Genomic DNA, 144179 nt, shown 5'->3' with positions numbered 1-144179 from the left:
TTCACAACTTAAACGAATAATTAAAACACTGAAATCAAAACCATAATTTCCAAATTTGCAAATGACACCAAATTGGGGGGAACAACAAATTCCAGGAACAAATTCCAAATTAATAAACCTGAAAAACTAGCAAATAATGGGTAAATATAATTAATCATTGAAATGTGATGCAATATATATTGGAAGGAAGAATGGGGATGTCATTTATTACTTGGAAGGTAGAGGAACAAAAGGCATCTAGGAATACGATCACTAAATGTTGCTTAACAGATTAACGAGGCCACAGAGAAGTCAGCCAAGCACTCGGTTTTATATATATACAGGGATAGAAAATAATGCTACCCCTGTATTTAACCCTGGGCTAGATCATGTGGAGTGGGGTTCTGACCACCAGCTTATAAAAAGGATACAGAAGAACTGAAGGCAGTGCAGAGAGACAGTGTTCAAAGATAAGTACATGAATAGGATCAATTTGGAGGGATATGGGCCAGGAGCAGGCAGGTGGGACTAGTTTAGTTTGGGGTTATGTTTGGCATGGACTGGTTGGACCGAAGTGCTGTATGACTCTACGGATACCAGAGATGGGTGCTCATATCTCGGGAGGCTTAATAAGTGTCTATTTACTTGAATGAGAGAAGCTGAGAGGAAATATAAAAGAGATGGTTAAAGCTATGAAACCTTTTGATAGAGAGAATAAAGAGAAAATGATTTACTTTGGAAAATGATTTGCCTTGTCAATAGAAGATGGTCATCAAAAAATCCAAGAGGCAATTCAAAATCAAATTCTTTACCCAGACATTACTGAGAATATGGAACTCTGTGCCACAAGAAGTGGTTGGAGAACTTTAAAGGGAAGCTTAATGAAGATTTGTGAGAAAAAAGAAACAATTAGCTAGTTACGATAGATTTAGCTGAGGATGGTTGATAGAAGACTTGAGGGGAGCATTACTACTGGTATTGAATAGTTGGCTGAATCACCTGTTTATGCATATTATCATAATGACAGATCAGAACCTCAAAGTACTATGGACATGTTAAACTTCTAGTTCCAAACTGCATGCTGTTAAAAGAAGGCTGCTAAAGATAGAAAAAAAGACCATAGTTGTAAATTCAGTGCTGTGTCAAAGTACTGTGTGGGACACATGGAAAGTTGCACCAATAGAGGGTCAGGGAAACTTCAAACAGAGGAAGAGAGGGAGTGATACAACAGGAAGACATAAGAAGGGGCTACCTATTTCCCATGCCCCTCAGATGACTTTTTTTGTGTTTTGCCCTTCTAGATATATCCAAAAAACTGGTCAAAAACTGACTGCAACTTGGTCTGTCTGTACTCGTGGGAGAAGATGCGCTGTGAAAGTCATAAACAAGGAATCACTCACTAGTCACTGCTGCTTTGCAGGTAAAAAGATTCTCTAACTCTGGGAGCTGGTGCCAACTAGCTAGTAAATCAGACATGAGGAAACAGGTCAAGAATAACTCTTTCTTTGAGTGTTACCAGCTAACCACTAAAGGAACCAGGACCAAAGGATTATAACAACATGCCCGAAATTGATTGTTCAACTATTAATATTTTGCTATCTATCTACTTTTTTCCCAAAACACCCAGAGAAACAGACCTGCTTATCCTATTCTGAACACACCTTTTATTCCTCATCGAATTGTGCTACATTCTTTCTATATTTTCATTTAGTAACTAATAAACTCATCTTTTGTTGAGTCATGAAAGCCTGGTTAAATTGGCTTCTTTTAAAATTAGATTAGATTAGATTCCCTACAGTGTGGAAACAGTCCCTTCGTCCCAACAAGAGTACACCAACCCTCAGAAGAGCAACCCACCCAGACCCATTCCCCTACACTTACCCCTTCACCTAACATTACGGGCAATTTAGCATGGCCAATTCACCAAACCTGCACATCTTTGGACTGTGGGAGGAAACTGGAGCACCCAGAGGGAACCCGAGGAGACGCGGTGGGAATGTGCAAACTCCACACAGACAGTTGCCCAAGGCGGGAATTGAACCTGGGTCCCTGGCGCTGTGAGGCAGCAGTGCTAATTTGGTGTGGGAGGAACACATCTATAAAGAGGGGAGCATCTTTTTTTTGAAATGACTCTTGTTGTAGGTAATTGAGGGGCAGATGAATATAGAAAGGGAAAGCCAGTCCCTCACCAAGGAGCTCAACAATGTGAAGTTTCTGTCTGGAACCATAACATCTTGGGGAAGTTTGCTAGATGGAGAAAGTGAGAACTGCAGATGCTGGAGACCAGAGCTGAAAATGTGTTGCTGGAAAAGCGCAGCAGGTCAGGCAGCATCCAAGGAACAGGAGAATCGACGTTTCGGGCATGAGCACTTCTTCAGGAAGTTTGCTAGATGTCTGGTTATAAGAAAATAATTTTTGTAATGTATTCTATCAAAAACCCATCTGGTTGACTAATCTCATTTAGGGAAGCAATTTTGTTATCTCTACCTGGTCAGGCCTACATGTGTCTCCGGACCCTTGATAATAGACTAAATATTAGTTCTACAGTCCCAGCACATCCAGTTGTGAATGGCGGTGGATGATTAAGCAACTCACTGAAAGAGCAAGATCCACAAATATCCCCATCCTCAATGATGGGGAAGCTTAACATGTCAATCAGTCATCATCTCCCATTGAGTCAATATCATACAAACACACATCACTGAATCATTGTTGCTGAGTCATACAGGGAAGGATGTCAGTCCTGCTGAGTCACTCTGTTGCTCTTATTAAAACTGGCAAGTCATTACACCTCTTCCCTTCCCAGCTCCTCCTGTTGCAGTAACCCCTCCTCCTCACCCTATCACTCCTCTTCCTCTTCACCTCCTAACCCCCCTCCTCCCATAATTGCTGCTCCTTCTCAGTCTGTCACTCATAGAATCATAAAATCCCTACAGCATGGAAGCAGCCTATTCAGCCCAGGTTCCTCATTTCCTCTCCCCCCACCTTATTTCAGTTCCGTCCTCATCTTCCTTTCCACTCCACCCTATCACCATTACCCCCACCCACCTATTGTGCTCTCAGCTATCTTCCCCGCATCCCCATCCCCATCCCCATCCCCATCCCCATCCCACCCCCCACTCATTTGTCTCACCACCCCCTTGGCTCACAGCCTCATTCCTGATGAAGGGCTTTTGCCTGAAATGTCGTTTCTCCTGTTTCTCGGATGCTGCTTGACCTGCTGTGTTTTTCCAGCACCACCACACTCTCGACCCCATTCAGCCCATTGAGCCCACACTGACCCTCTGAAGAATATCCCTCCCAGACCCACCCACCTACCCTATCCTTGCATTCCCATTGCGAAATCCACTAACCTGCACATCCTTGGACTGTGGGAGGACACCCATGCTGACAAGGGGAGAATGTGCAAACTCCACACAGTTACCCGGGGCTGGAATCGTCCCTGGGTTCCTGGTGCTGTGATGCAGCAATGCTAACCACTGAGTCACCATGCTGTCACTCTCCTCCATCTTCTCACCCCATCACCGGTGATTTGGCACTGAAAGCAAAAATTAGTCCTTTCACACAAGTGAGACTCTGATCACCATTCACTGTTGGTGTGGTTAAAAAAAAATTTAAATTTTCCCGCCATCTTTAACTTCTAGTTTCCCATCGGGTGTTAACGATCCATTGTTGCCATCCAATTTTCCCTGCTCCAACTCAGAATTTTTTATTGAATGGTGGAGCTAGGCTGGATGGGCTGAATGGTCTACTCTGTTCTCTAAATTCTGGAAGATCTCCAGCTGAAGGAAGGGTGGAGGGCCCCAGTCGGGAGAGTGCTGGAATATGGATGCGGCCTGTTGGCTTCACCCAGCACTAATCAGGGATTGACCCGAGGGTCCCCCCCCCCACATTATGTTCACTCAGGAAGAGTGGGCTGCTCAAGGGCAGAAATAACCGGAAACAACAGCATAGTACTTTAAAGAGCAGGGTAAGGGGCAGGCTCTAGGGAAGGTGGCTTTCATGCTCCTTCAGCCAACCAGTGATGTGGAAGTCAAGTGCAAGAGCATTCATACAGAGAATATAGCTCAAATCAGGGAGATCAGAGTCACTTTGATCGACTCCTCCTGCATCAAAGAGCTTGTATACCTCTTATCTCATAGCATGTTGCAGCCAATAGCTCTGAAATGTAGCCATTGGTGCACAGTGCACAGTGTAATCCCACAAATGGCAATCTGCTCGCAATCTGAAAACGTGTTTCGTGGGAGTGGTTGAGCGGTAACTGCAGGGAGAACATCATCGTGCTTTTTTAAAATGGTGGACCTTTCAGGCCGTTAGCACAAGGCAGGTCCTCAATGGGAGGTCAGCCGAGAGTAGACAGTGGGCCTTGAGCTACTGAATTTTCAAGTGAGGATGGAATGCTGCCTGAACCCAGCCGACATACAGAAAGCAACACCTCATTAGGGATTCATCACTTTTATTTTCTTGTCCCGAACATAAATAACAAGGTGAACCAGCACCTGCTCTCAGCAGATGTTTGCCAAGTAATGTGGGATTTGTGAGCCCAGGTTAAACTGTATTTGTATGTGGAGATTTTCCACTTTGAGCACAAGGTCTTTCATAGAACCGTAAATAGTCACTTTTGCAACTGTCAGTGGCCATTTATCCCCCGATACAATCATTCTCAGAAGAAGGTTGCTGGTATTAGTGCAATAACCTTTGAACTGGTTCACAAGGGGTTAAACAAGTTGTTATGCTCCTGTGAACAGCAAGCAGCTGGGCCAACCACACACAAACATTGTAATGATTTATTATGTCAGGATAATGAATGCCAGTGTGTTGTTACAGAATGAGTGAAAGCTTTCCTGACTGAATAATGCTGCTTTGAAAACACTGACCCTGGGGTTCAGTGGGTGTGCTCCACTTACAAACGACAGAATTTGAAAAGAACTCATAGATTTTGAAGTATGTTTAAAAAAGGATGAAAGACATCACTCAGTGAAATGCCTTTGGGGCTCACCTGTAATTAAATAGATGCTTTCTCTAGCAATCTGCCATAATCTGTTCACTGCAATATTTTATATGGCTTTGTTCTCTCTCCATTCTGTAAAGTCCAATTGACATAGGTTTGACTGTTGATAGAGACAACTACTTTAGCCATTAATCATTAAATTTGGCTTAACCAAATACAGCATTATTGCATTTTTGCCTCGTCTGCCAAAAAATAGTGGGAATTTTATAATAATTAGAATGAAATATTAACCCTTAAAGTTATTTCTCCACTAGCAACCAGCTCCTCAAACCCTGTGCTCATTGATCTTTACCCAGTATCTCCAATTGATCATTCTGATATATGGGTCAGGTGCTGGCAGGTGGGACTAGATTGGGTTGGGATATCTGGTTGGCATGGACGGGTTGGACCGAAGGGTCTGTTTGCGTGCTGTACATCTCTGTGACTCCATGATTCTGTGATTCTACAGTTCGTGCTCCTTGGTGGCCTCACCATCCCTTACCTCTGTAGCGTTCTCCAAGCCTACACACCTCCACTATCTCAACTCTCTTCCAATTGTGGCTTCTTGCACATCACTGATTTTAATCACGGCACCATTGCAGGGCCCTGCTTTCTCAGAACTCTCTGAGCCCAAGTTCTGAAACGGCCTTTCGAGACATATCTGTGCCTCAGTGTTTCTGTTAAAGTCTTCTCTTTGATCAATGTTTTGGTCAGCTGTTCTAATGTCTCTGTGTTTGGCTTGGTGTCAAATGGTGTCTGAAACCTCTTGAACAAATGATGTCATCTTTCACTGGTTTAAAGACACTCTCAGAATCTAAGTTGCTGTTGTTAGCTTTGTTCCTCAGTCTGTTTCAGCCACATCCAAACTGGCACTCAGTGTTATATCCAAAAGTACTGAATGAGAATAACCATTAATTAGTTCAATTTCTGACAGGAGACTTTATTAATCTGAGGGTTGGAAGCACTTCTGCTGAACAATGTGAACAATGATCCTGTTCTAATTTTGTACCTTTACATGAAGATAAAATGTAGTACATGCAGCATGTGACTGACCCTATCTGCTGCTCTGTACTCACGTCACATGTGCTCTGTGGAGACAGGCTCTTGGCTCATTGTCAGCTGATGTTTTATCCTTGGTATCGTTGGTATTTCGCTGATAATTTTATTGCAACATTACCTTCCACGTACAGGAGCTGGACGAGGAGGCTGGCTCCATGTCTACTTCAGTCAGAATGGGGATCAAATCCATGCTGAAAGTCTAATTATTTACCAGACTAGCCATCCAGCTAACATCTGAATAAGGTCGCTCAATCATTCTGACACAGAACATGTTTTGTGTTGTCTAATTTAACATGGTCTGTCTTCAGAGAGAGAAGAAACACAATTAAAGTAATTAAGCCAAAAGTCATTATAAATCAATAAGTAGGCCTCAGTTGGAATTATCTGCCCTATTCTGTCCACAGCAGTTTAGAAAGAATATCGCTTTTAGATTAGATTAGATTACTTACAGTGTGGAAACAGGCCCTTCAGCCCAACAAGTCCACACCGCCCCGCCGAAGCGCAACCCACCCAGACCCATACCCCTACATCTACCCCTTACCTAACACTACGGGCAATTTAGCATGGCCAATTTACCTGACCTGCACATCTTTGGACTGTGGGAGGAAACCGGAGCACCCGGAGGAAACCCACGCAGACACGGGGAGAACGTGCAAACTCTACACAGTCAGTCGCCTGAGGCGGGAATTGAACCCAGGTCTACTGTCGCTGTGAGGCAGCAGTGCTAACCACTGTGCCACCGTGCCGCCCTTAATTTCATTCTTTCATTCATGGGACGTGGGTGTCTCTGGCTAGGCCAGCATTTATTGCTGGTCCCTAATTCCTAGAATCAACCACATTGCTGTGGTTCTGGAGTCACATGTAGGCCAGACCAGCTAAGGTTAACAGTTTCCTTTCCTAAAGGACATTACTGAACCAGATGTGTTTTTCCAACAATCAACAATGGATTCATGGTCATCATCAGACCCTTTTTTTTAAATTTCAAAAATATACTTTATTCATAAAATGATTTGATGGTCTGTACATTTGGTCATGCCATACATATGTCAACATTTACATACACAGATCAGAATTTATCATTGTTATATACAGGTCTGTGCGTTTCTCAATCTTATGCATATATTTGGCTGAGGCATCAGCAGAGCCCAAAAAAAAACGTCCGCATGGGCCCCCTGTTCTTCTTTAGGCAGGCCGATCTTACACGGTGGTCTTTCCCCACCGCGCCTTGGCGGCAGCTGCCCCAAGCTTCAGCACATCCCTCAACATGTAGTCCTGGACCTTGGAATGTGCCAGTCCACAACACTCAGTCGGGGTCAACTCCTTCAGCTGGAAGATAAACAGGTTTCGGACCGCCCAGAGAGCATCCTTCACCACGTTGATGATCCTCCAGGCGCAGTTGATGTTCGTCTCGGTGTGCGTCCCGGGGAACAGACCATAGAGCATGGAGTCCCGCGTCATGGTGCTGCTCTGGCCGAACCTCGACAAACACCACTGCATTCCTCTCCAGACCTCTTCTGCATAGGCACATTCCAGAAGGAGGTGTGTGACAGTCTCGTCCCCCCAACAGCCACTTCGAGGGCAGCGTGCGGTGCGGCAGAGAGTCCGGGCGTGCATAAAGGATCTCACAGGCAGAGCCCTTCTCACCACCAGCCAAGCCATGTCTTGGTGCTTGTTGGAAAGTTCTGGCGATGAGGCAATCTGCCAAATGGCTTTGACAGTCTGCTCAGGGAACCGCTCGATAGGATCCACCCTCTCCTTTTCCCGAAGGGTCTCAAGGACGCTACGTGCTGACCACTTCCTGATGGACTTGTGGGCAAAGGTGTTTTTCCTCATAAATTTCTCCACGAAGGACAGGTGATACGGAACGGTCCAACTACTCGGAGCGTTCCACGGCAGCGAGGCCAGGCCCATCCTTCGCAACACCGGGGACAGGTAGAACCTCAGTACATAGTGACACTTGGTGTTTGTGTACCGGGGATCCACGCACAGCTTGATGCAGCCACACACAAAGGTGGCCATCAGGGTGGCATCGGGCGTATTTTCTCCCCCATTGCACCGGTCTTTGTACATTGCGTCTCTTCGGACCCGGTCCATCTTTGATCTCCACATGAAGTGGAAGATGGCCCAGGTGACTGCAGCGGCACAGGTCCTGGGGATAGGCCAGACCTGTGCCACATATAGCAATAGTGAGAGTACCTCACACCTGATGACCAGGTTTTTTCCCGCGATGGAGAGCGATTGTTGCTCCCATCTGCCTAGTTTCTGTCTCATCTTCCTGATCCGCTCCCCCAAACCAAATACCCAGCACCTTCAGGTGGTCGGTCCTGATGGTGAAGGGGATAGAGGATTGGTCGGCCCAGTTCCTGAAGAGCATGGCCTCGCTCTTGCCTCGGTTTACCTTGGCCCCCGAGGCCCGTTCGAACTGGTCACATATGCACATGAGTCTGCACATGGACAGCGGATCCGAGCAGAAAACAGCGCCGTCATCCATGTACAGGGAGGCCTCAACCTGCAGGCCCCCGCTGCCAGGAATAGTCACCCCTCTCAGGCTCGCATCCTTCCTGATGGACTCGGCAAATGGCTCTATGCAGCACACAAACAAGGCAGGAGAGAGAGGGCATCCCTGCCTGACTCCAGATCTTACTGGGAAGCTATCTGATTCCCACCCATTGATTGAGACTGCACTGACAATGTTGGTGTAGAGCAGTCTGATCCAATTGCAGATTCCCTCCCCAAAGCCCATTTTGGAGAGGACATCCCTCATATATGTATGCGATATCCTGTCAAAGGCTTTCTCCTGGTCCAGGCTGATCAGGCAGGTGTCCACCCCCCTGTCCTGCACGTAGGCGATCGTATCCCTGAGGAGTGCGAGACTCTCAGCGATCTTCCTGCCCGGTACAGCACAGGTTTGGTCCGGGTGGATCACCGATCCCAGAACAGACCTGACCAGGTTGGCGATGACCTTTGACAAGATTTTGTAGTCTGTATTTAACAGTGAGATCGGTCTCCAATTTCTAATTTCCTCCCTCTCCCCCTTCCGCTTGTAGACGAGGGTGATGATGCCTTTCCTCATGGATTCACTCATGGTACCTGCCCGAAGCATACTGACATACACCTCCAGCAGGTCCTGGCCGATCAAGTCCCAAAGAGCGGAATAAATCTCGACCGGTAAGCCGTCGCTTCCGGGAGTTTTATTATTTTCGAAGGACTCGAGGGCCTTGGTCAGTTCATCCAGAGATAGCGGCTGGTCCAGCCTCTCTCATGTTCCGTCATCTAGGACCTCCGTGATAGAGGACAGGAACGACTGGGAGGCTGCGCTGTCGGTTGGCTTCGAGTCATACAGACTGGCATAGAAGGATTTGCTGATCCTCATGACATCAGCCTGAGATGACGTTACCGAGCCATCTTCTTCCTTCAGGCTGCTGAGCACGGAGCTCTCTTTGTGCACCTTCTGGAAGAAGAAACGTGAGCACGTCTCGTCCTGCTCCACCGAGCAGACCCTGGACCGGAAGATTATCCTGGAGGCCTCGGAGGCAAAGAGCGAGGCTTGCTGGCCCTTCACCTCCTGGAGGTCCTCCGTGACATCGATCCCCATCGTCTGCAGCAGGGGCAGGTTTTGCATACTTTCCTGGAGCTGGGACAGTTTTCCCCGCCTCTCTCTCACCTCCTGAACACCTTTGAGGATGAAGAACCTCTTGATGTTCCCTTTTACCGTTTCCCACCAGTCCGCCGGGGACTCAAAGAGGGGCTTCACGGTTCTCCAACCTGTGTAATCCCTCCTGAGCTCTTCGATGTTTCCCGGGGTCAACAGCTTAGTGTTCAGTTTCCACGTTCCCTTACCAGCCCGCTGCTCATCCTGTAGGTGACAGTCGGCCAGCAGGAGGCAGTGGTCAGAGAAGAACACCGGCTTGACATCGGTGGAACTGACCGAGAGCGTTCGGGACACAAACAGGTAATCTATCCTTGAGCGGATAGACCCGTCTGCCCGTGACCAGGTGTACCTACGCTGTGCTCCATCTGCAGGGGTGCTGAAGATATCGTGCAGCTTGGCATCTTTGACCATGTCCATCAGGGCTCTGGACGCAGCGTCCAGTTTACTGTCCCCCCGCCGGATCGTCCATCTGCATCAATGATACAGTTGAAGTCTCCGGCCAGAATGACTGGCCTGGACGTAGCCAGCAGCAGTGGAAGCTGTTGCAGGACGGTTCATGGTCATCATCAGACCCTTAATTCCAGATTCTTTCTTGAATTCAAATTCCACCATCTGTGTTGGCAGGATTTGAACCCAGGTCCCCATAACATTAGTTGCATTTCTAGGTTATTAGTCTAGCAATATAACCATGAGGTCACTGCCTCCCAAAAGCTCCCAACAGGACAAGCACCAACATAGTAGCTGAGATGTGGGAATGCGAGACACTGGGATTATCTTCTCTTGATATTAAAAGCTTGGTGGGATTTTTATGAAGTAAACGAGGAGGAACTGTGGCCATTGGCAGGAGGGGAGGAAACAGCTTAAAGATAATTGGCAAACAAAGTGGAGATGGGGATTTTTTTTTAAAGCGTAGTGATTTGTTATAATGATTGAAAGTAGAAATAGATTTTAGGGGGCTTGACAGGGGAGATATGGAAAGATTGTTTCCCCTTGTGGGAGAATTTCTGAGTAAGGGGTCACACATTTCAGACAAAGATGAGGAGGAACCTCTTCTCTCAGGGGGTAGTAAACCTGTGGAATTCTTTATTGCAAAGGGCTGTTGAAGCTGGATCAGTAAGTATATTCAAGGCTGGGATAAATAGATTTTTAATCAGTGAGAGTTTCAAAAGCTCAGGGAAAAGGCAGGAAAGTGGAGTGGAGGATTATTAGATGAACTATGACCTCATTGAATGGGAGACCAGTATTGATGGGCTGAATGGCCTACTCCTGCTCCTACACCATATGGTCAGGTTTCAATAGGACCTCGAAGAATGGAATTGGATGTATTGTTAAATTGAAAGAAAATGTAGGTCATGGGACAGCAAAGAAGGAGTAGCTGTAGATAAAAGGAAAATGCTGGAAAATACTGCAAGTCTGAAATAAATACAGAACATCCTGGAAATACTCAGATGGAGTTAATGTTTGATGTCTGATATGATTCTTGTTCATCTGAAGGAAGGTCATATTTGACTCAATGTTAAATATGTTTCTCTTACAATATAACTAAAGGTGTGTGCTGAAACAGTTCCTGACACGTGTAGCCAGTTCAGACCGCACCCAGGGCTTGGTAGATCACTGTCACAGGTTGATGCAAGATATGGCGAATCAATGTCAGTGGAACTATTACAGGAATGGGAATGACACCACTAATCAGAAATGTGTGGGATGATACATCTGAGTAGGTCAAAGAAGGCAAGGGAATATATAATAAATGGTAGGATACCGAGAAGTCTAGAGAGAAGCAGAGAATTGATAGTGTCTCACCAATGTCTGGAGCTGACAGGGTAGTTAGAGGAAGTGAACAAGGAGGTATGTGGAATTCTTCACCTTGATAGTCATGATTTCCAGGAAAAGCAGGGAGACTTTCCTCAAATTGTTAAAACACTAGTTAGCTCAGGCTGACGTAACGGGTATGGATCTGACCGCCATGTTGTCATTGTGCCAGGATAAGGAAGAGATGAGATTTAGGAGGACGTTGCCAAAGTAGAGAATTTTAGTGGTGGGAAGGAAAAGAGAAGCTGGGCTTGTTTTTCTTGCCCCAAGGAAGCTGTAGACAGTTTGAATTAATTTGTATCAAATTGTGTATGCAGAGTAGAGTAAAGGACATATTTCTGTTAGCAGTTATCAGGGGACACTGGTTAAATGTGAACAAGTTAAATCTGGAACTCTTTGCCTGAGAGGATGGGAGACAGACAGCGCTGTTTAAAAAATATTGAGATTTGTGTTTGATATAACATTATCTACTGAAATAGAGCTGGAAAGTAATACTAAAGTGGCAAGCACTTTTGGTTAATACACAATACTTAATGATCTATTTCTTAAACTCGTATGTGATTCTAAAGTTGTAAAAGGAAGTTTGCTTGAATTGAGGCTGTATACCCATCAGCAGGATGTATTCATCATGCAGAGTCCATTTATCACTCTCTGGTTACCGTTCCCCTGCAGCTACAGAATCTCCTTGATAACTTTATATAAATCTCTAATGTCTGAACTCCTACAAATCTTGAGTTAATGTTCTGAGCGGTTTCCACCAATGTGTTAATGAGAATTTACGAAAGAAGATCAGGGTCTGCTCCACTACCAAGTGAGATTGTGACTAACTGATCTTTTATCTCAGCTTCAAGGTCTTGCCCCATGTGAACACTTCCCTTTGCACCCAACAATCTATCAATCTCAATCTTGAGCAGGCTCATTGACTGAACAGTCATACTTATAAAGTCATAGAGTCATACAACATGGAAATAAACCCTTCGGTCCAACCAGTCCATGCTGACCATAATCCCAAAATAAACGAATCCTACCTGCTTGCACTTGGCCCATATCCCTCCAAACTTTTCTTATTCATGTACTCATCCAAATGTCTTTTAAACGTCATCCACCACTTCCTCTGAAGTTCATTCCATACACAAACCAATCGGTGTTAAAAAAAAGTGACACTCGTATCTTTAAAAATCTTTCTCCTCTCACTTTAAAAATATCTTCCCCTAGTCTTGAACATCCCAAACCGAGGGAAAAGACACCTACCATTCATCTTATGAACACCTCTCATGATTTTATAAACCACTATATGGTCACCTCTCAACCTCCTACACTCCACTGAGAAAGTGGCTCAGTGGTTAGCACTGCTGTGTGCCTCACAGCGCCAGGGACCCAGATTTGATTCCCACCTCGGGCAACTCTCTGTGTGGAGTTTGCACATTCTCCCCGTGTCTGCGTGGGTTTCCTCTGGGTGCTCCGGTTTCCTCTCACAGTCCAAAAGATGTGCAGGTTAGGTGAATTGACCATGATAAATTGCCAAATCTGGGGTAAATGTAGGGTAGGGGAATGGGTCTGGGCAGGCTACTCTTCAGAGGGTCGGTGTGGGCTTGTTGGGTTGAAGGGCCTGTTCCCACACTGTAGGGAATTTTATCTTTAAAACAGTTCTAGCCTATTGTTATAACTCAAACATCATCAACTTCCTGGTAAATCTCTTCTGAAGCCTCTCCAAATTAAAGATATCTTTGTCTGGGTTCAAGATTTCCAGATGATTCACCCCCTAGTAAGTGAAGAAATTTCTCCTAAACTGAGGCCTAAATTTGCATATTCTGAGATTAGTTGAGGTTGCAGTGTATTTGACCCACTGTAGCTGAATCCTATGCTCCTTAGGGAGCTCCATTAGGGAGTTTTTATTCAAACTATGGTAATTTTAAGTACGATGTTGGTTTTTTCTGTGTCACTTGGCTTCTGTGTTTTAGCTTATGAATCGGTTCCCATACCACACAAGTTGGCAACTGCAGTTGTTTTGAGTGACTTGACTTTAAAAAATATCTTAATGACTTCAAACACTGGGACATGCTGACGGTGTGAAAGGGAGCCCTGACCTTTACAATTTCTTTTATTTTTAAATCAGTTTTGCACATCAGCTTTAGTCTGTGCTATGGTTTTTTTGCACTTTCCGAGCGACAGGAGGATCTTGTGGGCAATAATGTGGTGAACGACAGATTGTAGCAGCTGGAAGAGCAGAATCAGGCAGTGGTGAACGAGAGACAACGTTTGAGCTGGAATACAGTTTTTTACTAACTTGGTTAAAACTGTTACTCCCTCGGGCAAACATTCCACCTCAAGATATACTTGCTGGACTGGAACCATTAACAGACAGAACTGGGAACAGTATTTGACTAATCCCCTATTTGAGAGTCCCACAGGTTCTGACTTGTCCCCTGCAGCAGCTGGGACAGGGTAATGACAGCTCCTCAGGCCCTCCCCTGACTAATGATCCTGTCACACAACCCCTGGGGGGAACCATTACACCTTTGTCTTGCTTTAAAATCCAGGGTGAGAACTTGGCAACTGTTTTATTTCAGTAACATTAAAATGCCTTAAATTTAAAAAAAAACTCTTTGGAGTTACATGGAGTAAAGAAACATGCATTTATTAAGAAGAAAATATTTTATTTGAGGCAGTACGATGGCTCAGTAGTTAGTACTGCTGCCTCCCTGCACCAGGGAACCAGGTTTGATCCAGGCCGCGGGCGACAGTCTGTGTGGAGTTTGCACATTCTCCCCGTGTCTGCGTGAGTTTGCTCCCACAGTCCAAAGAGGTGCAGGTTAGGAGAATTGGCTGTGCTATAGTGTTCAGAGGTGTGTGGGTTAGGTGCATTAATCAGGGATAAATGTTGGGTAATGAGTTTGGGTGGGATACTCTTTGGAGGGTCAGTGTGGACTTGTTGGGCCAAATGGCCTGTTTCTGCACTGAAAAACAAGAAAAAATAACAAATGCTGTGAAAATTAATTTATTTCTAAATGTTTATAAGAACGAATGGGTTTAAATTCCATGGAGTTGGTAATAACCAGATTGCACCATCCAGGAACAAAGTGTTATTTTTGTTTTCAAAAGTTGAATCTTGACACTATGCAACTCTTGAATTTGTTTCTACTTTATCAGCATTTCCTTGGACACAAAGTTTTTTCTGTCACTCGCAGGCGGGTATATTGCAACAAAGGTTCGAGTCTTGCTGTTGAGCAGAATTGGATTCCATCTGTTTATGTGAAACGTTTCATTTCAGATACATGTGAATTCCTGTTTGACTTGGGACAAAACAAGTTGTTTTTTTGTATTTACTCAGGGAACGTGGACATCCCGAACAACACCAGCAATTATAGCCTGTAAATGCCCTGGAAAAGATTTCTATTTTTCTAGTCTTCCTGCCAAAGTGGGTGAGTTTAGATTTACCCACATCCATCCACCAAATTGTCATCCACTCCCTCGATAGGTTTATCTATTACCCCATCGCAGACTCATGTCCTCTTCAGAGCTTATCTTCCTGCCTGTCGTTTTGGTCATCAGCAAATGGTGACTTTCAAGTCCCTTCATCCAAGTCATTGATAATAAGTTGTAAATAGTGGCAACCGAGCATTAGTCTCTCAAACACACTACTCACCATACCCTGCCAAGCTGAAAATGACCAGTTTATGCCTACTCCATTTCCTGTTAGCTGTCTAATTGTCTACTCTTACTACCCTAATGTGATTTCCATCCATTTCTCCAAATGGGTTTATCGACCAGCTAGGTAAAAACAAGGACTGCAGATGCTGGAAACCAGATTCTAGATTAGAGCGGTGCTGGAAAAGCACAGTAGGTCAGGCAGCATCCGAGGAGCAGGAAAATTGACGTTTCGGGCAAAAGCCCTTCATCAGGAAGTTATCGACCAGCTGTCAGTCACAATGATGCTAAGCCTAAACTGTACGCCCTCTATAAACACCCAACCCTTATGGCACCCTTACAGACAGAAACAACTCTCTTATCTAATTAATCCAATTGGCTGGATTTGAAGGCGAGCAACAAAACAAGAGCAGCAGCATTCACCTGCTTGAGCCTGCTCCACCATTTAATACCATCATCTTGGCCTCAACTCCACCTTCCTGCCCATTCTCCATAACCCCTCCCCCCACCTTGTCTCAGTCAAATCCCTCGAACTCAGCACCGCCTTCCTAACCTGCAATCTTCTTCCTGACCTCTCCGCCCCCACCCCACTCCGGCCTATCACCCTCACCTTGACCTCCTTCCACCTATCGCATTTCCAACGCCCCTCCCCCAAGTCCCTCCTCCCTACCTTTTACCTTAGCCTGCCGGACACACTTTCCTCATTCCTGAACAAGGGCTTATGTCCGAAACGTCGATTCTCCTGTTCCTTGGATGCTGCCTGACCTGCTGCAACACATTTTCAGCTCTGATCTCCAGCATCTGCAGTCTTCACTTTCCTCACTCTCCATAACCCTTCAACCCATTTCTAATTTAAAAATCTGTCTATCTCCTTTTTAAATATACTCAATGTTCCACCATCTACCGCGCTGTTGGAGAGTAACTTCCGCAGATTCACGAGCATTTGAGAGAAGTAACTCCTCCTTGACTCTGTTTTAAGTCCACCACTCCTTATCCTAAAACTGAGATTGTTCTAAATTGCCTCACAAGGAGAAACATCCCCTCCACATCCACTTTACAAATCTTCTTTAGCATCTTAGATACCTTAATTAGATCTCCTCTCATTCTACTAATCTCCAGCAAGTGTACCTGATCTCTCCTCGTATGACAAGCCCTTCATCTCTGGAGTTATGAAGAGTTAGTGAATAGCAATGTTGTTTAGTCAGTATGGATTACAAATCAGAAAACCATGTTTCGCCAACTCTACTGAATGGTTTTGAGGGAGCACAGTGGCAAAGCAGTAAACCTAACTTCATCGAATTTTCCAATGGCCTTTGATAAGGAACCCCATAATAGACTAATGATTAAAATTAGAGAATACAGTCAAGGGATCATAGTTTAATAAACTGCCAGGCAGCACAAGACAGAAAACAGAGATGCAGTAATAGGTAGCTCTTCAGAGTAGCAGGACATTGGGAAGTAGGACATGGATCAGTGCTGTTCACAATTTACGTTAATATTTGGACTTTAGAATCAAAAACTTAAATCATAAATTTGTGGATAGTGCCAAATCAAGGAGTGTGTCTGAAGAGGGTGCAATAAATCATAGGAGAACATTAATGAACTTGTAGAATAGACAAATAATTAGCCAGTGAAGTTCACCATTGATAAAATGTGAGGTTGTGGTAGGAAGAATGGGGAGGCCACTTATTACTCACGGGGAGTTGATGTGAAGTAGAGAAACAAAGTGATCTGGGAGTACAAATACATCAAGCAGTGCAAGTTGCTGCATGGGTTATAGAGATGTACAGAACGGGAGCAGACCCTTCGGTCCAACCCGTCCATGCCAACCAGATATCCCAACCCAATCTAGTCCCACCTGACAGCACCCGGCCCATATCCCTCCAAACCCTTCCGATTCATATACCCATCCAAATGCCTCTTAAATATTGTAATTGTACCAGCCTCCACCACATCCTCTGGCAGCTCATTCCATACACGTATTTTTCTGTGTGAAAAATTTCCCCTTAGATCTCTTTTATATCTTTCCCCTCTCAGCCTAAACCTATGCCCTCTAGTTCTGAATTCCCCCACCCCAGGGAAAAGACTTTGTCTATTTATCCTATCCATGCCCCTCATGATTTTATAAACCTCTATAAGGTCACCCTCAGCCTCCGACGCTCCAGGGAAAACAGCCCCAGCCTGTTCAGCTTCTCCTTATAGCTCAAATCCTCCAACTCTGGTAACATCCTTGTAAATCATTTCTGAACCCTTTCAAGTTTCATAATATCTTTCTGATAGGAAGGAGACCAGAATTGCATGCAATATTCCAACAGTGGCCTAACCAATGACCTGTACAGCCGCAACATGACCTTCCAACTCCTGTACTCAATACTCTGACCAATAAAGGAAAGCATACCAAACGCCTTCTTCACTATCCTATCTACCTGTGACTCCACTTTCAAGGAGCTATGAACCTGCACTCCAAGGTCTCTTTGTTCAGCAACACCCCCTAGGACCTTACAATTAAGTGTGTAAGTCCTGCTAAGATTTGCTTTCCCAAAATACAGCACCTTGCATTTATCTGAATTAACCTCCATCTGCCACTTCTCAGCCCATTGGCCCATCTGATCAAGATCCTGTTGTAATCTGAGGTAACCCTCTTTGCTGTCCACTACACCTCCAATTTTGGTGTCATCTCAAACTTACTAACTGTACCTTTTATGTTCACATCCAAATCATTTATATAAATGACAAAAAGTAGAGGGCCCAGCACTGATCCTTGTGGCACTCCACTGGTCACAGGCCTCCAGTCTGAAAAACAACCCTCCACCACCACCCTCTGTCTTCTACCTTTGAGCCAGTTCTGTATCCAAATGGCTAGTTCTCCCTGTATTCCAAGAGATGTAACCTTGCCAATCGGTCTCCCATGGGGAACTTTGTCGAACGCCTTACTGAAGTCCAAAAAGATCACATCTATTGCTCTGCCCTCATCAATCCTCTTTGTTACTTCTTCAAAAATCTCAATCAAGTTTGTGAGACATGATTTCCCACGCACAAAGCCATGTTGACTATCCCTAATCAGTCCTTACCTTTCCAAATACATGTACATCCTGTCCCTCAGGATTCCCCCCAACAACTTGCCCACCACCGAGGTCAGGCTCACTGGTCTATAGTTCCCTGGCTTGTCCTTACCGCCCTTCTTATACAGTGGCACCACATTAGCCAACCTCCAGTCTTCTGGCACCTCACCTGTGACTATCGATGATACAAATATCTAAGCAAGGGGCCCAGCAATCACTTCTCTAGCTTCCCACAGAGTTCTCGGGTACACCTGATCAGGTCCTGGGGATTTATCCACCTTTAAATGTTTCAAGACATCCAGTACTTCCTCCTGTGTAATCTGGACATTTTGCAAGATGTCACCACCTATTTCCCTATATTCTATACCTTCCATACCCTCTTCCACAGTAAATACTGATGCAAAATATTCATTTAGTATCTTCCCCATTTTCTGTGGTTCCACACAAAGCCCACCTTGCTGATCTTTGAGGGGCCCTATTCTCTCCCTAGTTACCCTTTTGTCCTTAATGTCTTTGTAAAACCCCTTTGGATTCTCCTAAATTCTATTTTCCAAAGCTATCTTGTGTCCCCTTTATACCCTCCCGATTTCCCTCTTAAGTATACTCCTACTGCCTTTATATTCTTCTAAAGATTCACTCGATCTATCCTGCCTGTACCTGACATATGCTTCCTTCTTTTTCTTAAGCAAACCCTCAATTTCTTTAGTCATCCAACATTCCCTATACCTCCCAGCCTTCCCTTTCACCCTGACAGGAAGATACTTTCTCTGGACTCTCGTTATCTCATTTCTGAAGGCTTCCCATTTTCCAGCCATCCCTTTACCTGCAAACGTCTGCCTCCAATCAGCTTTTGAAAGTTCTTGCCTAATACCGTCAAAATTGGCCTTTCTCCAATTTAGAACTTCAACTTTTAGATCTGGTCCATCCTTTTCCATCACTATTTTAAAACTAATAGAATTATGGTCACTGGCCCCAAAGTGCTCCCCCACTGACATCTCACTCACCTGCCCTGCCTTATTTCCCAAGAGTAGGTCAAGTTTTGCAATTTGCCAGCATCTGGCCCATTTTCCCTTCAACCATTCCTATTTGAATACCCAAATGAATATCTGGATATTCAAATATCCAGATGCCTTTTAAATGTTGTGAATGTTCCAGCCTCCACCACTTCCTCTGGCAGCTCAAATACACACCACCCTCTGCATGAAAAAAGTTGCCCCTTAGATCCCTGTTAAATTTTTTCCCCTCTCACCTTAAATCCATGCCCTCTAATTTTGAGTTGCCCTACCCCGGGGAAAAGACCTTGACTATGCACTCTATCCATGCCCATCGTGATTTTATAAATCTGTATAAGGTCACCCCTCAGACTCTGTGTTCGGACAGTCTCACACAAAGCGTTCCAAGCACTGTAAGGTTTATACCCAAATGATAACATTGAAAAGTAAGGCTCTTAATGCTGAATCTGCTCAACTCATTGACCGCCAGTTCCGACATGCCACAACAAGGAACCGTGATGATCTCCTCAGGAGACAGACACATGCTGCAACCGACAGGGTACCCTTCGTTGTTCAGTACTTCCCAGGGGCTGAAAAATTACGCCATGTTCTTCGTGACCTGCAACACATTACCAATGAGGATGAGCACCTCGCCAAGACCTTCCTCACATCTCCACTGCTTGCCTTTAAACAACCGCCAAAGCTCAAACTGATTGTTGTTTGTAGCAAGCTGCCCGGCTCTCAGGACAACTCCAAACAACCCTGTCACGGTGGACGCTGCAAGACGTGTCAGAGTGTGGACGTAGATACCATTATTACGTGTGCGGACACCTCCCACCTTGTACATGGCAGGTACTCATGTGACTCAGCCAACGTTGTCTATCTTATACGTTGCAGGCAAGGATGCCCGGAGGCATGGTACATTGGGGAAACCGAGCAAAGGCGACGACAACAGATGAATGGGCACCGCACAACAATCAACAGACAGGAGGGTTCCCTCCCAGTTGGGGAACACTTCAGTGGTCCAGGACATTCAGCCTCAGACCTTCGGGTGACCATCCTCCAAGGTGGACTTCGGGACAGACAGCAGAGAAAAGTGGCCGAGCAGAGGCTGATAGCTAAGTTCGGTACCCACAAGGAGAGCCTCAACCAGGACCTTGGGTTCATGTCACATTACAGGTGACCACCATTGCACTACACACATACACAGATACTCCTACACACAAACACACTCACACACACACACAGGCACTCCTATACACACACACACACGGACTCACATACACACAGACACGCACACAGACACCAACACACACCCTTACAGACACACACACTCCCACACTCTCACATGCACCCCCTCACAGACTTAAGACACTCTGCACTCACTACACACACACACACACACACACTTTCTCACACTCACAACCCCTACCCCAGACATACACACACACAGACAGACAAAGACCCACATGCACACATATATTTTGTGGGGTGAATTTGTACTTGCAGAGTTACATTGCACTTTGCTCAAAAACTGCATACATTCATGTTGAACTCTGAGCTCAAAAACTGCATGAATTTCTGTAAAACTCCGTTATCTCACTTTTTAGATTAGAATCAATCTAAACATCATGGCATAGACAGAGAACACAGTGGGCCAACACCTTCAACATATTGTCTAGCTATCACCATTGTTAATAGCTAACCTGAGAATGCAACAGTTTAAAAAAAAGTTTTGTGATTTACACATGAAAGAAGTGAAACTATCACTGTATTCTAACAGATGAAAGGCTTAACAGACAATCAATTTTTCAATGTATAATTTCAGTTACATCACACTGTAAAGTTTTGCTATAAATTCTGTGTGTTAGGATTGAGCCCTCCACTATCACCTGATGAAGGAGCGTCGCTCCGAAAGCTAGTGCTTCCAATTAAACCTGTTGGACTATAACCTGGTGTTGTGTGATTTTTAACAGAATTCTTTAAAATATAAAACATTTTGATCATGTGGATGGAGAGAAAAAGTTTCCTCTTGGGGGAAGAACAGAAATAGGGCCATCAATATAAGAAAGTTACCAAAATATGTTGATTGGGATATCCTAATATTCCCAATTGGGAATGGAAATGGAACTTCTTCCCTTAAAGAATGATGATCATTCTGGAGAATGTGGAACCATGGGCTGAATGGCCTCTCCTGTACTGGATGATTCTTTGATTCCATTGCCATAGGAGTCCCTGCAGAGAATAGTTAAACTGCTGTAAGGGGAATTGAGATAAACAAACACGGGAGCATGCAATAAAGAGTTTTAGTGTAGACTTAGGTAGGAGGAAGCTGGAGTGAGTCCTAAACACTAGCTTGAACTGTTTGTGAGGAATGACCTGTTTCCACATCGTATCGCCTATGTCTGTAATGACTGGTATTGAACCCTCTGTATCATTCAGTCCTTGTAATATTGATCACAATTGGTGCCACGCTCTGAGCACGAGATCAGGCAGCTGATCAGGTGCCAGGCACCATCGGGGATGGTTCAGAGCAGTCGGTACACGATACCAGATTGGGGCAGAGCTGCAATTCTCCAGAGTTCCCATCCCATCCCAAGGTGAAGGACTTGGCTCACTAGTGAGGCCCCAGTCATGACAGGTCAAAATGGAGGAGTCACAGAGCAGAGAAACAGACCCTGGCCTTCCTGGATCCTTCATTCCTGATGAAGGGCTTTAGCCCGAAACGTCGATTTCGCTGCTCGTTGGATGCTGCCTGAACTGCTGTGCTCTTCCAGCACCACTCATCCAGTATAATCCCAAACTGAACTACTTTCACTTGCCCAAATCCCTTCAAATATTTCTTATTCATATGGTCATTTAAGTGTCTTTTAAATGTTGCATCCATGCCCGCATCCACCACTTCCTCAGGAAGCTCATTCCACATGCGAACCACCCTCTGCGTAAAAACCTTGCCCCAGGACATTTGCGTTTGACGAAGCCATCTCTGGAGGGTATCCTAGCAGCTGTGCTTGGAGTTTACCTCGTTTACTCCCTGGTTGGGTGAGGTGGTCCTAGTGATGACAGTCTAAATCAGTGATAGCTGTGAATTGTGTCTCTGTACCTGACAGCACCTGCACATGCTGGGCTCTTAGAAATATTCCTCTTATGAGCCAGGGAGGCACACAAGCTGCCCACCTCCTCTACCCAGGTCTCCACACTGGTCGGATCTATTCCTGAAGGTGAGTCACACACTGACAGCAGCCCGGTGGGGCCAGCTTGCTATTCTCTGTCGTGGGGAATCGAGAGGAAAATGGCCATTTCCAAACCCTGAAGATCAGCTCTTCAGCACCAAAGTACATTTTTCATACAAAGACTCAAAATCTATTCAAAGTCTGAAACCAGATGACCAGCATGGGAGGGTAGTTCGCAAGATTGAAAGGTTTTTTGTTGGGATGGTGTATCAAAGCATATGTAGCAATGGAAGTGACATATAGATCAGGCCTGGTCAGATCACATGACAGGGCAGGGCCTGGGAGCCTCTTGTTGTATTTAGCCAGTTGCTAGGCTGACCCAGTAACTGCGATGTAAGAGCGGTGACTCAGCCAGAATCTGGGGCAGCCTCAGTAACTGCTCAGCAGATCTGCCTGGATTAGCAGCTCCTGCTGGCTGCTTGAGATAAGCAAACCCAGTCAAAGGTTGGTGGGCCTTAAACTCTCAGCCAGCCCCTGGTTTCTACAGGATAGTGATGGTGTCTTAGTGAGTGCAGGCATTCTGGAAGTAAACAGCCTCTGTATATAAACCTGCAGATGCTTAAAAATGAATTACAGAAAACCTGGAAACATTCAGCGGATGAGACAAACACAGCGGCCACAGTCAATGCTTCAAATCCAACACCCCTGGTTCTGGACTGTGGAGCGTCTTGGATACCCACTGATTTGCCTACAGTCGCCCCACGGAAGGTGTGGGATTGATTAACTTTTCAGACCTTTACAGCTCTGCGTTCAGACTCTCTAAATCGCATGCTTTTCAATCCTGTCTTCAGTTCACAGGCAGGAGGTGACCTCTGCCTCTGCAAGACTACCTCTGAGGAAGTATAAACATGCAAATTAGGAACAGGAGGAAGCCATTCAGCCCCTCAAGCCATTCAATAAGATCACAGCTGGCATGATCTCACCCCAATCCTTTCCTCCCTATAGCATGAGCAGTACAGTGGCTCAGTGATTAGCACAGTGCCAGGGACCTGGGTTCAATTCCACCCTCATGCAACTGTCTGTGAGGAGTTTGCATGTTCTCCCTGTATCTACATGACCTTTCCTCTGGGTGCTCCAGTTTCTTCCCACAGTGCAAAGTTGCACAGGCAAGGCAGATTGCCCATCATGTCCAGGGATGTGCAGGCTAGGAGGGTTAGCTGTGGGGAATGTAGGGTTACAGGGATAAGGTAGGGAGTTGGGCCTAGATGGGATGGTCTTCAGCGGGTTGGTGTGGCTGAATGGTCTCCTCTCACAGGGTAGGGATTCTATGGCTCTTTTCACCCTGCTCGCTCAGGAACACTCTACCTCGGCCTTACAAATATTCAAAGTCTCTGCCTCCACTCCTCATTGAGGAAGAGAGTTCCAAAGATTCACACAGCTGAGAAAAGATTACTCTTGATCTGTTTTAAATGAGTAACCTCTGATTTTTAAAGGTGACCCTTAGTTTTAGGTTCTGTTTCAAGAGGATCCCTCAGGATCTTTCATATTTCAAATCAAGTCGCCCGGTAAATCTTCTCTGAGCTGCTTGTGACACTTTTACATCCTGCTTTAAGAAGGAGGCCAACACTGTACACAGGAATACCCAATAGACCTAAACCAGCTTTAACTATATTCAATCATGGATCATCTATCACCCTCTGGGGTAAAAAATGTCTAAACTTCACAACCCTTTGACTACTAAGACAATGTATGCGATGGGTTGCCAAACCTGCAGCAAATGGACAAAATACAGGCAACATCTACAGTCGGGACAGTTGCAGTGGGAAAATTCTAGTCCTGGCTTACAATCAGGACTGTTGTATTTAGAACTGCTCAACATACACACACACACACACAGACACACACCCACACAGGCACACACACACAGGCACAGACACACACACACAGACACACACAAACACATACAGACACACACACCCACAGACACAGACACACACACAGAGACAGATACACCCACACACACACACAAAAGCATACAGACCCACACACACAGACACACGCACCCACACACACACAGACACACCCAAACACATACACAGACAGACAGACACACACACAGACCCACACAGACAGTGCAGGACTGATTTTTTCTCTGACTTTCCCACCACTGCCAACTCGGGGCTGTTGTGAGATTTACTTTAGAAAGCAGCAGCACCGCCAGCAGATGTTTGATGGTACTGCAGGAGTTTGTACAATATGTGATGAAAGGCAAACGGATTATATTACATTAATGTCATTTATTTTTAGGAAAGCATTTGGATTTCAAACTTGTGGCACATGAGTTTGACTGATTTTAGCAAAGTGGTTTAAAAATTAACGAGGTCCAGAAGCAGAACCAGTGTGTGTCAGACAGCAGGTGCAAGATCTCCTGGGCTGACAGTGGAAGTTTATCTCACCGGGATAGTGTGCTGGAAATCATGTCCCATTATTCCTGAAGTTGTTACAAAAGTCAAAGTTTACCCTAACATTCAGACCTAGATTGGCAGAAGCATGGACCAGGTTATGTATTTTACAAAAAATACTGTCTATTACAATTAGACTCTAGATACAGGTAAATAATTATGAATTGTTAGGGTATAACTCTAATCCCTCTGTAAACTCCCTCCTATACAGACAAAACAGAAAGGGTTAGGGATGAAATAAAAATACTGGGAAAGCACTTACTGAAATTATTCTTGCACTGGTCAGAATGCTGTCTCTCAGACAACTTTCTCCACTTGCTTCCACTGGTTCCCATGAGGCACAGCATAGCTGGTTTGCTGGTAAAAGTCTCTGGGCTTTTAATTAAAAGTCACAGTTTACAGCAACTGCTGAAGGAAAGATAAGCTGTTTCTCTTCAGGCTTAAAGTGCCTTTTACTGAAGAGAACAGAGAGAGGTCCTGAACTGATGGAGATCGGAAGCTGCCTGAGGGCCAATCATAAATTATTGGGAGGCAGAAGATCTTTGTGAGGCTGAAGGGTCAATGGCCTAAGCAACGAGGCTCAATGTAAAATTAGGAGAAAGTGAGGACAGCAGATGCTGGAGATCGGAGCTGAAAAATATGTTGCTGGAAAAGCGCAGCAGGTCAGGCAGTATCCAAGGAGCAGGAGAATCGACGTTTCGGGCATAAGCCCTTCTTCAGGAAACTTCAATGTAAAATTGTCAAACAGCTTCTGCAGGCAAGGCCTGATGGAATATAAAGAGGCCAAGATTATCAGAGAATGATCTTAACCTCCACAGCTACCTGATCAAGGAGCAGCGCTCTGAAAGCTCGTGCTTCCAAATAAACCTGTTAGACTATAACCTGGTGTTGTGTGATTTTTAACTAAGATTATCAGAGGTCAAAAGCCAACAAGGACTAGCCCAGATCTGTCTTGCATATTGAATACAGGTGTCGACCTTTACAATGGGAGAGCCATGATGACCCGAAACTCATTAAGAGGTAGCAAGTTTTGAGAAGATTTGTAGCTCAGGTTGAGGTTCTGAATGTAGGTTTGCTCGCTGAACTGGGAGGTTTGTTTTCAGATGAAAAGGCTTTATTTGGAGGCTCACTGAAGATGTAACCTAGCAGGGTGACGAAATGTCTGAAAATGAACCTTCCAGCTCAGCGAGCAAACCTACATTCATTAAGAGGTACTCAGCCAGAACAACAGACATTGTGTTTGTGTTAAGAAGGGAAGAGGTAAGATAGAAGCAGGGAAGTTGTTTCCACTGACCGGTGAAACTAGAATTAGAGAGCATAGCCTCAAAATAAGGGGGAGCAGATTTAGGACTGGGTTGAGGAGAAACTTCTTCACCCAAAGGGATGTGAATCCATGGAATTCCCTGCCCAGTGAAGTTGTTGAGGTTATCTCATTGAATGTTTGGAAGATTTTAGAAGAGTAAAGAAATTAAGGAATAGAATGAATGGGCAGGTAAGTAGAGCTGAGTCCGTGAGAGTGTCAGCCACGATCTTACTAAATGGCAGAGCAGGCTCAACAGGCCAGAAGTCTTATTTCTTATGTTCTTAGATATTCCCCAGTTTTGGACAGACCCCTTGGCATTATGGAGTAATTATATCTTGGTATGTCCAGGATGACCTGGCGTAAACTCGTTGGGTGCTGTGACCCTTGCCCTGTGACCCCGTTGGCTGAAGCCAGATAACATTCCAGAAGGGGTCACACAGGGGCTATAAGAAGGGACACCTGATGGTCATTCCCTCAATGAAGACTCAGCCGCCGAAGAGTTTGTACGAGATCCACCTTCACACTAAGGTGACCCTGAATGCTCCAGTCAGCCAGGTTCAGTGAATTAAATCCAACGGCGCAAACAAGTTCACCAGGAGTGAGTAGTATATCTGTTTTCAGGCAGTCAGCCTAGTTTGGGGAATGGTTAATTTAATTTATTGCATCAGAGTTGTGAATTGTGAAATGTAAAGGAGATTATGACTATGGAAGATTTCAGAAATAGCGTTCTTCAAACTTGAAAACTTTTTTGGTTAAAGGTCAAGTATCAAAGGTCAGAGAGACAGCAGGTTCCAACAAATGTGTGTGATGGTTACAGCTGGGGGTGATGGGAAATCCACAAGGAAATTCAACAAATAGACATCTTGTTTAGATTAGATTACTTTACAGTGTGGAAACAGGCCCTTCGGCCCACACCGACCCGCAACCCACCCATACCCCGACATTTACCCCTTACCTAACAACACATGGCCAATTCAATGACCTGCACATCTTTGGACTGTGGGAGGAAACCCACGCAGACACGGGGAGAATGTGCAAACTCCACCCAGTCAGTCGTCTGAGGCAGGAATTGAACCCGGGTCTCTGGGGCAGTGAGGCAGCAATGCTAACCACTGTGCCACCGTGCCATCCACTGTGATGGAACAGCTACAAGTTATGGGGAACAAACAAATGGATGGCAAAACAATAAAGGTGGAAGACTAGAATGAAAAAGTGAAGTAAATAAAGTAATATCCTTCCATTGGAACATGAGTGGAATACAAAAGCCAATTGCTGGAAGTTAAATGAGAGACTCAGCAGTAGCAGGAATATCCATTCAGAAAAGGCAGTATCAAGAAAGGAAATAGGTATTAAAATGGTAGAGCTAGTGTGTTGTGGGTGAGGCCAGACCCCCTCTAAATATTTTAAGAATGTAGCCAGACCCTAACTTTTTCTTATTTTAAAGACAGATGTTGAGTGGATATTCCAGGTGTGATACAGCTTTAAACAAAACAGAATTTATTTCAACACTGCAGTTAAAATATAAACAAGAAGAAAACAGTATTTAGAATAACTATCGACAAACTTAACTGACCTGACATAGCAACTTAGCTAAGGATCTGTTCCAATTCCTGTAACATCCCATAAACACATCCCTCGGCAAAAGGTAAATTCAAACACAGGTTTTTACAGGCAGGAGAGATTTTAGAGAGAAAAGTCAGTCAAGAATCATCTGCTGAAGCTTGGAACATGTCTCTGGACTGCAGCAGCTTCTGCTATCAATAAACCAGCAGCTTCTCTGTTACAACGGAACCAAACTAGAAAAAAACTGAACTGGGAGTACTGGCCACTCCCCTGCCATTGTTAAAGTAGACATTTCCAGACATTTCGGCACCTCTGCCTTTACGACATCTCAGAAAAAAGCTCAAAGACAAAATAACCTTGCCGAGGTGACTGCATTGTCACAAGTGCAAAGAATGTTTTTCTTAGATTGTTATGAAATTTCTGTTTCGAATATTGACAAAGAGATTCAGATCAGAATAGAATTTGAACTTTTATCTGTTTGTATGTCGCACACATTCAAATAAATGATGAATAATTTTCTAATAAAACAAAATGTTATCTTCCACTTAGAACCCAAATTTCATGGTGCATTCGAAAGATGGGATCAAACTTTGAAAACCGTGATTCGAGTTATTGAGAACAATATCTTAAGGGTTGCATTAAAGGAAATAATCCATGTTCAAATGCAACACGTTCTGGACAATATCTAGGGCCAGGGCTGACAAGTGGCAAATAACATTTACATCGTACAAATACCAGCTATGACCATCTCCAACAAGAGATCATCCAACTACTGTGCCTTGACACTAAATGGTATTAGATTAGTTTCCCTACAGTGTGGAAACAGGCCCTTCAGCCCAACAAGTCCACATCGACCCTCCGAAGATTAACCCACTCAGACCTATTCTCCTACAGAGACCTCTGACTAATGCATTTAACACTATGTGCAATTTAGCCTGGCCAATTCACCTGACTTGCACATCCTTGGACTGTGGGTGGAAACCCATGCAGACATGGGGAGAATGTGTAAACTCCACATGTACAGTCACCCAAGGTGGGAATCAAACCCAGGTCCCCAGCACTGTGAGGCAGCACTGAGCCACCATATTACCATCACTCAGTCCCTGTCTATCAACATTCTTGGGGGTCATCATTGACCAGAAACTCAACTGCATTTGCAATATTAATACATAGTGGCTACAAGAGCAGTTCAGAAGCTAGGAATATGTGATCAGTAACTTATCTCTTGACTCTCCAAAGCCTGTCCACCATCTACAAGGCATGAGTCAGGAGTGTGATGGAATATTCCAGACTCACCTGGATGGATGCAACTCCAACAACATTCAAGAAGCTTGACACCTTCCAGGACAAAATTGGCACCACATTCACAAACATTCACTTTCTCCATCGCTGACATTCAGTAGCAGTGGTGTGTACTATCTGCAAGATACACTACAGAAATTCACCAAAAGTCCTTAGACAACACGTTTGAAATCCCCAACCACGTCCATCTAGAAGGACAAGGACAGCAGATACATAGTGACATCACCACTTGCACATTCCCCTCCAAGCCACTCACCATCCTGACTTGGAAGTATATTGGCGTTCCTTCACAGTCGCTGGGTCAAAATCTTGGAAATCCTCCCCGCGTGGCAGTGTGGGTCTACCTACAGCAGGTGGACTGCAGCGGTTCAAGAAGGCAGCTCACCCCTACCTTCTCAAGGGGCAACTAGGGACAGGCAATAAATACTGGCCTAGCTTCTGATGCCCACGTCTTACAAGAGAATAAGGAAGGATTTTTGTTGTTCCTATTTGCAGTAGGAATGTTCGTAATGATCCACAGGATTCAATCCTTTCGAACTGATAAATGAACTGGATGTGAGAGAACCACTTGATTAAGTAAAACTTAATAACCTAAAGCTCAAAGACTATACATTGATTTTCAGAGAGAATTAATCAAAGCATATGAGTTGGCCAAAGAGTATTTAAAAGTTACAACACATAAAAATGTCAAAGAATGAAAAGACAAGGTCAGATAGCACTAGAGAAGTGAAGGGAAAGGCTAGTTTGGATTTTCCTGTGCCAAATATCTGTAAGATGTTGGATTGAATGGGCCTTTAAACATTTGTTCTGAACTTCAGCAGTCCTGCAGCTTCTTTGATGATTTTGTTGAAGGCAGAAAATTTGAATGGATGCAAGAATGTCCACGTTCCTTGAACAACTTGTGCTGACAATGTCACTGGCTTTCCCATCACTGAAAACTGAGAATCCATGCAAACTTACATGAGAAATTCCTTCGACCTTGGTGAGAGTGCTGATTTGCTACGAGCTGGGGATTGAATGGCCTGCCACAAATTGACCACATGTTGATAGCAATATCCAAGGGTGAAGGAGAGACATTAAGTCTAGTGTTTGCGCTATATCAGTCTGAAATATTCATCCTCATTAATCTGGAAGAAGCAGACATTTTTTTTGGAAAAAATTCAAACGAGAACTTTCTGTGAGAGCTGCTTGGCTAAACAAGAGTGCTTTGATGTTTAATGAAAGCAGGCAGTTAGGTGGGACAAGGAGGAGGTGAAGCTGAAAAATTGAGTGCAGTGTTTAGTCTCAGCCTGGGAAGTTCAGACTGATAAGTAACTTACAGAAACAGCCAATTGGTAAGTGATACCTGCAGAGTAGTTTTCTTAGTTTTTAGACCACAATATATCAGCTTGAATAAAAGTAGGAATTTTAAAAAAGAAGTGTTTGAAATGAAGGAAGGTTCCTAGCCTAGTTCAATTCTCTTAAAGGAATCAACTAGCTTAATACAGACAGACGTCACGACAGGAGACCTCAGACCCATGGGGTGCTCCTCTTGCACAATATGGAATATAAGGGATGCCCCAGTGTCCCTGATGGCTACACATGTAGGAAGTGTGCCCAACTGCAAATACTGGCTCACTGCTTTTTGGAGCTGGAGCTCCACTGTGGAGCATGTGCAATGCTGAGTTTCATAGACAACACCTTTAGTGAAGTGGTCATACTGTAGGTGGGGATTACACAGGCAGAAAGGGAATGGGTGACCATCAGACAAAGTCAGAGGAAGTGCAGAAAGCCCCTGTGATCATCCCCCTCTCAACCCGTTAGACCGCTTTGGATATTGTGGTGTGGTTTCTCAGGGGAAATCAATGTCAGCCAAGCTCATGGCACCACAGATGTCTCTGCCGCACAGAATGGGAGGAAAATGAGTGGCAGGGCTGTGGTGAAAGAGGATTCAATAGCAAAGGGTACAGATAAGGGCTTCTGCAGCTGCCAATGTGAATCCAGAGTCGTATGTTGCCTCAAGATGCCAGTATTAGGATGTCACGGAGCAGCTGCAGGACATTCTGGAGCAGGAGGATGAACAGCCAGTGGCATAGCTAAACAAAGGGATGAGGACCCAAAAACTGAATATAGAAAGTTGGGAGAAAAATTAAAAAAGCAAGGCCTCAAATGTAGTAATCTCAGGATTACTCCCAGTGCCATGTGCTAGTGAGAGCAGGAATAAAAGTTTAGATCAGGTGAATGCATTTGGGCTGGAGAAATGGTGTACTAGGGGATGGGTTTAGAGTCTTGAGGCCATTTCTGGGGTAGGTGGGACTGTACAATTCTGGTGAGTTGGACCTGGGCAGAAGTGGGACAAATCTCCTCATGGGGGCTTTTGCTGGTTTAGTTGGTGAGGTTTTAAATTAGCATGGCAGGGGGGTAAGGGAACCAATGTGTAGGCTTAGATGGTCAGATTCAGATCAGGAAACAAGAGGTAGAACATTAGTTAGTGAGATGGTCCGTGACTCGGAAAGACAAAGGGAATGAGGATTTGAAAACATCCAGCAGAGGAAATTGATGAGGTTGAGCTGTTCCGGATTCAATGCAGGGAGTTATTGCAAACAAGACTGATTAACACTGGGCACAGATGGCGCAGACACATGGCAAAAGGACATCATTACTGCAACGGAAAGAGGGCAAAGGTGGCATCTCAATATCAGGCAGGGTAGAGTGGGTGACCAAAAAAGGGTGGAGGGTAGCAGTATTGGTGATCAAATTGTGGGAAGGGATGATATATTAAACAAATTAACAAATGAGGCTTATGGAATAAGTTTAGGAATAAAAAAGGAGCCGTCACATTACTGGGAGGGTACTACAGAACTCTAGATAGTGAGAGGGAGATAAAAGAACACAGATGTAGACAGATTTCTGCCCGTAGGAATAAAAGGGCAATACTAACTATCCCAATATCAACTGGGTTTCAAACAACAGAAGGGTCAGTGAGGGTGAAATATTCACACACTTTGAACGGATTTTATTTGAAACAGTAGGTGACAAGCCCAATGAGAAGAGACGCGATTCAAGATTACATTTCCAGAAATGAAAATGGATGAGTGGGTGAAGTGACAGCGGGCAATCACATCGGGGATAGTGACCACCGTTCGGTTAGAGTTAGTATTGTTACAGAAAAGGACAGAAGTAAATCAGGGGTAAAAGTTTCAAACTGGGGAAAGGCAAATTTTACAAAACTGCAAAGTGATTTAGCTGAGGTGGACTGGACAGTCTAGCTAAAGGAAAACTCAGTGGGAGGCACCAAAGCAAACAGGTCCCTCCAACAATAAAAATGGTACTGCCAAATCTAGCCCCCCGCCCCACCATGGTTGTCTAGAAGGTACAGGGGAAGGTTAAACTGGAAAAGACTGGTTATGACTGTCACAAAAAAGCCAATAGTGCAGATAGCCAAAGGTAAAAAAAAGGAAATCAAAGTGAAGGCGTGAAAAAAAATGAGGAAGCAAGATAAAGGAAAACCCGAAGATCTTTTACCAGAGTATAAACAGCAAAAGGATCGTTGAAGAAAAAGGTGGGATTGTCAGAGATGAAGGAGGAATTTGTGTGAAGATGCAGAGGATACAGAATGAATCTTCAATAAATCTTTATCTCTGTATTCACAGGATGATGTGGGTACAGTAACCCAGGTAGGAGAAGGTGAGGACCACAGATGCTGGAGATCAGACTTGAGAGTGGGGTGCTGGAAAAGCACAGCCAAGCAGGCAGCATCCAAGGAGGAGAAGTGACGTTTCAGGCATAAGCTCTTCATCAGGAATGGTAACCCCGGAGGAGCAGTGTGAAATATTGGACAAAATAATCATGAGAGAGGAAGGGTTTGAGAAGTTGGAATCCTTAAAATTGGATAGGTCGCAAGGGCTAGATGGATGCTCTCTCAGATGTTGAAGGTGGTCAGGGAGGAAACAGCAGATGCTTTGAGGATTATTTTGCAATCTTCACTAGACACAGGGGAAGTGCCAGAGGACTGGAGGAATGCAATGTGGTTCCATTGTTTAAAAAGTGTGCAAGGAAAATACTAAAAATCATAGGCCAGTTAGTCTTAACTTTGATGGTGAGTAAATATTCAGAGTCAATCCTGAGAGATCAGATAAACTGTCACTTGGAAAGGCATGGACAGAGACAGGGACAAAGTGAGGACTGCAGAGGTTGGAGAGTCAGAGCCGAAAGCGGTAGTGCTGGAAAAGGTCAGGTAACATCCGAGGAGCATGAGAGTCAATGTTTCAGGAATAAGCCCTTCATCAGGAATGTGGATGTGGGGGAAGGGGGATGAGAGATAAACAGGTGGTAGGGGTAGGTCTGGGGGAAGGTAGGTGGCAGGTGATAAGTGTATGCAGGTGGGGGGTAATGGCGATAGGTTGGTTGGGAGGGTGGGGCAGAGACGTGGCAAGAAACGGGGTTGGGGCCAGGCAGGGGTGGGGTGGGAGCAGATGGAGTTGGGAGCGGGGTTGGCAAGGACGGTGTTGGAGGTGGGTGGGGGGAAGCAGGGTGGGAGCGGATGGTGTTGGGGGTGGGTGGGGGCACGGTGGGAGTGGACGGTGTTGGGGGTGGGGGGGCAGGGTGGGAGCAGACGGTGATGGGGATGGGGGCAGGGTGGAAGCGGATGGTATTGGGAGTGGGTGGGGGGGCAGGGTGGGAGAGGACGGTGTTGGGGTGGGGGGGCAGGTTGGGAGTGGATAGTGTTGGGGGTAGGAGTGGTTGCTGTTGGGGGTGGAAGTGGACGGTGTTGGGGTGGAAGTGGACGATGTTGGGGATGGAAGAGGACGGTGTTGGGGTGGGAGTGGATGGTGTTGGAGGTGGGAGTGGACGGTGTTTGGGGTGGGAGTGGACGGTGTTTGGGGTGGGAGTCAACCGTGTTGGGGGTGGGAGTGGATGGTGTTGGAGGTGGGAGTGGACAGTGTTTGGGGTGGGAGTGGACGGTGTTGGGGGTGGGAGTGGACGGTGTTTGGGGTGGAAGTCAACCGTGTTGGGGGTGGGAGTGGATGGTGTTGGAGGTGGGAGTGGACGGTGTTTGGGGTGGGAGTGGACGGTGTTGGGGGTGGGAGTGGACGGTGTAGATGGTGGGAGTGTACGGTTTTGGGAGTGGGAGTGGATGGTGTTGGGGGTGGAAGTCAACCGTGTTGGGGGTGGGAGTGGATGGTGTTGGAGGTGGGAGTGGACGGTGTTGGGGGTGGAAGTGGACGGTGTTGGGGGTGGAAGTGGACGGTGTTGGAGGTGGGAGTGGACAGCGTTGGGGTGGAAGTGGACAGTGTTGGGGGTCGGAGTGGATGGTGTTAGGGTGGAAGTGGACAGTGTTGGGGGTCGGAGTGGATGGTGTTAGGGATGGGAGCAGATGAGGTTGGGGGTGGGAGTGTATGGGGTTGGGGGTGGGAGTGTATGGGGTTGGGGGTGGGAGTGTATGGGGTTGGGGCGGAAGTGGACCGTTTTGGGGTTGGGAGCGGACGGTGTTGGAGGTGGGAGTGGACGGTGTTGGGGGTGGTAGCAACTGGGGTTGGGAGTGGGAGTGGACGATGTTGGGTGTGGGAGTGGTCCATGTTGGGGGTGGGAGTGGATTGTGTTGGGGGTGGGAGTGGACGGTGTTGGGTGTGAAAGTGGACGGTGTTGGAGGTGGAAGTGGACGGTGTTGGAGGTGGAAGTGGACGGTGTTGGGGTGGAAGTGGACGGTGTTGGGGTGGAAGTGGACGGTGTTGGGGTGGAAGTGGACGGTATTGTGGGTGGGAGTGAACGGTGTTGTGGGTGGGAGTGGACAGTGTTGGTGGTGGGAGTGGATGGTGTTGGGGGTGGAAGTGGACGGTGTTGGGGATTGGAGCAGATGGGGTTGGGGGCAGGAGTGGACCATGTTGGGGGTGGGAGTGGACGGTGTTGGGGGTGGGAGTGGACGGCGTTGGGGGTGGTAGCAGATGGGGTTGGGGGCAGGAGTGGACCATGTTGGGGGTGGGAGTGGACGGTGTTGGGGGTAGGAAGTGGATGGTGTTGGGGTGGGAGCAGATTGGGTTGGTGGTGGGAGCTGATGGGGTTGGGGTGGAAGTAGACCATGTTGGGGGGTGGGAGTGAATGGTGTTGGGGTGGGAATGGACGGTGTTGGGGGTGGGAGTGGACGGTGTTGGGGGTGGGAGTGGACGGTGTTGGGGATGGAAGTGGACGGTGTTGGGGGTGGGAGTGGACGGTGTTGGGGGTGGGAGTGGACGGTGTTGGGGGTGTGAGCGGATGGTGTTGGGGGTGGGAGTGGACGGTGTTGGGAGTGGGAGTGGACGGTGTTGGGGGTGTGAGCGGACGGTGTTGGGGGTGGGAGTGGACGGTGTTGGGGGTGGGAGTGGACGGTGTTGGGGATGGAAGTGGACGGTGTTGGGGGTGGGAGTGGACGGTGTTGGGGGTGTGAGCGGACGGTGTTGGGGATGGAAGTGGACGGTGTTGGTGGTGGAATTGGACGGTGTTAGGGGTGGGAGTGGACGGGGTTAAGACCATAAGACATAGGAGTGGAAGTAAGGCCATTCGGCCCATCGAGTCCACTCCGCCATTCGATCATGGCTGCTGGGCACTTCAACTCCACTTCCCCACATTCTCCCCGTAGCCCTTAATTCCCCGAGACAACAAGAATCTATCAATCTCTGCCTTGAAGACATTTAGCGTCCCAGCCTCCACTGTACTCTGCAGCAATGAATTCCACAGGCCCACCACTCTCTGGCTGAAGAAATGTCTCCGCATTTCTGTTCTGAATTTACCCCCACTAATTCTAAGGCTGTGTCCACGGGTCCTAGTCTCCTCACCTAACGGAAACAATTTCCTAGCGTCCACCCTTTCCAAGCCATGTATTATCTTGTAAGTGGAAGTGGACCGTGTTGGGGATGGAAGTGGACGGTGTTGGGGTTGGGAGTGGACGGTGTTGGGGATGGAAATGGACGGTGTTGGGGGTGGGAGTGGACCGTGTTGGGGATGGAAGTGGACGGTGTTGGGGTTGGGAGTGGACGGTGTTGGGGATGGAAATGGACGGTGTTGGGGGTGGGAGTGGACGGTGTTGGGGTTGGGAGTGGATGGTGTTGGGTGTAGGAGCGGATGGTGTTGCAGGTGGAAGTGGACAGTGTTGGGGATTGGAGTGGACGGTATTGCAGGTGGGAGCAGATGGTGTTGGGTTTGAGAGTGGATGGTGTTGGGGTTGGAGTGGACGGTGTTGGGGGTGGGAGTGGACGGTGTTGGGGGTGGGAGTGGACGGTGTTTAGGGTGGGAATGGACGGTGTTGCGGGTGGAAGTGGACGGTGTGGGGGACGGAAGTGGACGGTGTTGGGTGTGGAAGTGGACCGTGTTGGGGATGGAAGTGGATGGTGTTGGGGTGGGAGTGGACAGTGTTTGGGGTGGGAGAGGACGATGTTGTGGGTGGGAGTGGACGGTGTTGGGCATGGGGGCGGATGGGATTGGGGGTGGGCGTTGTTGGTGTTGGGGGTGGGAGTGGACGGTGTTGTAGTTGGGAGTGGACGGTGTTGGGGTGGGAGCGGACTGTGTTGGAGGTGAAGTGGACGGCGTTGGGGGTGGCAGTGCCCGGTGTTGGGGGTGGAAGTGGACAGTGTTGGGGGTGGGAATGGATGCTGTGGGGGGTGGAAGTGGGCAGTGCATGGGATGGAAGTGGACGGTGTTGGGGATAGGAGTGGACAGTGTTTGGGGTAGAAGTGGACAGTGTTGGGGGTGGGAGTGGACGGTGTTTAGGGTGGGAATGGACGGTGTTTAGGGTGGAAGTGGACGGTGTGGGGGACGGAAGTGGACGGTGTTGGGGGTGGGAGTGGACGGTGTTGGGGGTGGGAGTGGACGGTGTTTAGGGTGGGAATGGACGGTGTTTAGGGTGGAAGTGGACGGTGTGGGGGACGGAAGTGGACGGTGTTGGGGGTGGGAGTGGACGGTGTTTAGGGTGGGAATGGACGGTGTTTAGGGTGGAAGTGGACGGTGTGGGGGACGGAAGTGGACGGTGTTGGGGGTGGGAGTGGACGGTGTTGGGGGTGGGAGTGGACGGTGTTTAGGGTGGGAATGGACGGTGTTTAGGGTGGAAGTGGACGGTGTGGGGGACGGAAGTGGACGGTGTTGGGGGTGGGAGTGGACGGTGTTGGGGGTGGGAGTGGACGGTGTTGGGGGTGGGAGTGGACGGTGTTGGGGGTGTGAGCGGATGGTGTTGGGGATGGAAGTGGACGGTGTTGGTGGTGGAATTGGACGGTGTTAGGGGTGGGAGAGGACAGTGTTGGGGGTGGGAGTGGACGGTGCTGGTGGTGTGAGCGGACGGTGTTGGGGATGGAAGTGGATGGTGTTGGGGATGGAAATGGACGGTATTGGGGGTGGGAGTGGACGGTGTTGGGGGTGGGAGTGGACGGGGTTGGGGGTGGGAGTGGACGGTGTTGGGGGTGGGAGCGGACGGTGTTGGGGGTGGAAGTAGACGGTGTTGGGGGTGGAAGTGGACGGTGTTGGGCATGGGAGCGGATGGGATTGGGGGTGGGTGTTGTTGGTGTTGGGGGTGGGAGTGGACGGTGTTGTAGTTGGGAGTGGACGGTGTTGGGGGTGGGTGTGGACGGTGTTGGGGGTGGAAGTGGACAGTGTTGGGGGTGGGAGTGAATGGTGTTGGGGTGGGAGCGGACGGTGTTGGGGGTGGAAGTGGACGGTGTTGGGGGGGGGAGTGGACGGTGTTGGGGGTGGGAGTGGACGGTGTTTAGGGTGGAAGTGGACGGTGTGGGGGACGGAAGTGGACGTTGTTGGGGTGGGAGTGGACGGTGTTGGGGGTGGAAGTGGACAGTGTTGGGGGTGGAAGTGGATGGTGTTGGGGGTGGGAATGGACGGTGTTTAGGGTGGAAGTGGACGGTGTGGGGGACGGAAGTGGACGGTGTTGGGGGTGGGAGTGGACGGTGTTGGGTGTGGAAGTGGACCGTGTTGGGGATGGAAGTGGATGGTGTTGGGGTGGGAGTGGACGATGTTGTGGGTGGGAGTGGACGGTGTTGGGGATGGAAATGGACGGTGTTGGGGATGGAAGTGGATGGTGTTGGTGTGGGAGTGGACAGTGTTTGGGGTGGGAGAGGACGGTGTTGGGGGTGGGAGTGGACGGTGTTGGTGGTGTGAGCGGACAGTGTTGGGGGTGGGAGTGGACGGTGTTGGGGGTGTGAGCGGACGGTGTTGGGGGTGGGAGTGGACGGTGTTGGGGGTGGGAGTGGACGGTGTTGGGGGTGGGAGTGGACGGTGTTGGGGGTGTGAGCGGACGGTGTTGGGGGTGGGAGTGGACGGTGTTGGGGGTGTGAGCGGACGGTGTTGGGGGTGGGAGTGGATGGTGTTGGGGTTGTGAGCGGATGGTGTTGGGGGTGGGAGTGGACGGTGTTGGGGGTGGGAGTGGACGGTGTTGGGGGTGGGAGTGGACGGTGTTGGGGGTGTGAGCGGACGGTGTTGGGGATGGAAGTGGACGGTGTTGGTGGTGGAATTGGACGGTGTTAGGGGTGGGAGTGGACGGGGTTAAGACCATAAGACATAGGAGTGGAAGTAAGGCCATTCGGCCCATCGAGTCCACTCCGCCATTCGATCATGGCTGCTGGGCACTTCAACTCCACTTCCCCACATTCTCCCCGTAGCCCTTAATTCCCCAAGACAACAAGAATCTATCAATCTCTGCCTTGAAGACATTTAGCGTCCCGGCCTCCACTGCACTCTGTGGCAATGAATTCCACAGGCCCACCACTCTCTGGCTGAAGAAATGTCTCCGCATTTCTGTTCTGAATTTACCCCCACTAATTCTAAGGCTGTGTCCACGGGTCCTAGTCTCCTCACCTAACGGAAACAATTTCCTAGCGTCCACCCTTTCCAAGCCATGCATTATCTTGTACGTGGAAGTGGACCGTGTTGGGGATGGAAGTGGACGGTGTTGGGGTTGGGAGTGGACGGTGTTGCAGGTGGGAGCAGATGGTGTTGGGTTTGAGAGTGGATGGTGTTGGGGGTTGGAATGGACGGTGTTGCGGGTGGAAGTGGACGGTGTGGGGGACGGAAGTGGCGGTGTTGGGTGTGGAAGTGGATGGTGTTGTGGACGGAAGTAGACGGTGTTTAGGGTGGAAGTGGACGGTGTGGGGGACGGAAGTGGATGGTGTTGGGGTGGGAGTGGACAGTGTTTGGGGTGGGAGAGGACGATGTTGTGGGTGGGAGTGGACGGTGTTGGGGGTGGGAGTGGACGGTGTTGGGCATGGGAGTGGATGGGATTGGGGGTGGGCGTTGTTGGTGTTGGGGGTGGGAGTGGATGGTGTTGTAGTTGGGAGTGGACGGTGTTGGGGTGGGAGCGGACAGTGTTCGGGGTGGGAATGGATGCTGTGGGGGGTGGAAGTGGGCAGTGCATGGGACGGTAGTGGACGGTGTTGGGGATGGGAGTGGACAGTGTTGGGGGTGGAAGTGGACGGTGTTTAGGGTGGGAATGGACGGTGTTTAGGGTGGAAGTGGACGGTGTGGGGGACGGAAGTGGACGGTGTTGGGGGTGGGAGTGGACGGTGTTGCGTGTGGAAGTGGACCGTGTTGGGGATGGAAGTGGATGGTGTTGGGGTGGGAGTGGACGGTGTTTGGGGTGGGAGAGGACGATGTTGTGGGTGGGAGTGGGCGGTGTTGGGGGTGGGAGTGGACGGTGTTGGTGGTGTGAGCGGACGGTGTTGGGGATGGAAGTGGATGGTGTTGGGGATGGAAATGGACGGTATTGGGGGTGGGAGTGGACGGGGTTGGGGGTGGAATTGGACGGGGTTGGGGGTGGAATTGGACGGGGTTGGGGGTGGGAGCGGACGGTGTTGGGGGTGGAAGTAGACGGTGTTGGGGGTGGAAGTAGACGGTGTTGGGCATGGGAGCGGATGGGATTGGGGGTGGGTGTTGTTGGTGTTGGGGGTGGGAGTGGACGGTGTTGTAGTTGGGAGTGGACGGTGTTGGGGTGGGAGCGGACTGTGTTGGAGGTGAAGTGGACGGCGTGGGGGGTGGCAGTGCCCGGTGTTAGGGGTGGGAGTGGATGGTGTTGGGGGTGGAAGTGGATGGTGGGGGTGGGAGTGGATGGTGTTGGGGGTGGGAGCAGATGGGCTTGGGTGTGGGAGCTGATGGGGTTGGGGGTGGAAGTGGACGGTGTTGGGGGCGGGAGTGAATGGTGTTGGGGGTGGAAGTGGACAGTGTTGGGGGTGGAAGTGGATGGTGTTGGGGGTGGGAGTGGACGGTGTTGGGGATGGAAGTGGACCGTGTTGGGGGTGGAAGTGGACGGTGTTGGGGATGGGAGTGGACGGTGTTGGGGATGGAAGTGGACGGTGTTGGGGATGGAAGTGGACCGTGTTGGGGGTGGAAGTGGACGGTGTTGGGGATGGGAGTGGATGGTGTTGGGGGTGGAAGTGGACCGTGTTGGGGGTGGAAGTGGACGGTGTTGGGGGTGGAAGTGGACGGTGTTGGGGATGGAAGTGGACCGTGTTGGGGGTGGAAGTGGACCGTGTTGGGGATGGAAGTGGACGGTGTTGGGGATGGAAGTGGACCGTGTTGGGGGTGGAAGTGGACGGTGTTGGGGATGGAAGTGGACGGTGTTGGGGGTGGAAGTGGACGGTGTTGGGGGTGGGAGTGGACGGGGTTGGGGGTGGAAGTGGACGGTGTTGGGGGTGGGAGTGGACGGGGTTGGGGGTGGAAGTGGTCGGGGTTGAGGGTGGGAGAGGACGGTGTTTGGAATGGGAGTGGATGGTGTTGGGGATGGGACTGGATGATGTTGGGGGCCAGAATGGACGGTGTTGGGGGTGGGAGTGGATGGTGATGGGGATGGGAGCAGATGGGGTTGTGGGTGGGAGTGGATGGGGTTGGGGGTGGGAGAGGACGGTGTTGGGGTTGGGAGTGGACAGTGTTGGGGGTGGGAGTGAATGGGGTTGGGGGTGGGAGAGGACGGTGTTGGGGTTGGGAGTGGACAGTGTTGGGGGTGGGAGTGAATGGGGTTGGGGGTGGGAGAGGATGGTGTTGGGGTTGGGAGTGGACAGTGTTGGGGGTGGGAGTGGATGGGGTTGGGGGTGGGAGAGGACGGTGTTGGGGTTGGGAGTGGACAGTGTTGGGGGTGGGAGTGGACAGTGTTGGGGGTGGGAGTGAATGGGGTTGGGGGTGGGAGAGGACAGTGTTGGGGTTGGGAGTGGACAGTGTTGTGGGTGGGAGTGAATGGGGTTGGGGGTGGGAGAGGACGGTGTTGTGGGTGGGAGTGAATGGGGTTGGGGTTGGGAGCGGATGGTGTTTGGGGTGGGAGAGGACGGTGTTGGGGGTGGGAGTGGATTTTGTTGGGGGTGGGAGAGGATGTTGCTGGGTGTGGGAGTGGACGGCGTTGGGGATGGGAGCGGAGGGTGTTGGGGTGGGAGTGGATGATACTGGGGTTGTGAGTGGCCAGAGTCGGGGGTGGGACAGGACGGTGTTGGGGGTGAGAGCGGATGTTGTTGGGCGTGGGAGTGGATGGGGTTGGGGGTGGGAACGGATGGGGCTGGGGGTGGGAGAGGACGGTGTTGGGGAGGGCAGATGGTGTTGGGGGTGGGAGCGGACGGTGATGGGGGTGGGAGCGGATGGAGTTAGGGGTGGGAGTGTACGATGTTGCAGGTGGGAGTGTATGGTGTTGGGGATGGGAGCAGATGATGTTGGGGAGGGAGTGGACAATGTTGGGGTTGGGAGTGGACAGTGTTGGGGGTGGGAGTGGATGGGGTTGGTGTTGGGAGCGGATGTTGTTGGGCGTGGGAGTGGACGGTATTGGGGGTGGGTGTGGATGGGGTTAGGGGTGGGAGCGGACGGTGTTGCAGTTGGGAGTGTATGGTGTTGGGGATGGGAGCAGATGATGTTGGGGGTGGAAGTGGATGGTATTGGGGGTGGGAGCGGATCGTGTTGGGGATAGGAATGGATGGTTTTGGGGGGGGAGTTGATGAGGTTGGGGGTGGGAGCAGATGGTGTTGGGGGTGGAAGTGGATGGTATTGGGGGTGGGAGGGGACGGTGTTGGGGGTGAGAGTGGACGGTGCTGGGGGTGTGAGTGGACGGTGTTGGGGGTGGGAGTGGACGGTGTTGGGGGTGTGAGTGGACGGTGTTGGGGGTGTGAGTGGACGGTGTTGGGGGTGGGTGTGGATGGGGTTGGGGGTGGGTGTGGATGGGGTTAGGGGTGGGAGGGGACGGTGTTGGGGGTGGGTGCGGATGGGGGCAGGGGACAAGGGCAGCAGACATGGGCAGGGGGCAGGGGCTGGGGACATGGGCAGGGGCTGGGGACGGGGGAGGGGCTGTGGACAGGGGCAGGGACAAGTGCTGGGGGGCAGGGGCAGGTGACAGGGGGCAGGGGCTGGGGACAGGGGACAGGGGCTGGGGACAGGGGCTGGGGACAGGGGACAGGGGCTGGGGACAGGGGACAGGGGCTGGGGACAGGGGACAGGGGGCTGGGGACAGGGGCTGGGGACAGGGGCAGGGGGAAGGGGGCATCAGGGCTCAGAGGTGGAGGGGGGAAGGTTTTCCAGGGACATTTAACTCCCCCCCCCCCCCAGAGGGAGGGGTCTGAGAGGGGAGGGGTGTCGGGAATGCAGGAACTGGGGATTGGAGGGAGATCCCGGGGGTGGGGGATGTGGGAAGTGGAGCTGCCTCCTGCTTTGGGACATCCTGCCGCTGCCGGGCCGAATGGAGGGGAGCAGCGGGTTGTTGGTCCCGCCAGTGGCCGGGCAGGAGTCACCCAGAGCCGGGCAGGAGTCACCCAGGGAGCAGCAGCCCCTTACCCCAGCAGCTGGGCTCCGCCTGCACCGGGCACTGTCTTTCGCTGGCAGTGGGTTCCTGGTCACCTACCACCTGGGAGCGGCAGAGTGTCTGCTGGAGAATACCCCGGAGCTGCTGGAGACAGCGCCCAGAGTGTACGGAGCTTCTGGCGGCTCCCTCATCGCTGCTGCTGTTGTCTGTGCTGTCAACCTCGGTCAGTAACACACACTCCCTGCTGTCAACCTCGGTCAGTAACACACTCTCCCCGCTGTCAACCTCGGTCAGTAACACACTCTCCCCGCTGTCAACCTCGGTCAGTAACACACTCTCCCCGCTGTCAACCTCGGTCAGTAACACACTCTCCCCGCTGTCCAGCTCGGTCAGTAACACACTCTCCCCGCTGTCAAACTCGGTCAGTAACACACTCTCCCCGCTGTCAAACTCGGTCAGTAACACACACTCCCCGCTGTCAACCTCGGTCAGTAACACACTCTCCCCGCTGTCCAGCTCAGTCAGTAACACACTCTCCCCGCTGTCAAACTCGGTCAGTAACACACTCTCCCCGCTGTCAAACTCGGTCAGTAACACACTCTCCCCGCTGTCAACCTCGGTCAGTAACACACACTCCCCGCTGTCAACCTCGGTCAGTAACACACTCTCCCCGCTGTCAACCTCGGTCAGTAACACACTCTCCCTGCTGTCAAACTCGGTCAGTAACACACTCTCCCCGCTGTCAAACTCGGTCAGTAACACACTCTCCCCGCTGTCAAACTCGGTCAGCAACACACTCTCCCTGCTGTCAACCTCGGTCAGTAACACACTCTCCCTCCTGTCCAGCTCGGTCAGTAACACACTCTCCCCGCTGTCCAGCCCGGTCAGTAACACACACTCCCTGCTGTCCAGCTCAGTCAGTAACACACTCTCCCCGCTGTCAAACTCGGTCAGTAACACACTCTCCCCGCTGTCAAACTCGGTCAGTAACACACTCTCCCTCCTGTCCAGCTCGGTCAGTAACACACTCTCCCTCCTGTCCAGCCCGGTCAGTAACACACACTCCCTGCTGTCCAGCTCGGTCAGTAACACACTCTCCCTCCTGCCCAGCTCGGTCAGTAACACACTCTCCCTGCTGTCCAGCCTGGTCAGTAACACACTCTCCCCGCTGTCCAACTCGGTCAGTAACACACTCTCCCTCCTGTCCAACTCGGTCAGTAACACACTCTCCCCGCTGTCCAACTCGGTCAGTAACACACTCTCCCTCCTGTCCAGCTCAGTCAGTAACACACTCTCCCTGCTGTCCAACTCGGTCAGTAACACACTCTCCCTCCTGTCCAGCTCAGTCAGTAACACACTCTCCCTCCTGCCCAGCTCGGTCAGTAACACACTCTCCCTCCTGTCCAGCTCGGTCAGTAACACACTCTCCCTCCTGTCAAACTCGGTCAGTAACACACTCTCCCCGCTGTCAAACTCGGTCAGTAACACACTCTCCCTCCTGTCCAGCTCGGTCAGTAACACACTCTCCCTCCTGTCCAGCCCGGTCAGTAACACACACTCCCTGCTGTCCAGCTCGGTCAGTAACACACTCTCCCTCCTGCCCAGCTCGGTCAGTAACACACTCTCCCTGCTGTCCAGCCCGGTCAGTAACACACTCTCCCCGCTGTCCAACTCGGTCAGTAACACACTCTCCCTGCTGTCCAACTCGGTCAGTAACACACTCTCCCCGCTGTCCAACTCGGTCAGTAACACACTCTCCCTCCTGTCCAGCTCAGTCAGTAACACACTCTCCCTGCTGTCCAACTCAGTCAGTAACACACTCTCCCTCCTGCCCAGCTCGGTCAGTAACACACTCTCCCTCCTGTCCAGCTCAGTCAGTAACACACTCTCCCTCCTGTCCAGCTCGGTCAGTAACACACTCTCCCTGCTGTCCAACTCGGTCAGTAACACACTCTCCCCGCTGTCAACCTCGGTCAGTAACACACTCTCCCTGCTGTCCTGCTCGGTCAGTAACACACTCTCCCTGCTGTCCAGCTCGGTCAATAACACACTCTCCCTGCTGTCCTGCTCGGTCAGTAACACACTCTCCCCGCTGTCAACCTCGGTCAGTAACACACTCTCCCTGCTGTCCAGCTCGGTCAGTAACACACTCTCCCTGCTGTCAACCTCGGTCAGTAACACACTCTCCCCGCTGTCCAGCTCGGTCAATAACACACTCACCCTGCTGTCCAGCTCAGTCAGTAACACACTCTCCCCGCTGTCAACCTCGGTCAGTAACACACACTCCCCGCTGTCCAGCTCGGTCAGTAACACACTCCCTGCTGTCCTGCTCGGTCAGTAACACACACTCCCTGCTGTCCAGCTCGGTCAGTAACACACTCTCCCTCCTGTCCAGCCCGGTCAGTAACACACACTCCCTGCTGTCCAGCTCGGTCAGTAACACACTCTCCCTGTTGTCCAGCTCGGTCAGTAACACACTCTCCCTCCTGTCCAGCTCGGTCAGTAACACACTCTCCCTCCTGTCCAGCTCGGTCAGTAACACACTCTCCCTGCTGTCCTGCTCGGTCAGTAACACACTCTCCCCGCTGTAAACCTCGGTCAGTAACACACTCTCCCTGCTGTCCAGCTCAGTCAGTAACACACTCTCCCCGCTGTCCAGCTCGGTCAGTAACACACTCTCCCCGCTGTCCAGCTCGGTCAGTATCACACTCTCCCCGCTGTCAACCTCGGTCAGTAACACACTCTCCCTGTTGTCCAGCCCGGTCAGTAACACACTCTCCCTGCTGTCAACCTCGGTCAGTAACACACTCTCCCCGCTGTCCAGCTCGGTCAATAACACACTCTCCCTGCTGTCCAGCTCAGTCAGTAACACACTCTCCCCGCTGTCAACCTCGGTCAGTAACACACACTCCCCGCTGTCCAGCTCGGTCAGTAACACACTCTCCCTGCTGTCCAGCCCGGTCAGTAACACACTCTCCCCGCTGTCCAGCTCGGTCAGTAACACACTCTCCCTGCTGTCCAGCCCGGTCAGTAACACACTCTCCCCGCTGTCCAGCTCGGTCAGTAACACACTCTCCCTGCTGTCCAGCCCGGTCAGTAACACACTCTCCCCGCTGTCCAGCCCGGTCAGTAACACACACTCCCTGCTGTCCAGCTCGGTCAGTAACACACTCTCCCTCCTGTCCAGCTCGGTCAGTAACACACTCTCCCTCCTGTCCAGCTCGGTCAGTAACACACTCTCCCCGCTGTCCAGCTCGGTCAATAACACACTCTCCCTGCTGTCCAGCTCAGTCAGTAACACACTCTCCCCGCTGTCAACCTCGGTCAGTAACACACTCTCCCCGCTGTCCAGCTCGGTCAGTAACACACTCTCCCTGCTGTCCAGCCCGGTCAGTAACACACTCTCCCCGCTGTCCAGCTCGGTCAGTAACACACTCTCCCTGCTGTCCAGCCCGGTCAGTAACACACTCTCCCCGCTGTCCAGCCCGGTCAGTAACACACTCTCCCCGCTGTCCAGCTCAGTCAGTAACACACTCTCCCCGCTGTCCAGCTCGGTCAGTAACACACTCTCCCTCCTGTCCAGCTCGGTCAGTAACACACACTCCCCGCTGTCCAGCTCGGTCAGTAACACACTCTCCCTGCTGTCAACCTCGGTCAGTAACATACACTCCCTGCTGTCCAGCTCGGTCAGTAACACACTCTCCCCGCTGTCCAACTCGGTCAATAACACACTCTCCCTGCTGTCCAGCTCAGTCAGTAACACACTCTCCCCGCTGTCAACCTCGGTCAGTAACACACTCTCCCCGCTGTCCAGCCCGGTCAGTAACACACTCTCCCTCCTGTCCAGCCCGGTCAGTAACACACTCTCCCTGCTGTCAACCTCGGTCAGTAACACACACTCCCTGCTGTCCAGCTCGGTCAGTAACACACTCTCCCCGCTGTCCAGCTCGGTCAGTAACACACACTCCCTCCTGTCCAGCTCAGTCAGTAACACACACTCCCTGCTGTCCAGCTCGGTCAGTAACACACTCTCCCCGCTGTCCAGCTCGGTCAGTAACACACACTCCCCGCTGTCCAGCTCGGTCAGTAACACACTCTCCCCGCTGTCCAGCTCGGTCAGTAACACACTCTCCCCGCTGTCCAGCTCGGTCAGTAACACACTCTCCCTGCTGTCCAGCTCGGTCAGTAACACACTCTCCCTCCTGTCCAGCTCGGTCAGTAACACACTCTCCCTGCTGTCCAGCTCGGTCAGTAACACACACTCCCTGCTGTCCAGCTCGGTCAGTAACACACTCTCCCTGCTGTCCTGCTCGGTCAGTAACACACACTCCCTGCTGTCCAGCCCGGTCAGTAACACACTCTCCCCGCTGTCAACCTCGGTCAGTAACACACACTCCCTGCTGTCCAGCTCGGTCAGTAACAAAATCTCCCTCCTGTCCAGCTCGGTCAGTAACACACACTCCCTGCTGTCAACCTCGGTCAGTAACACACTCTCCCCGCTGTCCAGCTCGGTCAGTAACACACTCTCCCTGCTGTCAACCTCGGTCAGTAACACACTCTCCCTGCTGTCCAGTTCGGTCAGTAACACACTCTCCCTCCTGTCCAGCTCGGTCAGTAACACACACTCCCTGCTGTCCAGCTCGGTCCGTAACACACTCTCCCCGCTGTCCAGCTCGGTCAGTAACACACTCTCCCTGCTGTCCAGCTCGGTCAGTAACACACACTCCCTCCTGTCCAGCTCGGTCAGTAACACACACTCCCCGCTGTCCAGCTCGGTCAGTAACATGCACTCCCCGCTGTCCAGCTCGGTCAGTAACACACTCTCCCTGTTGTCCTGCTCGGTCAGTAACACACTCTCTCTGCTGTCCTGCTCGGTCAGTAACACACTCTCCCTGCTGTCCTGCTCTGTCAGTGACACCGAGCCTTCAGACGCCTTAAGAAATGAGATAATAAGAATCCAGAGAAAGTATATTCCTGTCAGGGTGAATGGGAAGGCTGGTAACTATAGGGAATGTTGGAGTATAGGGAATAGAAGAGTATAAAGGCAGTAGGAGTATACTTAAGAGGGAAATCAGGAGGGCAAAAAGGGGACATGAGATAGCTTTGGCAAATAGAATTGAGGAGAATCCAAAGGGGTTTTACAAATACTTTAAGGACAAAAGGGTCACCAGGGAGAGAATAGGGCCCCTCAAAGGTCAGCAAGGTGGCCTTTGTGTGGAGCCACAGAAAATGGGGGAGATACTAAATGAATATTTTGCATCAGTATTTACTGTGGAAAAGGTTATGGAAGATATAGACTGTAGGGAAATAGATGGTGACATCTTGCAAAATGTCCAGATTACAGAGGAGGAAGTACTGGATGTCTTGAAACGGGTAAAGGTGGATAAATCCCCAGGACCTGATCAGGTGTACCCGAGAACTCTGTGGGAAGCTAGAGAAGTGATTGTTGGGCCTCTTGCTGAGATATTTGTATCATCGATAGTCACAGGTAAGATGCCGGAAGACTGGAGGTTGGCAAATGTGGTGCCACTGTTTAAGAAGGTGGTAAAGACAAGCCAGGGAACTATAGACTGGTGAGCCTGACCTCGGTGGTGGACAAGTTGTTGGAGGGAATCCTGAGGGACAGGATGTACATGTATTTGGAAAGGCAAGGACTGATTCGGGATAGTCAACATGGCTTTGTGCATGGGAAATCATGTCTCACAAACTTGATTGACGTTTTTTGATGAAGTAACAAAGAAGATTGATGAGGGCAGAGCAGTAGATGTGATCGATATGGACTTCAGTCAGGCGTTCGACAAGGTTCCTCATGGGAGATTGATTAGCAAGGTTAGATCTCATAGAATACAGGGAGAACTAGCCATTTGGATACAGAACTGGCTCAAAGGTAGAAAACAGAGGGTGGTGGTGGAGGGTTGTTTTTCAGACTGGAGGCCTGTGACCAGTGGAGTGCCAGAAGGATTGGTGCGGTGCCCTCTACTCTTTGTCATTTACATAAAAATTTGGATGCAAGCATAAGAGGTACAGTTAGTAAGTTTGCAGATGACACCAAAATTGGAGGTGTAGTGGACAGCGAAGAGGGTTACCTCAGATTTACAACAGGATCTGGACCAGATGGGCCAATGGGCTGAGAATTGGCAGATGGAGTTTAATTCAGATAAATACGAGGTGCTGCATTTTGGGAAAGCAAATCTTAGCAGGACTTACACACTTAATGGTAAGGTCCTAGGGAGTGTTGCTGAACAAAGAGACCTTGAAGTGCAGGTTCATAGCTCCTTGCAATTGGAGTCGCGGGTACATAGGATAGTGAAGATGGTGTTTGGTATGCTTTCCTTTATTGGTCAAGAGTATTGAGTACAGAAGTTGGGAGGTCATGTTTGCGACTGAACAGGACATTGGTTAGGCCACTGTTGGAATATTGCATTCAATTCTGGTCTCCTTCCTATCGGAAAGATGTTGTGAAACTTGAAAGGGTTCAGAAAAGATTTTCAAGGATGTTGCCACGGTTGGAGGATCTGAGCTACAGGGAGAGGCTGAACAGGCTGGGGCTGTTTTCCCTGGAGTGTCGGAGGCTGAGGGGTGACCTTATCGAGGTTTACAAAAGTATGAGGGGCATGGATAGGATAAATAGACAAAGACTTTTCCCTGGGGTGGGGGAGTCCAGAACTAGAGGGCATAGGTTTAGGGTGAGAGGGGAAAGATATAAAAGAGACCTAAGGGGCAACTTTTTCACACAGTGGGTGGTACATGTATGGAATGAACTGCCAGAGGATGTGGTGGAGGCTGGTACAATTGCAACATTTAAGAGGAATTTGGATGGGTATATGAATAGGAAGGGTTTGGAGGGATATGGGCCAGGTGCTGGCAGGTGGGGCTAGATTGGATTGGGATATCTGGTTGGCATGGACCGAAGGGTCTATTTCCATGCTGTACATCTCTACGACTCTATAACACACTCTCCCCGCTGTCCAGCCCGGTCAGTAACACACTCTCCCTGCTGTCCAGCCCGGTCAGTAACACACACTCCCCGCTGTCCAGCTCGGTCAGTAACACACACTCCCCGCTGTCCAGCTCGGTCAGTAACACACTCTCCCTGCTGTCCAACCCAGTCAGTAACACTCGAAGGGCTCGAAGGGCTGAATGGCCTACTCCTGCATCTATTGTCTATTGTCTATTGTCTAACACACTCTCCCTGCTGTCCAACTCGGTCAGTAACACACTCTCCCTCCTGTCCAGCTCGGTCAGTAACACACTCTCCCTGCTGTCCAACTCGGTCAGTAACACACTCTCCCCGCTGTCCAGCTCGGTCAGTAACACACTCTCCCCACTGCCCAGCTCGGTCAGTAACACACTCTCCCTGCTGTCCAGCTCGGTCAGTAACACACACTCCCCGCTGTCCAGCTCAGTCAGTAACACACTCTCCCTGTTGTCCAGCTCGGTCAGTAACACACACTCCCCGCTGTCCAGCTCAGTCAGTAACACACTCTCCCTGTTGTCCAGCTCGGTCAGTAACACACACTCCCTGCTGTCCAGCCCGGTCAGTAACACACTCTCCCCGCTGTCCAGCTCGGTCAGTAACACACTCTCCCTGTTGTCCAGCTCGGTCAGTAACACACTCTCCCTCCTGTCCAGCTCGGTCAGTAACACACTCTCCCTGCTGTCCAGCTCGGTCAGTAACACACTCTCCCTCCTGTCCAGCTCGGTCAGTAACACACACTCCCTGCTGTCCAGCCCGGTCAGTAACACACTCTCCCTGTTGTCCAGCCCGGTCAGTAACACACTCTCCCCGCTGTCCAGCTCAGTTAGTAACACACTCTCCCTGCTGTCCAGCCCGGTCAGTAACACACTCTCCCCGCTGTCCAACTCGGTCAGTAACACACTCTCCCTCCTATCCAGCCCGGTCAGTAACACACTCTCCCTGCTGTCCTGCTCGGTCAGTAACACACACTCCCTGCTGTCCAGCTCGGTCAGTAACACACACCCCCCGCTGTCCAGCTCAGTCAGTAACACACTCTCCCTGCTGTCCAGCTCGGTCAATAACACACTCTCCCCGCTCTCCAGCCCGGTCAGTAACACACTCTCCCTGCTGTCCAGCCCGGTCAGTAACACACACTCCCTGCTGTCCAGCTCGGTCAGTAACACACTCTCCCCGCTGTCCAGCCCGGTCAGTAACACACTCTCCCCGCTGTCCAGCTCAGTCAGTAACACACTCTCCCTCCTGTCCAGCTCGGTCAGTAACACACTCTCCCCGCTGTCCTGCCCGGTCAGTAACACACTCTCCCTGCTGTCCAGCTCGGTCAGTAACACACACTCCCTGCTGTCCAGCTTGGTTAATGTCTGCAGCAGTAACACATCTCTGCTCCCTCTACCTGGATGGGCCGACTCACCTAAAGCACTGACTGAAGTGGCTCAGAGCAGGTCACTGAGAGTCTAGGGCAATGGGCTGGAGCGAACTGAAGGGATCTCCTGAGAGTTGCAGGAAACTTTAGTTTCTACAGCGCCTTGTCTAATCTTAATCTTTACCAAAGCTGCTCCATGGACAACTCTTGAAGCGCAGTGTTAGAATAAGGAAAATGCGACAGCTAATGTATACACAGAAAAATCTCACAAACTGCAACGCCTGATGAACGGGAGCACCCCAGGAAGCCTGGAGGATCAGAGGGACCTTGGTGTGTATATACCTGGTCCGGTAATATATCAGGACAGATGAGATTCCCTTTATTAGCCCAGTTTAAGAGCAGGGAGGTAATGCTGGAACTGTATAAAATTGTGGTTAGGGCACAGCTAGAATATTGACATCCACTTGATGGCAGCAATGTGGGAACAGTGGAGAGGGGACAGAGGCAGTTTACCAGGATGTTGTCAGGGCTGGGGAGTTTGCTGTGCAGAAAGATTGAACAGACTGGGGTGGTTTTCTTTAGAGTTGAAAAGTGTGGTGCTGGAAAAGCACAGCAGGTCAGGCAGCATCTGAAGAGCAGGAGAGTCGATGAATCGGGCATAAACCTTTCATCAGAAATGTGTCCAAAATGTTGACTCTGCTGCTTCTCGGGTGTTGCCTGACCTGCTGTGCTTTTCCAGTGCCACCCTCTCAACTCTGATCTCCAGCATCTGTCGTCCTCATTCTCTCCTAGTTGTTTTCCTTATGGCAGAGGAGATTGAGAGAAGATATGATTGAAATGTACAAAATTATGAGGGGCACAGGGTAGACAGGAAGAAACTTCGCCCCTTTCATTTGAGGGACAGTATGGTGGCTCAGGGGCTGGCACTGCTGCCTCACAATGCCAGAGACCTGGGTTCGACTCTAGCCTCGGCGACTGTCTGTGTGGAGTTTGCAATTCTCCCTGGGTCTGTGTGGGATTCCTCCCACAGAATGTGCAGGTTAGGTGGATTGGCCATGTTAAATTGCCCATAGGTTCAAGGGTTGGCCAGGCCAGGTGGATTAGCCATAGGAAATGTGGGATTATAGGGTTAGGATCTGGGTGGGACGATCATCGAAGGGTCGGTGCAGACTTTATGGTTGAATAAGTCTTTCCACACTGTAAGGATTTATCAATGATAAATGACTGGAGAGGTATATTGAAGGTGAGGGGCAGGAAGTTTCCAGGGAAAATCAGGAAAAATGCTTTCACCCAGAGGGTGGTGGGAATCAGGAACTGGCTGCCTGTAAGGGTCGGAGAGGCAGGAACTCTCTTAGCACTGAAGAAGTATTTGGATGGTCACTTGTGATGCCAACGTATAGAAGGCTGTGGGCCTAGTGCTGAAAAATAGGATTAGAATACTTAGGTGGTTGATTTTGACAGGTGTAGATAAGATGGACGAAAGGGCCTTCTTTGTATACCTCGATAACTGTCATGTAGCCCTGTTGATTATGATTTTGCAATAGATATTGGCTCCCAGGAGAATTGTAGCTAGTCACTGTAATCACCCACCATGTCCCATGGTGCTGAGGTACTGGGTTGGTCATTGAAGCTACACAGTGGAGAATACAACATGTTCACTTCTGTCTAAAGATCAAATCTTGATTCTGTCTATTGAGAGTGTTGGTCAGCTCCAACCATTGAAGTCCGAGGGTGTTTCCTTTATAACTGAGAAGAAACAATCCCAATTCCAACCCTGATTCCTGTTTGCTTCTCCATCATGATCTTCCTGATGGAAAACCCAACGAAGGTGACAGCTAAGTGGATCACTTCTTGTTTCTCCACAAGCCATGGTCTGAATGCACTGCCCTGTGCTGTATAAGATGAATGTTAGCAGTGGGGATGATCTATTCCAAACCTTTCTCTGGGTTATCAAAAACAAAAGCAGATGTTGCTGGAATAGCTCAGCAGGTTTGGCAGCATCTGCAAAGAGAATTCAGCGTTAATATTTTGGGTCCAATGACCCTTCCTCAGAACCTTTCTCTGTGTTGTTTGAACCTGATTTTTGTCTTGTTTTGGCTTCATTCTGGATCTGAACCTTTCACTTCTTTGATCTTTTTTTCTCATTATTCCCTTTCGACATTATTGCTCCCCTCTCGGGCACTTTGTTCATTACTCCCCCACCTTTGGGATTCCTCAATTTTCCTAATTTCCTGCTACTGTGCCAGTCTTACTTCCTCAAACCCCACAGTTTCTCTCTATCTTTCTTGGCACGGTCTGAAAGACTCATTGAGGCTCTCGTCACTGCCTCGTGTGGAGAATCTTCAGAATTGCCCCAGACCGTACTGTTGCCATCCTCACTAGCCCATGTGACCACACTCTTGCCAGTCTGCTCCCATTCCTACTCTCCACACTGACCACGTGGACTCTCAGTTTATCACACCCCTCTCAGCAACTCCCTTAGAATATCCCTTCACAAGCGTTTTGCTTGATGGAAACTTATAATGGGAAGATTTCAATAACGTCACGGCCTGGTCGGGATGCTGTAGATACAATAGGTGATGCCAGTGACCCACTTCCTGAAGCCTTGCAGCCTGGAAAACCTTCCAGATCTTGGCCAAGACAGCCTGGCAACAAGTCTTTTATCACCAAGTTTGATGGGTCCCTCTCTGGCTTCATTACCTTGGAGCATTGCTGCTGGTTTCACACCTCTCAAATTCCTTGTTCTCTATCACACCCCCAACCATCAAAGCTTCTCAATGACATATTCACTGCTTTCTTCCTTCATCTTTTATGCCAAGCACCTTCTGGTCCTCAGTGATTATCGTGTCCTTCTTAGATCATCGTGTTCTTTCTCTCTTGAATTCATGCTTTTCCCTAAATCTCCCTCTCCATTTAAACTGCCCAGAATATTTGCTCAGGTTGTCTCCTGTGGTTCAATCACTTCAGGCTGTTATTGATTTATTCTTTGTATCCTGCTTCCTGTGTAAACCGAATGTCAAGCCGATGGAAATGAAATACCTATCTGAGCCACTTGCACTGACACATTCAACATTCCACCTGTCCAGTCTTTGAGCCTCTGTTCCTCATGTTTCATGTTTGTCTATTTACCCTATCCATGCCCCTCATGATTTTATAAACCTCTATAAGGTCACCCCTCAGCCTCTGATGCTTCAGGCAAAACAGTCCCATCCTGTTCAACCTTTCCCCATAGTTCAAACCCTCCAATCCTGATAACATCCTTGTAAACCCTTTCAACATCTTTTCAAGTTTAACAACATTTTTCCTCCAGCAAGGAAACCAGAACGGAATGTCATATTCCAAAAATTGCCGAACCAATGTTCTGCCCTGCCAGAACATGACAGTAGAATTGAGACTCTGTCCTCCATCAAATCTGCTGTCGTCATCCGAATCCACAAACAAACACTCCTTGTCTGCTCTGTCTACAAACTACCACTGTCCCTTTTCCATCCTCCCTTAACCTCCAAGAAATACCAGACAACACTGTCACCTCCCAAATCCATCCCCGCTTTCTGCAAATTTATGCTTTGAATTTCTCGAACATATTTCCACACCTGCCACTGTGCTGAAACAAACTCGCACGTGATATCCCCTCTGACTGTATTCATGGTGAACAATCGCTCTTCATCAATATCCTGTTGTGGAGAAGAGGGGGAGGTGAATTGAATTATTTTCACTATCTTTCTCCCCTGTTGGCTATTTTCTATATTTCTCTTTCTCTGTTCATGTCTTGTCAGTTCATTGAGGATATATTTTCGGCTCATTCTATTTCCGAAAAACTCATTATCTGTGATGCTTTCTTTTTCAACTTGTCAGAATTTCATTTCAGACTCAAAGAGCAAACGTGAGAAAGAAGATGATATTTATGAACAGAAGCATGCTGCCCCAAACATTTCTGACTTCATATGTATCAGTTAATATTTATCCTCCCACTTCTATAACTCTCGAGTGCACACTTGACCTGCGTCAAAATTAAACCTCCATGTTTTCTTTGCACCAGTTAATTTGAATACACAAATGTCGAATTTAGTCAGAGATTGTGGGTGGCGTGGTGGCATAGTGGTTAGCATTGCTGCCTCACAGCGCCAGAGACCCGGGTTCAATTCCCGCCTCAGGTGACTGACTGTGTGGAGTTTGCACGTTCTCCCCGTGTCTGTGTGGGTTTCCTCCAGGTGCTCCGGTTTCCTCCCACAGTCTAAAGATGTGCGGGTTAGGTGAATTGGCTGTGCTAAATTGCCCATAGTGTTAGGTAAGGGGTTAATGTAGGGGTCTGGGTTGCGCTTCGGCGGGTCGGTGTGGACTTGTTGGGCCGAAGGGCCTGTTTCCACACTGTAATGTAATCTAATCCTGGAATGCTCCAGGGATTTGGCAGCACCTATGGACTGAGTCGGATTAATGTCTCAGGTTTGTTGCCTTTTAGCTGTGGCCAGATCTGCTGAATATTTCTCGCATTTTCTGCTTTCAGATTTCCAGCATTTCAATTTTGTACTTAACTGTTTTGCTAGATGATTTTCCTATTTCAAATGGAAGATTTGCCAGATCCCCCAAATCCCCCAATTAGAGTTGATTGTGTTCTGTCACCAATGGTTCTTTTCCTTTCATGGACTCCCGTCACTCTTGTATTCATTTCTGACCATGTTCCAGATCATTTCTATCAGAGCCTCAAGCGAATTGCCAGACTGTCAAGGAGATGGTTCCTTGGACCGATCCACCCTTTAGTGAACCTACTGCAGATTGTACGCAAAAGTTTGATGGAGAATCTTCCCAAGAATGCCCATGAACTTGCCTGTGGGAGACTTTTCATCTCCCTCACCCGGGTGTCTGATGGACAGAACGTCCTGGTCTCTGACTTCACTTCCAATGAGGAACTTGTCCAGGTAACAATCGACTTTTTCTCAGCTGATGTTCAGGTTGAAAGTGTCAGGGCTTTGGGGAACTTTTCTGACTGAGCAGAATGTTTGCACCTTATACCAAGCACATCCTGCCTTTGCCCCACTTCTCACTGTCCTTTCGATCCCCTCCAGATGCGTACTCTGGTTGAGGGGTATTGATTCCATGGTATTGGGACACCCTCATTTATGTTTGAATGGACGGATACGGTTAACAACAGAAATCGCTACAAGGAAAAGGTCTTCATATACAGTTGTCTAGGTCTGGTCCAAGACATTGTAGTCCATCACGCATTTATTCTTCCCCTGCCCCCATTCTTTCCCTCTCCCTCCCCATTCTCCTCGAGTTACTGCCTTCAGGCACTGTTTAACTGGAAAGGCTTTTTATGTCACCTCCTGACTCAGTGGCTCGGTGCCTAGAACATACCATTCTTGTCCTTGCAGCTTATCATTCCCCGTAATGTTTATTTCTTTATGTTCTAACCTCATTTGTGATTTCACAGCAATTCCTTAAACTTTAACATTTTAATTTGAGCTTGTATAAGTGACTTTACTGTTGATAAGTTGTTAGTAAAATGATTAGAATTGTTCGGGTCTATTATCTGTTTTTAGATTGTCCACATCCTGGAACCTATTTGATTGGATATTTTCTATCTTACCCATCCTCAGTTACCCACCTTATCTTATCTTATTCATCTTACCCATCTTATACTTCACAACCACCTGATGAAGGAGCGTCGCTCCGAAAGCTAGTGCTTCCAATTAAACCTATTGGACTATAACCTGGTGTTGTGTGATTTTTAACTTTGTATATCCTCAGTTGAATTGTAAAAGATGAAGACTTGATAATGTCATGAAAATAAGTAACAAATGTATCTCTCCTTCACACAGGCATTGCTGTGTAGCTGTTTTGTTCCTATTTACTGTGGCCTGATCCCTCCAGCTTTCCGGGGTGTGGTATGTAGTCACTCACCCATTCTCTAGACTGTGCTGCAGCTTTGTGGCTGGAAAAATATTTTTTGCCTTTTAGAAACAGAAGACAAAAGGACCAATTCTATTAACTCCTTCAAAGAGCAATTCATTTATCCCACTTCCCAATCTTTCCCAGCATCACTGAAAGATTGTTCTTCAAATATTTATTCAATTCACTTTAAAAGATGCCACTGATTCTGGACTCAATACACTCCAAGCAGTGCATTCCAAACCCTCAGCACTATTGAGAATTAAATCCTTGAGTTCCTGCTGGTTCTTTAGTCAACTGCTTTTATCTTGTGATCTCAATTAGTGACTGACAGTTGGATATAGTTCATGTTTGTTCATAGTTCATACTTATGTTTGTTCTAGCCAAAACCCTGTCATGATTTTAAGCTTCTCTAACAAATCTGCACTTGGCCTTCTCTATTCTGAAAAAAACAATTCCAATTTCTCCCATCTGTCCACTCATTTGAAACCCCGTCACCCTACAAGCTGTTCTGGTAAATCCCTCCTATACTCTTCCCGAGTGTAGTGCCCAGATGGACATAGCACTCTCCCTGAAGGCATGTTTTGTATCAGTATGGAATGCCTTCCTAATTTTTGACATTTTATCCTGATTTCCAAAGGCCTGTGGTTTATTTAATGGCATTGTCAACCTGTCCTGCCACCTCTGACTTGTGCTCAAAACCCTCCATGTTTCTTTCTCCGTCCACTTTTTAGAGTCACATCATTTAACATGGACTGTCTTTCTTTGTCCTTTGTAATGAAAATGTACCATCCCTCTGCCTTGACTTTAGTCATCCCTGTGTTTGCTCATTCCACCTGTCTGTCAGCGTCCTGTTAGCTATAACTAGAGTACTATGACCAGCCCTGGGTGCCACATTTTATGTAAGGCACATTCACGGTGAATGGAGTGCAGGAGAGAGTGACCAGAATGCCACCTGGACTCTAATTGTTAAACTATTGGGACTGATTAAATAAACTTGGGCTGGACTCGCTGAACTTTGGAAGATTAGGAGTGATCTGATTGAATTTTTAAGGAAAAGGTTAAGGTCGATAGAGAGAAACCCGTCAGTTGGACAGAGTGTCAAAGTTTATATCAGGGACTAGACGGTGAAAATGTTAGAACCAGACATGTCAAGTGTGAAATTAGGAAACATGAAGCAAACAGGGTGACAGCATTTGAAACACTCTTCCACACGTTTCAGTTGATGTTCGATCAACTTCAGAACTGAGATTGTTAACACCCTTAATACCATTCAAAATCCAACAGCTATGGAGTTAGATAGAAAATCAACCATGATCATATTGAATAAGGTGGAACCGGCTTGAAAGACTAAGTGACTTTTTCTTGTCTCTATACCCAGGATAAAGTGAAGCAAGTATCTAGCACATGACTGGCAGTACACTGGTCACATGAGCAACTTCCATTTTAAATGTGGTAATAGGAATTTAATGTCGAGAAAAGATAACGAAAACAGTGAATTTGACAACAGGAAATACGGTGCTGTGGACAGGAAATGCATGCAGACAGACATTTTAAATATGGGTAGTCAAAGGCGGGGGAGGCTACAAAGCATTTAAATTATTTAATAAGAAATTAATTATTTTCAAGACTTCAAACTTGTATCATTAGATCATGTAATGCAAAATGTCTGTCTTAATTTTAAGCAATGTGTTTAAGGATTTTAAAGTTAGTGAAATTCCAGTTTCTACCCAGGGTCATTTTTTCTTCCTTTCATTTTTCTTCCTTTTCTGATTTTCTGCCTGTTCTCCTTAAGGACTTTTGACTCTTCCTGGTGTCTCTGTGATCTATTGTAAATATGAAATCTGTGCAGCTTGGTTGCTCCCAGTTACCATGCCTCAGGGTCTGTTTGTGGTCTGTGTATCTGCAGATTGCTGGATGAGAAACATATATCGATCGCTATGCTTTACAAAGAGAGGATTTAGCCTGTCATTGTTAATCCTGTTGTTTCCCATTTCTTGCTCTGAGCCACATGATCACATGGTGTCCTTGTGCTCTTAATATGCCATTCTATTCACTGGTGCCTGAAATCAACATTGTAGGTCACATTAAATCGACTCTGTGCTGTTTTTAAAGGTCTTTGTGTTTGTTTATGGTGTTTTGGATTTTTTTGAGTTTTTTTTATAAATTGATTGCTCTGCTGTTTTCAGTAAATGGTGTGGAGAATCTGATAGAGGGTAACATTTCCTACCCCCCTCGCATCAGGTGCTGATGGGAAAAGACCATGTCAGAATGTTATAGGCATCAACAACAACCAAAAAGTTATGGTGCCCTGTTGGGTTGATAATTTACTCAATCCTGTCCTATTTCCATATTTAAGTGTTAGAAAGTGAAACCTTTAATTCCCATCGAATGAAGTTATACCTGTGCGTACCTCTTTCTGTTTTCAGCTCCCATTCTATGCTGCCACGTACATTCTCTTCCCCACTGGGAAAGTAACATTCTTGAATTAAGCTTTTTGACCATCTTTTCCTCATCTGTTCTGCAATGGTCTGATTCCACTGTGACTAAGTGGATTAAACTGGTGTGTTAAATCTGTGAGGGAGCCAGTGGTGCTGATCAAGGGACCCTCCAGTGGTGAACTATACTGTCTGAGAGACCTGAAATACCTGAAAGAGCACCTTGGAGCTAATGCTGCCAGGGTTTGACTTTGTAAACTTTCTTAGAATGAGGTTTTATTGTCCCGTGTACTCAGGTACAGGTATACAGGAGCACAGTGAAAAGTGTACAATGTCACTATTCACAGCCTCATCTTAGGTACAAGGTGAATGACGACAATTAAAGAAAAATGAAGAAATAAGTTAAAAGTTCAACATTACAGTTCTTACCAGCATAATGTAGTGAGTAAGAAATAACGTTAACATTCCAAATTACAGTCCTGCTTTAGCCATTGGGCCTGCAGTCACTCCATGCTGAGTTTCCCATCAGCATGGAGTGACCCATCTACTGACCCAGCAGCAGTAAGAACCTTAACCAACTGAACAACTTCAGCCTCCGAGAGAACCTCTCACTCCACATTGAGGTTCTTTCTGAGTCATGGCGCAAAGTTGTAACTGATATGTTCCATTATTTCATGGTAGCTATTTCACCAAAATCCCCTTTGTGAGCCAACTCCAAGACACCACGAGTGCAGCAGTCATTGACACATTAATGGTGATAGTCAGGATGTTTGGTATTTTCCCAACACATTGCCTGCAGTACACTGTACCTTTCCAAGTTGTCCAGGAAGTGGGTTGTTCAACAAGCCAGCTCTCCCCTCACTTCCCCCAATCTAATGGTCGTGGAGAAGGTACTGTTTGTCATGCACTGTCTATGATCATTAAATACAATTTGTTTACCAAGATTTCAGGTAGTCATGTTAAATTTACATGGCACTTCTCAAGGTTTACCCTCACTGGTGGCTACACACTGTCGCTCCATCACCCAACCACATACACATGTTACCTTATTGAAAAGAAAGAAGAAAATGATACAACACAGTCAGTGAGCATGTAGACAATTATCTCAACTTGAGCCAGGATAACTCCAACATCTTGATATGAATACGCGAGTTTGTGAAGAGACATCACAATATCGTTTACAGGCCAGGGTGTGAGACATTGGTGTAAGCAATGATTTCATCCTCCAGAGAAACAGATGATACAGCTGCATTGTACGTGACCAACCATCTGTCATATACAATGGATCTTGCAGCCTATGGTGGGGTTTTGTGGGTGAAGAATAGATATTTGAGGTATATGGGGTAATTGCGTACAATGGGAAAGAAACAATTGAAGGGGATTTCCTCGCTATAATGGGCTGGTTAAGAATGTAATTAACTGCGTGCAGTTCAATTGAACATCGAGGCTGTAGTTGACTGAATGTCACATCAAGGACCTCTAACATAACTGGGATAAATGGGCATTAGGGGACAGATTCTCCACTGATTGGAGTCATACCTGACACATAGGAAGATAATTGTAGTTGTTGGAGGTCAGACACCTCAGCTCCAGGAGATCTCTACAGGAGTCCCTCAGGGTAGTGTCCTAGGCCCAACAATTTTCAGCTGCTTCATCAATGACCTTCCCTCCAGCATAAGGTCAGAAGTGGGGGTATTCGCCAATGATTGCACAATGTTCAGCACCATTCATGACTCCTCAGATACTGAAACAGGGCCATGCTCAAATGTAACAAGATTTGGGCAGTATCCAGGCTTGGGCTGACAAGTAACATTTGAGTCACACAAGCACCAGGCTATGACCATCACTAATAAGAAACAATCTAAACACTGGCCTTTGACAATCAATGGTGTTACCATCACCTTATCTCCCACTATCAACATCCTGGGGGTTACCATTGACAAAGAACTTAACTGGGCTCACCATATGAATATAGCGGCCATAAGAACAGGTCAGAGGCTCGGAATACTGTGGTGAGTAACTCACCTCCTGACTCTCCAAGTCCACCTACAAGGCACAAGTCAGCAGTCTGATGGCATACTCCCCATTTGCCTGGATGAGTGCAGTTCCAACAATACTCAAGAAGCTTAATACCATCCAGGACAAAGCAGCCTGTTTATTAGCACTATAAACATCCACTCCATCCACCATCAATGCTCAATAGTACATATCTATTGTTATCTACAAGATGCACTGTAGGATTTCACCAATGATCCTCAGAACACACCTTCCAAACCCACAACCACTTCCATCTAGAAGGACAAGGGCAGCAGATATATGGGAATATTATTACCAGCAAGTTCCCCTCCAAGCCACTCACCATCCCGACTTGGAAATATATCGCTCTTCCTCCACTGTCAATGGGTGAAAATCCCCATACTCCCTCCCTGACATCACTGTTGGTGTACCCACAGCACATGGACTGCAGCCGCTCAAGAAAGCTCGAACCTTCATTCTGTTCAGAACCCCATAGTGCATTTCTTTATTAAGTGAAGCTAAGCAGATGCACATAATCCTAAAATCTACATTTGTTGCAGTTAAGATAGTACAATATTAGATTGACCAGTGATTATACATTGTGTGATTATAACTACGTAATCTTGAAATGTTAATTTCTCTTCTAATCAGAACTGTTTCCTGAAAAATGTTTCATTTATTGAAACATGAGAGAATTCTAAGCTCCCGGTGATTGGGGTGAGGGGATCAGGTTAAAAGAATAAAATAGTTAACCTGAGCCCCCAACCGATTGCAAACATGCTTCTGTTTTAACCCTACGAGATTTCAAAGCATTTGAACAACTTGTACTGGAGAGTCCAGTTTTATTTTTTAATATTTTAACAAGGCCCAGGGAGTGCAATCAATGGTGAGTCTGGGTTGGACCATGCTTTGGGTGACAGTGAATGTTAGTGTCTGCGATTCCTTTGGCAGCGATATGTTGACGGAGGGTTTACCAACATACAGCCTTTAGACGATGCGAGAAACACCATCACCATTTCACCGTTTGCAGGAGAGATGGATATTTGTCCCAGGAACGCTGCTGACTGCTTCCTCATCTGGTTTGGGAAATGTAGCTTCGTGTTATCGCCTGAGAACCTGCATCGCGTTTCATCCGCTCTCTTCCCACCTCAATCTAAGGTAACCTGACACCCATGAGACCCTCTTCCACACTCTGTTCCCTTCCTTCTCCCCTCCTTTCGAAAACAGTCAATGAATGGCCAGCTTACACAAGGCCATTGTCACCTTCCTATCCTTTTCTCTCTGCCTTCTAGCCTCTGGTGAAAGGACTGCTCCCAGCACTGCGACTGAGTTTAATCTTGGGTAATAAGGCTGGGCAAGTGGTTGAAGTAGCAATGGGGAGCATTTTGAGCCAGCGATCATAACAAACTTGAATCTAACAGAGTTATAGAAAGGGACAAGAATGGGCTTGAAATCAAATTTGTAAACTAGCGGAAAGCTGGTGTTAATAAGATCAGACATGATTTGGCCAGAGTGGATTGGGAATAGGTACTTTCAAGTAAATCTGTCTCAGAATAATGGGATATATTTAGAATCTAGAGTCATAGAGATGTACAGCACGGAAACAGATCCTTCGGTCCAACCTATACATGCCGACCAGGTATCCCAACCCAATCTAGCTCCACTTGCCAGCACCCGGTCCATATCCCTCCAAACCCTTCCTATTCATAAACCCATCCAAATGCCTCTGAAATGTTTAATTGTACCAGCCTCCACCACTTCCTCTGGCAGCTCATTCCAGTCACGTACCACCCTCTGCGTGAAAAAGTTGCCCCTTTGGTCTCTTTTATATCTTTCCCCTCTCACCCTAAACCTATGCCCTCAAGTTCTGGACTCCCCAACCCCAGGGAAAAGACTTTGCCTATTTACCCTATCCATACCCCTCATCATTTTGTAAGCCTCTATAAGGTCACCCCTCAGCCTCCGACACTCCAGGGAAAACAGCCCTAGCCTGTTCTGCCTCTCCCTATAGCTCAAATCCTCCAACCCTGGCAACATCCTTGTAAATCTTTTCTGAACCCTTTCAAGTTTCACAACATCTTTCCGATAGGAAGGAGACCAGAATTGCACACGATATTCCAACAGTCGCCCAACCAATGTCCTGTACAGCTGCAACATGACCTCCCAACTCCTGTACTCAATACTCTGACCAATAAAGGAAAGTACACCAAACGCCTTCTTCACTATCCTATCGACCTGTGACTCCACTTTCCAGGAGTTATTTCAGAAGGAAATATGGAGAGTACAGGGCTAACATATTCCAATGAAGACAGAAGGTGAATATGCAGCATTGGGGGTTAAGAGAAAAAGGGAGGCTTATGAAGTCTACCGAGGGCTAAAAAAAAGAACAGCAGAGGCTCAAAAGGAGGATAGAGTGTGCAAGAAGGCACTCAACTTTCTGCATCCAATGGGGGTCCCACATGGGTCAGTGTTAGGGACCTTGCTGTTTGTGGTTTGTGTAAATGATTTAGAATCGAATGTAGAAGGGTTAATCAGTAAGTTCGCAGATATTCCGAGAGTTGAGGGGAATAAGTAATGAGGAGGATAGTCTCAGATTCCAGGAGGATATTGATGGGCTGGTTGGGTTGATCAAGAGCAAATAGAGTTCAGTCTGGGTAAATGTGAGGTGATGCACTTGGGTGGGACAACCCATAGCAAGGAGATACATGATGAGCAGTAGGACCCTGGGAAGCACTGAGGATCAGAGGGACCTCGGTGTACAGGTACACCACTCCCAAAAGGTATCAGCACAGCTGGGTAAAGTGGTTCAGAAGGTAAATAGGTTCCTGGCCTTTTATAAGCCGAGGCAGAGAGTTTAAGAGAAAGGAGGTGAAGCTGAATGGCATAAAAAGTTGGTTGGGTCACAGCTGGAGTATTGTGTGGAGTTCTGACCCCACATTATAGGAGGGAAATGATAGCACTGGAGAGGATGCCGAGGAGATTTACCAGGATGTTCCCTGGGCTAGGGATTTCCGTTATGGAGACAGGTTGGACAAACTGGGATTGTTTTCTTAGAGCAGAGGAGGTTGAGAGAAGACATGATTGAGATGCATACGCTGATGAGGGACATTGATCGGGAAGACAGGAAGAAATGTTTCCCTTTGATGGAGGGATCAGTGACCAAGGGGCATAGATCTAAAGTAAGGGGCAGAATGTTTACAGGAGTTGTGAGGAAAAATGTTTTCACCCAGAGGGTGATGGGAATCTGGATCTCAGTGCCTGTAAGGGTTGACGAGGGAGAAACCCTCAGCATTTAAGGAGTATTTAGATTATACACTTTCATTGCCAAGGAATACCAGGCTATGGGCCAAGTGCTGGAAAATGGGATTAGAATAGTTAGGTGGTGGTTTTTGATTGGAGCGCACACGATGGGCCGAGAAACCTTCCTCCGTGCTGTAGATCTGTCTGACTCCATGACTTTTCTCCTGTCCCTGAATCACAAAGTCTCAGAATTACTACGGTGCAGAAGAAGGCTATTTGGCCCATCATGCCTGCCCTGTCTCTGTGATCTAATCAGTCGTTAATAGCAAGTCTAGCTCCATTGTCTCGGGACAGTTCCCTGTCATTTCCCCACACCATTATTATCCAAAAGACAATACAATGTCCTCTTCAATAGCCTCAACTGAACCTCCCTTCAACACATTTCCAGGCAGTGCACCCCAGACCCCAACTGTGTGAAAAAGTTTTCTTTCATGTCACCTATACCTTGTTAGTCCTGTCTGGAGGGTTAGTGGAATTGAGTGGAGATTGGTGACGCAGTGAGCTTGAGCAGTGCTTTGTTGGGTAGATTGTCCATTGGGAGCATCACTGTGGCTTTTCTCTGGAATGATTATAGTGATGTCCTACACCACCTGCTGCAGATTCATGTGAATCGGGGCTGTACGTTGTGACACTCTGATTGTGCCCCTTCCCCAGGCTAGAAAGAGCAAGTTCAGTTCCACTTGCCCTGGAGCTGTCCACTAAGATGGCCAAATGGGCTGATCAGACTTGGAGCCTTCCATGCCTGTTTGTGCCAGTGAAGTGCCACTCGTTCCTGATGTGGGAATGAGTGGTTAGTGGCTCACTGCCCAGTGAAGCAGGAAGCAGCTCCTGGTGGATCTTTGGCCTGTGTGTGGAACCTGTAATAGTGACACTTTGTGTTTCAGATTCTGCGGAGGTTTCTCTGGAATGGTTATCGTGATGCCCTGCACTACTTGCTGCAGAACGGTGAGTCTGGATTCATGTGAGTCAGCACTGTAAATTGTTACAATTCCAGTTGGTGTGCTTACTGAACAAGTCCCATTCCAGAGTGAAACCCAGCTTGTTAGTTCCCAACGTTGCTCCTTTTTAACCATGGAGATCTGTTATTGAACACACAAGAGGCTGCTGGTATACTTTTAACGTGGGATAAGATGTTTCTTAAAGGAGGAAGAATGTGACAGATTACAAAAGACAGTTTGGAAAAAATTAATGACAAACATCATAAAAGGATTCAAGCTCTCACTGTTCTCGATATCCTTCGAGCCTCCTGAAGCTCAGTGAAGAGTTAATGTTCTGTCTTTGTGAAGATCCCTTGTTCACAATTGGGTTGCTATAGCTGCATTTAGTTTCCTTTCATTGAATATGCAGCAACTAGATAGTTTCTCTTTCACCTGGTGTCACTCACTGAGAGTCCGAAAGTAGATTGCAATCTAGCTCACGGTCAGTTTAATTTCATAGCAACCATGAGTTCACTAACATCCAGTGTCAGTATCCCTTCACCCTCTGGCATGTGACACACAATCTGACTTTCCCGAACAGTCTCTTTCTCTGTACCTTTGCACTCCTATTGCTTGGCAATAGCACGTTTTCTTTCCTCTCATACTTTTTATTAAAATGATGTGGATGCTGTAAATCAGAAACAGAAACAGAAACCTTAGTCCACTCCTCTTTCACTCACAACAACCCCCCACAGCCCCATGGCACCTTCCCCTGCAACCGCAGAAGGGGTAACACCCTGTCCATTTATTTCCTCCCTCCTCAGTATCCAAGGGTCCAGACATACAGCAGCACTTTACCTGCACTTTTCACAATCTAATCTATTGTAATCACAATGTGGTCTCCTCTACACTGGGGCAACGAAGTGTAGACTGGGTGAGCGCTATGTCGTACATCTCCACTCTGCCTGCAAAACAGATCCTGAGCTTCCAGACGCCTGCCACTCCAACACCCCACCCTGTTCCCTGGCCAATATCTCTGGCTCAGGCTTGTTGCAGTGCTCCAGTGAGAGACAAAGAAACAGCAGATGCCAGAATCCAAGGTAGACAAGCAGGAGGCTGGAAGAGCACAGCAGGTTTCTGAAGAAGGGTTCCATCTGAAAGATTGACTTCTCCACTTCCTGATGCTGCCTGACTTGCTGTGTTTGTCCAACCTCCTGCAGTGCCCCAGTGAAGCTCAGCACAAGCTGGAAGAACAGCACCTCATTTTCTGATTGGGAAGGCTGCAGGATTCTGGACTCACTGTCGAGTTCAACAACTTTAGGGCTTGAGCTCTCCCATGACGTTACCCCAAACTCCATACACCAGGCCTTATTATCACATGGTCTGCTATTACACACAACCCATTGTTTTCCATTAACAGTCTCCATTAACAGCTATTTGCCCTCCTAACCAGATCGCTATTGACTCCTTTGTCTGTCCAACGGTTCTTCTTGCTCTTTGACTCTCCCCTCACCTATCATTTACTCCTTACCCCCACCTCCCGAATCATTAACTCTGCTTTCCCTCCACAGCTGCTGCCAGACCTGCTAAGCTTTTCCAGTAATTTCTGTTTTTGCATTGAGATGTTAAATCATCCCCATGTCATATCAAAAAACGATTGGAGACACTGGATATTGTAAAGGCTATGAGCCGTGGTAATGTTCGCTGGCCAAGGAACAGGGTGGTGTGTTGGATCAATCTGAATGATGGGAGGCATTGAAGTGAAGAATAGGGTGATCTTGCTTTAATTGTATGGGGCTTTGATAAGACCACATCTGGAGAAGTATGTTGAGGGTTGGATTCCTTGAGGAGGGATCGGCTTGTATTGGAGGCAGTTCAGAGAAGGTTCAGTCAGCTGATTCTTGGTTGAGTAGATTGGGCCTGTACTCTGAGGTGTAGATTCCTGGAGGTAAAAACAATGACTGCAGATGCTGGAAACCAGATTCTGGATTAGTGGTGCTGGAAGAGCACAGCAGTTCAGGCAGTATCCAAGTAGCTTCAAAATCGATGTTTCGGGCAAAAGCCCTTCATCAGGAATAAAGGCAGTGAGCCTGAAGCATGGAGAGATAAACTAGAGGAGGGTGGGGGTGGGGAGAAAGTAGAATAGAGTACAATGGGTGAGTGGGGGAGGGGATGAAGGTGATAGGTCAGGGAGGAGAGGGTGGAGTGGATAGGTGGAAAAGGAGATAGGCAGGTAGGACAAGTCCAGACAAGTCATGGGGACAGTGCTGAGCTGGAAGTCTAGAAATAGGGTGAGGTGGGGGAAGGGGAAATGAAGAAACTGTTGAAGTCCACATTGATGCCCTGGGGTTGAAGTGTTCCGAGGCGGAAGATGAGGCGTTCTTCCTCCAGGCGTCTGGTGGTGAGGGATCGGCGGTGAAGGAGGCCCAGGACCTCCATATTCCTCGGCAGAGTGGGAGGGGGAGTTGAAATGTTGGGCCACGGGGCGGTTTGGTTGATTGGTGCAGGTGTCCCGGAGATGTTCCCTAAAGCGCTCTGCTAGGAGGCGCCCAGTCTCCCCAATGTAGAGGAGACCGCATCGGGAGCAACGGATACAATAAATGATATTAGTGGATGTGCAAGTAAAACTTTGATGGATGTGGAAGGCTCCTTTAGGGCCTTGGATAGAGGTGAGGGAGGAGCTGTGGGTGCAGGTTTTACAGTTCCTGCGGTGGCAGGGGAAAGTGCCTGGTTGGGAGGGTGGGTTGTAGGGGGGCGTGGACCTGACCAGGTAGTCACGGAGGGAACGGTCTTTGCTGAAGGCGGAAAGGGGTGGGGAGGGAAATATATTCCTGGTGGTGGGGTCTTTTTGGAGGTGGCGGAAATGTCGGCGGATGATTTGGTTGATGCAAAGGTTTGTAGGGTGGAAGGTGAGCACCAGGGGCATTCTGTCCTTGTTACAGTTGGAGGGGTGGGGTCTGAGGGCGGAGGTGCGGGATGTGGACGAGATGCATTGGAGGGCATCTTTAACCACGTGGGAAGGGAAATTGCGGTCTCTAAAGAAGGAGGCCATCTGGTGTGTTCTGAGGTGGAACTGGTCCTCCTTGGAGCAGACACGGCGGAGACGGAGAAATTGGGAATACGGGATGGCATTTTTGCAAGAGATAGGGTGGGAAGAGGTGTAATCCAGGTAGCTATGGGAGTCGGTGGGTTTGTAAAAAATGTCAGTGTCAAGTTGGTTGTCATTAATGGAGATGGAGAGGTCCAGGAAGGGGAGGGAGGTGTCAGAGATGGTCCAGGTAAATTTAAGGTCAGGGTGGAATGTGTTGGTGAAGTTGATGAATTGCTCAACCTCCTCGCGGGAGCACGAGGTGGCACCAATGCAGTCATCAATGTAGCGGAGGAAGAGGTGGGGAGTGGTGCCGGTGTAATTACGGAAGATCAACTGCTCTATGTAGCCAACAAAGAGACAGGCGTAGCTGGGGCCCATACGTGTGCCCATGGCTACCCCTTTGGTCTGGAGGAAGTGGGAGGATTCAAAGGAGAAATTGTTAAGGGTGAGGACCAGTTCGGCCAAACGAATGAGGGTGTCAGTGGAAGGGTACTGTTGGGAACGTCTGGAGAGGAAAGGATGGAGGGCTTGGAGGCCCTGGTGATGGCGGATGGAGGTGTAGAGGGATTGGATATCCATGGTGAAGATGAGGCGTTGGGGGCTGGGGAAACGGAAGTCTTGGAGGAGGTAGAGGGCGTGGGTGGTGTCTCCAACGTATGTGGGGAGTTCCTGGACTAGGGAGGATAGGACAGTGTCGAGGTAGGTAGAGATGAGTTCAGTGGGGCAGGAGCATGCTGAGACAATGGATCGGCCAGGGTGGTCAGGTTTGTGGATCTTGGGAAGGAGGTAGAACCGGGCAGTGCAGGGTTCCCGGACTATGAGGTTGGAAGCTGTGGGTGGGAGATCTCCTGAGGTGATGAGGTTCTGTATGGTCTGGGAGATGATGGTTTGGTGATGGGGGGTGGGGTCATGGTTGAGGAGGCAGTAGGAAGAGGTGTCCTCGAGTTGGCGTTTGGCTTCAGCGGTGTAGAGGTCTGGCATTTAGATTCTTGGTTGAGTAGATTGGGCCTGTACTCTGGGGTTTAGATTCTTGGTTGAGTAGATTGGGCCTGTACTCTGGGGTTTAGATTCTTGGTTGAGTAGATTGGGCCTGTACTCTGGCGTTTAGATCCTTGGTTGAGTAGATTGGGCCTGTACTCTGGGGTTTAGATTCCTGGTTGAGTAGGTTGGGCCTGTACTCTGGGGTTTAGATTCCGGGTTGAGTAGATTGGGCCTGTACTCTGAGGTTTAGATTCTTGGTTGAGTAGATTAGGCCTGTACTCTGGAGTTTAGATTCCTGGTTGAGTAGAATAGGCCTGTACTCTGGGGTTTAGATTCTTGGTTGAGTAGGTTGGGCCTGTACTCTGGGGTTTAGATTCCTGATTGAGTAGGTTGGGCCTGTACTCTGGGGTGAAGATTCCTGGTTGAGTAGGTTGGGCCTGTACTCTGGGGTTTAGATTCTTGGTTGAGTAGGTTGGGCCTGTACTCTGGGGTGTAGATTCCTGGTTGAGTAGGTTGGGCCTGTACTCTGGGGTGTAGATTCCTGGTTGAGTAGGTTGGGCCTGTACTCTGGGGTTTAGATTCCTGGTTGAGTAGGTTGGGCCTGTACTCTGGGGTTTAGATTCCTGGTTGAGTAGGTTGGGCCTGTACTCTGGGGGTTTAGATTGTTGGTTGAGTAGATTGGGCCTGCACTCTGGGGTTTAGATTCCTGGTTGAGTAGGTTGGGCCTGTACTCTGGGGTTTAGATTCCTGGATGAGTAGGTTGGGCCTGTACTCTGCGGTTTAGATTCCTGGTTGAGTAGGTTGGGCCTGTACTCTGGGGTGTAGATTCCTGATTGAGTAGGTTGGGCCTGTACTCTGGGGTTTAGATTCTTGGTTGAGTAGATTGGGCCTGTACTCTGGGGTTTAGATTCCTGGTTGAGTAGGTTGGGCCTGTACTCTGGGGTTTAGATTCCTGGTTGAGTAGGTTGGGCCTGTACTCTGGGGTTTAGATTCCTGGTTGAGTAGGTTGGGTCTGTACTCTGGGGTTTAGATTCCTGGTTGAGTAGGTTGGGCCTGTACTCTGGGGTTTAGATTCCTGGTTGAGTAGGTTGGGCCTGTACTCTGCGGTTTAGATTCCTGGTTGTGTAGGTTGGGCCTGTACTCTGGGGTTTAGATTCCTGGTTGAGTAGATTTGGGCCTGTACTCTGGGGTTTAGATTCTTGGTTGAGTAGGTTGGGCCTGTACTCTGGGGTTTAGATTCCTGGTTGAGTAGATTGGGCCTGTACTCTGGGGTTTAGATTCCTGGTTGAGTAGGTTGGGCCTGTACTCTGGGGTTTAGATTCCTGGTTGAGAAGATTGGGCCTGTACTCTGGGGTTTAGATTCCTGGTTGAGTAGGTTGGGCCTGTACTCTGGGGTTCAGATTCCTGGTTGAGTAGGTTGGGCCTGTACTCTGGGGTGTAGATTCCTGGTTGAGTAGGTTGGGCCTGTACTCTGGGGTTCAGATTCCTGGTTGAGTAGGTTGGGCCTGTACTCTGGGGTTTAGATTCCTGGTTGAGTAAATTGGGCCTGTACTCTGGGGTGTAGATTCCTGGTTGAGTAGGTTGGGCCTGTACTCTGGGGTTCAGATTCCTGGTTGAGTAGGTTGGGCCTGTACTCTGGGGTTTAGATTCCTGGTTGAGTAAATTGGGCCTGTACTCTGGGGTTTAGATTCCTGGTTGAGTAGATTGGGCCTGTACTCTAGGGTTTAGATTCCTGGTTGAGTAGGTTGGGCCTGTACTCTGGGGTTTAGATTCTTGGTTGAGTAGATTGGGCCTTTACTCTGGGGTTTAGATTCCTGGTTGAGTAAATTGGGCCTGTACTCTGGGGTTTAGATTCCTGGTTGAGTAGGTTGGGCCTGTACTCTGGGGTTTAGATTCCTGGTTGAGTAGGTTGGGCCTGTACTCTGGGGTGTAGATTCCTGGTTGAGTAGGTTGGGCCTGTACTCTGGGGTTCACATTCCTGGTTGAGTAGGTTGGGCCTGTACTCTGGGGTTTAGATTCCTGGTTGAGTAGGTTGGGCCTGTACTCTGGTGTTTAGATTCCTGGTTGAGTAAATTGGGCCTGTACTCTGGGGTTTAGATTCCTGGTTGAGTAGATTGGGCCTGTACTCTGGGGTTTAGATTCCTGGTTGAGTAGGTTGGGCCTGTACTCTGGGGTTTAGATTCCTGGTTGAGTCGGTTGGGCCTGTACTCTGGGGTTTACATTCCTGGTTGAGTAGGTTGGGCCTGTACTCTGGGGTTAAGATTCCTGGTTCAGTAGGTTGGGCCTGTACTCTGGGGTTTAGATTCATGGTTGAGTAGGTTGGGCCTGTACTCTGTGGTTTAGATACCTGGTTGAGTAGGTTGGGCCTGTACTCTGGGGTGTAGATTCCTGATTGAGTAGGTTGGGCCTGTACTCTGGGGTTTAGATTCTTGGTTGAGTAGATTGGGCCTGTACTCTGGGGTTTAGATTCCTGGTTGAGTAGGTTGGGCCTGTACTCTGGGGTTTAGATTCCTGGTTGAGTAGGTTGGGCATGTACTCTGGGGTTTAGATTCCTGGTTGAGTAGGTCGGGCCTGTACTCTGGGGTTTAGATTCCTGGTTGAGTAAATTTGGGCCTGTACTCTGGGGTTTAGATTCCTGGTTGAGTAGGTTGGGCCTGTACTCTGGGGTTTAGATTCCTGGTTGAGTAGATTGGGCCTGTACTCTGGGGTTTAGATTCCTGGTTGAGTAGGTTTTGCCTGTACTCTGGGGTTTAGATTCCTGGTTGAGTAGATTTGGGCCGATACTCTGGGGTTTAGATTCCTGGTTGAGTAGGTTGGGCCTGTACTCTGGGGTTTAGATTCCTGGTTGAGTAGGTTGGGCCTGTACTGTGGGGTTTAGATTCCCGGTTGAGTAAATTGGGCCTGTACTCTGGGGTTTAGATTCCTGGTTGAGTAGGTTGGGCCTGTACTCTGGAGTTTAGATTCCTGGTTGAGTAGATTGGGCCTGTACTCTGGGGTTTAGATTCCTGGTTGAGTAGGTTGGGCCTGTACTCTGGGGTGTAGATTCCTGGTTGAGTAGGTTGGGCCTGTACTCTGGGGTTTAGATTCCTGGTTGAGTAGGTTGGGCCTGTACTCTGGGGTTTAGATTCCTGCTTGAGTAGGTTGGGCCTGTACTCTGGGGTTTAGATTCCTGGTTGAGAAGGTTGGGCCTGTACTCTGGGGTTTAGATTCTTTGTTGAGTAGGTTGGGCCTGTACTCTGGGGTTTAGATTCTTGGTTGAGTAGGTTGGGCCTGTAGTCTGGGGTTTAGATTCCTGGTTGAGTAGGTTGGGCCTGTACTCTGGGGTTTAGATTCCTGGTTGAGTAGATTGGGCCTGTACTCTGGGGTTTAGATTCCTGGTTGAGTACGTTGGGCCTGTACTCTGGTGTTTAGATTCCTGGTTGAGTAGGTTGGGCCTGTACTCTGGGGTTTAGATTCTTGGTTGAGTAGGTTGGGCCTGTACTCTGGGGTTTAGATTCCTGGTTGAGTCGGTTGCGCCTGTACTCTGGGGTTTAGATTCCTGGTTGAGTAGATTGGGCCTGTACTCTGGGGTTTAGATTCTTGGTTGAGTAGATTGGGCCTTTACTCTGGGGTTTAGATTCCTGGTTGAGTAAATTGGGCCTGTATTCTGGTGTTTAGATTCCTGGTTGAGTAGGTTGGGCCTGTACTCTGGGGTTTAGATTCCTGGTTGAGTAGGTTGGGCCTGTACTCTAGGGTGTAGATTCCTGGTTGAGTAGGTTGGGCCTGTACTCTGGGGTTTAGATTCCTGGTTGAATAGGTTGGGCATGTACTCTGGGGTTTAGATTCTTGGTTGAGTAGGTTGGGCCTGTACTCTGGGGTTTAGATTCCTGGTTGAGTACGTTGGGCCTGTACTCTGGGGTTTAGATTCCTGGTTGAGTAGGTTGGGCCTGTACTCTGGGGTTTAGATTCCTGGTTGAGTAGGTTGGGCCTGTACTCTGGGGTTTAGATTCCTGGTTGAGTAGGTTGGGCCTGTACTCTGCGGTTTAGATTCCTGGTTGTGTAGGTTGGGCCTGTACTCTGGGGTTTAGATTCCTGGTTGAGTAGATTTGGGCCTGTACTCTGGGGTTTAGATTCTTCGTTGAGTAGGTTGGGCCTGTACTCTGGTGTTTAGATTCCTGGTTGAGTAGATTGGGCCTGTACTCTGGGGTTTAGATTCCTGGTTCAGTAGGTTGGGCCTGTACTCTGGGGTTTAGATTCCTGGTTGAGTAGGTTGGGCCTGTACTCTGGGGTGTAGATTCCTGGTTGAGTAGGTTGGGCCTGTACTCTGGGGTTCAGATTCCTGGTTGAGTAGGTTGGGCCTGTACTCTGGGGCTTAGATTCCTGGTTGAGTAACTTGGGCCTGTACTCTGGGGTGTAGATTCCTGGTTGAGTAGGTTGGGCCTGTACTCTGGGGTTCAGATTCCTGGTTGAGTAGGTTGGGCCTGTACTCTCGGGTTTAGATTCCTGGTTGAGTAAATTGGGCCTGTACTCTGGGGTTTAGATTCCTGGTTGAGTAGATTGGGCCTGTACTCTAGGGTTTAGATTCCTGGTTGAGTAGGTTGGGCCTGTACTCTGGGGTTTAGATTCTTGGTTGAGTAGATTGGGCCTTTACTCTGGGGTTTAGATTCCTGGTTGAGTAAATTGGGCCTGTACTCTGGGGTTTAGATTCCTGGTTGAGTAGGTTGGGCCTGTACTCTGGGGTTTAGATTCCTGGTTGAGTAGGTTGGGCCTGTACTCTGGGGTGTAGATTCCTGGTTGAGTAGGTTGGGCCTGTACTCTGGGGTTCAGATTCCTGGTTGAGTAGGTTGGGCCTGTACTCTGGGGCTTAGATTCCTGGTTGAGTAGGTTGGGCCTGTACTCTGGTGTTTAGATTCCTGGTTGAGTAAATTGGGCCTGTACTCTGGGGTTTAGATTCCTGGTTGAGTAGATTGGGCCTGTACTCTGGGGTTTAGATTCCTGGTTGAGTAGGTTGGGCCTGTACTCTGGGGTTTAGATTCCTGGTTGAGTCGGTTGGGCCTGTACTCTGGGGTTTACATTCCTGGTTGAGTAGGTTGGGCCTGTACTCTGGGGTTAAGATTCCTGGTTCAGTAGGTTGGGCCTGTACTCTGGGGTTTAGATTCATGGTTGAGTAGGTTGGGCCTGTACTCTGTGGTTTAGATACCTGGTTGAGTAGGTTGGGCCTGTACTCTGGGGTGTAGATTCCTGATTGAGTAGGTTGGGCCTGTACTCTGGGGTTTAGATTCTTGGTTGAGTAGATTGGGCCTGTACTCTGGGGTTTAGATTCCTGGTTGAGTAGGTTGGGCCTGTACTCTGGGGTTTAGATTCCTGGTTGAGTAGGTTGGGCATGTACTCTGGGGTTTAGATTCCTGGTTGAGTAGGTCGGGCCTGTACTCTGGGGTTTAGATTCCTGGTTGAGTAAATTTGGGCCTGTACTCTGGGGTTTAGATTCCTGGTTGAGTAGGTTGGGCCTGTACTCTGGGGTTTAGATTCCTGGTTGAGTAGATTGGGCCTGTACTCTGGGGTTTAGATTCCTGGTTGAGTAGGTTTTGCCTGTACTCTGGGGTTTAGATTCCTGGTTGAGTAGATTTGGGCCGATACTCTGGGGTTTAGATTCCTGGTTGAGTAGGTTGGGCCTGTACTCTGGGGTTTAGATTCCTGGTTGAGTAGGTTGGGCCTGTACTGTGGGGTTTAGATTCCCGGTTGAGTAAATTGGGCCTGTACTCTGGGGTTTAGATTCCTGGTTGAGTAGGTTGGGCCTGTACTCTGGAGTTTAGATTCCTGGTTGAGTAGATTGGGCCTGTACTCTGGGGTTTAGATTCCTGGTTGAGTAGGTTGGGCCTGTACTCTGGGGTGTAGATTCCTGGTTGAGTAGGTTGGGCCTGTACTCTGGGGTTTAGATTCCTGGTTGAGTAGGTTGGGCCTGTACTCTGGGGTTTAGATTCCTGCTTGAGTAGGTTGGGCCTGTACTCTGGGGTTTAGATTCCTGGTTGAGAAGGTTGGGCCTGTACTCTGGGGTTTAGATTCTTTGTTGAGTAGGTTGGGCCTGTACTCTGGGGTTTAGATTCTTGGTTGAGTAGGTTGGGCCTGTAGTCTGGGGTTTAGATTCCTGGTTGAGTAGGTTGGGCCTGTACTCTGGGGTTTAGATTCCTGGTTGAGTAGATTGGGCCTGTACTCTGGGGTTTAGATTCCTGGTTGAGTACGTTGGGCCTGTACTCTGGTGTTTAGATTCCTGGTTGAGTAGGTTGGGCCTGTACTCTGGGGTTTAGATTCTTGGTTGAGTAGGTTGGGCCTGTACTCTGGGGTTTAGATTCCTGGTTGAGTCGGTTGCGCCTGTACTCTGGGGTTTAGATTCCTGGTTGAGTAGATTGGGCCTGTACTCTGGGGTTTAGATTCTTGGTTGAGTAGATTGGGCCTTTACTCTGGGGTTTAGATTCCTGGTTGAGTAAATTGGGCCTGTATTCTGGGGTTTAGATTCCTGGTTGAGTAGGTTGGGCCTGTACTCTGGGGTTTAGATTCCTGGTTGAGTAGGTTGGGCCTGTACTCTAGGGTGTAGATTCCTGGTTGAGTAGGTTGGGCCTGTACTCTGGGGTTTAGATTCCTGGTTGAATAGGTTGGGCATGTACTCTGGGGTTTAGATTCTTGGTTGAGTAGGTTGGGCCTGTACTCTGGGGTTTAGATTCCTGGTTGAGTACGTTGGGCCTGTACTCTGGGGTTTAGATTCCTGGTTGAGTAGGTTGGGCCTGTACTCTGGGGTTTAGATTCCTGGTTGAGTAGGTTGGGCCTGTACTCTGGGGTTTAGATTCCTGGTTGAGAAGGTTGGGCCTGTACTCTGGGGTTTAGATTCTTGGTTGAGTCGGTTGGGCCTGTACTCTGGGGTTTACATTCCTGGTTGAGTAGATTGGGCCTGTACTCTGGACTTTAGATTCCTGGTTGAGAAGGTTAGGCCTGTACTCTGGCGTTTAGATTCCTATTTGAGTAGGTTGGGCCTGTACTCTGGGGTTTAGATTCCTGGTTGAGTACGTTGGGCCTGTACTCTGGGGTTTAGATTCCTGGTTGAGTAGGTTGGGCCTGTACTCTGCGGTTTAGATTCCTGGTTGAGTAGGTTGGGCCTGTACTCTGGGGTGTAGATTCCTGATTGAGTAGGTTGGGCCTGTACTCTGGGGTTTAGATTCTTGGTTGAGTAGATTGGGCCTGTACTCTGGGGTTTAGATTCCTGGTTGAGTAGGTTGGGCCTGTAGTCTGGGGTTTAGATTCCTGGTTGAGTTTATTTGGGCCTGTACTCTGGGGTTTAGATTCCTGGTTGAGTAGATTGGGCCTGTTCTCTGGGGTTTAGATTCCTGGTTGAGCAGGTTGGGCCTGTACTCTGGGGTTTAGATTCCTGGTTGAGTAGATTTGGGCCTGTACTCTGGGGTTTAGATTCCTGGTTGAGTAGGTTGGGCCTGTACTCTGGGGTTTAGATTACTGGTTGAGTAGATTGGGCCTGTACTCTGGGGTTTAGATTCCTGGTTGAGTAGGTTTTGCCTGTACTCTGGGGTTTAGATACCTGGTTGAGTTGATTTGGGCCTATACTCTGGGGTTTAGATTCCTGGTTGAGTAGGTTGGGCCTGTACTCTGGGGTGTAGATTCCTGGTTGAGTAGGTTGGGCCTGTACTCTGGGGTTTAGATTCCTGGTTGAGTAGATTGGGCCTGTACTCTGGGGTTTAGATTCCTGGTTGAGTTTATTTGGGCCTGTACTCTGGGGTTTAGATTCCTGGTTGAGTAGATTGGGCCTGTACTCTGGGGTTTAGATTCCTGGTTGAGCAGGTTGGGCCTGTACTCTGGGGTTTAGATTCCTGGTTGAGTAGATTTGGGCCTGTACTCTGGGGTTTAGATTCCTGGTTGAGTAGGTTGGGCCTGTACTCTGGGGTTTAGATTACTGGTTGAGTAGATTGGGCCTGTACTCTGGGGTTTAGATTCCTGGTTGAGTAGGTTTTGCCTGTACTCTGGGGTTTAGATACCTGGTTGAGTTGATTTGGGCCTATACTCTGGGGTTTAGATTCCTGGTTGAGTAGGTTGGGCCTGTACTCTGGGGTGTAGATTCCTGGTTGAGTAGGTTGGGCCTGTACTCTGGGGTTTAGATTCCTGGTTGAGTAGATTGGGCCTGTACTCTGGGGTTTAGATTCCTGGTTGAGTAGATTGGGCCTGTACTCTGGGGTTTAGATTCTTGGTTGAGTAGATTGGGCCTTTACTCTGGGGTTTAGATTCCTGGTTGAGTAAATTGGGCCTGTACTCTGGGGTTTAGATTCCTGGTTGAGTAGGTTGGGCCTGTACTCTGGGGTTTAGATTCCTGGTTGAGTAGGTTGGGCCTGTACTCTAGGGTGTAGATTCCTGGTTGAGTAGGTTGGGCCTGTACTCTGGGGTTCAGATTCCTGGTTGAGTAGGTTGGGCCTGTACTCTGGGGCTTAGATTCCTGGTTGAGTAGGTTGGGCCTGTACTCTGGTGTTTAGATTCCTGGTTGAGTAAATTGTGCCTGTACTCTGGGGTTTAGATTCCTTGTTGAGTAGATTGGGCCTGTACTTTGGGGTTTAGATTCCTGGTTGAGTAGGTTGGGCCTGTACTCTGGGGTTTAGATTCCTGGTTGAGTCGGTTGGGTCTGTACTCTGGGGTTTACATTCCTGGTTGAGTAGATTGGGCCTGTACTTTGGGGTTTAGATTCCTGATTGAGTAGGTTGGGCCTGTACTCTGGTGTTTAGATTCCTGGTTGAGTAAATTGGGCCTGTACTCTGGGGTTTAGATTCCTGGTTGAGTAGGTTGGGCCTGTACTCTGGGGTTTAGATTCCTGGTTGAGTAGGTTGGTCCTGTACTCTGGGGTTTAGATTACTGGTTGAGTTAATTTGGGCCTGTACTCTGGGGTTTAGATTCCTGGTTGAGTAGGTTGGGCCTGTACTCTGGGGTTTAGATTCTTGGTTGAGTCGGTTGGGCCTGTACTCTGGGGTTTACATTCCTGGTTGAGTAGATTGGGCCTGTACTCTGGACTTTAGATTCCTGGTTGAGAAGGTTAGGCCTGTACTCTGGCGTTTAGATTCCTATTTGAGTAGGTTGGGCCTGTACTCTGGGGTTTAGATTCCTGGTTGAGTACGTTGGGCCTGTACTCTGGGGTTTAGATTCCTGGTTGAGTAGGTTGGGCCTGTACTCTGCGGTTTAGATTCCTGGTTGAGTAGGTTGGGCCTGTACTCTGGGGTGTAGATTCCTGATTGAGTAGGTTGGGCCTGTACTCTGGGGTTTAGATTCTTGGTTGAGTAGATTGGGCCTGTACTCTGGGGTTTAGATTCCTGGTTGAGTAGGTTGGGCCTGTAGTCTGGGGTTTAGATTCCTGGTTGAGTAGGTTGGGCCTGTACTCTGGGGTTTAGATTCCTGGTTGAGTAGATTGGGCCTGTACTCTGGGGTTTAGATTCCTGGTTGAGTAGGTTGGGCCTGTACTCTGGGGTTTAGATTCCTGGTTGAGTAGGTTGGTCCTGTACTCTGGGGTTTAGATTCCTGGTTGAGTTTATTTGGGCCTGTACTCTGGGGTTTAGATTCCTGGTTGAGTAGATTGGGCCTGTACTCTGGGGTTTAGATTCCTGGTTGAGCAGGTTGGGCCTGTACTCTGGGGTTTAGATTCCTGGTTGAGTAGATTGGGCCTGTACTCTGGGGTTTAGATTCCTGGTTGAGTAGGTTGGGCCTGTACTCTGGGGTTAAGATTACTGGTTGAGTAGATTGGGCCTGTACTCTGGGGTTTAGATTCCTGGTTGAGTAGGTTTTGCCTGTACTCTGGGGTTTAGATACCTGGTTGAGTTGATTTGGGCCTATACTCTGGGGTTTAGATTCCTGGTTGAGTAGGTTGGGCCTGTACTCTGGGGTGTAGATTCCTGGTTGAGTAGGTTGGGCCTGTACTCTGGGGTTTAGATTCCTGGTTGAGTAGATTGGGCCTGTACTCTGGGGTTTAGATTCCTGGTTGAGTAGATTGGGCCTGTACTCTGGGGTTTAGATTCTTGGTTGAGTAGATTGGGCCTTTACTCTGGGGTTTAGATTCCTGGTTGAGTAAATTGGGCCTGTACTCTGGGGTTTAGATTCCTGGTTGAGTAGGTTGGGCCTGTACTCTGGGGTTTAGATTCCTGGTTGAGTAGGTTGGGCCTGTACTCTAGGGTGTAGATTCCTGGTTGAGTAGGTTGGGCCTGTACTCTGGGGTTCAGATTCCTGGTTGAGTAGGTTGGGCCTGTACTCTGGGGTTTAGATTCCTGGTTGAGTAGGTTGGGCCTGTACTCTGGTGTTTAGATTCCTGGTTGAGTAAATTGTGCCTGTACTCTGGGGTTTAGATTCCTGGTTGAGTAGATTGGGCCTGTACTTTGGGGTTTAGATTCCTGGTTGAGTAGGTTGGGCCTGTACTCTGGGGTTTAGATTCCTGGTTGAGTCGGTTGGGTCTGTACTCTGGGGTTTATATTCCTGGTTGAGTAGGTTGGGCCTGTACTCTGGGGTTTATATTCCTGATTGAGTAGGTTGGGCCTGTACTCTGGTGTTTAGATTCCTGGTTGAGTAAATTGGGCCTGTACTCTGGGGTTTAGATTCCTGGTTGAGTAGGTTGGGCCTGTACTCTGGGGTTTAGATTCCTGGTTGAGTAGGTTGGTCCTGTACTCTGGGGTTTAGATTACTGGTTGAGTTAATTTGGGACTGTACTCTGGGGTTTAGATTCCTGGTTGAGTAGGTTGGGCCTGTACTCTGGGGTTTAGATTCTTGGTTGAGTAGGTTGGGCCTGTACTCTGGGGTTTAGATTCCTGGTTGAGTAGGTTGGGCCTGTACTCTGGGGTTTAGATTCCTGGTTGAGTAGATTGGGCCTGTACTCTGGGGTTTAGATTCTTGGTTGAGTAGATTGGGCCTTTACTCTGGGGTTTAGATTCCTGGTTGAGTAAATTGGGCCTGTACTCTGGGGTTTAGATTCCTGGCTGAGTAGGTTGGGCCTGTACTCTGGGGTTTAGATTCCTGGTTGAGTAGGTTGGGCCTGTACTCTAGGGTGTAGATTCCTGGTTGAGTAGGTTGGGCCTGTACTCTGGCGTTTAGATTCCTGGTTGAGTAGGTTGGGCCTGTACTCTGGGGTTTAGATTCCTGGTTGAGTAGGTAGGGCTTGTACTCTGGGGTTTAGATTCCTGGTTGAGAAGGTTGGGCCTGTACTCTGGGGTTTAGATTCTTTGTTGAGTAGGTTGAGCCTGTACTCTGGGGTTTAGATTCCTGGTTGAGTACGTTGGGCCTGTACTCTGGAGTTTAGATTCCTGGTTGAGAAGGTTGGGCCTGTACTCTGGCGTTTAGATTCCTATTTGAGTAGGTTGGGCCTGTACTCTGGGGTTTAGATTCCTGGTTGAGTACGTTGGGCCTGTACTCTGGGGTTTAGAGTCCTGGTTGAGTAGGTTGGGCCTGTACTCTGGGGTTTAGATTCTTGGTTGAGTAGGTTGGGCCTGTACTCTGGGGTTTAGATTCCTGGTTGAGTAGGTTGGGCCTGTACTCCGGGGTTTAGATTCCTGGTTAAGTAGATTGGGCCTGTACTCTGGGGTTTAGATTCCTGGTTGAGTACGTTGGGCCTGTACTCTGGGGTTTAGATTCCTGGTTGAGTAGGTTGGGATTGTACTCTGGGGTTTAGATTCTTGGTTGAGTAGGTTGGGCCTGTACTCTGGGGTTTAGATTCCTGGTTGAGTAGGTTGGGCCTGTACTCTGGGGTTTAGATTCCTGGTTGAGTAGATTGGGCCTGTACTCTGGTGTTTAGATTCTTGGTTGAGTAGATTGGGCCTTTACTCTGGGGTTTAGATTCCTGGTTGAGTAAATTGGGCCTGTACTCTGGGGTTTAGATTCCTGGTTGAGTAGGTTGGGCCTGTACTCTGGGGTTTAGATTCCTGGTTCAGTAGGTTGGGCCTGTACTCTAGGGTGTAGATTCCTGGTTGAGTAGGTTGGGCCTGTACTCTGGGGTTCAGATTCCTGGTTGAGTAGGTTGGGCCTGTACTCTGGGGTTTAGATTCCTGGTTGAGTAGGTTGGGCCTGTACTCTGGCGTTTAGATTCCTGGTTGAGTAGGTTGGGCCTGTACTCTGGCGTTTAGATTCCTGGTTGAGTAGGTTGGGCCTGTACTCTGGGGTTTAGATTCCTGGTTGAGTAGATTGGTCCTGTACTCTGGGGTTTAGATTCCTGGTTGAGAAGGTTGGGCCTGTACTCTGGGGTTTAGATTCCTGGTTGAGTCGGTTGGGCCTGTACTCTGGGGTTTACATTCCTGGTTGAGTAGGTTGGTCCTGTACTCTGGGGTTTAGATTCCTGGTTGAGTAGGTTGGGCCTGTACTCTGGGGTTTAGATTCCTGGTTGAGTAGGTTGGTCCTGTACTCTGGGGTTTAGATTCCTGGTTGAGTTTATTTGGGCCTCTACTCTGGGGTTTAGATTCCTGGTTGAGTAGGTTGGGCCTGTACTCTGGGGTTTAGATTCCTGGTTGAGTAGATTGGGCCTGTACTCTGGGGTTTAGATTCCTGGTTGAGTAGATTGGGCCTGTACTCTGGGGTTTAGATTCCTGGTTGAGTAGGTTGGGCCTGTACTCTTGGGTTTAGATTCCTGGTTGAGTAGGTTGGGCCTGTACTCTGGGGTTTAGATTCCTGGTTGAGAAGATTGGGCCTGTACTCTAGGGTTTAGATTCTTGGTTGAGTACGTTGGGCCTGTACTCTGGAGTTTAGATTCCTGGTTTAGAAGGTTGGGCCTGTACTCTGGCGTTCAGATTCCTATTTGAGTAGGTTGGGCCTGTACTCTGGGGTTTAGATTCCTGGTTGAGTACGTTGGGCCTGTACTCTGGGGTTTAGATTCCTGGTTGAGTAGGTTGGGCCTGTACTCTGGGGTTTAGATTCTTGGTTGAGTAGGTTGGGCCTGTACTCTGGGGTTTAGATTCCTGGTTGAGTAGGTTGGGCCTGTACTCTGGAGTTTAGATTCCTGGTTGAGTACGTTGGGCCTGTACTCTGGAGTTTAGATTCCTGGTTTAGAAGGTTGGGCCTGTACTCTGGCGTTCAGATTCCTATTTGAGTAGGTTGGGCCTGTACTCTGGGGTTTAGATTCCTGGTTGAGTACGTTGGGCCTGTACTCTGGGGTTTAGATTCCTGGTTGAGTAGGTTGGGCCTGTACTCTGGGGTTTAGATTCTTGGTTGAGTAGATTGGGCCTGTACTCTGGGGTGTAGATTCCTGGTTGAGAAGGTTGGGCCTGTACTCTGGAGTTTAGATTCCTGGTTGAGTAGGTTGGGCCTGTACTCTGGGGTGTAGAACAATGAGAGGTGATCTCATTGAAATGTAAGATTCTGAGGGTGATTCAAGAGGTTAAGGAGACAGCTTAAAAACCAGGGTGTTTGTTTCCATTTGAAGATATGAGTAATGAAGTAAAACAATAGGTGCCTTGAGGCTGCTCTGTCATTAAATAAGATTGTGGCTCATTTAATTGCAATCTCAAAAATCACATTCCTGCTTAACCCTGATAACACTTCACCCCTTTACTTAACAAGAATCTCTGCTTTAAAAATATTCAACTATTCTGCCTTCATCGCCTTTTCAGGAAGAGCAGTAGAAAAATTATAATATCTTTGAAAAAATAAATTTGCCTAATCTCTATTTTAAACGGTGACCACTGATCTTTAAGCAATGATCTTTGGTTTGAGATTCTCCCACAAGGGTAAACATCATCTCCATATCCACTCGGTAAAGAACCCTCAGGATCGTAAATGTTTCAATCAAGCCTGCTCTTGCTCTGCTAAACTGCAGTGAATACAAGCCCAGTTCGTCAAACTGAGTCAGAAGGTGACTCCACATTTCATGTCTCAGTTTGGTAAACTGCTTCCAATACATTTATATCCTTCCTTAAATAAGGTGACCAAAGCTGTACACAGTGCTCCAAATGTGGTCTCAACAGTGTCCTGTCTAACTGATATGTAACCTCCCTACTTTGGAATCAATTTCTTTCACAATAAATGATGACCTTTCCTGATTACCTGCTGTTCCTGCAGATGAACCTTATGTGATTCATGTACAAGGTTATCCAGATCTCTTTGTATCTCTGAGCTCTGAAATCTCTCACCATTTAGGTAATGTGCTTTTTTTGCTCTTCCTGTCAAAATGGATAATTTCACGTTTTCCTTCATTATACTGCATTTCACAAATCGTCAGTCCACTCACTCACTTATATACTTTTGTAGTCTCCTTCACAACTTACTTTCTTACCCACCTTTGTGTTGTCAGCAATGATACCTTCTGTCCTATCATCTAGATCATTTATATAATTGGAGGTTGACTGACAGGAAGGAGGCTTGATGAAATATTCAGACCTGGGTGTAGATGGGAGCCAGAGTTATTACCAACTTGATGATGTTACCACCATCTATAATGCCATATCTGTTGGCATTCTCCTTCAAATACACTTCCATAATGAAATGTTGAAAGCATTTAGTTAATGAAGGTTTAGATGGTTTTTTGACGTTTTGTGACTCATCTGGTCATACATTGAACCCATGGATCTCAGCAACAGATGACCAGGTAAAGGTTTGGGAGGCTTTCTATTGTTACCAAGTCTTGGTCGAAATGCTGTCCTTGTTCCTAGACCTGCTGAGTCCAGATGCCTTGATCGTATCCAAGGTTCTATCAAGTCAGTGCTGTAATCCTCACACTCCCTCACAAAGGGGTGGGCAAGACACCAAGCAGCTGGAACAGGAGGCACGCTTCAAGGTTGGCTCTCTCCAAGACGGACTATCTCCACACAAGACCCAGATCCTCGGAGGTACCAATTTCATATTTTACTGGTTATCCTCATTCTCTGAAGGCCCCATAAGTATTTTTCTTTCCGTGTATTGTTAGTTCGCTGGTGTACAAAGGACAGTTGATTAATGGAACTGAGCAGTTCCTTCAGTGTCAATGGGTGAAAATAAGGAGCTCCCTCCCCAACGACATTCTGGGTGTCCCAGTTCCAAATAAACTGCAGTGATTCAAGATGGCAGCTCACCACCACCTTGAGGGTGAGGTGTCGCTGGCTGAGACATGACCTTATAGAGGTTTATAAAATCACGAGGGGCATGGATAGGGTGAACACCCTTTTCCCCACGAGGGTGGTGAAGTCCAAAACCAGAGGACATAGATTTAAGGTGAGAGGGGCAACTTTTTTCACACAGAGGGTAGTGCGTGTATGGAACGAGCTGCCAAAGGAAGTGCCCAGCCAGCAACACCCACATAAACGCTTTAAAAACAATTCCAGCCTCCAGTGGCAGAGTAGCATCTAGAGAGTAAGGGGAACAGGAAAAGGGCTCTGGAAACTTCCAGAATGGGCTCAAGCATTCACAGCATTCCAGGGGGAAAAGGAAATAAAACAATTGGATTGTTAATGAGGTAAATATCTTGGTCTGTGAGAATGATACGTTAACTTTCCTGTCTGAATGGTGCTTGTAAAATGGTAGATGTGTTTTAAGTACTGAATTGGACCCAGATTAACTGTTGAGTTGTGAATTATGTGGAAGGACAGGAGCAAGTGAAACCCAGTCAGTCTCTTGGACCTTTCCTACCTTTCCCTTTGATGGTGTCTAACTGTACATCAATTCCAAGTACTGCTCATTGCTTCAGATCCTTTGACATGCTTCCCTACAAAACCCTTGTGACCTCAGTCAGGAAGGAAAGCTCCAGTTGTCTCCACATCCACCTTTTTGAGATTTCCAGAGTACCACTCCCCTTTCACTTCCTGGTTTTCCTCCTGAATACGTCCAGGTCAGCCTTTCATCTCCTATTCTCTTGATTCTGGGTTCCCCTGTCAGCCCTGAACACTGGAACCTCCAGCTGTCTGTCTCCTGGGCTTGGTGTCCAGTGAGGGACGCTGGGATGTTCTGTGTGAAGGTGTACAATGAGTGGAAATTATTGTTACACACAGACACAACACTTCTTGCCCTTTCTGTAGTTCAGCTCCACACTCTGTGCGAGTGTGTGAAATGTCTCCTTGTTTTCAGAGCAAGGCTTGGGTGAAATGAAAGACTGTGTTTATTTCATCACAACCACCAGATGGTTCAAAGCATTTTATAGCCCAAGAATAATGTTTGGAATTATTCATCGTTGCCAATGAACACGCAGTGAAACAGTGATATTAATGTCCATGAAGAAGGAGGCTATCTGGGATGTCCGAGAGTGGAATTAGTCCTCCTGGGAGCAGATGCAGTGGAGATGGAGGAATTCGGAGGAAGGAATGGCATTTTTCCAGGAGGAAGAATACCCTCCCCTCCACCTTGAGACCCTTCAACCACTCGGGATCAGTGTAGATTTCACCAGTTTCCTCCTCTCCCCTTCCCTCACCTTATCCCAGATCCAACCCTCCAACTCAGCACGGCCCTCATGAACTGTCCTACCTGTCCATTTTCCTTCCCACCTATCCGCTCCACCCATCACTCTAACCTATCACAATCACACCCCACCTTCGTCTGTCTACCTATCACCTTCCTAGCTACCTCCTCCCCAGCTCCCTCCTCCCCATTTATCTCTCAGCCCCCCTGGGCCCCATACCCCCATTCCTGATGAACAGCTTATGCCCAAAACGTCGACTCTCCTGCTCCTCGGATGCTGACTGACCTGCTGTGCTTTTCCAGCACCATGTTACAACTCTGATCCCCAAGCATCTGCAGTCCTCACTTTCTCCTTGTTGATTATAACCCATCTGCTATGACTCTTCCAAGGATACCTACCTTGAAGAGGTTCTCCTTTCACTGAGTCTCTCTCACTGAGTCTCTCTCTCACTGAGTTTCTCTCTCTCACTGGGTCTCTCTCACTGAGTCTCTGTCTCACTGAGTCTCTCTCTCTCACTGAGTCTCTCTCTCTCTCACTGAGCCTCTCTCTCTCACTGAGTCTCTCTCTCACTGAGCCTCTCTCTCTCTCACTGAGTCTCTCTCTCACTGAGTCTCTGTCTCACTGAGTCTCTCTCTCACTGAGTCTGTCTCTCACTGAGTCTCTCTCTCTCACTGAGTCTCTCTCTCTCACTGAGTCTCTCTCTCACTGAGCCTCTCTCTCTCTCACTGAGTCTCTCTCTCACTGAGCCTCTCTCTCTCACTGAGTCTCTCTCTCACTGAGCCTCTCTCTCTCTCACTGAGTCTCTCTCTCACTGAGTCTCTGTCTCACTGAGTCTCTCTCTCACTGAGTCTGTCTCTCACTGAGTCTCTCTCTCTCACTGAGTCTCTCTCTCTCACTGAGTCTCTCTCTCACTGAGCCTCTCTCTCTCTCACTGAGTCTCTCTCTCACTGAGCCTCTCTCTCTCACTGAGTCTCTCTCTCACTGAGCCTCTCTCTCTCTCACTGAGTCTCTCTCTCTCTCTCACTGAGTCTCTCTCTCTCTCACTGAGTCTCTCTCTCACTGAGCCTCTCTCTCTCACTGAGTCTCTCTCTCACTGAGCCTCTCTCTCTCTCACTGAGTCTCTCTCTCTCTCACTGAGTCTGTCTCTCACTGAGTCTGTCTCTCTCACTGGGTCTCTCTCTCACTGAGTCTCTCTCTCTCTCACTGAGTCTGTCTCTCACTGAGTCTGTCTCTCACTGGGTCTCTCTCTCTCACTGAGTCTCTCTCTCTCTCACTGAGTCTGTCTCTCACTGAGTCTGTCTCTCACTGAGTCTCTCTCTCTCACTGAGTCTCTCTCTCACTGAGTCTGTCTCTCACTGAGTCTCTCTCTCTCACTGAGTCTCTCTCTCACTGAGTCTCTCTCTCACTGAGTCTGTCTCTCACTGAGTCTCTCTCTCTCACTGAGTCTGTCTCTCACTTAGTCTCTCTCTCTCACTGAGTCTCTCTCTCATTGAGCCTCTCTCTCTCTCACTGAGTCTCTCTCTCTCTCTCACTGAGTCTGTCTCTCACTGGGTCTCTCTCTCTCTCTCTCACTTAGTCTCTCTCTCTCTCTCACTGAGTCTCTCTCTCTCTCACTGAGTCTGTCTCTCACTGGGTCTCTCTCTCTCTCTCTCTCTCACTTAGTCTCTCTCTCTCTCTCACTGGGTCTCTCTCTCTCTCTCTCACTTAGTCTCTCTCTCTCTCTCACTGAGTCTCTCTCTCTCTCACTGAGTCTCTCTCTCTCACTGAGTCTCTCTCTCTCACTGCACCAACCCCCGCACTCCCCCATCGGGTGATCCCCTCTGCCCTAAATCTCTTCCGCCCCATCCTGAAGCAGACTCACGACCACAACCACATCTCCTCCATCAGTGCCTGCCTATGAAACCAAGTGATCCCACATGGACTCAGAGCCACATTCAGAACATCACCATTTGGACCAAACCAGAAGAACCAGAACCTGCAGCAAATCCAAAGCTGCCGGAAACAGTACTCCCTCTGGATCCTCCGCTCTATCCACACGGACACACTTTCCCTGTAGTCAGTCCCAGCTCAGGGTCACACTCTCCCTGCAGTCAGCCCCAGCTCAGGGCCACACCCTCCCTGCAGTCAGTCCCAGCTCAGGGTCATTCTCTCCGAGACCTACAAAGGACTCTTACTGTTCTTCATCCTGTGAGGAATCCACACACTCAACAAATGCTTTTTCTTCACCGTATTGGTCATCAAGGAACGCAAATGCACTAAACTTTCGTGTACTTACCTCCACACTCGGGGTTCCTCAAGATTCCTTCTCTCGGCCTCCGGAACCGCTTGGACACCAACCACCATCCCTGTGGCAAACGATTATGTCACCTTCGCTCCTGCCGGCTCACAGACCACAGCCACCGCCGAATATGCCGCGCCGACACCATCGCTGCCAGAGCCACTGCCACTGACACCACTGACAAGACGACCCGGCACGTCTCTCCACCCCTATAGTTGCCGCGGCGTCAGCCACTTCCACTCCCCACCAATGTCACTCACTGGAACACTGCCAACAAACACGCAGCCACCACATGGAACATCACCTCCACCCTCGCGGATGACACCAACTGCACCGTTTCTGTGCCCTCCAACCCCCATGGTGTGCATCACTTTCATTGGTGCCATCAGCCATGTTACCATGGCCACACCCACTCCAGACAAAGTCTCTGCCCCCAATCCCAACTCCAGCCCCACACCAGGTCCTAGATCCCAGCCCTGCTGGGTTTTCACCCCCCCCCCCGCCCCCTCCCCACAACCTCCCCCTTATTGAGAATGAATGATCCACGTCCTCCATGACTTTTGGTTCCCTGGCCCCCTATGCAGTATCTTCACCATGGACGTCCACCCGCTATGGTGAAGGCCTCCAAGCCTGCCATTTCTTTCTCTCCCACCAACCAACCAGTCCCCTTCCACTGACACACTCATTCAATTGGCTGAACTGGTCCTCACCCTTAATAATTTCTCCTTCCAATCCTCCCAGTTGCTTCAGACCCAAGGGGTAGCCATGGGCACCTGCATGGCCCCCAGCTATGCCTGCCTCTTCATTGGCTACGTTACACATAACCATTCCCCAGCTTTTTCTCCACTATATTGATGACTGCATCGGCACCACCTCATGCTCCCATGAGGAGGTTGAGCAGTTCATCAACTTCACCAACACCTTCCACCCCGACCTTAAATTCACCTCGACCATCTCGGACAGCTCCCTCTCCTTCCTGGACCTCTCCACCTCTATCAATGGCAACCAACTCAACACGGACATTTACTACAAACCCACCGACTCCTACAGCTACCTGGACTACACCTCCTCCCACCACCCCCTCCCAAATAAAAACGCTATCCCTTTCTCCCAATTCCTCCGCCTCTGCTGCATCTGCCCCCAGGAGGACCAATTCCACTGCAGAACATCCCAGATGGCCCCCTCCTTCGGGTATCACAACATCCCCTCCCATGTCGTCAACAATGCTCTCCAGGGCATCTCCTCCACTTCCCACACTCTGCCCTTAAACCCCACCCCTCCAACCGCAATAAGGACAGAAGCCCCCTAGTCCTCACCTTCCACCCCACCAACCTCTGGATACATCACATCATCCCCCACCATTTCCACTGCGTACAATCAGACCCCACCACCAAGGATATATTCTCCTCCCCACCCCTATCAGCGTTCCGCAGACCATTCTCTTCCCAACTCCCTTGTTAGGTTCATGCACCCCACCAGCCCACACCCTACTCCCGGCACTTCCCCTGCCACCGCAGGAATTGCAAAACCTGCACCCACACCACTCCCCTCACCTCCGTCCAAGACCCCAAAGGGTCCCTTCCACATCCAGCAGAGATGTTCCTGCACTTCTACACACGTCATCTACTGTGTCTGTTGCTCCTGATGCGGTCTACTCTACATTGGGGAGACGGGACGCCACTTGCGGAATGTTTCAGAGAACATCTCCGGGACACACGCAGCAAACAATCCCCACTGCCCCGTGGTCGGGCACTTCAACTCCCTCTCCTACTCCACCAAGAACATGCAGGTCCTGGGCATCCACCATCGCCAAACCCTTACCACCCAACGCCTCAAGAAAGAACGTCACATCAACCACCTCAGAAACCTCCAACCACAAGGGATCAATGTCGATTTCCCCAGTTTCCCCATTTCCCCTCCCCCACCTTATCCCAGTTCCAACCTTCCAACTCAGCACTGCCTTCATGACCTGCTCTGCCTGTCCATCTTCCTTCCCATCTATCTGCTCCACCCTCCTCTCTGACGTTTCACCTTCTCTCCGACCTTCATCGACCTATCGCATTCCCAGTTACCATCCCCCCAGCTCCACACCCCTCCCATTTATCTCTCAGCGCCCTTGGGACACCAGCCTCATTCCTGATGAAGGGTTTATGCCCAAAACGTTGACTCTCCTGTTTCTCGGACGCTCCCTGACCTGCTGTACTTTTCTATGACCACACGTTTTGACCCTGATCTCCAGCATCTGCAGTCCTCAATTTCATCCAGTTGCACAAACTAAGGGTCAGTTTACAGTGGGGTCTATTTCCCCTGGGATTGCCCCAGTTATTGTGGGAGTTTACAGTGGGGTCTATTTCCACTGGGATTGCCCCAGTTATTGTGGGAGTTTACAGTGGGGTCTATTTCCCCAGGGAATACCCCAGTTATTGTGGGAGTTTACAGTGGGGTCTATTTCCCCTGGGAATACCCCAGTTATTGTGGGAGTTTACCGTGGGGTCTATTTCCCCGGGAATACCCCAGTTATTGTGGGAGTTTACAGTGGGGTCTATTTCCCCTGGGAATACCCCAGTTATTGTGGGAGTTTACAGTGGGGTCTATTTCCCCTGGGAATACCCCAGTTATCGTGGGAGTTTACAGTGGGGTCTATTTCCCCTGGGAACACCCCAGTTATCGTGAGAGTTTACAGTGGGGTCTATTTCCCCTGGGAATACCCCAGTTATCGTGGGAGTTTACAGTGGGGTCTATTTCCCCTGGGAATACCCCAGTTATTGTGGGAGTTTACAGTGGGGTCTATTTCCCCTGGGATTACCCCAGTTATTGTGGGAGTTTACCGTGGGGTCTATTTCCCCGGGAATACCCCAGTTATTGTGGGAGTTTACAGTGGGGTCTATTTCCCCTAGGAATCCCCCAGTTATTGTGGGAGTTTACAGTGGGGTCTATTTCCCCTGGGAATACCCCAGTTATTGTGGGAGTTTACAGTGGGGTCTATTTCCCCTGGGAATCCCCCAGTTATTGTGGGAGTTTACAGTGGGGTCTATTTCCCCTGGGAATACCCAGTTATTGTGGGAGTTTACAGTGGGGTCTATTTCCCCGGGAATACCCCAGTTATTGTGGGAGTTTACAGTGGGGTCTATTTCCCCTGGGAATACCCCAGTTATTGTGGGAGTTTACAGTGGGGTCTATTTCCCCTGGGAATACCCCAGTTATCGTGGGAGTTTACAGTGGGGTCTATTTCCCCCGGGAATACCCCAGTTATTGTGGGAGTTTACAGTGGGGTCTATTTCCCCTGGGAATACCCCAGTTATTGTGGGAGTTTACAGTGGGGTCTATTTCCCCTGGGAATCCCCCAGTTATTGTGGGAGTTTACAGTGGGGTCTATTTCCCCTGGGATTGCCCCAGTTATTGTGGGAGTTTACAGTGGGGTCTATTTCCCCTGGGAATACCCAGTTATTTTGGGAGTTTACAGTGGGGTCTATTTTCCCTGGGAATACCCCAGTTATTGTGGGAGTTTGCCATAGGGTCTATTTCCCCTGGGAATACCCCAGTTATCGTGGGAGTTTACAGTGGGGTCTATTTTCCCTGGGAATACCCCAGTTATTGTGGGAGTTTGCCATAGGGTCTATTTTCCCTGGGAATACCCCAGTTATCGTGGGAGTTTACAGTGGGGTCTATTTTCCCTGGGAATACCCCAGTTATTGTGGGAGTTTGCCATAGGGTCTATTTTCCCTGGGAATACCCCAGTTATTGTGGGAGTTTGCCATAGGGTCTATTTTCCCTGGGAATACCCCAGTTATTGTGGGAGTTTGCCATAGGGTCTATTTTCCCTGGGAATACCCCAGTTATTGTGGGAGTTTACAGTGGGGTCTATTTTCCCTGGGAATACCCCAGTTATCGTGGGAGTTTGCCATAGGGTCTATTTTCCCTGGGAATACCCCAGTTATTGTGGGAGTTTACAGTGGGGTCTATTTTCCCTGGGAATACCCCAGTTATTGTGGGAGTTTGCCATAGGGTCTATTTCCCCTGGGAATACCCCAGTTATCGTGGGAGTTTACAGTGGGGTCTATTTTCCCTGGGAATACCCCAGTTATTGTGGGAGTTTGCCATAGGGTCTATTTTCCCTCGGAATACCCCAGTTATCGTGGGAGTTTACAGTGGGGTCTATTTTCCCTGGGAATACCCCAGTTATTGTGGGAGTTTGCCATAGGGTCTATTTTCCCTGGGAATACCCCAGTTATTGTGGGAGTTTGCCATAGGGTCTATTTTCCCTGGGAATACCCCAGTTATTGTGGGAGTTTGCCATAGGGTCTATTTTCCCTGGGAATACCCCAGTTATTGTGGGAGTTTACAGTGGGGTCTATTTTCCCTGGGAATACCCCAGTTATCGTGGGAGTTTGCCATAGGGTCTATTTTCCCTGGGAATACCCCAGTTATTGTGGGAGTTTACAGTGGGGTCTATTTTCCCTGGGAATACCCCAGTTATTGTGGGAGTTTACAGTGGGGTCTATTTCCCCTGGGAATACCCCAGTTATTGTGGGAGTTTACAGTGGGGTCTATTTTCCCTGGGAATACCCCAGTTATTGTGGGAGTTTGCCATAGGGTCTATTTCCCCTGGGAATACCCCAGTTATTGTGGGAGTTTGCCATAGGGTCTATTTTCCCCTGGGAATACCCCAGTAATTGTGGGAGTTTACCGTGGGGTCTATTTTCCCTGGGAATACCCCAGTTATTGTGGGAGTTTGCCATAGGGTCTATTTTCCCCTGGGAATACCCCAGTAATTGTGGGAGTTTACCGTGGGGTCTATTTTCCCTGGGAATACCCCAGTTATTGTGGGAGTTTGCCATAGGGTCTATTTTCCCTGGGAATACCCCAGTTATCGTGGGTTATGCCCTCTGTTATCGTAGATAAGAGCTGATGGGATGGAGCTCCTCCCAATCCCTGGAGGTGCTCTGTTTAAAAGCCAGGTACAGAACCTGTCTGGGCTGCCCCTGGTGTCTTTGCCTATTTCTCTCTCTCTCCTTTCTGCTCCCATCCTTTCCCTCCATCTCTCCTTAGCCTCCACACCTCCCTTCTACCGCTGGCGCCCTGCCCCTCCTGAAAACACTGCGTATGGATAAGGGAGAGCTTCATGGTAGAACGCTGTTTAACCTGCTCCCCCCACTGTCTTGACAGTGCTGCCAGCTGAGAGAGGCCCGAAGAGAGGCATCACTGGCACAATCACCAGTCTGGCCACATACTCAGTGCACTCTGTGGGAGCTCTGACTCAGAGGTAAGGCTTGGACACATGGTGATAGTTCACTCACTTTTCTTTTTAATCTTGATGTCTCCCCTCAATTTCCGTTGTTTTATTTGGGTTTGTTCTGCTGTGATCCTTCCCTGAGTTTGTCTAAAGATTCTGGGGGCTGATCTGTTTCATGCTCCATCTGGTCTCCAGGTTGCCTGTTGATTTTGATCTGTAATTTGTGAAGTGAAATTAACCCCCTCACCGCCATCTCCCAGTCACTCTCCTAGCTGCAGCAGGGGTTCAGTGGTGGTGGGGGGGGTGCGGGGTGGGGGGGCGAAGGGGGACTTTATCTTTGGGCTTGGGGGGAGTCTGGGTCAGCCATGCAGCTGTCAGAGGCTAGTGGGTACTCAGCCCTGGCACCAGGGCAGGATTGCAGCTGGCACCAGGAGGACTGTGCCTGTCCTGGTCGTCCCCTGTGAGATAAGAGGCACTGTTTCGCTAGTTCCAGGTTAACCCCTTAATCCACTGTTTTAAGACTCTAATGGTCCCTGCACTTGCCTGCCCTCAGAATTATTAATTTCTAGCGAAGTTGAGGAAGATTACAGTGGGATCTATTTCCCCTGGGATTGCCCCAGTTATTGTGGGAGTTTACAGTAGGGTCTATTTCCCCTGGGATTGCCCCAGTTATTGTGGGAGTTTACAGTGGGGTCTATTTCCCCTGGGATTGCCCCAGTTATTGTGGGAGTTTACAGTAGGGTCTATTTCCCCTGGGAATACCCCAGTTATTGGGGAGTTTAGAGTGGGGTCTATTTCCCCTGGGATTGCCCCAGTTATTGTGGGAGTTTACAGTGGGGTCTATTTCCCCTGGGATTGCCCCAGTTATTGTGGGAGTTTACAGTGGGGTCTATTTCCCCTGGGATTGCCCCAGTTATTGTGGGAGTTTACAGTGGGGTCTATTTCCCCTGGGATTGCCCCAGTTATTGTGGGAGTTTACAGTGGGGTCTATTTCCCCTGGGAATACCCCAGTTATTGTTGGAGTTTACCATGTGGTCAATTTCCCCTGGGATTGCCCCAGTTATTGTGGGAGTTTACAGTAGGGTCTATTTCCCCTGGGAATACCCCAGTTATTGTGGGAGTTTACAGTGGGGTCTATTTCCCCTGGGAATACCCCAGTTATCGTGGGAGTTTACAGTGGGGTCTATTTCCCCTGGGAATACCCCAGTTATCGTGGGAGTTTACAGTGGGGTCTATTTCCCCTAGGAATACCCCAGTTATTGTGGGAGTTTACAGTGGGGTCTATTTCCCCTGGGAATACCCCAGTTATTGTGGGAGTTTACAGTGGGGTCTATTTCCCCTGGGAATATCCCAGTTATTGTGGGAGTTTACAGTGGTGTGGATTTCCCCTGGGAATCCCCCAGTTATTGTGGGAGTTTACAGTGGGGTCTATTTCCCCTGGGAATACCCCAGTTATTGTGGGAGTTTACAGTGGGGTCTATTTCCCCTGGGAATACCCCAGTTATTGTGGGAGTTTACGGTGGGGTCTACTTCCCCTGGGAATACCCCAGTTATTGTGGGAGTTTACAGTGGGGTCTATTTCCCCGGGAATACCCCAGTTATTGTGGGAGTTTACCGTGGGGTCTATTTCCCCTGGGATTGCCCCAGTTATTGTGGGAGTTTACGGTGGGGTCTATTTCCCCTGGGTTTGTCACCGTTACCATCTCTGTAAGATTGATCAAACCCCTGGACTGGATGGTTCACACTCCAGGAGGGAGATAGTGGAGGAGATTATGGAGCTCCTGGGTAGTGATCTTCCAGCAATCACAGGAGTCAGGGAAGGTCCCGCAATGCTGGAAAATGGTCAATACAACTCCCCTGTTTAAAAGTAAGTGAGGCAGGAGACAGGAGAGTATAGGCCTGTTCACCCAACCTGCATTATTGGTGAGATTGGAGAGTCTGTTGGTAAGGATGTGATTTCTGAATGCATGGAAGTGCATGGTAAATCGGGCTGAGTTAGCACAGCTTCACCGCGGGGAGGTCATGCCTGATTCATCTGTTAGAATTCTTTGAGGAGATCATGAGCAACTTATTCAAAGGAGAGCCCACAGGCGAGATCAATTAGGATGTCCTGAAGGCCTTTTGACAAGGTGCTGCACAGGAGGCTGTGAAATAATATAAGAGCCATGATGGGCAAGCTCCTGGCATGGCTGGAGGATTGGCTGACTGGCAGATGGCAGAGAGTGGGGGAAAAGGGCTTTTCTTCAGGATGGCAGTTGGTGACTTGTAGAGTTTTGCAGAGGTCAATGTTGAGACCACAGCTATTCACGTTATGGGGTGGCAGGGTGGCTTGGTGTTTAGCACTGCTCCCAGCACCAGGGACCCAGGTTTTATTCCAGCCTCGGGCGACTGTCTGTGTGGAGTTTGCACATTCTCCCTGTGTCTGCGTGGGTTTCCTCTTTGTGCTCCAGTTTCCCCCCACAGTCCAAAGATGTGCAGGTCAAGTGATTTGGCTACGTGAAAATTGCAAATAGTGTTAGCTGCATTTCTTAGAGGGAAATGGGTCTGGGTTGGTTACTCTTCGGAGGGTCAGTGTGGACTTGTTGGGCCGAAGGGCCTGTTTCCACACTGTAGGGAATCTAATCTGTTATAGTTGAGGATCTGGATGAAGGAACTGAGGGCTTTGTTGCAGATGACACAAAGATAGATTGAGGGACAAGTAATGTTGAGGGAGTAGGGAGGTTACAGAAGGACTTGGACAGGCTAGGAGAGTGGGCAAAGCAGTAGCAGATGGAATAGAGTGTGGGGTTTATCACTTTGGTAGGAAGAATAGAGGTGTAAACTGTTTTCTAAACGGGGAAAGGTTTCAGAAATCTGAAGCATAAATGGACTCAGGAGTTTGAGTTCAAGTCCCCTTCAGGTTCACTTGGCAGTTAGGAAGGCAAATGCAATGTTAGCATTCATTTCAAGAGGCGAGAATACAAGAGCAGGGAAATGCTGCTGAGACTATATAAAGCTCTGGGGTCAGACTGTGTTTGGAATATTGTGAGCAGTTTTGGGTTGTGTATCGAAGGAAGGATTGCAGTTGTTGGACAGGGTCCAGAGGAGGTTTACAGGAATGATCCTGGAGATGAAGGGCTGATCACATGAGGAGTTGAGGAGTCTGGGTCTGTACTCGATGGAGTTTAGAAGGATGAGGGAGATCTGATTGAAACTTACAGTATACCGAGAGGCCCGGATAGAATGATTGTGGGAAAATGTTTCAACTATTAGGAGAGACAAAGACCTGAGGGCACAGTCTCAGAGTGAAGGGACAACCCTTTCAAACTGAGATGAGGAGGAATTTCCTCAGCCAGAGGGTGGGGAATCTGTGGAACTCATTGCCGCTGCGGGCTGGGGAGGCCAAGTCATTGTGTGTCTTTAAGGCAGAGACAGATAGGGTCTGGATTGGTAAGGGGTCTAGGGTTCTGGGAGAAAGCAGGAGAATGGGGTTGAGAAACATACCAGGCATGATCGAATGGTGGAGCAGACTCAATGGACCGAATGAGCCTAATAGCAATCCTGTCTCTTATTGTAACTTATCCAGCCTCCAGCAGTTTCTACTTGACCCCTCTCTTTCTCTCTTTCTTCCAGAGTAAAAGGATGGTTCCCTGATATTCCAAAGGCTTTTCTTTGATGTCTAAGCACGTTGAGGCTCAGTGGATGACTCAGTAACTGCAGGTGGGAGAGCTTGCACTGTGAGCTCATCTTCCCCCCAATCCTCCTCGTTTCCTGATCTGTACTTTCAGGACAATCCCAGCTCCTTTATAGTCAGTCAGCTCCTTCCATAGTGTAGGTTGGAACAGTCGTCGTACAAGTCACTGGGCAACCAGTTCAGCACAGCACACTCCCATGAAGAGAAACGAAGCAACCCAAATGAGAGCTAGAAAGGTGACAATTTCTCAGCATCATCTCATCGGTGAATGAGACGGTAACAGACTCATCCCTGAGGTAGAAGGCTGCAGGTTTAAATCCCACTCTGGAAATCTGAACACTGACATACAGCTGACGGTCCAGGACTGCGTTCTCAGGCCGGTCTCCTTTCCCAGGGGAACAATAAAAATCCCCTGAGCTATTTTGAGGAAGAGTTCTTTTCAGGTTGCTGGCCTCAGTCAACACAAAGACAACACTATGAGCAATTAATTCCTTTCTTCGCTGTTTGAACAAATTGGTTTCCATGTTTCCTCCAACAGTGTCAGCTATAATGTACTTTGAGATGTCATTGAGTCATTACAACATGGGAAGAGGCCATTTGGCCATGCTGCTTATTAAACACCCATCTACTCCAATCCCAGTGCCAGCACATGACATTCGTCTTGTATGCTGTGGTGTTTCAAGTGTTCAGTTAATGGTTCAGAAATGGTGCTTGAGGCTTCTTGCATCTACAATCCTTAGCCATCACCCTTTAGATGAAAAACTGTTTCCTCAAATCCCTCCAAATCTCTAGCACGTTTATCGTAAAATTGCATCCCCTCCACGCCCTCCCGACCCCAAACACCAAAGTTACTGACCCCTACACTAAGGGGAAACATTTTTTCCCTATCTACACTGTCTATGCCCCCCATAATGTTGTATATCTCAGTCAGATCACCCTTAGACTTCTCTGCTCTAAGGAACGCATTCCCCACCTGTCTAGTCTGTACAATTACAGCAATTAAAAGGCATCCAGATGGGGATGTGAACAGGAAAGTGGGGATTGCAGATACTGGAGATGACAGCGAGGGGAAAGTGGGGACTGTAGATCCTGGTGAGCAGAGTGAGGGGAAAGTGGGGATTATAGATACTGGAGATCAGAGCGAGGGGAAAGTGGGGATTGCAGATACTGGAGATCAGAGTGAGGGGAAAGTGAAGATTGCAGATACTGGAGATCAGAGCGAGGGGACAGTGGGGATTGCAGAGACTGGAGATCAGAGGGAGGGGAAAGTGGGGATTTCAGATATTGGAGATCAGAGCGAGGGGAAAGTGGGGATTGCGGATACAGGAGATCAGAGCGAGGGGAATGTGGGGATTCTAGATACAGGAGATCTGTGCATGGGCAAAGTGGGGATTGCAGATACTGGAGATCAGAGTGAGGGGAAAGTGGGGATTGCAGATATTGGAGATCAGAGCGAGGGGAAAGTGGGGATTGCGGATACAGGAGATCAGAGCGAGGGGAATGTGGGGATTCTAGATACAGGAGATCTGTGCATGGGCAAAGTGGGGACTGCAGATACTGGAGATCAGAGTGCAGGGAAAGTGGGGATTGCAGATACTGGAGATCAGAGCGAGGGGAAAGTGGGGATTGCAGATACTGGAGATCAGAGCGAAGGGAAAGTGGGGTTTGCAGACACTGGAGATCAGAGCGAAGGGAAAGTGGGGTTTGCAGACACTGGAGATCAGAGTGAGGGGAATGTGAGGATTGCGGATACTGGAGATCAGAGCGAGGGGAAAGTGGGGATTGCAGATACTGGAGATCAGAGGGAGGGGAAATTGGGGATTTTCAATACAGGAGATCAGAGTGAGGGGATTGTGGGGAATCCAAATACTGGAGATCCGAGCGAGGGGAATGTGGGGATTCTAGATACAGGAGATCAGAGTGAGGGGAAATTAGGGTTTGCAGATACGGGAGATCAGAGCGAAGGGAAAGTGGGGATTGCAGATACTGGAGATCAGAGTGAGGGGAAAGTGGGGATTGCAGATACTGGAGATCAGAGCGAGGGGAAAGTGGGGATTGGAAATAGAGGAGATCAGAGTGAGGGGATTGTGGGGAATCCAAATACTGGAGATCCGAGCGAGGGGAATGTGGGGATTCTAGATACAGGAGATCAGAGTGAGGGGAAATTAGGGTTTGCAGATACGGGAGATCAGAGCGAGGGGAAAGTGGGGATTGCAGATACTGGAGATCAGAGTGAGGGGAATGTGGGGATTGCGGATACTGGAGATCAGAGCGAGGGGAAAGTGGGGATTCTAGATACTGGAGATCAGAGTGAGGGGTAAGTGGGGATTGCGGATACTGGAGATCAGAGTGAGGGGAAAGTGGGGATTGCGGATACTGGAGATCAGAGCGAGGGGAAAGTGGGGATTGCGGATACTGGAGATCAGAGCGAGGGGAAAGTGGGGACCGCAGAGTCTGGAGGTCAAAGCGAGGGGAAAGTGGGGACTGCAGATACTGGAGATCAGAGCGAGGGGAAAGTGGGGTTTGCAGATACTGGAGATCAGAGTGAGGGGAAATTGGGGATTGGAGACACTGGAGAGCAGAGTGAGGGGAAAGTGGGGATTGCGGATAATGGAGATCAGAGCGAGGGGAAAGTGGGGATTGCGGATACAGGAGATCAGAGCGAGGGGAAAGTGGGGATTGCGGATAATGGAGATCAGAGTGAGGGGAAATTGGGGAGCGCAGATCCTGGAGATCAGAGCGAAGGGAAAGTGGGGATTGTAGATACTGGAGATCAGATTGAGGGGAAAGTGGGGATTGTAGATACTGGTGATCAGAGCGAGGGGAAAGTGGGGATTGCAGATACTGGAGATCAGAGCGAGGGGAAAGTGGGGATTGCAGATACTGGAGATCAAAACGAGGTTGAAGTGGGGATTGCAGATACTTGAGATCAGAGCGAGGGAAATGTGGGGATTCTAGATACAGGAGATCAGAGCGAGGGGAAAGTGGGGTTCGCGGATACTGGAGATCAGAGCGAGGGAAATGTGGGGATTCTAGATACAGGAGATCAGAGCGAGGGGAAAGTGGGGATTGCAGATACTGGAGATCAGAGCGAGGGAAATGTGGGGATTCTAGATACTGGAGATCAGAGCGAGGGGAAAGTGGGGATTGCAGATACTGGAGATCAGAGTGAGGGGAAAGTGGGGATTGCGGATACTGGAGATCAGAGCGAGGGGAAAGTGGGGACTGCCGATACTGCAGATCAGAGTGAGGGGAAAGTGGGGATTGCGGATACTGGAGATCAGAGTGAGGGGAAAGTGGGGATTGCGGATAATGGAGATCAGAGCGAGGGGAAAGTGGGGACTGCCGATACTGCAGATCAGAGTGAGGGGAATGTGGGGATTGCGGATACTGGAGATCAGAGCGAGGGGAAAGTGGGGATTGCGGATACTGGAGATCAGAGCGAGGGGAAAGTGGGGACCGCAGAGTCTGGAGGTCAAAGCGAGGGGAAAGTGGGGACTGCAGATACTGGAGATTAGAGCGAGGGGAAAGTGGGGTTTGCAGATACTGGAGATCAGAGCGAGGGGAGAGTGGGGATTCTAGATACAGGAGATCCGAATGTGGGGAAAGTGGGGATTGCAGATACTGGAGATCAGAGTGAGGGGAAAGTGGGGATTGCAGATACTGGAGATCAGAGCGAGGGGAAAGTGGGGATTGCAGATACTGGAGATCAGAGCGAGGGGAATGTGGGGATTCTAGATACAGGAGATCAGAGTGCGGGGAAAGTGGGGATTGCGGATACTGGAGATCAGAGTGCGGGGAAAGTGGGGATTGCGGATACTGGAGATCAGAGTGCGGGGAAAGTTGGGATTGCGGATACTGAGATCAGAGCGAGGGGTAAGTGGGGATTGCAGATCCTGGAGATCAGAGCGAGGCGAAGGTGGCGATTGTGTAGAGACTGGAGATCAGAGCGAGGGGACAGGGGGGAATTGCAGATACTGGAGATCAGAGCGTGGTTAAAGTGGGGATTCTAGATACTGGAGATCAGAGCGACCGGAAAGTGGGGTTTGCAGATACTGGAGATCAGAGTAAGGGGAATGTGGAGATTATAGATACTGGTGAACAGAGCGAGGGGAAACTGGGGATTATAGATACTGTTGATCAGAGCGAGGGGCATGTCGGGATTATAGATACTGGTGATCAGTGCAAGGGGAAAGTGGGGATTGCAGATACTGGCGATCAGAGCAAGGGGAAAGTGTGGATTGCAGATACTGGAGATCAGAGCGAGAGGAAAGTGGGGATTGCACATACAGGTGAACAGAGTGAGGGGAAACTGGGGATTATACATACTGGTGATCATTGCGAGGGGGATTTGGGGATTATAGACACTGGTGATCAGTGCAAGGGCAAAGTAGGGATTGCAGATACTGGAGACCAGAGCGAGGGGAATGTGGGGATTACAGATACTGGAGATCAGAGCGAGGGGAAAGTGGGGATTGCAGATACTGGAGATCAGAGTGAGGGGAAAGTGGGGATTGCAGATACTGGTGATCAGAGCGAGGGGAAAGTGGGGAGCGCAGATCCTGGAGATCAGAGCGAAGGGAAAGTGGGGTTTGCTGATACTGGAGATCAGATTGAGGGGAAATTGGGGATTGGAGACACTGGAGATCAGATTGAGGGGAAAGTGTGGATTCTAGATACAGGAGATCAGAGCGAGGGGAAAGTGGGGATTCTAGATACAGGAGATCAGAGCGAGGGGAAAGTGGGGATTGCAGATACTGGAGATCAGAGCGAGGGGAAAGTGGGGATTGCAGATACTGGAGATCAGAGGGAGGGGAAATTGGGGATTCTCAATACAGGAGATCAGAGCGTGGTTAAAGTGGGGATTCTAGATGCTGGAGATCAGAGTGAGCGGAAAGTGGGGATTGCAGATACTGGTGATCAGAGCGAGGGGAAAGTGGGGTTTGCTGATACTGGAGATCAGATTGAGGGGAAATTGGGGATTGGAGACACTGGAGATCAGATTGAGGGGAAAGTGTGGATTCTAGATACAGGAGATCAGAGCGAGGGAAAAGTGGGGTTCGCGGATACTGGAGATCAGAGGGAGGGGAAATTGGGGATTCTCAATACAGGAGATCAGAGCGTGGTTAAAGTGGGGATTCTAGATGCTGGAGATCAGAGTGAGCGGAAAGTGGGGATTGCAGATACTGGTGATCAGAGCGAGGGGAAAGTGGGGATTGCTGATACTGGAGATCAGATTGAGGGGAAATTGGGGATTGGAGACACTGGAGATCAGATTGAGGGGAAAGTGTGGATTCTAGATACAGGAGATCAGAGCGAGGGAAAAGTGGGGTTCGCGGATACTGGAGATCAGAGCGAGGGGAAAGTGGGGTTTGCAGATACTGGAGATCAAAACGAGGTTGAAGTGGGGATTGCAGATACTTGAGATCAGAGCGAGGGAAATGTGGGGATTCTAGATACAGGAGATCAGAGCGAGGGGAAAGTGGGGTTCGCGGATACTGGAGATCAGAGCGAGGGAAATGTGGGGATTCTAGATACAGGAGATCAGAGCGAGGGGAAAGTGGGGATTGCAGATACTGGAGATCAGAGCGAGGGAAATGTGGGGATTCTAGATACTGGAGATCAGAGCGAGGGGAAAGTGGGGATTGCAGATACTGGAGATCAGAGTGAGGGGAAAGTGGGGACTGCCGATACTGCAGATCAGAGTGAGGGGAAAGTGGGGACTGCCGATACTGCAGATCAGAGTGAGGGGAATGTGGGGACTGCCGATTCTGCAGATCAGAGTGAGGGGAAAGTGGGGACTGCCGATACTGCAGATCAGAGTGAGGGGAAAGTGGGGATTGCGGATACTGGAGATCAGAGTGAGGGGAAAGTGGGGATTGCGGATAATGGAGATCAGAGCGAGGGGAAAGTGGGGACTGCCGATACTGCAGATCAGAGCGAGGGGAAAGTGGGGATTGCGGATACTGGAGATCAGAGTGAGGGGAAAGTGGGGATTGCGGATACTGGAGATCAGAGCGAGGGGAAAGTGGGGATTGCGGATACTGGAGATCAGAGCGAGGGGAAAGTGGGGACCGCAGAGTCTGGAGGTCAAAGCGAGGGGAAAGTGGGGACTGCAGATACTGGAGATCAGAGCGAGGGGAAAGTGGGGTTTGCAGATACTGGTAATCAGAGCGAGGTTAAAGTGGGGATTGCTGATACTGGAGATCAGAGTGAGGGGAAAGTGGGGATTGGAGACACTGGAGATCAGAGCGAGGGGAAAGTGGGGATTGCAGATACTGGAGATCAGAGCGATGGGAGAGTGGGGATTCTAGATACAGGTGATCCGAATGTGGGGAAAGTGGGGATTGCAGATACTGGAGATCAGAGTGAGGGGAAAGTGGGGATTGCAGATACTGGAGATCAGAGCGAGGGGAAAGTGGGGATTGCAGATACTGGAGATCAGAGCGAGGGGAATGTGGGGATTCTAGATACAGGAGATCAGAGTGCGGGGAAAGTGGGGATTGCGGATACTGGAGATCAGAGTGCGGGGAAAGTGGGGATTGCGGATACTGGAGATCAGAGTGCGGGGAAAGTTGGGATTGCGGATACTGAGATCAGAGCGAGGGGTAAGTGGGGATTGCAGATCCTGGAGATCAGAGCGAGGCGAAGGTGGCGATTGTGTAGAGACTGGAGATCAGAGCGAGGGGACAGGGGGGAATTGCAGATACTGGAGATCAGAGCGTGGTTAAAGTGGGGATTCTAGATACTGGAGATCAGAGCGACCGGAAAGTGGGGTTTGCAGATACTGGAGATCAGAGTAAGGGGAATGTGGAGATTATAGATACTGGTGAACAGAGCGAGGGGAAACTGGGGATTATAGATACTGTTGATCAGAGCGAGGGGCATGTCGGGATTATAGATACTGGTGATCAGTGCAAGGGGAAAGTGGGGATTGCAGATACTGGCAATCAGAGCAAGGGGAAAGTGTGGATTGCAGATACTGGAGATCAGAGCGAGAGGAAAGTGGGGATTGCACATACAGGTGAACAGAGTGAGGGGAAACTGGGGATTATACATACTGGTGATCATTGCGAGGGGGATTTGGGGATTATAGACACTGGTGATCAGTGCAAGGGCAAAGTGGGGATTGCAGATACTGGAGACCAGAGCGAGGGGAATGTGGGGATTACAGATACTGGAGATCAGAGCGAGGGGTAAGTGGGGATTGCAGATACTGGAGATCAGTGTGAGGGGAAAGTGGGGATTGCAGATACTGGAGGTCAGTGCGAGGAGAAATTGGGGATTGCAGATACTGGAGGTCAGAGCGAGGAGAAATTGGGGATTGCAGATTGTGGAGATCAAAGTTGAGAGTGTGGTGCTGGAAAAGCACAGCACTTCACGCAGCATCTGAGCAGCATTTGTTTTCAGCTCTAAGCTGATCAATAATGCGCAAACTGAGGAACTGTCAGATGTCTTGGGGCAATTTCCCCAGCCAGAACCGAACAGACAGCAAAGATTTACAAGTCGCTAAGAAAAAAGGAGCTTTATACTTGTCTAAACCCTGTTGTGCTCATGTTGCGACGGAGGTCAAATGTCAAACTGTTAAACCAACCTGCTGCTGTAAACTATAATCTATTGTAAGTGGATGTTTTTATTCACTTGTGGGATGAAATGTGTTTTATTTATTCAGGGCTGCTGGCTATCAATTGGAGTACAGTATTTGCTGTTGTTTCCTTTTCCAAGGACTCGGACACTGCTACTTTATTTCTTAAAGGACTTGATGTGCAATTGTGGGTATGGAGGAGGAGAGGTCACATGATATCAACTGATGTTCTCTGAGGCAACGATACGGGTTCATAAGTGAACCACATAATTCTTTTAATTTTGTGAGAATCCACTTGTGTTTGAGGTCCCCATTCTCGATTTCTTTACCTCACTGAATTTAATTCCCTGACTGTCATTGTCAGATTTGACCTTGTGTCTTTACTTGTCCATTCACATAAACACACTGCCATTCCCTGTTCGTCTTGTTTGAAACTGATTTTAAAGTTGGGATTGGTGGGAGACTCCAATGGTATAGGTTGTGTCTGAACCATCCTCCTGTTGGTAAGCACCAACCAATCACTGTTCCTCCAGCTGCGACTCTCTTACACAATGTCATTACACTTGGTCCAAATCAGTCACGGTTCAGGGCTCACCATATTGGAAGTGGGCTTTCCTGGATGGTGAGGAATGGGAATAAGGTAAAGAATCTTGTTCCCTCTTGTACCACACCCTCTCATAATTTGGCAATGAACTGGTGCCATGCCTCTCAGCTGGGTTTCACTGCCTGCTGGGGCAGGGATGAGGGAGCAAAACACGTTCTATTTGCTTTTTATTTAGTAAAATTGGGACCTGATCTCTGCCTCTCAGAGAAAGTTAGACCCGTGTTGGTGGAGTTACTGTAAACTCTCACAGCTGGGCGTACAGCCCATTAAGGCCACTTTACTGGTTTGAACTGCTCTCTGCCCTTTTCTCTCACTTTACCCTTTCCCTGTCACCGTTGTTTATATGTTCTTTCCACTGGTGGCCTTCTGGGATTGATTATCCAGAAGTTAATTGGATTGGTGCCATTCTATCCCTGACCCATGTCTTTTGGACAATGCTAAGGGTTTCCCATTGTGGGGGATTACACTGCTCAGGAGACCATGAACCACGATGGCTAAACCCAGAGAGGTCAGATTCCAACTTCACCACTGTCTCCAGCTCTCTGTGAGTGTGGCTGGATCCTCTCTCAGCCGCGGATATGGTTCAGCCCAGTCCCTGTTTGCAGCTTATTAATGATGTGCTGTCTCCTGGAAAGATCTTGATGCCTTTTTGGACATTCCCCCACCTCACGATCCAGTGATCCGGCCTCACGATCCAGTGATCCGGCCTCACAATCCAGTGATCCGGCCTCACGATCCAGTGATTCAGACCTCACGATCCAGTGATTCAGACCTTATGATCCAGTGATTCAGACCTTATGATCCAGTGATCCGGCCTCACAATCCAGTGATCCGGCCTCACGATCCAGTGATCCGGCCTCACGATCCAGTGATTCAGACCTCACGATCCAGTGATTCAGACCTTATGATCCAGTGATTCAGACCTTATGATCCAGTGATCCGGCCTCACGATGCAGTGATTCAGACCTCACGATCCAGTGATCCAGACCTTATGATCCAATGATCCAGGCACGTGATGCAGCAATCTCAGTCTCTTGAACCAGTGATCCAGCCCTCATGATCCCAGTGGTCCAGGAGTCTTAATCCAGTGATCCAGCGTTAGTCATCATTGCGTTTGATTGTCTTGCTGTAACCTGCAGAACTCCACCGTCCAGTTTAATTAACCAGTTATTGATTTAATCTGTAGTGATGACTGATGGGAGGGCAGTAAATGCTCCCCCCTCCCCACATCCTGCCCCTCCCCCATATCCTGGAAAAGCCACACAAGCTCATTTTATGAAGGAAGATAAAAGATTTTAAAAAGCTGCTGCACAGAGTTGACCTTTGTGCCTGTTTACATTGCTTTCCCGTGTAATCACTGAGAAGCAATCTCCCTCTCTCCCTCTCTCTCTCTCTCATGTGTGTTTGTGTAACATGTGAACATGTCATTCCGGGGGTGGGGGGGGGGTGGTGCGGGCAGTGGGGTGCAGCTACATCAGTTCAGGATGTTTGCATTGAGCCAAACATACTGAAGAGGGGCGTGAATTTGGACGGCAGTACGTCAGTGGCACTGATGGGGTTTGTGCCACAGCTTGGCTCCTTAACTCTGCGATTCAAGAACAGGAGGTGGGCATTGTCACCCTGAACTTCGATTCTCCGTTCGGTAGCCTCTTCTATCTGAGCACTGGCTCTTCCCATTTGGAATGCTTTTCAGACAACACAGAGGGTGGGGAAAATCTCTGGATAGCCCCCAGATGTGCTCCTACTGTCCCGATAGAGTCAAGTTCCAGGAGGTAAAAACAATGACTGCAGATGCTGAAAATCAAATACTAGATTAGTGGTGCTGGAAGAGCACAGCAGTTCAGGCAGCATCCAACGAGCAGCGAAATCGACGTTTCGGGCAAAAGCCCTTCATCAGGAATAAAGGCAGTGAGCCTGAAGCATGGAGAGATAAGCTAGAGGAGGGTGGGGGTGGGGAGAGAGTAGTATAGAGTACAATGGGTGAGTGGGGGAGGAGTGGGCGCCTCCTAGCAGAGCGCTTTAGGGAACATCTCCGAGACACCCGCACCAATCAACCACACCGCCCCGTGGCCCAACATTTCAACTCCCCCTCCCACTCTGCCGAGGACATGGAGGTCCTGGGCCTCCTTCACCGCCGCTCCCTCACCACCAGACGCCTGGAGGAAGAACGTCTCATCTTCCGCCTCGGAACACTTCAACCCCAGGGCATCAATGTGGACTTCAACAGCTTCCTCATTTCCCCTTCCCCCACCTCATCCTAGTTTCAAACTTCCAGCTCAGTTACTGTCTCCTTGACTTGTCCTACCTGCCTATCTTCTTTTCCACCTATCCACTCCACCCTCTCCTCCTTGACCTATCACCTTCATCTCCTCCCCCACTCACCCATTGTACTCTATGCTACTCTCTCCCCACCCCCACCCTCCTCTAGCTTATCTCTCCACGCTTCAGGCTCACTGCCTTTATTCCTGATGAAGGGCTTTTGCCCGAAACTTCGATTTCGCTGCTCGTTGGATGCTGCCTGACCTGCTGTGCTCTTCCAGCACCACTAATCTAGTTCCAGGAGGCCTGGTCCAACATCCACTTTCCATGTTTACAGCTGGACAGAGAAGCCTCACGCTGTTTTATTTCCTGAGCAGCCCCACCCCTGTTAGGGGGTTAACTCTCTCAGTGATACATCTGCATCAAATAACAATGCTATCACCACGAAGGAACAGTGTCATTTACAATCATGCAATGGAACTTAGTGTGATTAAATCAATCCTGCACTCTGTAATTAAAGGGATTTCTTTATATACTTAAGACCCTCAACACCTCTCCACTGCACACACTTTCTCTCTCTCTCATCAAATGCTTTCTCTCTCCCTCTCACGACCACTCTCTCACAAAGACACACACACACTCTCTCTTTCTCTCCTTCCCTCTCGCTCACACACAGACATGGAAACAGTCTCTCTCACATACACACGTTCACATACTCTCTCTCACAAACACACACACTCTCTTTCATACACTCTCTCATACACACACATTCACTTACTCACTCATGCATTCACTCTTTGACGCATTCTCTCTCTCACAGACTGCCTCACATACAAACTCTCTGTTACACACACACTCTCACTCACACACTCTCACTCCCTCACACGCTCACTTACTCTCTCACACACACACACTCTCACAGACTGCCTCACATACAAACTCTCTATTACACACACACTCTCACTCACACACTCTCACTCCCTCACATGCTCACTTACTCTCTCACACACACACTCTCTCACAGACTGCCTCACATACAAACTCTCTGTTACACACACACTCTCACTCCCTCACACATTCACAAACACTGTCTCTCTCACACACTCTCACTCACTCTCTCTCTCACACCCACATTCTGTCACACTCTCTCTTATACACTGCCTCACATACAAACTCTCTGTTACACACACTCTCTCACTCACACACTCACTCCCTCACACTCTCCCTCATACACTCTCTCTCTCACACTCTCTCTCACATACTCTCTTTCACACACTCTCACTCACACACTCTCACCCACACTCTCTCCTACTCACATACTATCTCTCTCTCTGATACTCTCTCTCCATCACTCATTCACACTCTCTCTCTCACTCACATTTTCTCCCACACACACTCTCTGTCACAGTCTCTCTCTCTCACTCACACACTCTTTCACACACACACTCCCGCTCCCTCATTCACTCACTCTCTCACTCACACTCTTCACTCACACTCTCACACACACACACAGACTTTCCCTCTCGTAAACTTTCTCTCTCATACACCCTCCCTCTCACACACCCTCCCTCTGACACACACTCAACCAAACACACTCTCTCCCATACTTTCTCTCACGCGCTCTCTCACACACTCCAGAAAGCAAAAGACAAAAGGTTCGGGGACAGAAAATCTGAAGTAAGTGCTGGAAATACTCAGCAGGTCATCCAGCATCCACACCGAGAAATAGTGCCAAATAGGCCTGTGACCAGAGGTGATCCACAGGGATTGGTTCCGGGTCCTCCTTTTGTTTGTCATTTAAATAAACGATTTGGATGAGAATATAGAAGGTCAGTAAGTTTGCAGATGACATTGAAGTTGGTGACATTGTAGACAGTGAAGAAGGTTTTCTCAGGTTACAAAGGGATCTTGGTCAAATGGGTCAGTGGCTGAAAAATGGAAGATGAAGTTCAATCTGGATAAGTGGGTACAATAATCAAGAGTAGAGCTTATACAATTAGTGGCATGGCCTTGGGTAGTGATGTAGAACAGAGGGACCTAGGGGTGGAGGTATAGTACACACTGCTCTAAAGTTTGGGGCCTCATATAGCAGACAGAACAGTTAAATAGATGTTTCCCACACTTGCCTTCATTGCTCAGTCCTTTTGAGCTTAGGAGTTGGTACATCATGTTGAGGTTGTCCAGGACTTTGGTGAGGCCCATTCTGGAGTACTGCGTCCAGTTCTGGTCGCTCTGTTATAGGAAGGACATTATAAAGTTGGACAGGGTTCCGAAGGGATTGACCAGGATGGCAGGTTGGAATGTATAGAGAAGGTTTGAGTTATAAAGAAAGGCTGGATAGGCTGGGACTTCTTTCAGTGGAGTGTAGGAGGTTGAGAGATGACCTGAAAGAAGTTTATAAAATAATGAGAAATGCAGCTAGAGTTGTTGGTGATTGTCTTTTCCCGACGTGGGGGATTTCAAGACTAGGGAGCACACTTTTAAGGTAAGAGGAGAGAGATTTAACAAAGACATGAGCAATTTCTTTATACAGAGGGTGGTCGACATGTGGCAGATGGAGTTTAATTCAGATAAATGTGAGGTGCTGCATTTTGGAAAAGCAAATCTTAGCAGGACTTATACACTTAATGATGAGGTCCTATGGAGTGTTGCTAAACAAAGAGACCTTGGAGTGCAGGTTCATAGCTCCTTGAAAGTGGAGTCACAGGTAGATAGGATAGTGAAGGCAGCGTTTGGTATGCTTTCCTTTATTGGTCAGAGTATTGAGTATAGAAGTTGGGAGGTCATGTTGCGGTTGTACAGGACATTGGTTAGGCCACTGTTGGAATATTGTGTGCAATTCTGGTCTCCTTCCTATCAGAAAGATGTTGTGAAACGTGAAAGGATTCAGAAAAGACTTACATGGATGTTGCCAGGGTTGGTGGATTTGAGCTACAGGGAGAGGCTGAACAAGCTGGGGCTGTTTTCCCTGGAGCGTCGAAGGCTGAGGGGTGACCTTATAGAGGTTTATAAAAGCATGAGAGGCATGGGTAGGGTAACCATGGGGTGGGGGAGTCCAGAACTAGAGGGCATAGGTTTAGGGTGAGAGGGCAAGGATATAAAAGAGACCTAAGGAGCAACTTTTTCATGCAGAGGGTGGTACGTGTATGGAATGAGCTGCCAGAGGATGTGGTGGAGGCTGGTACAATTGCAACATTTAAAAGGCATCTGGATGGGTACATGAATAGGAAGGGTTTGGAGGGATATGGGCTGAGTGCTGGCAGGTGGGACTAGATTGGGTTGGGATATCTGGTCAGCATGGACAAGTTGGACCGAAGGGTCTGTTTCCATGCTGTACATCTCTATGACTCTGTGACTCTTACACACTCTATCTCATTCACACGCTCTCAGTCACACTCTCTTTTACACACTATCACATGCACTCTTACACACTCTCACTCACTCACACACTCTCTTACACACACACGCTGTCTTGCACTTTATCAGTCACACACTCCCTCTCACTCTCACACTCTCTGTCTTTCCCACTCACATACTCTCTCTCACACACACTCTCTCTCTCATACTTTATCACACTCACACATAATCTCAATCACACTTTCTCTGTCACTCACACACTCTCACTCACACTCTCTCTGTCACTCATACTCTCTGTCACATTCTCGCTCTCTCATATACTACCTCACGCACACTCTTCTCGCTCACACACACTATCTCTCACACACACTCACTCTCTCACTTACACTCTGTTACTCACACTCTCTCACGCATTCTCTCTCATTCATACTTTGTCTCACACACACAATCTCTGTGTCTCATGCTCTCTTGCGCACATACTCTGTCTCACACACACTCACTTATATTCTCTAATACTGTCTCACGCAATACTCTCATACAAACGCACTCTCTCTCACACACATTCTCACAGAAACACACGCACACTCTCTCTCACATTTTCTTTTACTCACTTTCTCACACAAACTCTCACACACACTCTCACCCACTCTCTCTCTCTCACACACACTTTGTCTCTTATACACTTTCTCTCACACAATTTCTCTCTCTCACTTTCTATCTCACACTTCCTGTCTCAAACACAGACTCTCTCTTTCACGCGCACTCTCACACACACTCTCACGCATACTCTGTCACACACTTTCACACACACTTTCACACACACAGTTACACACTCTCTCACACAGACTCTCATTCACTCTCTCTCTCACTCACTCTCTGTCACCCTCACTCTCTGACACTCTTTCTTACACACACTCTTTCTCTCTCTCACACTCTTTCTCTCTCACACACTTTCTCTCACTCACACTCTTCCTGACTCTCACTCTCCCTCACCCACACTCTCACACACATTCTCTGTCACACAGACTGTCTCTCTCACACAGTCTCTCTCACACACTCTTTCTCTCTCACAGTTTCTCTCTAACACATACTCTCTCTCACAGACATTCTGTCTCACAGTTTCTCACTCTCACTCCCTCTCTCTCATATACACACTCTCACACACTCTTTCTCACACACACTGTCACACACACTCTGTCACATTCTCTCACACACACTCTCTCACGCACATGCACTCTTTCACACAGACACACTCTCCCTCACTCGATCACACACACTCACACATACAGATCCACATGCACGCACTCTCTCTCACATGCTTGCACACACAGACACTCTCAAATACATACACAAACACACACACTCACTCTCCAATCCTGACCCCCAGATCATATTTATGAGGTCATGCTGGTTAATTTTTTAATCAGAAAGGGAAGTTTAAAAATCCCAGCTTCTCGTTTTGGTTTCAGGAAAACAGAAGAGAAACCTCTCAAACAGACATTAGGAAAAACCTGGTGCAAACGTTGTATTTGCTTTAGTTAAATGACTATTTTCAAATTCCTGTTTTAAACAGGAGGATGGAATCTCCAACTCAGTATGGTTTGGAGGATAGGAGCAGCTGAGATTTAGGAACAGGAGGTGCATGCTCAGTTGATGCTTATCCGAAGAATTCTTCTGATTTTTGACTCCAGGTTCCATTGGAAGTTCAGCTTTTATTTCTCGAAACCTGTTGCAGTTTGATCTCTGAATCTCACTGCTGGATGCTGAGCAAGTGCATGTATTTGCTTTCACCTGGATCTGAGGAGGCAGATGTGCTGCTGCTGTGTCTGTGCTGGTTTCTCCTGTCGCCTGGCGACGGTGGTATTTACTCACTCTCGATTTCCACCACTTTGATTGAAGCTGGAATCTGATGCTCAGCAAATCCTGCAGCTTATCAACTCCCTTCCCCCCACCCCAATCCCCCCGCACCCCCCCCACCCTCCCCCTCAGCCCTCTCCCGAGTGTCATCTACTTCCTCCACATCAGTGCCTTTTAGCACTGTGCTCCCTGGGGACAGTCCCTCCTTGATGATCTCATTAGGATTTGTGATCTGGTGGACTCCAGTGTGGAACTGTTTCACAAGACCCTGTCTGACCATTTTGATGGTGCTGTGGAATTAATTATGGCCATGAGATTACAATTCCCATTCTTCAGTGAATAAAGCCTTTAACATGAAACTAAAATATTGAATAAAATTATTAATATATTGTAATATAATTAATATGTAAAAGGAACTGGGCCAACTTTGGTTCCAATGATTGGTTCAACACAGATAGACCTTTAGTCTTGCAGTCTGTTGGAGCTAGGATTGGTTTGCTGTTATTGGCTGACCCTCAATCCTTTGTCTTTGGTTTAGTCTCATTACCATGGTGACTGGGCAAGGAATGTTAACGTTTTCAATCATGGTTTAACAAATTGATCCTTTTATACTCCACGTTGTTTATTTGGATGTTATGTGTATTAAAGTTACTAACACTGAGAGTTCACCACATTGTTTGTTTGTGTATTCATGTTAGTTAAATCTTCACTCCTGTTAAAACCTGCCTCCTGCTAATGGGCCAGCATTGCCTTGGGATTGCTTGGACATTTTGTGATCCAGCTTCCAGTGATTGTCATTGCTGGGCTTGACTGGCATCTCCCAGTCACTGGGCCCAATCTCAGGAGGGAGCAGTGTCCACTTGGTCAGACTTGATTTAGCCCTGAACACAAGTGGTATCCTTGTTTCCCTTTACCCAGGATGGTCATGTCTAGTGGCTACTGGCCTGATGTGTGTACTCCTCCCTCCACAGCCAGTACCTTGTATCTTTCTTTTTGCAACAATGATTGGGAACCCCCTCCAGCATATTAACCTGTGTTGCCTGAAACACAGTTTCTTCTGTAAGAAAAATAAGGACCATTGCCTTGCAATCCAACTGTCATTCCATATCCCAGCTCCCAAAGAGTAGCTGCCTTAGGCATTGTGCCCAGCCTGGTTCATTGTGCACAAACCCAGTCCAAGTCCACATTGGCTTTGTATCCTGAGTGCGTCCACAATCTAGGGGATTTCGTAAACTGCACTGGATTGTTCTGTGCCATATTTCATATCCACCAAGGGCCAGCAGTAATCACTCTCCCACCACCCAGTCTATAGGCCATGCAGACAATCTCAGGAACGAGGTGTCTGTGGGGAACTATAACAGATTCAATGGATGACTTGCCAAATGAAGAAATTAACAAACAAGATATCACTGTTTGTAACTTGTATTTTGAAATTAACAATACATAAATTAAACTTGAATTAACAGCAAAATTATATTGCAAATAGAGACACATTTCATTTAAAATAGTCGCTTTAACTCCAATATCTTTTGCACGTTCTCCTGCCTCACTTCCCACAGGCCAGTTGTGCCACATACACTTCCATTCTCTGGTGTACGCTATAGGACCTCACTTTCCGCCCAATCAATGTGGTCCTTCTTAATGTTCACTGATGACCCAATTCTAACCAGGGTCCTGGAGCTGGTTATTGCCCTAATGTTAACTTTCTGTCCTGTTTAATTGTATTGTGCACACATTGCTCCATGTAAATATACCTTCCCTGCTCTATACTTTGCCAGCAGGTGTGCCTCTCTGTCTGGCCAAATGGTCTTGGATTTAACTTCCTAGTGGTACTGCTTCCAGGTTGAGGACCACCAGGTCACTAGGAGCAGTGTTCTTCTTATCCAATGTGTGTACGATGATCCCTTTACAATTGATTCAAGTTATACTGGCAGGAAGATTTGCTAGAGCTATTGGGAGGAAGTGGTTGGGGAGAGGAGATAGTGAGGAAAGACATCAATCTAAGACTGGTACAGTTGAGAACAAAGGTGAGTCAAACAGTCAGGGTAGGCAGGGACAAAGCAGAGAACAAGATAGGACTGATGAATTAAACTGCATTTACTGAAATGCAAGAAACCAAACAGGGAAGGCAGATGAACTCAGGGCATGGTTAGGAACATGGGACTGGGATATCATAGCAATTACAGAAACATGGCTCAGGGATGGACAGGACTGGCAGCTTAATGTCCAAAGAAGGAGAGAAAGGGAGGCAAGAGAGGAGGGGGAGTGGTGATTTTGGTAAGGGATAGCATTACAGCCAGATGGAGGGAGGATATTCCCAGAAATACATCCAGGGAAGTTATTTGGGTGGAACTGAGAAATAAGAAAGGGATGATCACCTTATTGGGATTGTATTACAGACCCCCTAATAGTCAGAGGGAAAATTGAAAAACAAATTTGTAAGGAGATCACAGCTACCAGTAAGAATAATAGGATAGTTATGGTAGGGTATTTTAACTTTCTAAACACAGACTGGGACTACCATAGTGTTAAGGGTTTAGATGGAGAGGAATTTTTTAAGTGTGTACAAGACAATTTTCTGATTCAGTATGTGGATGTACCTACTCGAGAAGGTGCAAAACCTGACCTACTCTTGGGAAATAAGGCAGGGCAGGTGACTGAGGGTGTCAGTGGGGGAGCACTTTGGGGCCAGCGACCATAATTCTATTAGTTTTAAAATAGTGATGGAAAAGGATAGACCAGATCTAAAAGTTGAATTTTGATGATATTAGGCAAGAATTGCAAAAGCTGATTGGCGGCAGATGTTCACAGGTAAAGGGATGGTTGGAAAATGGGAAGCCTTCAGAAATGAGATAATGAGAATCCAGAGAAAGTATATTCCTGTCAGGGTGAAAGGGAAGGCTGGTAGGTATAGGGAATGTTGGATGACGAAAGAAATTGAGGGTTTGCTTAAGAAAAAGAAGGAAGCATATGCCAGGTATAGACAGGATAGATCGAGTGAATCCTTAGAAGAGTATAAAGGCAGTAGGAGTATACTTAAGAGGGAAATCAGGAGGGCAAAAAGGGGACATGAGATAGCTTTGGCAAATAGAATTGAGGAGAATCCAAAGGGTTTTTACAAATACATTAAGGACAAAAGGGTAACTAGAGAGAGAATAGGGCCCCTCAAAGATCAGCAAGACGGCCTTTGTGTGGAGCCGCAGAAAATGGGGGAGATACTAAACAAGTATTTTGCATCAGTATTTACTGTGAAAATGGATATGGAAGATATAGACTGTAGGGAAATAGATGGTGACATCTTGCAATATGTCCATATTACACAGGAGGAAGTGCTGGATGTCTTGAAACACATAAAAGTGGATAAATCCCCAGGACCTGATCAGGTGTACCCGAGAACTCTGTGGGAAGCTAGAGAAGTGATTGCTGGGCCTCTTGCTGAGATAGTTGTATCATCGATAGTCACAGGTGAGGTGCCGGAAGACTGGAGGCTGGCTAATGTGGTGCCACTGTCTAAGAAGGGTAGTAAGGACAAGCCAGGGAACTATAGACCAGTGATCCTGACGTCGGTGGTGGGCAAGTTGTTGGAGGGAATCCTGAGGGACAGGATGTACATGTATTTGGAAAGGCAAGGACTGATTAGGGATAGTTAATATGGCTATGTGCATGGGAAATCACGTCTCACAAACTTGAATGAGTTTTTTGAAGAAGTAACAAAGATTATTGATGAGGGCAGAATGGTGGACATGATGTATATGGACTTCAGTAAGGCGTTCGACAAGGTTCCCCATGGGAGACTGGTGAGCAAGGTTAGATCTCATGGAATACGGGGAGAACGAGCCATTTGGATACAGAACTGGCTCAAAGGTAGAAGACAGAGAGTGGTGGTGGAGGGTTGTTTTCAGACTGGAGGCCTGTGACCAGTGGAGTACCACAAGGATCGGTGCTGGGTCCTCTACTTTTCATCATTTATATAAATGATTTGGATGTGAGCATAAGAGGTATAGTTAGTAAGTTTGCAGATGACACCAAAATTGGAGGCGTAGTGGACAGCGAAGAGGGTTACCTCAGATTACAATGGGATCTTGACGAGATGGGCCAATGGGCTGAGAAGTGGAAGATGGAGTTTAATTTAAATAAGTGTGAGGTGCTGCATTTTGGGAAAGAAAATCTTAGCAGGACTTATACACTTAATAGTAAGGTCCTAGGGAGTGTTAAAAAGGTAAAAACAATGACTGCAGATGCTGGAAACCAGATTCTGGATTAGTGGTGCTAGAAGAGCACAACAGTTCAGGCAGGATTCCTGATGAAGGGCTTTTGCCCGAAACGTCGATTTCAAAGCTACTTGGATGCTGCCTGAACTGCTGTGCTCTTCCAGCACCACTAATCCAGAATCCTAGGGAGTGTTGCTGAACAAAGAGACCTTGGAGTGCAGGTTCATAGCTTCTTAAAAGTGGAGTCACAGGTAGATAGGATAGCAAAGAAGGCATTTGGTATGCTTTCCTTTACTGGTCAGAGTATTGAGTACAGGAGTTGGGAGGTCATGTTGTGACTGTACAGGACATTGGTTAGGCCACTGTTGGAAGATTGCGTGCAATTTCTGGTCTCCTACCTATCGGAAAGATATTGTGAAACTTGAAAGGGTTCAGAAAAGATTTACAAGGATGTTGCCAAGGTTGGAGGATTTGAGCTATAGGGAAAGGTTGAATAGGCTGGGACTGTTTTCCCTGGAGTGTTGGAGGCTGAGGGGTGACCTTATAGAGGTTTACAAAATCATAAGGGGCATGGACAGGATAAATAGACAAAGACTTTTCCCTGGGGTGGGGGAGTCCAGAACTAGAGGGCATAGGTTTAGGGTGAGAGGGGAAAGATATAAAAGAGACCTACGGGGCAACATTTTCACACAGAGGGTGGTACGTGCATGTAATGAGCTGCCAGAGGAAGTGGTGGAGGCTGGTACAATTGCAACATTTAAGAGGGATCTGGAGGGGTATATGAATAGGAAAGGTTTGGAGGGATATGGGCTGGGTGCTGGGAGGTGGGACTAGATTGGGTTGGGATATCTGGTCGGCATGGACAGATTGGACCGAAGGGTCTGTTTCCGCGCTGTACATCTCTATGACTCTATGACTCTAATCTTAAAACAATTACAGATGCTACAGACATTTTAAGAAATTATAAACCTTTGCTGTACTTCTCCAAGTTAAAGGTCACTCCCCTTTAGAAAACAGAAATCCTTGTTATCAAGATAACATTACAATGATTGTATTCAAAATAAATCAAGCTCTTAACATCATAAATATTGTTTGGTGTTACATAGCGAACAATGATACATCATATTTACAAAACACTGTACTCCAGGCAGTCATTACAATCACTAGAAAATCCATGCTACGACGTGGTTGTTAGTGAGCGATCGTGGGTGGGTAAGGATGGTGTAAGGAAGATGAACGTGCCACAGCTGAGGGCCAGAGAGGTGACGTCTGCTGTGAACCTGTTGTGGCGATGGGCGAGTTGTCGTGGCTCAAGGCAATCTGGGAGGCTGCAGTTGATGTGTGCCATTGCTAACCTTTCAAAGGACTTCATAACGATGGGTGTCAGAGCCACTCGGCAGGAGTCAGGAAGGCGTGCTGTCAGATGTTTCTGTGGCACCAAGATGATAGTGGTCTCCTTGAAGCAGGTGGGAACCTCACACTGGAATAAGGAGAGATGGAAGATGATAATGATTATTCCCGGAAGCTGGTCCACGCAGGATCTGAGTGCACGGCCGGGGGCTCCATCGGGGTCAGTCACTGTCCGTAGGTTTACAGGCAGGAACATCTGTGGGGCAAGTGACAGCATTTCACTGACCTTTGGTTCAAAATGAGTAAACCCTACATTAGGATGGCCCAGTGGCTCAGTGGTTAGCACTACTACCTCACAATGCCAGGGACCTGGGTTCAATCCCAGCCTCGGGTGACTGCCTATGTGGAGTTTGTGCATTGTCTGCGTGGGTCTCCTCCCAGTGCTCTGGTTTTCTCCCAGTCCAATGATGTACAGGTCAGGTGAATCGGCCATGCTAAACTGTCCACAGTGTCCAGGGGTGTGTAGGTTAGGTGCATTAGTCAGAGGTAAATGCTGAGTAATAGGGTAGGGGGATGGGTCTGGGTGGGTTACGCTTCAGAGGGTCAGTGTGGACTTGTTGGGCCATATGGCCTGTTTTGGTACTGTCGGGATTCTATGATAAGCTCATTGGGGAGGGATGTGCTGTTTTCAGCGATTCTACTCAACTTCACTTTGGAGCTTGCCATATCATGTAGGCCTTGCCACAGTCGATGGGTGTTTGTGTGGTTAGTCCAAGGACTCTCATCATAAGGTCAGAAATGTGGATGTTCACAGATGATTGAACAATGTTTCATGACTCCTCAGATACTGAAGCAGTCCATGTTCAAATGCAACAAGATCTGGACAATATCCAGGCCTAGGCTAACATTAGCATCAGACAAATGCCAGGTTATGAACATCTCCAATAAGAGACAATCTAATTACCTCCCCTTGGCATTCAATAATGTTATCCTCACCAAATTCCCCCACGACCAACATCCTGGGGATTACAATTGGCCAGAAACTCAACTGAACTCACTATCCAAACACAGTGGGTCCAAGAGCAGGTCAGACATTAGGAATCCTGCTGGGAGTAACTCACTTATTGGCTCCTCAAAGCCTGCCCATGGTCTACAAGGCACAAGTCAGGAGTGTGATGGAATCCTCCCCTCCTGCCTTGGATGGGTGCACCTCCAACAACACTCACAAAGCTCCACACCATCCAATACAAAGCAGCCCATTTGACTGGTGCTATACACTGGAATCTCCTCCCAATGGTCATTGTGGGTCGACTGTAGCTCATGGATTGCAGTGGTTCAAGAAGGCAGCTCGGACTCAGACAGAATCACCGCCATCTTGCCAACAGCCAAGACATACTGTTGTTTTCTGCCATCCCCGGCCAACTTATGTGGAGGAATTATTAGTTTAAAACTTTACAGAACACATATTTATTAATATTTGGGAGTGGGAAAGATGCCAAAGGGAAAAGGAGTGAGCAAACAGCAGCAGGGAGGACACTACCCTGCAGCACCTACCACACCAGACACAGCAGCCTCTCCTGAACCCACCCGGGGACCTGACAGACTCACAGGAATTGGCTGCGGTGATGGAGAGATTTACCTTCAAAGTTGGGGCTGCGATTGAGGAGATCCGTGGGGAGATTCGTGCCCAGATCCACCCTATTGCATCCATGCTGCACAAGCACGAGCAGGAGATCCAGGGCCTTGGGGAGAGGCTGGAGGAGGTGGAGGATCGATCTAAAGCCTTGGAAGCTGCGATGGAGTCCTCATCCAGTCGGATCCAGGTGCTGGAGCGAGAGATGTGGATCTTGCGAGACCATATCGATGACCTCGAAAATTGATGTCGGAGGATAAGTCTCCGAATTGTCGGGCTCCCTGAAGGTGAGGAAGGTGAGCAGCCAGTCAGCTTCTTTGAAGACGCTGCTGAAGTGTTTGGGCCTTCACATCGAGTCCAGCAGGCTTCAGATTGAAAAGGTTTATCAGGTTACAGTGCACAGGTCAGGGCCGGTGCAGCACCCCCCGCTTGGTCCTAGTGCACTTCCACTCATATAAGGACAAGCAAAAAGTCATAGAAGCTTCTAGATTACTGGGAAATGATCTGCAGGCATGTGGTTGAAAGTCGCCGAGGGGGCACTTTTTGCACAGCCTTCAGTGACTAAGCTACAGCGGATCACGGTCCTCTGGGCTGACTTGAATTCAATACTGACACAAAACTCAAAGAAAGAACTTGCTTTTGCTAGACAGAGGCTGTTTGAATATGGGGATAGGCCAGGGAAGTATTTCATGTACCTGACTGGGGAAAAGGGTGTTTCCCAATCCATTCCTGCAATCACAGACAGTGCTGCGGACCTTACATACGCTGCCGAAATAATTAATAGGGCTTTTCAGAGTTTTTACTCTGAATTGTATCGATCTGAAGGTTGCGAGGACAGGAATGCTAAAATGGAGACCTTTTCTAATAACCTGGACATCCTAGGGGTAACCTTGGAACAGGCCTCTCTCCTTAATGTCCCTCGACAGTTCAGGAAATACAGGAGGCAGCTAGGCAACTCAGAGTGGGAAAGCGCCTGGCCCTGATGGTCTCCCGGGTGAGTTTTATAAGGAGTTTATAGGGATTCTGTCAGGGCTGATGTTGGAGATGTACAAACACTCCTATATGCATGAATGCCTTCCACCATCTTTGAGAGAAGCTAATATTTCCTTAATTCTTAAGAAGGGGAAGGTTCCTGAGGATTGTGCCTCATACAGGCCCATCTCTCTATTAAATTCAGATTTCAAGATTCTGTCCAAGATCCTGGCGCTGAGATTGGAAAGGGTGTTGCTCCATATTGTTAAAGAGGACCAGACTGGCTTTATCAGGGGCCGTAGGTCGACTAATAATATTAGAAGGTTGCTGAATGTGGTCCAAGTTTGTCAGCAACGATCGATTCAGGGGTTGGTGATTTCCTTAGATGCAGAGAAAGCATTTGACCAGGTAGAATGGCTGTATCTTTTTTGTGTCTTAGAACAGTTTGGGTTGGGTGGGGTCGTTGTTAGGTGGGTGGAGGTTTTATATCGCCACCTTCTGGCCGTGGTCATCCCCAACAGGGTGAAGTCTGGGAATTTTGGGATTGGTCGGGGTAGTCGACAAGGCTGCCCCCTCTCACCGTTGCTGTTTACGGTGGTGATAGAGCCGCCGGCAGAGGCCATTCGTCAGAACGTCCACATAACCACACCGGAGTTGGGATCGAGGGTCCACAAGATTACACTGTATGTGGAGGATGTCCTTCTGGTTTGATCAAACCCGATCACCTCCGTACCCCATTTGATATTATGTATCAATTCATTTGGGGCTATTTCAGGATATAAGATTAACTTTACAAAATCGGAGGCTATGCCTTTGGGGAACCTTAAGGATGTGCTCGAAGTTGAATATGGCCCTAAGTTCCTTTTTAATTGCTCACGGGTAGGGTTCTGATACTTAGGCATTTTTATTATCCCCAAGTTTGATCTGTTATTTCGGACTAACTTTGCTGACTTGCTCAACAATATTAGGCGAGGTCTCCAGAGATGGGAGGCTCTTCCAATTTCATGGCTGGGCCGAATATCTCTCATTAAGATGAATGTTCTTCCTCGTTTGCTTTATCCCATGCGTATGCTCCCTATAATGTTTCCCAGGTCAATGCTGTGGAAGCATTTGAGATGGTTTGGTTCCTTTGTCTGGTATCATGGGCGGCCCCTCATCAAACTTACTAAATTGCTAAAAATCACACAACACCAGGTTATAGTCCGACAGGTTTAATTGGAAGCACACTAGCTTTTGGAACGCCACTCCTGATGAAGGATCAGCACTCCGAAAGCTAATGTGCTTCCAATTAAACCTGTTGGATGATAACCTGGTGTTGTGTGATTTTTAACTTTGTACACCCCAGTCCAACACCGGCATCTCCAAATCATGATTACTAAATTGCAGTTGCCTCAAGGAGGGGGAGGGGTTGATCTCCCAGACATCAGGAGGTATCAATTGAGGTCCCTGCTGTCCTTTGCCTGCGATTGGGTAGGTAACGATCCAAACTCAATATGGCTGGATATTGAGGCCTCCCAGGCAAAGTACCCTCTTATTAACCTGTTGTTCATGGATAAGATGAGGACAGTTATGGATCACTGCCAGAACCTCAGTGTCATTAGTACAGTCAAGGCTTGGAGGGTGATGTGTCAGAGTGAGGGTTGTTTATCCAAGACTTCCCCACTTACGCCTATAGTTGGCATGTCAGGGTTCCGACCAGGGATGATGGACTCAGGGTTCAAACTATGGGCAGTGAGAGGAGTTTCTAGTTTGGGAGACTTGTTTGAGGGGGAGGTTATAATGTCTTTTGAGCAACTGAGCCGCAAATATGGGTTACCCAGCAGAGATCTTTTCCGTTTTTTTCAGGTTAGAGATTTCATCCAGAAGAAGACTATGCTTCTCACTAAGTCCTATAAGGCCGATACAGAGAGGTTGTTGCTACGTTCCACAAGCACCCTTTCAGTTAGTGCCCTCTATCGCCTGCTGGGTGGCAGGGCCTGGCAGGATATTAACCGGTTATGTGAGGTCTGGGAGCAAGAGCTAGGAATGGAGATCTCTTCTGAAACATGGGAGAACATATGAGAGAATACTCGAAAGATCTCAATCTGTAACAGGACATGTGCTGTGCAGTTAAAAGTTCTGCACAGGGCTCATCTGGCACCAGACCATCTGGCGAAGTTTAAAAAAGGGGCATCTTCAGTGTGCCCCAAATGTAAAATAAGTGTAGGTACTCATACCCATTGCTCTGAACATGCCACGGGCTTCGTGTTTATTGGAGCGCCGTGGAGGGAGAGATCGGGAGGGTATTGAGGACTGAAGTCAAAGAAGACCCGATATCACTCCTCTTAGGTCTACCGAATTTACCATCTTTAGATGGGCATGGGAAGAAACTGTTTAATATTCTTGCATACTGTGCACAGAAGAATATTCTGATGAACTGGGTGCCTGAGAACTCACCGGGTTTTCTGGGATGGCAGAAATTAATTATGGAGCCCATTCCCTTGGACCTTTTCACAAAAATGGTGTATCACACAACAGACCATTTTTATAAGACATGGCAGCCCTACTTGAGTTATTTGGATATAGATTTGTCAGTTATCTTAACTGGGGCATTTGTTTAACCAGGATGGTTAGATTTGTCAAGCCCTGGGCCCTGGAGGGGGTCTCCTGAGTTAAGACAGGTATATATACAATGCTCTCGTTCCTTTGTTTGGGAGCTTTGCCCCGAGCCATAGCTGTTCTGTATTTTGTGGGTTTTTTTGTGTTTTCTTTTTGTTTTTCTTTTTTTGATCTATTAGTTATTTACTTATTATTTGTGTTGCTTTATACAGTGTTCAGGTTTGTTTTGTATTATAGGGTAGGTTAGTAGTTAGTAGACAATAGTTGTATTGTAATTTGTGGGGTTTTTCTTTTTATTATACTGATACTTGTTATTAATTTTATTTTTCAATAATTTTATATGTTTGTAAAGTTTTTAAAAATTTGCTAATCAATATATGAACAAAACAAAAAGCAGCTCACCACCACCTTCTCAAGGGGCAACTAGGGAACAGCAAAAAATACTGGGCCCAGCCAGTAATGCCTACAGCATTCCCATCTCTCTCCCCACCTCCTCCCTCACACGCTCCCTCTTGCCACGGCTGAACTCCGTTGCAATGTTGTGCTCCTTCCCTGCTCCTGGCCACTTCCTTTATGTGTGATGTGATCAGAATTAAAGAGAACAAAGAACAAAGAAAATTTACAGCCCAGGAACAGGCCCTTCGGCCCTCCAAGCCTGAGCCAATCCAAATGTACTGTCAAAATCTATTGCCCAATTCCTAAGCATCTGTATCCCTCTGCTCCCCACATACTCATGTATCTGTCCAGATGCATCTTAAATGAATCTACCATGGCCTGTCTCTACTACCTCTGCTCGCAACGTGTTCCAGGCACCTATCACCCTCTGTGTAAAGTAATTGCCGCTTGTGCCCCCTTAAACTTTTCACCTCTCACCTTGAAAATATGACTTCTTGTTATTGAATCCTTCACCCTGGGAAAAAGCTTATCTCTATCTACCCTGTCTGTACCCTTCATGATTTTGTAGACCTCAATCAGTTCCCCTTTCAATCTCCTTTTTCCTAATGAAAACCATCCTAACCTACTCAATCTCTCTTCATAACTAGCACCTTCCACATCAGGCAACATCCTCGTAAACCTTCTCTGCACCATCTCCCAAGCGTCCACATCCTTTTGGTAATGTGGTGACCAGAACTGGACACAGTATTCTAAACGTCTTGTACAATTTTAACATGACCTACCATCCCTTATACTCAATACCCCGTCCGATGAAGGCAAACAGACCATATGCCTTCTTGACCACTCTATCCACCTGTGCAGCCACCTTCAGGGTACAATGGACCTGAACTCCCAGATCTCTCTGCTCATCAACTTTTCCCAAGGCTCTTCCATTTACTGTATAATTCGCTCTAGAATTAGACTTCCCAAAATGGATCACCTCACATTTGCCTGGATTGAACTCTATCTGCCACTTCTCCGCCCAACTCTCCAGTCTATCTATTATCTCCTGTATTCTTTGACAGTCCCCTTTGCTTTCTGTTTCTCCACCAATCTTCGTGTCATCTGCACAACTTGCTGATCATACCAACAGATCATGTATGTATATCACAAACAACAGTGGCCCCAGCACTGATCCCTGCGGAACACCACTAGTCACCTTTCTTCATTTCGAGAAATTCCCTTCAACTACTACTCTCTGTCTCCTGTTGTTCAACCAGTTCTTTATCCACCTAGCTAGAACACCCTGCACACCATGAGACTTCAATTTCTCCATTAGTTTACCATTGGGAACCTTACCAAATGCCTTACTAAAGTCCATGTATATGACATCTACAGCTTCATCTATCAACTTGGTCACTTCCTCAAAGAACGCTATTAAGTTAGGAAGGTACGATCTCCCCCATACAGAACCATGTTGCCTATCACTGATAAGCCCATTCTTTTCCAAATAAAAATAGATTTTATCCCTCAGTACCTTTCCCAGCAACATTCCCACCATTGACGTCAGGCTCACTGGTCTGTAGTTACCTGGAATTCCTTGCTACCCTTCTTGTACAGGAGGACAACATGAGCAACCCTCCAGTCCTCCAGCACCTCACCTGTATTTTAGGATGCTACAAAGGTATCTGTTAGGGCCCCAGCTATTTCCTATCTCGCCTTCCTCAGCAACCTGGGATAGATCTCATCTGGTCCTGGGGATTTGTCTACCTTAATAACCTCTATCCTAAGCAACACATCTTCCCTCCTCAGCCTGAGATCACTACACATGAGGTCCTCCCTTTTAACTTTTCTCTTTTTCCCGCCCTTCTGAACACGGTGCCATGATCTTGGCAACTGCTGCCCTCCCCTGGTGAGCTATTTCCTCCAAAAGTACCCAAACGGTATACCTGTTTTGGAGGGAGATGACCGCAGGGGACACCTGCACTGCCTTCCTACTCTTTTTCTACCTTTTGGTCACCCATTCACTGTCTCCCACAGCAATTCTAACCTGCGGTGTGACCAGTTCACTAAATGCTCTATCCATGACCACTTCAGCATCACGGATGCCCCACAGTGAGTCCATCCACAGCTCCAGAGCCGTCATACGGTCAAACAAGAGCTGCAGCTGGACACACTTGTTGCAAGTATAAGAGTCAGGAACGTCAGACACATTCCTAAGCTGAGCCCCCTGAGCTCCCACATCAAACAAGGGGTCCCCTGTCATTGTAAGCCTTAGCTTTATATCAACTAACTAAAACCAAACAATGAACTTAAATATATGAAGGAAAGAGAAAAAACAAAAACTTTACCTTACTTCTGGTTGGGGGTGGGGGGGTGCGGGGGGATGCGGGAGGGAGGCACTTCACGTGTACTATCTCGGGTTTAGCCGCTGACCAAATTTATACAAAGTTCTTACCTTCCTAGCACCCTCCTGGTCTCCACATCACCTCTGCTCTGTCACCCTCTGCTCCTGGACAAGAGAAAAGAAATCTGTGATCAGTTTAGGGATCTGAGCATGCCCAGTTGCAAATGACCCTCGGTGTCAGGTAGATGCTGGTTTGTGCAAATTGTTACCATTTCTCATGCGTTACCGTAGTGACCAGATTTTAAGTTATCTTCCTGTCAGTGAGATGCTTTAGGATGTCTTGAGGTCATAAAAGGCACTATAGAAATGCAAGACTTTTCATATTGCAAAGAACTCCCCACCCCCTCTGTTCTTCAAAGTACTGCCAATGGAATCAATCTATCTTGGAGATCCTCCTGTACAGGTCTGTTGTACATTATATCCATTGTGCAAACCTCTGACCGATAAGGTGTGCTGTCCGAGAACTGAGCTGCTTTCTGTGTCCTACCTGTCAGTGAGACTGTATGGTTCACTGGTACAATACTGCCCCCAGATGGTAGTGCTGCAATACAGCAGCTTCCCTTTGTTGCATGGATTTCTTCCCAAATCTCACAGCTCAGGGGACTGTGAGGGACACTGAGAGAGAAATACTCAATCATTTCCATTACTTTGCCCTTTCCCAATAGTATTGAAATCCTTTCCCCTTTGAACATTTATTCAAATCAATTTTGAAAGTTGTTTTTCATTTTGGTGCATTTTCAGATCGACATTTGCCCATGAAACAATTAATCTTTCAGTCAATTATCTCAAGTTCTTTGTTTAATGATCCCTTAGTCATTGGAAATGATTTCTCTCTATCTGCTCCATCTGTGACCTTCATATTAAGACCAACTCTATTAAATCTTCATGTTGCCTTCTCTGTTCTAAGGAGAACAGGCCCAGTGCTACACTGTCCATAAACTTTAGAGCCTTCATCATTCAGTAAGTCCCCTCCTCCTCATCCTCTCCCTCTGCACCTTCCCAACAGCTGGAACACTGTATCCTGCACTCTGTCCTCTTAACCCTGATCATTTGTATCGTACAGTCTTGCCTGTAAACCATGAAAGACAACACTTTTCACTGTACCTTGCTACATGTGACAGTAATAAGTCCAATCAGATCAAATCTCTGGCTAGGCCCATCCCTAATTGCCCAGAGGGCAGTTCAGAGTCAATCATATTGCTGTGAGTCTGGAGTCACGTGTAGGCCAGACCAGGTAAGGATGGCAGTTTCCTTCCCGAAGGGATATTAGTGAACCAGATGGGTTTTTACAAGAATCGGCAGTGGTTTGATGGTCATCATTGCACTCAGTTTTTAATCCAGACGTTTAGAGAATTTAAATTTCACTGTCTGCCATTCAAACCCATTTCCCCACTTCAATAAAACACTGAAATTGCTGGAGAAACTCAGCAGGTCTAGAAACAATGGTGGAGAGAGAAGCAGAGTCAACATTTTGAGTCCAGTATGACTCCTGGGAATGTTAACCATTGTTGGTGTTTGGTCTGGAATAGGTGTTGGAGGGGCAGAGAACCAAGCTGGAAGGGGGGGGGGGGGGGGGGGGGGGGAGGGTGGGGGGTGGGTGGAGGTCACAGCAGTTAATGCTGTCAGTCTGGTCTGACCCTCCTTCAGAACTCAGTAACTTGGTCACTGCATCAGTATCCAGAGACCCCCAATGTTCTTAAGGAGTCATTTAGAGAGGTATGTCCTGTCACATTTTAGGTGGGATCTCTGTCCTACACCCGGGGAAGAAGCTGCTCTTGAATCTGTTCATATCTACATCTTCTGCCTGATGGAAGAAGGTGGAATAGAGCATAATTGGGGTGGGACAGGTCTTTGATTATGTTGGAGGCTTTCCTGAGTCAGCAGGAAGTATAAATGAAAATGCCTAGAATTCCTTGAACAAAAAGAAAATACGTAACAGCGTGGTTACAGCTCCTGGGGTAATGGGGTGTTTGGATTGAAAGGAATCATGTGCACATATTTCTCTTAGTCTGCTGTAGTCATGGCATACCTGTACACAGATACCTTCACTTTGATAACGTCCTTGTGTTGGCACACAGCGCTGCGCTTTATCATTGAAACAGGCTGTCATTTCTGCAGTGTCCAGAGTTGAAATGAAACGCACAGCTACAGAGCTGTGAACTGTCTGTGAAAAAGGAACAAAAAACAGTCAACAAAAGCACTGCTTCAGATCTGCATTTTTTTTCCCTTGAGCTGCTCCTGTTCAGAAGACTGGGAATCTGAGGCAGAACCAGGAGTTCATCCCTGGACAGTGCCTGGATGATGGAATTGATGAGCAAACTGGGACAATTACCAATCGCTACATTTGCATCACAGCCGGTAAGAGACTGTGACAAAATATATGCCGCCCTGAATCACTCTGACCAGCGGAAAAAGTACACGGCAGGAATTTGAAAAATGTTACAAGCGCACTTTCAGTCCCCAGTGAATGTTACGTATGAACAGGGAACAAACTGATAAAGAGCCCATGTGTAACATCATAAACTCCCCTTACAGAATCCCATCAACCGGTGTAATTAAAGACAGGATTGGATTGGGAATAAAGGAGTGAAAGCACATTTACTGGGAGAGGATAAACTTCCTCTCAGGGACATTACTGACCTGTGCAGAGGTGCTGAGGTCAGGAATCAGTAGCTACACCAAGTCTGTTCTTTGTTGCATTAAGCTGGCAGGTCTTCCAGGCACACAGGGCAGAATAATCGCAGATAAGGTCCAAAGATGTGCTGGCTAGGCAGATTAGCTGTGCCAAATTGCCCCATAGTATCCAGCTATGTGTGGACGAGGTGGATTAGCCATACAAAATCTTTGGAGAGTCGGTGTACACATGATGGACCGAATGGCCTGCATTTGTACTGTAGGGATTCTACTATTCTGTGATAGGGCAGATACTGCAGAAGACTTTATGTGAAAGAGAAGACACATTGAGCATTGCGAAAACTGCATTCTGGCTGCAAGAAGCTGAATCATTTTGAACACAAGTGCTGGGGGTTAAAAAGCACAACAAGCAGTGGAGAGATGGAGTGAGGATTCTGACAAGTCATTGTAAACCTTGCCTCAGGCTGGGGTCGGCAGGTTGCTCAGTGATGCAGGGTTTGGGGTAGCACGGTGGCTCAGTGGTTAGCACAGCTCCAGGGTCCCAGGTTCGATTCCAACCTCAGGCAACTGTCTGTGTGGAGTTTGCACATTCTCCCTGTGTCTGTGTAGGTTTCCTCCGGGTGCTCCAGTTTCCTCCCACAGTCCAAAGATGTGCAGGTCAGGTGAGTTGGCCATGCTATATTGCCCATAGTGTTAGGTGCATTAGTCAGAGGGAAATGGGACTGGGTGGGTTACTCTTCGGAGGATCGGTGTAGACTTGTTGGGCCGAAGGGCCTGTTTCCACAATATAGGGATTCTAATCTAATCTAATCTTGTGACTGTTGGAGTGAAGGCTGCAGAAGGAGAACATTGGGTCAATATAAAGTGTCAGACAGTCACAGCATCAGGAGTGATGGGGGTAGTATTTGGGGGCAAGATTCAGGCTGGGATGCTCTTTGGAGGGCAGTGCAGACTCAATGAGCTGAATGGCCTTCTTCCAGTCTGTGGGGGATTCTATGATTCACTGTGAAATACTTCCAAGAGGAGTGCAACAATATGTTGGCAGAGTTTTCCAGGAAACTATAATCTCAAAGTAAAGAGAACGTGAGAATATCTTAACACTTGCTGGGGAGAGTTCCAGCTGCCCTGCAGGAAAGAAACAAGATGGAGGAGCTGGAAGAGAACAGAGTGATCATGGAGGTGAGACCGTGTCATGGATTAGCAGCATGGCAGCAATGAAACAAGCTGGAAGCTGGCATTAACTCAAAGGATCCAAATAAAGCCCTGAACAGATCTCACTCACAATGATGGAAGTGTCCCAGGCGATAATGGAAAGATTTTCCCAAACCCTGTCGGGGCAAAACTCTTCACTGCACTCAATACAAAACTCTTCACTGCACTCAATACAAAACTCTTTATACAAAACTCTTCACTGCACTCAATACAAAACTCTTCACTACACTCAATACAAAACTCTTCACTGCACTCAATACAAAACTCTTTATACAAAACTCTTCACTGCACTCAATACAAAACTCTTCACTACACTCAATACAAAACTCTTCACTGCACTCAATACAAAACTCTTTATACAAAACTCTTCACTACACTAGATACAACATTTTTTATACAAATCTCTTCATTGCACTGGACACAAAACTAGTGGGTTTTGTGGACGGAGGTGAGGAACGTGGATGAGGTGCGTTGGAGAGCATCTTCAACCACGTGGTAAGGGAAATTGAGGTCTTTAAAGAAGGAGGCCATCTGGTGTGTTCTGTGGTGGAAATGGTCCTCCTGGGAGCAGATACAGTGGAGGCGAGGAATACAGGATAGCATTTCTGCAGGAGGTAGAATGGGAAGAGGTGTAATCCAGGTAGCTTTGGGAGTCGGTTGGTTTGCAAAAAATGTCAGTGTCAAGTCGGTCGTCATTGATGGAGATGGAGAGGTCCAGGGAGGGGAGGGACGTGTCAGAGATGGTCCAGGTGAATTTAAGGCCAGGGTGGAATGTGTTGTTGAAGTTGATGAACTGCTCAACCTCCTTGTGGGAGCACGCACCGATGCAGTCACCCTCCTGGCACCTTCCCTTGCCACCACAGGAATTGAAACCAACGCCAAACCTGCCCCCCCCCACTCCCCCTCCCCGCTGACCTCCATCCAAGGCCCTAAAGGAGCCTTCCACATCCATCAAAGTTCAACTTGCACACCCACCAATGTCATTTATTGTATCCGTTGCTCCCGATGCAGTCTCCTCTACACTGGGGACGCTGGACGCTTTCTCACAGACCATTTTAGGGAACATCTCCAGGATACTTGCCCCAATCAACCCCACCACCCCATTGCCGAAAATTTCAACTCCCCCTCCCACTCTGCCAAGGACATGCAGGTCCTGGGCCACCTCCACCACCACTCCCTCACCAACCGATGCCTGGAGGAAGAATGCCTCATCTTCCACTTCGGAACACTTCCACCCCAGGGAATCAATGTAGACTTCACCAGTTTCCTCATTTCCCTCCCCCCACCTTACCCCAGTTCCAACCTTCCAGCTCAGCACCATCGTCATGACCTGTCCAACCTGCCAATCTTCCTTCCGATCTATCCGCTCCACCCTCCTCTCTGACCTATCACCTTATTCCCACCTCCATCCACCCATTGTACTCTTGGCTACCTTCTCACCAGCCACACACCCCTCCCATTTATCTCTCCACCCTGGAGGCTCCCTGCCTCATTCCTCATGAAGGGCTTTTACCCAAAACGTCGATTTTCCTGCTCCTCGGAAACTGACTGACCTGCTGTGCTTTTCCAGACACAAAAATCATAATACAAAACTCTTCACTATACTGCACACAAAACTCTTTACTGCACCAGAGATAAAACTCTTGATACAAAACTCTTCACTGCAGTAGATAAAAGATTCTTGAGACAAAACTGTTCACTATACTACATACACAAAACTCTGTACAAAACTCTTCACTATACTATCTACATGTCTTTCTCCAAGCCTCTTAACTATACTATATTTACAAAACCATTTGTACAAAACTCTTCACTGCACTAGATACAAAACTCTCTGTACAAAACTGTTCACTAAACTACATGCAAAACTCGTTATGCAAAACTCTTCACTAAACTATATGCACAAAACACTTTGTACAAAACTCTTCACTGCACTCGATACAAGATTCTTAAGACAAAACTCTCTGCACTTTATACAAACCTCTTCACTATACTACAAACAAAACTCTTTATACAAAACTGTTCATTGCACTAGATACAAAACCCTCTGTACAAGACTCTTCACTATACTAAATGCAAAACTCTTTATACAACACCCTTCACTGCACTAGCTACAAATCTCTTTATAAAAATCTCTTCACTGCACCAGTTACAAAACTCTTCATTAAAAAAATCTCTTCACTGCACTAGATACAAAACTCAACACAAAACTCTTCACTCCCCTCTATACATAAGTCTTTAAACAAACTCTTCACTATACTATATACACTAAACTCTTTGTACAAAACTATTCACTGCACTAAATACAAAGCTCCTTATACAAAACTGTTCTTTGCACTTGATACAAAACTCTCTATACAAAACTGTTCTTTGCACTAGATACAAAACTCTTTATACAAAACTCTTCCCTATACTACATACAAAACTCTTTTTTGCAAACTCTTCACTGCACTCAATACAAAACTCTTCACACAAAATTCTTTGTACAAAATGTTTCACTGCACTAGATAAAAACTCTTTATAAAAAACTGTTCACTACGCTTGAGACAAAACTCTTCACAGAAAACTCTTCACTGCACTAGATACAAGATTCTTTATACAACACTATTCCCCACACTCGATATAAAACTCTCTATACAAAACTCTTCACTGCACTAGATACAAAACTCTTTCTACAGAACTGTTCACTGCACTTTATAAAAAGCCCTTTATACAAAGGTCTTCACTTTACTACATACACAACTCTTCAAACAAAACTCTTCACTGCACTAGATGCAAAACTCTTTATACAAAACTCTTCACTATGCTATATACACAAAACTCTTTGTACAAACCTCTCCACTGCACTCGATATAAAGCTCTTTATACAAAAATATTCTCTATACTACATACAAAACTTGTTATACAAAACTCTCCACTTTACTACATACAAAAATCTCACTGCGCTAGATGCAAAACTCTTTATACAAAACTCTTCACTATGCTATTTATACAAAACTCTTTGTACAAAACTGTTCACTGCACTTTATACAAAACTCTTTACTGCACTAGATGCAAAACTCTTTGTACTAAACACTTTGCTATACTATATACATAAGTCTTTATTCAAAACTCTTCACTATACTATGTACAAAACTCTTTATACAAAACTGTTCATTGCACTAGATACAAAACTCTCTGTACAAAACTCTTTACTATACTATATACATCAGTCTTTTTACAAAACTCTTCACCATACTATATACTTAAGTGTTTACACAAAACTTTTCACTATACTATATACACAAACTCTTTGTATAGAACTCTTCACTGCACTAGATACAAAACTCTTTGTACAAAACTCTTTATATAAATCTCTTCACTATACTACATACAAAACTCTTTATACAAAGCTCTTCACTGCACTAGATACAAGACTCTTTATACAGAATTCTTCACTGCACTAGATACAAAACTCTTTATACAGAATTCTTCACTGCACTCAATACAAAATTCTTTATACAGAATTCTTCACTGCAGTAGATACAAAACTCTTTATACAGAATTCTTCACTGCACTCAATACAAAATTCTTTATACAGAATTCTTCACTGCACTCAATACAAAATTCTTTATACAGAATTCTTCACTGCACTCAATACAAAATTCTTTATACAGAATTCTTCACTGCACTCAATACAAAATTCTTTACACAAAACTCTTCACTGTACTATATACAAAACTCTTTGTTCAAAACTCTTTGTTCAAAACTCTTCACTGCACTCGATACAAAACTCTTTATAGAAAACTCTTCACTGCACAAGATACAAAACTACTCATACAAAACCTTTCACTACACTCGATATAAAACTCTTTATACAAAACATTTCACTACACTTGATACAAAAGTCTTCATACAAAACTCTTCACTATGCAAGATACCAAACACTTTATACAAAACTCTTCACTGCACTACGGACAAAACATTTATTCAAAACTCTTCACTGCACAGGACACAAAACCCTTTGTACAAAACTCTTCACTATACTACATACAAAACTCTTCATACAATTTTTTTTCACTGCACTAGATACAAAACTCCTTGTACAAAACTTTTCACTGCACTAGATTAAAAAAACTCTTTATACAAAACTTGTCACTATACTATATAAAAAACCCTTAATACAATATTTTTCACTACACTACATACAAAACTCTTTAAACTAAGCACTTCACTGCACTAGATACAAAATTTTTGATACAAATCAATTCACTACACTAGATACAAAAGTCTTCATATGAAACTCTTCACTACACTCGATAAAAAACTATACAAAAGTCAACACTGAACAATTTACAAAACTCTTCACCACATTCCATATGAAACTCTTTATAGAAAAGTCTTCACTGCACTATATACAAAACTCTTTATCCAAAACTTTTCCCCGAACTACATACAAAACACTTTTTACAAAACTCTTCACTGCACTAGATGCAAAACTTTTTATACAAAATTCCTCACCACACTCAATATAAAACTCTTTATAGAAAAGTCTTCATGGCACTAGATACAAAACTCTTCACTGCACTATATACAAAAATATTTTTACAAAACTCTTCACTATACTCTATACAAAACTCTTTATACAAAACTCTTCATAATACCATATACAAACGTCTTTATACAAAATTCTTCACTGCACTAGATACAAAAATCTTTATACAAAATTTTTTCACTACACTGGATACAAAATTCCTTGTACAAAACTATTAACTACATAGATTAAAAATCTTTTGGTACAAAGTTCTTCACGACACTCGATAAACAACTATACAAAAGTCATCACTGCACTAGATACAAAACCCTTTATACAAAATTTTTCACTACACGACATACAAAACTCTTTATATAAAATTCTTCACTATACTATACACAAAACTCTTTTCACAAAATTCTTCACTACACTAGATACAAAACTCATTATGCAAAACTCTTTATACAAAACTCTATATACAAAACTCTTTATACAAAACTCTTTATACAAAACTCTTTATACAAAACTCTTTATACAAAACTCTTTATACAAAACTCTTTATACAAAACTCTTTATACAAAACTCTTTATACAAAACTCTTTATACAAAACTCTTCACTATACTATACACAAAACTCAATATACAAAACGCTTCACTGAAATAGATGCAAACCTCTTCACTACAGTAGATATAAACCTCATTATACAAACCTCTTCACTGCACTAGATACAAAACCCTTTATACAAAACTCTTCACAATGTGTATACACAAAACTCTTTATACAAAACTCTTCACTACTCTTGATACAAAACTCTTTATACAAGTTTTTTTCACTACACTGGATACAAAACTTCTTATACAATACTATTCACTGCACTCGTTACAAAACTCTTCATACAACACTCTTCACTGCACTAGAAACAAAACTCTTTGTTCAAAACTCTTCATGGCACTCGATACAAAATGCTTTATCAAAAAGTCTTCACTCCACTAGATACATAACTCTTTATACAAAACTCTCACTGCACGAGATACAAAACACTTTATCCAAAACTCTTCACTGCACTCAATACAAATCTCTTTATACAAAACTCTTTCACTACACTCGATACAAACCTCTTTATACAAAACTCATCACTGCACTAGATAGAAAACACTTTATACAAAACTCTTCAATACACTCGATACAAAATGCTTAATAGAAAAGTCTTCACTGCACTAGACACAGAACTCTTTCCACAAAACTCTTCACTACAATCAATGAAAAACTTTTTATACAAAACCTTTCACTGTATTATATACAAACCTCTTTACACAAAACTCCTCACTGCACAAGATACAAAATGCTTTATCCAAAACTCTTCACTGCACTAGATACAAAACACTTCATCCAAAACTCTTCACAACACTATATACAAAACTCTTTCTCTACACTCGATACAAACCTCTTTTTACAAAACTCATCACTGCACTAGATAGAAAACACTTTATACAAAACTCTTCACTACAATCAATGCAAAACTTTTTATACAAAACCTTTCACTGTACTATATACAAACCTCTTTATCCAAAACTCCTCACTGCACAAGATACAAAATGCTTTATCCAAAACTCTTCACTGCACTAGATACAAAACTCTTCATATAAAACTCTTCACTACACTCAATACAAAACTCTTTACACAAAACTCTTCACTACGCGAATACAAAACTATTCACTGCACTAGTTACAACTCTTTATACAAAACTCTTCAATACACTCAATACAAAACTCTGTATACAAAACTTGTCACTACGCTATATGCAAAACCCTTTATACAAAAGTTTTCACTACACTCCATACAAAACACTTTATACAAAACTCTTCACTGCACTAGATACAAAACTCTTTATACAATTCTCTTCACTACACTCGATAAAAAAACTATACAAAAGTCATCACTGCACTAGATACAAAACCCTTTATACAAAACTCTTCACTACATTATATACAAACTTTTTGTACAAAATCTTTCTCTACACTAGACACAAAGCTCTTCACTGTACTATACACAAAACCCTTTATACAAACATCATTTGTACACTACCTACAAAACTCTTCCTTCACTGCACTTGATACAAAACTCTTTACACCAAATTCTATATACAAAACCTGTCACTATACCATATACAAAACTCCTTCGACAAAACTCTTCACTGAACTAGATACAAAACTCTTCATATAAAACTCTTCACTACAATTCATACGAAACTCTTTCTACAAACATCTTCACTACACTACATACAAAACTCTTCATGCAAAACTCTTCACTACACTCAATACAAAATGTGTTATAGAAAGTTAAAAATCACACAACACCAGGTTATAGTCCAACAGGTTTAATTGGAAACACACTCGCTTTCGGAGCATTGCTCCTTCATCAGGTGATTATAGAGGACACAATTGTAAGGCACAGAATTTAGAACAATAATTTACTGTGTGATGTAACTGAAACTATACATTGAAAAATACCTCGATTGTCTGTTGAGTCTTTCATCTGTTCGAATACCACGATAGCTTCACTTCTTTCATGTATAAATCGCAAAACGTTTTTTTAAAAGTTGCATTCTCAGGTTAGCTGTAACAATCCTGATGAAGGGCTTTTGCCCGAAACGTCGATTTCGAAGCTATTTGGATGCTGCCTGAACTGCTGTGCTCTTCCAGCACCACTAATCCAGAATCTGGTTTCCAGCATCTGTCGTCATTGTTTTTACCATATGTTGAAGGTGTTTAAGTGAGAAAACAGAGTTTTACATGAATTCATGCAGTTTTTGAGCAAAGTACAATGTAACTCTGCAAGTACAAATTCACCCCACAAAATATGTGTGCATGTGGGTCTTTGTCTGTCTCTGTGTGTGTGTGTGTGTGTCTGGGGTGGGGGTTGTAAGTGTGAGAGAGTGTATATGTGTGTGTAGTGAGTGTAGAGTGTCTTAAGTCTGTGAGGGGGTGCACGTGTGAGTGTGGGAGTGTGTGTGTGTCTGGGGTGGGAGGTTGTGAGTGTCTGTGAGAGAGAGTATATATGTGTGTGCATGAGTGTAGAGTGGTCTAAGTCTCTGAGAGGATGCCTGTGTGAGTGTGGGAGTGTATGTGTCCGCAAGGGTGTGTGTGAGTGTCTGTGTGCGTGTCTGTATATATATGTGTGTCCGTGTGTATAGGAGTGTGTGTGTATGTATGTGCGTGTGTGTGTGTGTGCGCGTGTATGTGTGTGTGTGTGTATGCGTGTGTGTGTGCGTGTGTATGTGTGTGTATGTGCGTGTATGTGTGTGTGCGTGCGCGTGTGTGCGTGTATGTGTGTGTGTATGCGTGTGCGTACGCGTGTGTGCGTGTGTGTGTGTATGCGTGTGCATACGCGTGTATGTGTGCGTGCATGTGTGTGTGTGCGTGTGTGTGTGCACGCGCATGTGTGTGCGTGTATGTGTGCGTGTGTGTGCGTGTGTGTGTGTGCACGCGCATGTGTGTGCGTGTATGTGTGTGTGTATGCGTGTGTGTGTGCATGTGTATGTGCGTGTATGTGTGTGTGTGCGTGCGCGTGTGCGCGTGCGCGTGTGTGCGTGTGTGTGTGCACGTGCATGTGTGTGCATGTATGTGTGCGTGTATGTGTGTGTGTGCGCGTGTGTGTGCGTGTGTGTCTGTGCGTGTGTGTGCGTGCGCGCGTGTGTGTGTGTGCGTGTGTGTGTATTTGTAGGAGTGTCTGTGTGTGCATAGTGCAATGGTGGTCGCCTGTAGTGTGACATGAACCCAAGGTCCCGGTTGAGGCCCTCTCTATGGGTATTGAACTTAGCTATCAGCCTCTGCTCGGCCACTTTTCGCTGCTGTCTGTCCCGAAGTCTGCCTTGGAGGATGGTCACCTGAATGTCCGAGGTCGAATGTCCTGGACCGCTGAAGTGTGCTCCAACTGGGAGGGAATACTCCTGTCTGTTGATTGTTGTTGACAACTAGGAACACTACGGCAACTACCAGCTGATCCAACCAAAGAGCACACCCGTGAATTAAACCCATTGATCAGGATTTTGGATCTGGTCCTTCAGAGTTCCCTACGTGCCATCATCCCATGTACTTCTCATGTAGGCGACTTCTACTGCCTTCCAAAGGTACACAAAGCCAACACACCAGGACGTCCCATTGTATTGGGCAATGGGACCCTATGTGAGAATCTCTACGGCTATGTGAAAGGCATCTTGAAATCTATTGTACAGGGGATCTCCAGCTTCTGTCGTGACACTACGAATTTCTTACAGAAACTCAGCATCCATGGACCAGTCGAACTGGGAATATTCCTTGTCACAATGAATGTTTCAGCACTCTACACCAGCGTCCCTCACAATGATGGCATCGCGGCAACAGCCTCAGTACTCAACACCAACAACTGCCAATCTCCAAACACCATCCTACAACTCATCCGCTTTATCCTCGATCACAACGTCTTCACCTTTGACAACCAGTTCTTCATCCAGACACATGGAACAGCCATGGGGACCACATTTGCACCCCAATATGCCAACATTTTTATGCACAGGTTCGAACAAGACTTCTTCTCTATGCAGGATCTCCAACCAACATTGTACACCAAGTACATTGACGACATTTTCTTCCTCTGGACCCATGGCGAGGACACATTGATAAAACTACACAGTGACATCAACAAGTTTCATCCCACCATCAAACTCACCAAGGACTACTCTCGACTATCTGTCTCATTCTTGGACACATGCATCTCCATCAAGGATGGACACCTCAGCACCACACTCTACCGCAAACCCACAGACAACCTCACAATGCTACACTTCTCCAGCTTCCAGCCAAAACATATTAAAACAGCCATTCCCTATGGACAAGCTCTACCTGTACACCGGATCTGCTCAGATGAGGAGGAACGTGACGGACACCTGGAAGTACTCACGGATGCCCTCACAAGAACGGTGTACGATGCTCAACTCATTGACCGCCAGTTCCGACATACCACAACAAGGAACCGTAATGATCTCCTCAGGAGACAGACACGTGCTGCAACCGACAGGGTACCCTTCGTTGTTCAGTACTTCCCAGGGGCTGAAAAATTACACCATGTTCTTCGTGACTTGCAACACATTATCAATGAGGATGAGCACCTCGCCAAGACCTTCCCCAAACCTCCACTGCTTGCCTTTAAACAACTGCCAAGCATCAAACAAACTATTGTTTGTAGCAATCTGTGCAGCTTTCAGGACAACTCCATACAGCCCTGTCACGGTAGGCGCTGTAAGACGTGTCAGAGTGTAGACATGGATACCACTATTACACGTGGGGACACCTCCCACCATGTAAGTGGCAGGTACTCATGTGACTCAGCCAATGTTGTCTATCTTATATGTTGCAGGCAAGGATGCCCGGAGGCATGGTACATTAGGGAAACCGAGCAAAGGCTATGACAACGGATGAATGGGCACCACACAACAATCAACAGACAGGAAGGTTCCCTCCAAGTTGGAGAACACTTCAGCAGTCCAGGACATTCAATCTTGGACCTTCAGGTGACCATCCTCCAAGGTAGACTTTGGGACAGGCAGCAGAGAAAAGTGGCCAAGCAGAGGCTGATAGCTAAGCTCTGTACCCATAGAGAGGGCCTCCACCGGGACCTTGGGTTCATGTCACACTACAGGTGACCACCATTGCATTATACACACACACACGGACACACATATACACAGACACACACACAGACACTCTCACACACACTTATGGACACACACACTCCCACACTCACACAGGCATCCTCTCAGAGACTTAGACCACTCTATACTCATGCACACACATATATACTCTCTCTCACAAACACTCACAACCCCCACCCCAGACACACACACACTCCCACACTTACACATGCACCCCCTCACAGACTTAAGACACTCTACACTCACTACACTCTCTCTCACACTCACAACCCCCAACCCAGACACACACACACAGACAAAAAAGACCCACATGCACATATATTTTGTGGGGTGAATTTGTACTTGCAGGGTTACATTGTACTTTGCTCAAAAACTGCATGCATTCATGTAGAACTCTAAGCTCAAAAACTGCATGAATTTATGTAAAACTCTGTTATCGCACTTTGTAGATTAGAATCAATCTAAACATCATGGCATAGACAGAGAACACAGGGGGCCTTTTGCGATTTACACATGGAAGAAGTAAAAATATCATGGTATTCGAACCGGTGAAAGACTCAACAGACAATCAAGGAATTTTTCAATGTACAATTTCAGTTAAATCACACTGTAAGTTTTTGCTATAAATTCTGTGCCTTACAATTGTGTCCTCCACAACCACCTGATGAAGGAGCGTCGCTCCGAAAGCTAGTGCTTCCAATTAAACCTGTTGGACTATAACCTGGTGTTGTGTGATTTTTAACTTTGTACACCCCAATCGAACACCGGCATCTCCAAATCATGCTTTATAGAAAAGTCTTCACTGCACTAGACACAAAACTCTTTCTACAAAACTCTTCACTACAAAACTCTTCACTATACTATCTTAAAATCTCTTCACACAAAACTCTTCACTGAACTAGATACAAAACCCTTTATACAAAACTCTTCACTACACTATATCCAAAACTCTTCATTATACTATATAAAAATTTCTATACACAAAACTCTTCACTGAACTATATACAAAACTCTTTATACAAAACTATATACACTATATACAAAACTATATACAATCTTCACTATACTTTGTACAAAACTCTTCACTGCACTAGATATAAAACTTTTTATACAAAACTCTTTGCTGGACAAGATACAAAATGCTTTATCCAAAATGCTTCACTACACTATATACAAAACTCTTCACTATACTCGATACAAAACTTTATATACAAAACTTTTCATTACACTATATACAAACTCTTTATATAAAATCTTCCACCACACTAGATACAAAACTCTTCACTGCACTAGATACAAAACTTTTTGTACAAAAGTATTCACTGCACTAGATTAAAAAACTCTTTATCCAAAACTCTTCACTATACTATATACAAAACTCTTCACTATACTATATACAAAACTCTTTGTACAAAATTCTTCACTGAACTAGATACAAACCTCTTCACTCCATTTGATACAAAACCCTTGAACCAAAACGTTTCACTACACTATATATAAAACTTGTTATACAAAACGTTTCACTGCACTAGACACAAAACTTGTCACTGTACTATACACAAAACCCTTTATACAAACATCTTCACTACATTACATACAAAACTCTTTATAAAAAACTCTTTGTGCAAAACTCTTCACTCCATTTGATACAAATCCCATTATACAAAACGTTTCACTACACTATATAAAATCTCTTCACTGTACTATTCACAAAACCCTTTCTACAAACATCTTCACTACACTACATACAAAACTCTTCACTACACTATATACATAACCTGTTATACAAAGTTTTTCACTACACTAGACACAAAACTCTTCACTGTACTATACACAAAACCCTTTATACAAACATCTTCACTACACTACATACAAAACTCTTTATACAAAATTCTTTGCCACACTTGATACAAAATGCTTTATAGAAAAGTCTTCACTGCATGAGACACAAAACTCTTTTTAAAAACCTCTTCACTACACTAGATACAAAACTTTTTATACAAAACTCTATATACAAAACTCGTCACTATACTATATACAAAACTCTTCACTTCATTTGATACAAAACCATTTATACAATATGATTCACTACACTATATACAAACCTTTTTATACAAAAATTTTCTCAACACTACATACAAAATATTTAATACAAACCTCTGCACTGCACTAGATACAAAACTCTTTCTACAAAGCTATTCACTGTACTATATGCAAAACTCTTTGTACAAACCTCTTCACTACACTACATACAAAACTCTATATACAAAACTTGTCACTTTACTATACACAAAACCCTTTATACAAAACTCTTCACTTCATTTGATACAAAACCCTTTATACAATACGATTCACTGCACTACATACAAAACTCTTTATACAAATTTCTTCACGGATCTCGATACAAAACCCTTTATACAAACCACTTCACTCCATTTGATTCAAAACGCTTTATACAAAACGTTTCACCACACTATATACAAAACTCTTCATACAAAACTCTATATGCAAATCTTCTCACTATACTATGTACAAAACACTTCACTGCACTATATACAAAACTATTCACTACAACACTCGTTACAAAACTTTTTATACAAAACTTTTCATTACACTATATACAAAACTCTTTATATAAAACCTTTCACTACACTGGACATAAAACTCTTAAACCAAAACTCTTCATTACACTCGATACAAAACTCTTTTTACAAAATTCTTCACTCAACTAGACACAAAACTCTTTATACAGAACTCATCACTTCATTTGATACAAAACCCTTTATACAAAACGATTCACTACACTATATACAAACCTTTATATACAAAACTTTTCTCTACACTACATACAAAACTCTTTATACCAAACTCTTCACTACACTAGATACAAAACTCTTTGTGCAAAACTTTTCACCGCATTACACTAGATACAAAACTCTTTGTGCAAAACTTTTCACTGCATTACATACTAAACTCTTTGTACAAAACTTTTCACTACACGATATGCAAAACTCTTTATACAAAATTTTCCACTACGCTAGATACAAAACTGTTTTATACAAAACCCTTCACTGCAGTAGATACAAAACACTTTATACAAAACTCTTCATTACACTCGAGCAAAACCCTTTATACAAACAACTTCACTACACTAGATACAAAACTCTTTATACAAAGTTCTTCACTGAACTAGTTACAAAACTTTTCATACAAAACTCCTCACTCCATTTGATATAAAACCCTTTACACAAAATGTTTCAGTACACTATATACAAAACTTTTTATAAAACATTTTTCACTACACTAGATACAAAACTCTTCACTGTACTATACACAAAACCCTTTATTCAAGCATCTTCACTACACTACAAACAAAAGTCTTCACTACACTCGATACAAAATGATTTATAGAAAAGTCTTCACTACACTAGACACAAAACTCTTACTACAAAACTTTGTATACAAAACCCATCACTATAGTGTGTACAAAACTCTTTAAACAAAACTCTTCACTACACTCGATACAAAACTTGTTCTTCACTCCATTTGATACAAAACCCTTTATACAAACTGTTTCACCATACTATATACAAAAGTCTATATGCAAAACTCTTTACTACACTATGTACAAACCACATCACAGCACTATATACAAAACATTTTATACAAAACTCTTCACTACACTCGATACAAAACTTTTTATACAAAACT

At 47.2% G+C, this 144179-nt stretch overlaps 1 protein-coding gene and 1 long non-coding RNA gene across 2 annotated transcripts; both read left to right on the top strand.

The window, feature by feature from the left end:
- The first annotated feature begins 11460 nt into the window (after nucleotides 1-11460).
- Nucleotides 11461-21145, top strand: LOC140467092 (uncharacterized). Its single transcript, XR_011955340.1, has 3 exons — nucleotides 11461-11528; nucleotides 14824-14914; nucleotides 20092-21145. It is a non-coding gene; the product is annotated as an uncharacterized lncRNA (long non-coding RNA).
- A 21503-nt stretch (nucleotides 21146-42648) lies between these two features.
- LOC140467070 (patatin-like phospholipase domain-containing protein 2) lies at nucleotides 42649-105400 on the top strand. Its single transcript, XM_072563130.1, has 9 exons — nucleotides 42649-42934; nucleotides 55734-55966; nucleotides 56870-56935; nucleotides 62345-62551; nucleotides 65578-65638; nucleotides 84313-84489; nucleotides 93472-93568; nucleotides 97151-97237; nucleotides 104884-105400. The coding sequence occupies exons 1-8, from the start codon at nucleotides 42649-42651 to the stop codon at nucleotides 97191-97193; spliced, it is 1170 nt and encodes a 389-aa protein (XP_072419231.1). The 3' UTR covers nucleotides 97194-97237; nucleotides 104884-105400.
- The last annotated feature ends 38779 nt before the right edge of the window (nucleotides 105401-144179 follow it).

The sequence above is a fragment of the Chiloscyllium punctatum genome, chromosome 45, assembly GCF_047496795.1.
Source record: "Chiloscyllium punctatum isolate Juve2018m chromosome 45, sChiPun1.3, whole genome shotgun sequence".
Classification (NCBI taxonomy): domain Eukaryota; kingdom Metazoa; phylum Chordata; class Chondrichthyes; order Orectolobiformes; family Hemiscylliidae; genus Chiloscyllium; species Chiloscyllium punctatum.
Note: the sequence above shows the minus strand (reverse complement) of the source record. Positions and strands in the feature narration are given on the sequence as shown.

Excerpts from the sequence above, each read along its gene's own strand:
- LOC140467070 (XM_072563130.1), top strand. The coding sequence starts at position 42,649 with ATGGAGGGGAGCAGCGGGTTGTTGGTCCCGCCAGTGGCCGGGCAGGAG. Across the intron at positions 56,936-62,344 it reads CTCCAGCTTTCCGGGGTGTG|CGATATGTTGACGGAGGGTT; the intron begins GTATGTAGTCAC and ends TTCCTTTGGCAG. Across the intron at positions 62,552-65,577 it reads TCTTCCCACCTCAATCTAAG|ATTCTGCGGAGGTTTCTCTG; the intron begins GTAACCTGACAC and ends TTTGTGTTTCAG.